This window comes from Colias philodice, chromosome 9, assembly GCF_061535455.1.
Source record: "Colias philodice isolate Cphi_HAF_F1 chromosome 9, ilColPhil1 Martin Lab GWU primary, whole genome shotgun sequence".
Classification (NCBI taxonomy): domain Eukaryota; kingdom Metazoa; phylum Arthropoda; class Insecta; order Lepidoptera; family Pieridae; genus Colias; species Colias philodice.
Genome location: NC_143094.1, coordinates 4,257,899 through 4,379,794, shown reverse-complemented (window position 1 = coordinate 4,379,794; position 121,896 = coordinate 4,257,899). Strand labels below are relative to the sequence as shown.

Sequence of the window (121,896 nt, the reverse complement as noted above, 5' to 3'; positions counted from 1 at the left end):
TTAGTGAATTTTTCTTTATCTGTGCTGTAAAACCTTGCTTTTAACCAAGTCCACTTAACTTTTGACCCGTAGGTTTTGATTCCCTTGCTAGTAGTTGCGGTTTACAGAATATGCCGCATATGAATATTATTTCTTCTGATTGCGTCTTAAATCTTATATCTCCATACCAATTTGCATGAAATTTGGTATGGAGATATTTTGATACCCGAGAAAGGACATAGGCTACCTTTTATTGCGAAATATGTACCACGGGCGAAGCCGGGGCGGACCTCTAGTCTTATATATAAAAATGAATCGCAAAATGTGTTGGTAAGCGCATAACTCGAGAACGGCTGAACTGATTTCGATAATTCTTTTTTTATTATATTCCTGGAAGTACGAGGATGGTTCTTATGTAGAGCAAACGTAAACATGTACCACGGGCGAAGCCGGGGCGGACCGCTAGTGTATTATAAATCTGAGTTTTTTAATGTGAATATCAAGTTAATACATGTAGCCGTTCATTAGTTGTAAGTTGAAATTATTATTATTTTTTTATATAAAGTGTAATTAAAAAAATCATGTTATTTGCGATTATTCTTATATCTGTTTTATAAAACATTGCTTTTTACCAAATTTAAAGATTTTATGTACTTGGGAAGTACCCTGTCGGTTTTGATTCCATTGCAAAAGTCAAAATTTGCTAAAAATTGCAGCATTAATGGCTGCATCCCAAAGGGTTTGGTTTTTAAGGGTCCAGAACCCTAATAGGATCACGTCTGTCCATCCCATCTGCCCATCTGTCTGTCAAGACCCATTTTCACAGGAACGCGTGATGTGACATAAAACTGAAATTTATATTGATTACTTGAGTCGATTGAAGCTGTGAAAAAATCAAACTTATAAACCAACGCAATCAAAAGATAAAGCCGTTTATTAACTCAGGCCCCGGAATCACAGACACAATAGAAAATCTATTGTATCGTGGACCGATCGGGCCGTTCGGGGCTCAATGGGTTATGCTGCAAATTTCGACATTCGCAAGGGAATCGACACCTACAGGGTACTTTCCGTGTACGTAGAGTTTTGAAATTGGGGTAAAATAAGGTCTTATAGCGCAGATTGAAGAATAATTTCGAAAAACATAAAATTTCGGAGTTACAACATAATAAAAATGTTGTGTGGTTTTATGAAACCACGGTAAAAGTGAAACTGTTCGAACGGTTCCGAACACTGCCTTATACCTACTCGGCAGCCGACCGTCACGCGACATGCGCTACACAGACCAAAAAGTTTGAGACGATGTAATAAAAGTTTCACTTTAAAAATTGGTTTGTTCGGAGCCCACGGTGTGCGAGTCCGACTCTCACTTGGCCGGTTTTTTATTCTTATGTACTATATGTAGTACATTCGTAGGCCGAATGTTAAAGCTGATGTAGATCGCTGTCTGAAGATTATTTTTATTTGCATTCATGACTTTAAATAGCCTTGGAACATTACTTATTTAATAAAACGAATTAAATGCATCATTTGCAGTACGCCTGCAAATATAAATCTACCCTCTCATTTTGTAAATGACTAGCGATAACAATTATTGTATTTTTGCCTTTTGGTGTCAAAACTGCTTCTATTACCCAGAAGAAGAATGCAATTTTTCTATTTGAAGATATCACATTGCTGTTTAAACTACATAATCAATAATAACTTATTTGTTAGGTAACCCTAAAATAAACTTCCGTCTTGATATTTTAATTTTCTTTCGAAAATAAAAATTTGTATTTGATAGAATAACCTTTTCTGATTCGTAAGCATTTGAGTATCAATAAAAGAGAATTCAAATGGATCCAAACAACGATTCTTATGGCAATGGAAGACAAGACACTCCAAGGCTTACTTTAACAATAGGACGTAACAGTATTTGAAATCAAGAAATATAACTCTGTATATTTTGTCAAATGAACAGATAATAATACTAACACGATTAGTGTTTGGGAATTTACAGCTTTTAATTCCTGATACCAGGATTCTTCATGAAATTCTACACATAATACGTCTTACTTTATTCCAATCAAAATATTTTTTAAGTTTCATGCTGTTTGTGTACTATCTATGGACTCCCTAAACTACTGAACCGATTTTAATACAATTTTACCGATTAGTTTATATCTTAATTACAATATGCTTGGAAATACTGCATGTATTGAAGTACAACTAGATTGGATAGCGTTCATCACTTTCCTGATCACATTCAAGTGGAACCTCGTGGTAATAAATCGTCGTCTCGAGGCGGTCGTTGTGTCCGATCCGATGTATAAGAAAAAATGAACAGAAGTTAACATTATTTATGCTAAGTTGCAAATATTCCTATTTATTGGCCAATGTTGGCGTCAACACCACACATTACAACCACATGAGTATATAAATAGTACAGACACAAAGCTTCATAAGAATTTTTTTTTCTGTCAGTTAAGTAAAATTAATTTAAGTAAATAAAACATTTAGATGTAGGTATAATAATTGTTTATTTATTTTGAATCTTTAAGTTTATTGATTTTTATCCTTAACATAAGCTGTATTTTATAAAAAATATTTAAAACTCGAATTTCCGAAATTTTTGATTTATAAGTTAAATGTAACGGTTTATAATTAAGTTATGGTATAATTAAATGTAGATTTCACTTTTGTACAGCTTAGACATTTTTCTGTATGGATACAGTGCCTTTCGATTTGTAGTTGGACAACATTTCATTTTATAGGTACTATATTATAATAATTAAGAGCATGAAAGAAAAAAAGCATTTCTTCATAATGCTATTGTTACCACAAAAAATATTTTCATAATCGCTAATTTTAAGAAAAAATAAATTAAAATTAAAATTGATGTGGAGACGTTATACATACAGACGTTAGAACAAAGTCCACCATAAGAATGAAGTCATTTAGGAATAAGACGATTTTTAAACATTAATAAAAACCTAAATATTTTAAAAAAGTAAAAATTACTGTTAGTTTTTATCTAGTTTTGATTAAAATAAAAATAAAAAAAAGTAGCAAAAATTTTTGAAATGTTCTAATTTTGGAGCAGACTGTAATGTCTGTATTTGTATGAACATATGTGGAGATCGCGTCCACTTATTTTCATGCGTAAACGATGATATTCATACTCAACTTTCTCGAATTTTTATAAAATAAACTTATGTTTTTGTTATATTCACTCAAAAGATTGTCTATTCTAGTGTGAAAATACAAAAATAAAAATCTAAAATACCTTGATATTATTTTTTTATGAGTATTTTTCTTTACAATGTCATATTTTTTCAAAATGTGTGGGAAAAAATGCTTCTAATAAGTAAAATAAACACGCCAGGGAGTAAGTAAGGTAACTAATATAAAGTTTGGTTATCTAGTTAGCATCAAAATTTACAAGAGTGTCACAGGTTAAAGTTTACATCACAAATTTTAATATCGAAAAAAATCGGCAAATCAGCGCCGACCGCTCGAATTTCTCCGACAGACAGCACCTTTTTGACGCGGCGCGCCGCGACAGCTGAGGGGTTAATGGTGAAATGTGTATATTTTAATTATTGATGTAGTTCTATCCATATATTAATTGTTAATTAAGGTTTAAATACAGTTTATACGAAAATATAGATGAATAAATAAATCTGAAAATTTTCCATTTATATTTAAAACCTAAACTTCGCCTTTGGTTGCCTTAAAATTAATTCATAATCAAGCGCGTATAGCAAATGGTCGTAGCTAACAGAATATAAGTAATAGTCAGGGATACATCGCCCATTTTTGCAAGTGATTACTATCAAGCTAATTTTTCGTGAGTAGCTTTATTTTGATGAGATGCCCAATAATTTCATGTACGAAACTCTCGATTGTGGTAGCTTACAGAGGTAACAAGGATAAAAATTTTTGATTTGACGGTTCTCAAATATTTATTACGCAATTTGTAGGACAATATGTCTGTTGAATTATATAAGTATTAAATAAGTGAAAATAAAAAAAATCTGCTGGTTAGTAATCATTTATGATGACTTCGTTATCGATACACATTGGAAAGGGGGACTCTTTGATCAAACCATAGATTTTGTAGGACAAATATTTTTTCGAATAATTTAGATAATTATCTTGAGATTGAACAAAAAAAAACATTCAGTTAGTAATTAATATTTGAGAACCATCAAATCAAAATATTTTATCCTTGTTTCCTCTGGTAGCTACCACAATCGAGAGTTTTGTACATGAAATTATTGGGCATCTCATCAAAATAAAGCTACTCACGAAAAATTAGCTTGATAGTAATCACTTGCAAAAATGGGCGATGTATCCCGGACTATAAGAAGTTACCAACTAAATTCCAAAGTATCTAATTAATATAAAATAGATATTATTATAACGCGTTACAAGAAAAAATTTGTCAAAATAACCGTCATTGTTCCTAACTGGGTTAACAACTACCACCAGCGCTTTCTAATTAGGAATCCGCTCCAGGCATCTCAAGCCTCTGAATACAATTACTTCATCTACATATGTTTTGGTAAAGGTTTTGAGAGGAGACGTAAAGGCGAGAATTTGGCCTAATTCAGCTTTGTACCTCTGAATGTTTGCCAAGTGCTTTTTTATTTGTGTCGGAACTTCAGGCCTTCTTGGAGATTCAATTATGTAGGTCAACATTGAGGTCATGTGTACGCTAGAGTTACCATTAAGATAACGTTGATTTGCTGTGTAACCAATAATAATTATTGGGCGTAAACATGTGACAATAGATTGTAATTAAGCAATTCGATAATTACAGCCTACACTTTAATAAGCTTAAATTACAACAAACACGCTAAATGCATGGGTATACGAGGGTATAGGACAGATATTATGTTATCGAGTAGGTATGTAGTGTAATATTTTTTGAATACCCGCATTCAATATAACAACTGATAGACTATAGAGAAGTAAATCCGTAAATCTGTCTGTGTAACGCCCTTTACAATATTTTTTCTACATACAATGCATGGGATTAATTTCACAATTAATTTTTGATGTAATGCACAAGTTTGATGCAGATTATCTTCAAATATGATATTATATCACAATATGGACTTATAACAAAAAACGCAATTAGGTATACTTTAATTATCTCAGCATTAAATTCAACATAACAATTAAAATAATTGCTTTCCAATAATCTGTAAAACCATTAACGATATTTGAAGTTCCATCTTTTAGAGCCCACTCATATAGCTTTATTGCCATTTTTATAGCCTTCCTGATAATAATTTTACAGACTCGCTTGAAACCTAGTTTCCGGCGACCGGTAACCGATCGTCAATATTCAACACGGATCCTTTCCTATCAGGAATACATCAGTTATTTCACTTATCTTTTACCCTTATTCTTTATGATTCATAAATATACGATGAGGTTGGTAAGCGCGTTTTAGACTATTGCGTTTGTATTAGCATAATGTTTTTCTATAGCTTTATAGCATTATACCAACATCAGCAAAGACACTTGCTTGCTTTCTCATTATGCATGCTTAGATTTTTGAAATTAAACATTTAACATCGGATATAAAATGCGGTCATCATTATAATAATTGTATATGCAATGCTTCAAACACTTGTACGTTGCTTCACTTACATTAATTTTTAGAGGACTAATTTTCGCTTTGGACTTCGCTGAAGGTTTTCCTAGATAAGAGATATATTCAAAATCAGATTTGGTAAATTCTTGATACATTTGATAGTTGTAGTGGTGGTTTTCTTTAAATATTAATGAAAATTTTAAGGATGGTTGTTGTTTCAGTCAACAAGTTTGAACCGATTTCTCTAAAAATTTTCTACATTAGTAACACGAGCTTGTACAACTTAAATACAATGCACAAAAGAATCTCCAAGCTACGTCCGTCTGCTACCGTTTGCAAATACAAGATAGTTAAACTATAAAAACTCGTTAATGCTCACGTTCCTCCTCCTAGTTAGATATTCTAAAGTTTCCTCCATTTAGTTCGTCCCAGTTCCTCATTACAAAGAGTCGTAAACAAATAAATCGCACTCGGAAACAGCTTTTACAAGTTTAGCGAACAGGGACATTACGTAATTAACTTTTCTTGTTTCGTGATTGACTTATTAAATTAAGAGTTTCTCTAAATAGGTGTTGTTGTTCTCATGACGCCTATAGGCTATAGTTACATAGACTTAGGTACCTACAGCCTTTAATTCTGAAAGTTAATTTTTATATATCGGTATAAATCTTAATTGCATGTTTAATATGTCTGAGCATGTAATTTCTGTATTCAAATTAACAATGTTGCTATGTATAAATGGAAACATACCTTTGACCTTTGCTACCATATTGTACATAACAATGTATGTCATTACAAAAATCGAGGACAGTCGTTAGTAGGTGTACCTAAAGGCTATTCCATATTAGCAAATTAAACAACCATTATATTAAGCTTTTGCGCCTATCTAAAAAATATTATCCCTATTTACACACTCCATCATTATATTAGACAGCGATACAACAGGCATAAAACGCATAAAGAATATTTTACACCGAGCATAACAAATTATGATAAACATCAACAAATTCGGAGGCAGTTTCTGAATTCCTAATTATAGGCACGTTTTGAATTTCCCTTTATAAAAGTTGAGGCTCGCATTTTTATAAGGCCGGTAAAATGGATACCCTTGTTGCGGACTCACGGAGATACCAAAGCGGTTTTTCTCAAACAAAAGATATTACTTTAGGGTCGATTAAACTTTCTTAAGGCGATAACTCCGTCGGGCTTCTTACAATGAGGCGTCGTCCTCTTTCCTGCTGCTTTTGAGATTTATTTACTTAAAATTTGCAAAGTTTTCGAATTATTAATTTAATCTTTGGACTTATAAAACTATAGACTTGAACAGAAATAATAGTAATGATTGGAAATGTATCAGTAATAATTCAACCAGCTACTATAGTCCTTGAAAAAATTCGTCTTTATACCACATTTATACCATGCTCCAAGTAATATATTTGAGTCAAATGTCAAATATATCAAGAGAAACACATAGAAATACAAATTCTTACCACGAATAGTAGATTCATATTAGCATAAAACGACCACAGATGACATAATAAACTAGAAGGAGCAAAAAGGAAACAAGAGAATGTACAAAGTAAAGCAATAAATCTTTTTTATTGGCGTTCCTCAGCTATTTTGAGTTGTACTATGTTGAGGAATCAAACATATTTTTGCATGTACCTATTATATAATTTTTCACCAGTTAAATATATTTTTTATTAACATGCAATCTGCTGATAAGTGCATTTGAATTCACATGTTTTATAACTTTAAGGATTTCCCTTACGGTGCATTTAGATCGAACGAACATAGAGCTAGAGTTAGAGCACTCTTTCGTGATCGTTTAGTGAAGACGATAACTCGTTTTCGTACTCAGTGTTGTTCAGTATTAGAACATTGCATAGAATCTTTTTGAACGCACGAAGAAAAACCGAAGAATGCTCTACGCCTGTTTACACTAAAATAATTTGACATAGGAGCATAGGAGCATCCTTTGATGTAAATTTACCGTTAAGAGTGGATATAGAGCAAAATTATCAATCTTCTATTAGATGATACGTGTAATATCCAAGACCAAAACTAAAAGATTGGTAATTTTGCTTTATACCCCCTCTTAAAGTCTCATCTAGATTTATATACCTATAAATAATTTCAATATAGGTAATAGATTTTCCCTCTACACTCTCCCCACAGAGTGAGATGTCAAGAAATTCAATAAAGTGATAATAAGCGGATTTCGTTTTAGGAATCATATTTTCGGTTCACACAGAAATCTTTTATTGGAGTGAAAATAACCTTTACCTAGAAATTATAAGTAATTCTTCATTTTAAATGACTGTTGGGCGTTGGCAAAGGGATTAGTGGCAGAGAGAGTTCTTTCAATCTAAAGAAGATGGTCGATCGTATGATGATTGATATTATTCTTCTACTGTTTTGGTGTTACTATATTACATATTATAAAAGTTTCGTAATACAAATTTTCCAAAAGAAAATTAGCTTGTTTGAGTTACTTAGTAGCAATGTAAAAGCTAAGTTCCAGGTTATTTAAGTTCATTTATTTACAGATTATATTTATCCCTATGAATATGAAGAGGTCAACTCAACTTTACATGTGAACTCGTAAATTAATGCTTTAAAATTTGCAATCATTAACATAATATTATGAATCCATAGGTTTTAGTAACTTTTATAGTATTATATGAGCTTAAAATATTGTTTTTGTTATGAATCAAGATAATATATACTTACTTATCATTAAAATGTAACATTATAATTCGATGAAAATCACTCAAAAATAATTTTAAAAATAATAAGGAGACATGTTACCACACCACAACACACACTACATTTAGAAGCACTCAAGGATACTTGAACATAATAATTATTATTACAATTAACGTTTAAAACAACAAAAGCATACTATAAAGATAAAATTGTCTCGCAATTATCAAGTCGTGAAAGTTTTATTTTTAATTTCCAGCTCATTTAAAATTCAGGAAGCAATTTTCATTATCTGAAACGTTTATAAGAACAAAGGTCGTCTTATCTTTAATCATTTGATAATAATAATGCCATTGGAATACAAAGTTGCTTTGTAGAATACTTGATGGTATAAAATGTTAATTTATCTTATACTGGTATCTAAAATAGAAGTGTAAAATAATTATATCGGCAAAATTTTTGGAAATGTGTGTAAACTGTACTGTGAAAATATTTACGCATGTTATTTTGAGTAAATTAATCAACTTTAATGAAATTTAGGATATGAAACTCATCTTATTTACCGGATTTTTGGGAACACCTTTACTTTCCCTGGTTAGAATTTTATGTACTTAATCAAAAAGAAAATAATTGTCATAATATGATTTATTATTTATGAAATAATAAACTCCGTGAAAATTTCAGTGGGTAACCTTCTATCAAATTATATCACGTAAAAGCAAGCGTAAAAGTAATAGTGTGATATTTAGGAAATGTTTTTTATTCGTGATTAGAATATAATAACTATATATAATATATAAACTCTCATAACATTGACTTGAAACAACGTAAATAAACCTTTATTTCTTCACGAAGAGGCCAGTGCAGTTTTTAACATACTTGGCGTCAAGCCAGACATTCACTCAGTGTAGGGAATTGTTCTGAAACATTATATCCAAAACTTATTTAACATACTGCTTCTAAGATTGTATAATGTATATGTATATTCGTATTGAATAGAATAAAACATATAATAAAATTACAATAATTCATCAAATTTTGGCCCTTACTTTTGCTAACGTTGCATGGACGACTTCCGAAGGATTCTTACCATAAAGCCCTTGTGTACTCTCCGTATCACAACCTTATTCAAACCATTGAGATAATATTAATAATGGAGTCGATACCGCCTACATCACTAAGAGCCCCCGCAGACCACAGACTTTTTATCGGCCGATAGTTTAGTCGGGTTGGCCTGCTAGTACGCACACCGAGCCAACTAAACAGTTCAGTCGGTTATGAGTGCGCAAACTATCCAACAGTCTGCCGACTATTTGCTAGTTTCTAACCAACTGTTGAAAAGAGTGGTCACACCGCACAATGAAAATTAATAAAACATTGTATAGAATTGTTATTATTGCTCTCATACACCGGAGGAGGAAAATTAAAAAGAGAGCCCGAGAGTATTGGGTGCATCCTATCTTTAGTGATAGATTAAAATGGAAAATTTTACACTATGCATTCCAAATTACTCCATTACCCGAAAAAATTTTCGCCTTTTATCGAATGAGCATAACTAGCTTCAACCAACTTGTCAAATACAGAGTACCTACTCTTTTAAGTCTTTCTTATAAAGTGGAGGGCGTTTTTCGACTTCCTCGATCAAAGTTACGATCGAAAATTCCGAAATAAGCGACTGAGAATTGAGCGACGCCATTTTACAAAACATGCGCGGCCGACCATTCGCTGTCAAAGCTCGGAGCGAACTGAACTATTGGCCTAGTCGGCCGACTAAAAAATCGTCGTGTTTGCGCGTGTGGTAGGGAGCCAATACTGATTATACAGTCGGCCGATAGTTTGCCGACAGTATAGTTTGAATTGAATCGGGAAGCCCATCAAACTTGTTTATCGGCCGATACCTAATCGTCATAGTGTGCGCATTTGCTTATATCTGCGTACTGATTAAGAGCCCGACCAAACTATCTGCCGATAAAAAGTCTGTGGTCTGCGGGGGCTCTTATGTTCCACTCAACATACGTCATCTGACGTAACTGCACTCAGTCGCTTGCTCGCTCATTGGCGCGAACGTCACGCTCATTTTTTATTTGTTTTAAAGTGAAACGCATCAAATATGCCTACGTGTGTGTTAAGATATTGCACAAATAATTCTAAGAATACGGAAAAGTGCAAAGGAATAACTTTTCATCAGTAAGTAACTAGATAATAATTTTTAAAACTTAGTTAGAGCAAAATTTTTGGCGGGCGACATTTTGTCATAGATTAAAAATTTAAGATATGACATTGGGCATGAAATAAGTGTTGTTAGAATGGTTGGTAGTAATATTTGCTGGCGTATATTTTTATAGTATAAAATAATAATTTTACATATTTAGAAAAGCATAGACTGGTTGTTAATTGAAAAAAGGTGAAATCATGAAATATGAAAATCAATTACTTAATCACCAATTTTTTTTTGTTAATTGATTTTAATCAAGTTTTTAATTGATATTATTGTATAAGCTACTGACTTGAACGTATAATTTAATTATTATTTATTTATCTGCACTATTATTATAAAGAGGAAAACTTTGTTTGTTTGTTTGATTGTAATGAATAGGCTCATAAACTACTGGACCGATTTTGATGAAATTTGGCACAGACAATCTTTAGACCCTGAGAAAGAACATAGGCTACTTTTTATTGCGAAATATGTACCACGGGCGAAGCCGGGGCGGACAAGTAATTAATATTTTTTCTATTCAAGGTTTCCATGTCTGGGCCGTGAAGAAAGGGAAAAGTGGATAAAATTTGTCCAAAACAACCGCAGTGAAGAAACCTGGTTACCATCCGATAGAACTTGCGTCTGTTCATTGCATTTTCGCGATGAGGATAAATATACCACAAAAACGGGAAGGCGTTTTCTAAAGAAGTCTGCTGTTCCTTGTATTGATGTTAGTAATCATAATAAAATTTTACGGATTTGAATAACAAATAAAATGTTATTTTAGCCATCACTAACATTATGTTATATTTATTTTAGCCGAAGGTGTGCTACAATAGTACTGGAACAATGCAAGCAATTTCTGAGTCTGTTAGCGAGTCTGAATCTATTTTCGATACACCAAGAAAAATTGTTCTGAAAAGAAAAATACATGATATAACTCTGGCAAAAAAAAAGTTGACAAATAAATTTAAGAAAGTTCAACGTCAAAACAGACATTTAAAGATGAAATGCGAATCTCTGACCCTTCTTGTTAAATCTCTTAAGGCTGCAGTCTAGCAAAATTGCGTTTTCAACAAGTTATTTGACAATTTTTTCCCGGCTAATGAAATGATAAACTGAATTTTTTTTTCTTGTTTATCAATTAGTGTTATATACGCAATGCGCGTGAATTTTTTCACATTTGTAAAGTTACTTTATGTTACCTTAATCAGGCCTTCAAGATAAGTCTCTTTCCCCCAAAGACATTTCGAGCTAAGTTTGTGCACTCACTACGTTGCAACCGATTACAATTTACACAATCTGATCAGCGCATTATTATCCTTATATAGTCGTTATTAAAAACTGCTGAATACAATTGCCGAAAAACTTATGATTTTCTTAATTAGAACGTTATAAATTCATTAAATTTCCCATTTTTTGCCTTACAAAATCTATTGATAAATACTGCTAAAAATTATTTTTTCCATTAATTTATTCGAGTTGGTTGAAGACCAATGAGTATTAATCCTTTAAAAAATTTTTTTTTTTAATTTTGATAATTCTTTAAATATTAAAAAAATATTTAAAATAATTAGGAAAAATCCTATTGAATTTCTTTAGTCGCGCTCCTTGGGCCGGAGCGTTCTGACGTGTGCTCTACGCTCGATTTTCCTTCATACCGAAGTGAAAGTTGCTCTACTTCATTAAATTTAATATTTTTGTTAATTGATTATTTTTATCTTAGTTTTGTGCAAATATTCGTATTTTTAAACATTTGATTTCGATATGGAAAATAAACGAAAAAAATACGCGTGTAACTACTAGAAAAAAAATTATCTTCGAACATAAAGTTAATGAAACCAAATAGATTGCAAAGGTGATTGCCAACAATTTCTTTATTTTACGGGGTGTCAGTAAAGGGATGTATATTTCTTTAAAACTAAAGTAAGCTCATAAATTTTCTTATAATATAATTTTTTGAAGCTCCAAAAATGTTTATTTTTCGTTTGAGAAATACGAAATATAATATAAACTTGTATTGAGAACTTGAACTTCCCAAGTTCATCCGGGGAAATCCCCATACGGGGAAAATGATTTGTTTACTCCAAAATTGATCCGAGGTGTTTTTATTTTTTTTTCTAGTCATTTTCAACGTAGCGGCATGTTGTTTGATTATTAATTTTGTAACTTAAATACAGGATGTTGGTTTTATATTCTGATCTTACAGACGCGCTGACAAATTTAGTCCGCCATTTCTAGTTTAGTCTACCAACTCTAAGTACCAATATTAAAACGAATGGATTATCATCACATCATCAAAACTCAGATGTAATGGAAGATCACAATAACATAGAAAATTCAGTGGGTGTTGAGAACTAAACAAACAGAAGTAACAGAGACGCGAAGAATAAAAAAAGAGGACGAAAACGATAATTCGTTGATGCTTTCCATTTTCGACGTATTGTTAGGGTACATCACCAATCTGCAAAAAACAAAACTGATGATTCCCAATTGCTGATTAAAAATGAAAAACAAATAATCGACAACAGTGGTGAAAATTTGCTGATCACAATGAAACATCCTTCAGTGGTAGCAGATTTACTCATTTAAAATGTATCGGTGAACAGCGTAAAGGAGAGGAGGATAGGAAAACATTATGAATGTGGATGGTGGATTGTATACAGGGTGTAATCTATAAGTATGTGCAGGCGATTATGACGTTATTATTGCAGGTATCAAAAAACTTAAAACTGATATCGAAATTACTTTACCTAATGAGCAAAATGACAATAATAACTTTTTAAAAGTATAACGAGAAATATCTAAAAAATTTACTTTATACACTCCCATATCAAAAAGGGAAAATGGGACTAGTAGAAGTTAAATGTCTAATTCCGGCAAAAGACATGAATGCGGAAGATGCGGTTAAAAAAAATTTAATATTTAAAATACAATGCAAAAAATAACACTTTTGTCATAGATAAGAATCATGACTATTTTTTCCAAATTCAGGGACAACTAAACGTTGCAGAAGCAGAAGTCTGCTTATTTGCTGTTTGGACTGGAGTGAATCATTCGTTAAAAATAGAATATATATAAAAGTATGTAACGTTTAGGCAAAATAAAATGATAGACCATTATCAAGATTTTACATAAATTGCCTACTGTCAGAATTGATTGATTCGAGACTTCAGCATTCGATGCCCATCAAGGACCCATCCTATTATTTCAAGCGATTGAAAAAAAAGAGATAAATCCAGTGCAACCGATAAAGCATCAGAATGCTAGCAAAAGATTTATTAGGTTTATCAATATAAATCTATATATTATTCATAATATAATAAATCTGTAGAAGACGCGAAGACTGACATCCGCGCGGACGGAGTCGCGGGCGGAAGCTAGTCAGAAATAAATATCTTTTGTTTTCATTTGCTTTTGAGCTTCCAATTTTCAGTCAGCGATACCAACATAAATATTAAGGCCTGCGATGCTACGTTATCGTCAACGTCACCTTCTTGAGGGCCTGCTCCAAAATTGACGGCACCGAGTGTCTGTTGGTTGTGAAACAATTTTTGTTTACGGATAGCCATTTCGTCGAAGACTAAATTACACACAAGAGATTTGTCACCTGATTTAAATTTCAGTTTAAGAGCTTCGAACGCTTCATTAGTAAATCCTGGCTCAGCATCAAACGTACCATACCATCGACAGAGAGTCCTTGGATGTGGAAGGACGTTATTGTAAACATTTCTCACATATTTGTAAGCCGCTGGCGAATAGTAATTTAGAGTCAATGCAAACTTACGTAGTGCAGGTGTATATTTTAAAGAATTTCTATTCTGTTTATTTGTTCCAATTAGTTTTTTTTGTATTTCCACCAATTCTGCTTTATCCATCAAATTGTTTTCGGCTATTCCATCGAGTGAAAATTTAGCTTTAAGGGCTTGGTCTAGTAGTGCAAACAAATGCATCCTGTCATCCTATATGTAAATAATACAAATGTACTAAGGGAAAGTTGCTCCACTTAATTTTTAAAAATTAAATCATTCGTATAATTTAATATTCGTAATAAGTACCAAAAATGACAATTTGAAACAATTTTCGTGAAAATTACACCGGGTGATTTTTTTTTATCAGTACACAAAATTTGCGAATACTTTCTATTGATATCTTCAACTTCATGTTTATATAACTGATCAACTTTTACAAAGAAATTTGGACGAAATATAAAAAAAAATAAGCTTTCCATACAAAATGCATAACTCTATACATTTTTTTCGACCTAAGTTTCTTAGTGAAAGTTGTTCAGTTTAACTAGGTAATAAAACGGATAAACAAATTTTGTATACATACAATAAAAAAATGTAATGTTTGTGTTTAAAAAATTATAAAATAGAAAAATACGCAAATGAAAACAAAAGATATTTATTTCTGACTAGCTTCCGCCCGCGACTCCGTCCGCGCGGATGTCAGTCTTCGCGTCTTCTACAGATTTATTATATTATGAATAATATATAGATTTATATTGATAAACCTAATAAATCTTTTGCTAGCATTCTGATGCTTTATCGGTTGCACTGGATTTATCTCTTTTTTTTCAATCGCTTGAAATAATAGGATGGGTCCTTGATGGGCATCGAATGCTGAAGTCTCGAATCAATCAATTCTGACAGTAGGCAATTTATGTAAAATCTTGATAATGGTCTATCATTTTATTTTGCCTAAACGTTACATACTTTTATATATATTCTATTTTTAACGAATGATTCACTCCAGTCCAAACAGCAAATAAGCAGACTTCTGCTTCTGCAACGTTTAGTTGTCCCTGAATTTGGAAAAAATAGTCATGATTCTTATCTATGACAAAAGTGTTATTTTTTGCATTGTATTTTAAATATTAAATTTTTTTTAACCGCATCTTCCGCATTCATGTCTTTTGCCGGAATTAGACATTTAACTTCTACTAGTCCCATTTTCCCTTTTTGATATGGGAGTGTATAAAGTAAATTTTTTAGATATTTCTCGTTATACTTTTAAAAAGTTATTATTGTCATTTTGCTCATTAGGTAAAGTAATTTCGATATCAGTTTTAAGTTTTTTGATACCTGCAATAATAACGTCATAATCGCCTGCACATACTTATAGATTACACCCTGTATACAATCCACCATCCACATTCATAATGTTTTCCTATCCTCCTCTCCTTTACGCTGTTCACCGATACATTTTAAATGAGTAAATCTGCTACCACTGAAGGATGTTTCATTGTGATCAGCAAATTTTCACCACTGTTGTCGATTATTTGTTTTTCATTTTTAATCAGCAATTGGGAATCATCAGTTTTGTTTTTTGCAGATTGGTGATGTACCCTAACAATACGTCGAAAATGGAAAGCATCAACGAATTATCGTTTTCGTCCTCTTTTTTTATTCTTCGCGTCTCTGTTACTTCTGTTTGTTTAGTTCTCAACACCCACTGAATTTTCTATGTTATTGTGATCTTCCATTACATCTGAGTTTTGATGATGTGATGATAATCCATTCGTTTTAATATTGGTACTTAGAGTTGGTAGACTAAACTAGAAATGGCGGACTAAATTTGTCAGCGCGTCTGTAAGATCAGAATATAAAACCAACATCCTGTATTTAAGTTACAAAATTAATAATCAAACAACATGCCGCTACGTTGAAAATGACTAGAAAAAAAAATAAAAACACCTCGGATCAATTTTGGAGTAAACAAATCATTTTCCCCGTATGGGGATTTCCCCGGATGAACTTGGGAAGTTCAAGTTCTCAATACAAGTTTATATTATATTTCGTATTTCTCAAACGAAAAATAAACATTTTTGGAGCTTCAAAAAATTATATTATAAGAAAATTTATGAGCTTACTTTAGTTTTAAAGAAATATACATCCCTTTACTGACACCCCGTAAAATAAAGAAATTGTTGGCAATCACCTTTGCAATCTATTTGGTTTCATTAACTTTATGTTCGAAGATAATTTTTTTTCTAGTAGTTACACGCGTATTTTTTTCGTTTATTTTCCATATCGAAATCAAATGTTTAAAAATACGAATATTTGCACAAAACTAAGATAAAAATAATCAATTAACAAAAATATTAAATTTAATGAAGTAGAGCAACTTTCACTTCGGTATGAAGGAAAATCGAGCGTAGAGCACACGTCAGAACGCTCCGGCCCAAGGAGCGCGACTAAAGAAATTCAATAGGATTTTTCCTAATTATTTTAAATATTTTTTTAATATTTAAAGAATTATCAAAATTAAAAAAAAAAATTTTTAAAGGATTAATACTCATTGGTCTTCTTCGTTTAATTATTATCATTGAATTTATCCCCGACGGCTCGAACAGATTGACCTGCATTCTGGCATAATGAGCCGATAGATTGTATGTGTTTGACATACAAAGCTCGTCATTGTATCAGTTGGCTTGATTGCAGCATTCATAGTTATGAGGTCAGAGGTGCTCATTAGGAACGTTTTCCATTTTCACTATAATTTCTTTGACTTTTAATTTTGCTTCGTTTGATATTAAAATCGCGAACTTATTACGATTCATGTGGTATGCTTGATTTATGATGTATGCACAATGCGCAGCGTTAATTTCTTTTATAGACTACAGGCCCATGTTGAAAAAATTATGGGTCATTTGACCCACCACCTGACCTATCTAGAATGATATAAGAGCATAAAATAATAAGATTCAGCACTATGACGTCACTCGTAAGCTGTCCACCTGAGTGCAGGTGAGAATTCGAAAGTTCAGGTAGAGATTTTCTCCCCTTGTCTCCATGATTTTTGTACGGCGTTGCGGAATAATGGCTTAAAAGCAGTATAGAAATAGTATGACACAGATGCCGTACAAAAATGGTGGTCCACAAAGTCGGAATTTATTTTTATTTTTCGACAGTTGCCGGGGTAAATTTGGTCATTTGATTTTGTACGGCATCTGTGTCATACTATTTCTATACTACTTTTAATCAATTATTCCGCAACGCCGTACAAAAATCATGGAGACAAGGGTAGAAAATCTCTACCTGAACCTTCGAATTCTCATCTGCACTCAGGTGGACAGCTTACAAGTGACGTCATAGTGCTGAATCTTATTATTTTATGCTCTTATATCATTCTAGATAGGTCAGGTGGTGGGTCAAATGACCCTTAATTTTTTCAACACGGGCCTGTAGTCTATTATATTTACTTTATGTTTTAATAAATAGTGATAATGTTATAATTTATTTTAATCCATCTTATTTATTGAGCTGATTTCATTGTATAAGAATATAAACTAAGAAATTTCGAGTTGTAACAGTTAATCTTATAGCAGTAACTGAAATGATTGCAAAATAAAAACTCCTCGTGATAGGTGATCTACAATCTACATACAAGAGACAAAGCCTTTATCCAATATCTCAAAGCATTAAAACATCAATATCCAACCAAAGTAGGTACACACCACAATATCCTGACTCCACACGTTTCGTAACAGGGCACAGTATCCCAGCCCGATGTAATAACCGTTGGAAATATTCCAAATGTATCCACGATACAGAGCGTATCGATTGGAACTGGCTATGGTTGCAAACTTTAATTGTGCAGGATTATATCTAACGGTGTTGCAAGCGTTCGGGAATTTTGGTGATTCCACGAACGTCAAATTCAATGTAAATCTTTAGAACGTGGGAACAATTTGTATGGAATACGTACGTTATTATAGTACATCCTGATCTAATTTAGGAGACTAGTCAATAATGGCAAATAGCTATGTCACGTTTATCATATTGATGAAGCTTTCTATTGTTACATTATATAATATATTATTATGTATTGATACCTACTTGCTGTTTTTTTATTACTAATTCCTTTTTTTTTCATTTTGAAAAAAACACCTTATCTGGAATTTTGAAAAGCAGAACAAATTGTTTAATCGATTTGTTTTGGCTTCTATTCGTTAATTACAACGCAATTAAATGTCACCTCTACTACTACTAGCTATACTGTTTGACTTGTAAGTATTTATAATGAACCCTGAAATAGTAATTTTTCATTATGTATTATGCTACATATAAAGGCTTTTACTTATCTACGGGGTGAAACCTCATTATGAAGTCAAATATCACTCCAGAACAATAAACTTTACGATGGCCAAATATTACTCATATTATAATATTATGTAGATTTTGGTAGTAACGTAGTACTCAAAATTTGAGGGTTTACTGGTGTTTCTACAATTATTGGCCAACATAAGAGCTAGTCATAATAATTTGAAACATCGTTAATTTAAGATCTAAATTGCTTAATTTGCCTCCTTTTATTTAATCATCATCTGAATCCAACCATCAATTTAATTAATCTTTATTACAATTTGTAGTTAAGAGAGCATTTATGCCGGATAGTGATCAAATCTTAACTTGTCTGGGTACTGGTAGAAATTTCATCACTCCTGCTTAAACTGGCAATAAAACACCATATGAGCAGTAAGAAGATAATAACTAACTTAAAATAAGTCTTGATATGAGATATTATCAAGGAAATCCGACTGCTACGACACAGCTACGAATTTACGTTAAGTCATACAACGCGTTCTACAAAACGAAACACGTAACGTATCGTAAAAAGGCCCTTATATATTGTTTTCATGCCTCTACAGTAAGATAGCATGACTCCTAATAACGTAAATTGAGCAACCATATAATCCGTAGTACACAACAATTTTAGGAAAGGCCAAATATTCCCATAAAATAAATACTAGACATAACCTAAATACAACGGAACCAGGTTACAGCATTCCATTAACAGCGAAGTGGAACCACGAGGCTGAATATGAGGCAATATGAATTAAGCGCACGAGTTGTTAGTTAAATAACATACTTGGCGGCAATCCAAACGTCCCTGAGTGCTTGGCTTTACTGAATTTGTCAACAGAACCACCCTTCTGTATTAAGTGGACTTCCACCTTTGCACTTTTCCTTGTTTTCTTTTTATCTACAGCAAAAACCGTACAAATTAAGCACTATTTTTTTTTATAGTGGGGAAATCTTCCAAAGATACCCACGGCCCCCGGGGATGGAGCCAAGGGTTATGTCGGATTCTTACCGACTAAAACCCCACTGTGTTCCGTCAAGCCGCGCAAATTAAGCACTATAACTCAAGTTCAGTAACTACCAGATTCTATAAATAGTTTTATTCGTTGGATGGATTCAAATAAGTTACTTTAAAGCTTTATACCATTATAGTCTGCTATTAATGATGATATAGCAAAGATCGAAAAGATGGATACTACCGCTCTCCTTAAATTTGTCATGGCTAGTTCCCGAGGTCATTTTTCATCTCGGCTACTGCCTAGTAGTAGTAATTCACACATAAGTGCGTTTACATTTTCACAATGTATTAAAAATTAAAATAGAATTTATGTAATTACTATTTTCGACTAGTTCATAAAGAAATTTATTAATAGACTTATTAGTTTTGAGACGTCTTACATCTATTAAACCAAACACACATACCAAAACCCAGTATTCATGCAAATAAAGGGAACATTAGAATGTTAATATGAAACCAGCTCGCCGAATTTCATTAATACTTTCGTCCTACGTTAGTTAGGCAAAGACGACATGAATACAGTAATAATGCGTGCCTTGAATTAAATGTACTTCATGTTACATTAATAAAATGGTAGCTAAGAGAATAGGCAGGGTACGTAACGTAAACAGACAACGGATCGTGTTTTTATCGTAATAAATTGACTGCGTTGCGAAACAATGTAATAAAAGCAGGTAATTTTTTCTTCAAGCACCGCCTAAAAGCTTTTTTATAACATGACTCACTGAGTAGTTTTATCACATACTATATGTTATTTTCCATGTACATGATCGTGTAGAACAAGATAAAAGCCCAACTAGTAGAGGCATAAAACATTTAGAAATTTAAAGCTTAACAATATTATATTTAAAAATGCAATTTTCACGATTACCTGACGAGAACAGAATGCTAATAAAAATATTTAAAAATAACAAACACCAGTATTCATCTCTCAAAAGCATTTTTCACGTTCTAAACTAAAATTAAAAAGAACAAAACGGGTATTTTGTAAACATAATCTCGTACGTGCATAATTGATTCGTTCATTTAAAATACATTAAGCAGACCGAGAACGATCAGAACTGTGTTCCAAAGGTAAGGAAACAAAGGTAATATCCGCGGCTTACCGTCTAACCCAAAACTGGAAACAGGACCAATAAAATAATAACTTTAATCCCAAAACTGCGTTCAAATACCAGCTTTAATAACTCTACATAAGGTACACTATCGTATATAGATTTTATTTATTCCGTTCATTTTTATGTACCTTGAGATACAGTTAATGACATGGACTGGTAACATTACATTCAATTTTATATGCCTGTTATGCTCTTTAATGATTATGTCTGATAGGAACAACGGCAAATTTTAATCTAACAACGCTTGTATTTTACAAAATTAAAACTTTTACCGGTAACATTGCATTTATGAAAAAAGAATATATATTGTAGCCTGCAAATTAAGTGTAAATGAGTTTCCATTATTCCATATGAATACAAAATTCAATTTCTTATGTTCTTATGTTCGATATTCATTTAAATATATTATATTATTTCATATTTGGTATCTATCTATTTTTGGATTTAAATGATCTCTATATATAAAAATGAATCCCTAGTTCCCTTGGTCACGGCATGACGCGTGAACGGCTCGACTGATTTCAATAGTTCTAAAAATACTGCCCAATGACACTAGAAAGACCTATTCGCTCATTTATAATATTAGTTGTTGTTTTATAACAACCAGCGGAAAAGCCGGAAATTATCTAAAAGGCTTTCAAGGTGAGTTACCGATTTGTTTATGTAATGAATGAGCTCAGATCAATAGTTATTATTAGTTAGAATATTTAAAGTTGTTAGACATTCAGAAATAACAATCCATTTCAAACAAGAGTAAGAGCTCATCTATCTTCGTGACAATAAAATATAATATCAATATCGTAAATAAGACCCTTGTCAATATTATGAAAGGGAGAAACTTATTGGACAAAAAAAATGTTACCTTCGAGGATTCAAGAAAGCCATCTGCAATATTATGCGGCATAAACACCATAATATATTCTATCCGTTTCATCGACCCTAGAACCCTTTGGGCCCAAACATTTGAGGCCTGTGTATCCGACACACTCGAAACTGGTTTGTTATACAAAAATTAAGTTAATTAGTCATATGTAAGGTTATGTGTGATTGTGGATTAGTCTGGGATCAACTAGAGAATACTACAATTATTATAGATTCTATATATTTTAAGTAATATAAATATATAAATAGTATTTAATCTTACAAATCTCTTTTGAAATGAATATTAATTTTAGTTTTATTTATAACATAGAAAATATACAAGCACGTCAGTTGACGATAAGCCGAGCACGCTATTTATAAATATAATCCAGTTGCAGTTGTGATTTGTAACAAACTGAACCTACTTAACGAGCAAATTTTCATATTCACTTTAGAAAATAGTCAACAAATGGACAATGAAGCAGATAAAAATATATCAGCCTAAAACTTGTTTGCTACTTATATCTGTGATTAAATGTACTTTTACAATTTGAATAGGTATGATTTATTAAAGATCTTTTTGAGTGCAATAAAATAGTAGAAATGAATCTTATTTGGCAATTCCACCAAAATTGTATTTTTATAAAACTAAAAGAAGACACGAACACATTATTACAAACATTTTAAAATGATTTCTGTATTAAATTTCTTAGAATAGTGCTTCCATACTACCATATAAAATATAAAGACAGGCGCGTAACTGCCGCGTAGCCGATACGTAGAAGTCATTCAATAAGCTACAAGCAATCACTTACATTAAATCAAGAAGGGTGCGAAATAAAATCCGTGCTAATAAAAGCTGGGTTGTATAAGCGACAATGGCGCAACTAGGCGAGCACATCCGGGAAGCCGGGTCAAGGTCACGGCCCGGATCGATGCAGCTACGGTGCTACGCCCGTTCTACGTCCCGCTACGACTGCCTCCCGCTTGTACAGTGATTCGCGAATTTCACTACGGCTACTATTTTTAGACGAGATTCAGTTTTATTTACAAATTAAATAGCCTTTATTTAGTTTATAAGCTATTCAACTAAATATTGTGAGGATGAATGGTTTTGTGTACCGTACTCGTGGAGAGAACGTATTTTATCTTTACAAATGTCGTAAATTATTGAACTTGCTCATTTAATTAATATCAAACAAACCACTATTCATAACGAATTTTAGGTTTGCAATTTATTACCTCAAAATGAAATATTCAAAAACTAATGCCAGCTTTGTATAAATTTTCCTCTTTATTTCCTCCTTCCATTTAAGTTTACTTCTGCGACAAAAACTAGCGATTATCTTACTCTCATTCTAGAGGGTTATATTTAAGGCTGAGATTATAATTTTAATAATTAATTAGATTAGTTTAAGTAATCATTTATTCTTGGTCATCTTTTACATAATTGGCTACAATGTTTTAAAATATTAGGAATGAAAATGCTACCAAATCTTCAATATTTGATACACCAAATTTCAAATTAAAATACCTATACGGCTATATAGGCTATATGGCTATATACCTTAATTTACAAGAAAATTTTAAAAGCAACTTCCAGGAAGGCATTGTCCATTCATCGTAGAATAATATGAAACCTCATTATTGTCTCGTGTACACAAAAGACGCTTTGTCCCTCGTAATACTTCCCGTTTCGTATTTTATTGAACAATAAAATTATCGCCAATCTTACAACGATAAAAATATTATTTATCCGAGCCGCATAAAACAAAATCGCGAGCGAATATAGCGTACGCCCTTATTTTTTAAAAGGAATTACGTTATTTATGGGCTGTATTTGTTTGATAAATTTCTTTCAGCCTCTATTACGGGAAAAATGAGCAAAAACATTATATGTATATCTTTTGTATGTATTCTAAGCTGAAAATTTCAACAAAGATATTTTTTGACGAGTAATATTCGGAAATACAACTTTTTTAAAGCCATGCACTAAAAATAACCATTCATAATTACGATTTACGATACAAACATAACTTTATTAATAGTTCTTTACGGATACTATCTATACCTACCTAGTTTTTTAGTTTACAACGGTTATCTACACTTGAAAAATGTACTCTATTATATGAACTTATTTTTTTTACTTTATTCTTACTTATTTTTAGTTTTAGTTGCTTAATTCAAATAAAACGGATCCAAACTATAAAATTATTACGACGAAATTTATCAAAGACATTCGAACCAAACGAAGTATTCAATGATTTTCCAAATTCCCTCAGAGTAATGGCTCATTGGAGTTGATAGGTACATGGAGATGTTCATTTATATTCTCTGTTTATCCACTGTTAAAACAGCTTTAGAAGTAAATTAAATTCCGCGAATTATCTCATAAGTAACGTTCGTATGAATTCTAATTCGCATTTGTATATCTTTGCATACCTACTAGTGGTTCTAATGAGTGCTATTTACGTACCTCACGTACATACCTAAATATGAATAATCATATCTTCCTCGTATTTGCTCGAACAAGATAATTAAAAAAGGAAGATAACTCTTTTAAAAGCTTTCCTTTTTTACTTCATAAAATGCAAAAGCGAAAGACAATCTTCAATCCGAGCAGATAAGAATTTATCTTAATACGCACAATAATATTTTCATTGTGTTAAAAATTCACATAAACAGAAGTAAACAATTTTTACAACATTTATCTAATTACTTTAAGCCAAATCCTTTATATTGTTTGTAAAAGCTTTTATCCATTTTATAAAAACAAGATTTCATAAATTCATATTATTATATTCGTTTTGTTAAAAACAAACCAGGAAACCCATTTAATAATCAATATTTCACGAGCGAAAATTTAATAAACAAGTTGTAGGTAACTAATGTCTGTTCCAAAACATACGTGTAACAAAAACCACATAAAATATACTGTTTCCCGACAACCGCTCATTTCGGTCGCGAATTATATAACAGAAACAATTTTAAGGTCCTTTTGAATTAAAAATGTACCACAAAAACGTGCATTTCTCCTTTTACAAAGCTGTCATGTGCTTTGTTAAGCTTTTATTTACTTATAAGAATCAGAGCAGGAATATTGCAGTATTTTTATTCCATTTTGCTAATCTGTACATTAAGAATAATATTTCTTACTTTGTAATGTTTTTTTTCTTCAAACATTTTGTCTGATGTCATAGTACATATTGTATAAAACGCTGCAGTCACATAAATAATTTAGGGGGGAAACATCTGGACATTTTATACTACGGTTGTATAAATAAACATGAAATGTTAAAAAGAACTAACGTATTGAAATAATTCTTATGCCTAGGTACTCGGCTCACGTAAAATACGATCTCAAATCAAACGGAATACGCTATGAATATCTAACCAGCCGTTTGCATATTTTAGTGTATACCTCATTTAGATTTCATTCGTGACGTGTGAAAATATTCATATCATATTTATTAGGGCGTCAGGGCGGAACGGTAAAGTTATATACTCTTTTATAGCATCGTAACCTTGAAAGCGTTTAGCTAGTGCGAGCATCTACCCCGCACTCGAGGCGGTCACGGTCGCAGCGTGCACGCTCGAGCACGGGACGTCCGCTCAGCTCGGCGGCCGGCGCTGGAAAGCGGCCGCAGCGCGCGCGGGGAATGTTTACCCGCACCCGCACCCGCCCACCCGGCCGTGCCAGCTGAGCAGCGGCACGCTATATTTAGGTTGCGCTGTAAATATTCGCTCCAAGTACGGAAAGCACCCCCTCCCACCGGGGGAGCGGGTGGGCTGGGAGTACGTAGTTCCGAGCGACATGAGCGGGTAAAAGTTGAAAGTTCACCAACGCCTCGCACACGAGTTCGCGCTGTTAGTGAAGGTTTTCTTTATTTAAATTCTGTTGCAACTCGCTCTACCTCGTATTGCCCCGCATTTGCGATGCCGACTTATTTCTCAGCGCCTACACCTCTTGAGCGCCTCAGTTTTTATTAACTTTTACATCTGAAAAGCAATTAAGTACACGATGTTCGATACCGTTACTTTCGTATTCGTTTTTCGATGCGATTCAATTAAACTGAACAAGCTTTTCAGATTATAAAAGCGGCGAGAACGATCTGTCGGATGACGTCAAGGCTATTGCGAATGTATACGAGCTCCTCTTTGGGCAAATTAATACAGATTACTTCGCCCGCGATGGGCTATTTGCGTGCCCGCTCAAATTGGGCATGTCGTTATTTTTTGCTACATCATGTCAACCACATGCAGCCAGCTTAAATCGATAAACTGTCATCACTGAAGGTAATTTATTAAATAAATGAAACATTATTCAATGTGCTGACTTATAGATGATACTGCAGGGCGACTAATGGCAGATGGATCGATGTTGGGCATACATTCAGTTGTATCAGAATCCGTATCTGGAAACCACCGTTCCGTTTTCGTATACTCGTACTCTTCATCAGCTTCAGTCTTATGTTTCTCGTGTTTCGGATCGTGGAATGTGACAATGTTCAAGACAGGAGCTGTCCCGCCGAATGCAATTCGTTCCTCGAAGCTAGTTACAGCTAATATCGAGCCGGCAGCTGGGTAGGAGCAAGTGATGTATCGATTGTGGAGGTTGATTACTTCGACGCAGTTGGTTCCACTGCCACCAATAATACCGTATTTACCCTTGCGATTGTACTGAAAATTGTGCATGCATTTAGTTTTTCGTAAACGAAACAAAATAATGGAGGTGCTAAAAGCTATAAATTGTGAATAACTAAACAACTTTTGACTCCGATTTATTTGAGCTAAACCTTGTTAACGTTAACAAATCGAATATTGAAATTGAAGAACATTGGGCGGCAAAGATTAAGTTTTAAATTTAAATTGTTAAAGAGAACTTTGGTTTAACAAAATTTTGAGATACTTTTAAAACCCGACCACTAAATACATTTTGAAGCGGCGAACTTTGGCGATACCTACTTATTTCGTACTTAACTGTTTTGCCTGGGAATTAAATGAAAACAACCAAACCGAAACCTCAGAAAGTTTGCCCTTACGAGAACATTATATAATGTTTGAATTACATCGTTGTTTATTTTGTGTAATTATATTTTCAGAACAAATAAGATAGGTACTGTTCCAGGCGTAATTTCACCTTTAACTACATAAGTAAGATTTGTGTAGGTACAACAGGCAATTATTTTGCATTTTCCTCATTTATTTCTTTGAAAAATTTTTTCAAACCAATTTTAAAATATTGTTATTATATATAAATATTCACCTCTTTTTCATTTAAAATCTTTTTTATCCATAGCAAATATTGTTTCACATCTTAATAGGTACGAAAATCGATTATAATTGTGCCATTTTAATTGCAATAAGGAAATCTTTATTTCCCATATTTTATCTATAACCATACTGAACTAGTTTCTAAAACAAATCAAAATACATACCTGCATCGACCTCCAATAACGACAGGCGTAAATATATTCACCATCGATATCTGGTCTTCGGTTCTGCACTCGGATTATGTTGAGCCGTTTCCTTGCTACAATGTCCCATACTGTGAGAGCTTCTGTCGGCTGCCAGCTGCCAACTATGCAGTGATCCCTCTGTGTTATGGATATTTGGACCTTATTGTTAGAATCGTTGAAAGCATTAAGTATGTTAAGTGATTTTTGTCTTTATGTTGTATATCAGAGAGAAAAAATGTATTTTATCATGACGTCTAATATCTGGACTTTATCAAAATTTAACCAGTAATTAAACCAATCAGTTCATTACTACCATGTGCCTGTATGTGTCAAGTATGTTTTTTCATATTATTGTTTAATGGCTCTCGGCCGAGATTCTAGTAGATATACTTACATGAAAAGTAGGTATATGTGAACTTATACCGATGATAATTAATTATCAGAACAATGGAGGGAAAGCATTTTAGGTGTTGACCCGAACCATTTCATTTTATCGAGCACCTTTTAAAAGGATTAAGGAATAGGATAAATCGGATTATTTTCGTATTATAGTAACTAAAAGTACTTCGAAAGTTAACAACGAAATTCCACATCCAGACAATAAGCAGTTCAACGCAATTAGAGGCAAAACCTGAATAAATAAAACAAAAAGTACCTACACAGAGCCAGCGGCAAAGTTAACCAAAATTAATTTTCAAAACAGAAAAACTTCACCGCGAGCTCCTCTGATGGAAAGTATTAAAAATATAACACTTCAAAGGTAAAGTATGAACTATGAGAGCGTCAAACTTAATAACGAGTCGAGAGGACAATACTCCAGAAGCTCTGCCATGCACCCTGAGGTAACCAAGACTGACTTTTAATTAAAATTTCTTGTTACACAAACATAATATGTGCGCTGGGTACGTGATAATAAACAGTGATAATTAAATAGACACCATCAATACAGTAAGTAACATGCATGATAAATATCATATACCTAGCAGTAACATCCTAAGATCACACCATAGGCCAGGAATATATTCATACTTGTAAATGCAATCAATTGAAACAAAAAGCCTATATGCCATCCATTTATCAAAATATCCTACTCGTAGGGAGATTAATGGCAAAATAATAATATGGTGCATAAGTTAGCATATTAATTAGGGCCGGCTGATAAATGGCTATGTATTCCTACATCCATCTGATTAGCGGCATTGAGAAGATTAATGACCTATGATAATTCATTTATTTTGCAATTAAATCCCAAACCTTCCATAGAGGTGGAGTTTTTTCGTGTTAATGAACGAGTCATTATGAAAACATACTCAGAGTTATATAATTAAAACGTAGGACAAATTAAGTCCCCGAGGACAATTCCAAACCCACTGTAATAAAGGGTTTAAATGACAGATCATGTTTAAATAAGATAGCTCTCTACACCTTGTATTAATTAAATGGATCCCGTGCCTTCAATAACACACCATTTTCCAGTAATTTATTACTTTCATCTATTTTATACGTCGTGCTATTCCGAACCTTATAATCTCTAAGGCAGAAGATAAATAATCCTTCACATTGTAAAGGGATTAAACTTATTCTGAACATTGAATAACGATTAAGTATTTTATACATTGAGGAGAACTTATTAGACGTATGCCGTAATCTTAAAAGGAAAGCTTCACTTGATTAATTGAAGAGGTTTTATCCTCTTAACTTCTTATATCTATAAAAGCCGACTCGTTTTGAAAGACATTTCACTACTTAGTCGTTTTACCTAAGTAATATAGTAGGTTAAATAAAATAATCTGAATTTTTCGCATAGGTATTCCTGTCTGATACCTTATTTTATTCTTTGAACTTGGGTTAAGACTTATCTATACTCGGTAGGTTGTATATAGGTTTTTATTGCGAAATTGTAAAAAGATAGACCATGGCACAAAAGACTGCTATTAATCTCGATATTTATCGTATAATCTCTTAAAAATGTACAATCACTAGTAACGTTTTATCCTAAAATATATGAAATATTTACTGACAATATAAAAATGTTCGAGCGACATGAATACGGCAGCGGCAAATTCATAACACGGTTCATTTATCATCCGTTTTGCGTAACACGCATAACTTATTTCTCGATTAATCTTAAAACTTCTATACAACTCGAATTTAACACACGATAATATATGGGCACGATGACAAGCCGAAATTCTAAACGATCGTGTTTACCTTATAATATCTCCATAAAACAAATTGTAAATAATGCTGGAAAATTCTTGTACGTAAAAGGTTTTGAACGTTCCATTTTCAGTAAGGATTGTTACATAACAGTAACGTCTTTACGTTTATTTACCGAATGCCGATGTATACAAAAGACAAGCATCATAACATGAAACGATTCTGCGTATCGGAGATCGATATAATAAAACAACTAACATAAAAATAATAGTCAATTCTATTCTTAAATAACAATTCTGCACGTAGAATGTAAATTGGTCTGTAACTCTTCATTTCAAATTCAAAGGTGACCTATAAACGTTCTAGACTTTTTAATTTAAGAAAACTGACGTAGAAAGTTAGAATTTTATAATAACAAGAAAAATAGTATCTGGGATTTGGGCCTACACGAACTTGAAATTTGATTTTATTAGCGAAAATATCAGAAATGGGAATCGTCTCGATTTATATGAGAACCTTTGTGAGTATTATATCTCAGAATGCGGCGCAATTAGGCTTAGCTCGATGTTATTAATTGAATGGGAATAAATGGCGTAAGCGAGTCTTTGTTGAATTAAATCTTTTGAGCGTACTTTAATAGCGATACTTTTGTTACTTCCATAGATAAAAAATATATTTTAATTTAGAACACTTACATTCAAATCAATGCTGTCGCTGCACACATCGACTCCTTCGAATGTTGTAACGCAGCCAACTTGGCACCTAGTATCCCAAATCTGTGGATTATGACCATGTAAACAAAATACAAATTAAACGTACATATTAAAAATTGTAATAGAAACTGTATAATAATTAGAATATTCAATATATTATACGAAAATTTTCAGTAAATAAATAATAAAAAAAAACGTATTTGTCTTTCAGCATATAGGATAGGGGTTATTTGGATATATCTTGATATTTCCAAATTATTACTTTAATTGTGAAGTTTTTGAACTTCACAATTTGTGTAGAGTCCGCTATGGTAGGTTTATCAATGTGTAGAAATACAAAAAAAAATGTTGTGTGGTTTTATGAAACCACGGTAAAAGTGAAACTGTTCGAACGGTTCCGAACACTGCTTTGTGTAGCGCATGTCGCTTGACGGTCGGCTGCCGAGTAGGTATACCTACTCGGCAGCCGCGATACACGCGACATGCGCTACACAGACCAAAAAGTTTGAGACGATGTAATAAAAGTTTCACTTTAATAAAATGATAATAGGCTGTATCCGTAATACACAAGTAGATATACTTTATACTCATATAGTTATGCTAAAAAGATTCTATTGTACTTATATGTATATATTTTTTTAATTGATTAGTAAACCACCAGATTACAGCAAAACAATTATTAAGCCCTTTGCCTGTATTACAAATAAGCTACAGAATCACTCGTGACGTGAGCTTAACTCTCAAAAGAAGAGCTTAGACGAGTACCTATGAGTTAACCACTTTGTGAAATATTTTAATCCCATCAAGCGTAGTTGAACGGAAGTCGGACATTTTGTTTTTAATATTCATTATTATTAAATCCGTAATTATAGTATAAATCTCTGCGGTAATCTGCATAATTTTAATTTATTACATTTTCGCGCCAAATTTGTTTTGATTAGTTTTAATTACGAGTTTATAGAGGATTATTGCAAAATTAAAACTTGAACATAGAATTGCGGCTGAAGGCGGCTTCGATCTGAATTAATTATTATCACACAGTAACGAGAAGTATTAAGAAAGCGGCAGACCAAAAGCTAACTTTATTTTATTTATTTTTATTTTATTTTATTTTTATTGTAAATATAAAAACAATTATTAATTTAAATTCCAGACGCCAAAACATGTCCTCAATCAATATATAATAGGTACCTAAATGCAGAAAATGTTCAGGTAAGTTGCTTGTTAACAAAACCTGATTATTTAATCCTTTTTGTAGTTCTTAAGAACAGGATCGTTAGAGAGCTGCTTACTTCAACTTTAAAAGAAACAAGAATTAAGAAAGAATGGAGCTTTTAAACTGTTATAACTGTAAGACTTTGCAAATTCTGAAGCATGTTAAACTTCTGTTTAGCAAAAAAGTAAAATATGTATAAACAAACAGCATGAAAGAGAGATTAAAGTCATTAAGGATATATGGCAGTAGGTAACTTATAATAATTTTTTAACTATTATAACTGTCCGCGTATATTTAGTCAGGCACAGAAATATGATTTTTGAATATCCTCTATATACTTTAGCTGCAAGTCACCGAGATATTAAATCAGATAGATATAATAAATTGTTTTTTTTTATTAGATCAAAGCCTCGTGGCCTTTGAACTGCCTTTTGCTTGAACTTTCGAGTTATCATAGACACGACCTAGATCACCTAGATTGGTTTATAAAATATATTAGAGCTAAAAGTATCCTATATATACATAACTGTGGAAATTATAATAAATATTAGAGACGGACAACATAGGAAAATTTCATCTCACTCTCAACGTCTTATCCCAAGCTGCACTAGCGAAAACACACGGTCTCTCGTCATGGCACCGCACCGCACACACTTGGCCAAAGTGCATGCGTTGCAGTTTCTTCGGTATGAACTGTAAGCGCAGTTTGTGCACTTTGTACGTCGTTTCAGCCTGTAATTGAGCTCATGTTATATGAATGAAGCTTTGTAAGGTATATATAGATCTTAATTGGTTCCATTGCATGGTTTGCAAAGATTCTGGAACTTTATAGAATTAAAAATGTATCGAATATGAACTAGAACAAAATGTCCATCTCAAGCTCTTAATGTTAATATTAAAGGTTATATTAAATTATTCAATTTAAATTGCAGTATAAATGAAGATTTAATATAGTATTGACGTAGCAACGAACGTCACTTAACACAAAATAAAAAGGGTTCCGCTTTACAAAACTCATCCATCAAAAAGTGGCTAATCTATATTGACCATTTAAGCCTTGCCTGTCAAAACTGACGTAACTCGATAAGGGAATCCTTGACCGGCGAGTTGCCAGTTGCGACCTACTTTCCGGGTTGAGGACTTTCGAAAATCTCGTAAACCAATCTCATATTGCCAATAAAACGGGATTAGGTTGACGGTTTACGACAGGCAACACTTTATCGTAAGCACGGGATGTAATGGCCACGGTTGCTGGTTGCCATCGTAAAAAAAATCTGCTGTATGAAGTAATAATATGAAATACTGGTCTTCTTTATTTGTGTTTGTATTAAAGGAGGCTTCTGTTTCGGATGTTTATATGATTTCAAATATATTACATGCTGCCTGACGCCGAATTACGACGAAAAATTTGTCAGGATTTATGACGGAGGCCAATTTTTTAAATGGTTGGCTTCACAGATCCCATTTTAATTATAATTGTTTTATCATAGAAACCACGTCATGTACTCACATAATATTATTCATTTAATTAAAATATGTTCTTTTCATTACAAATATTTAGATCGTCCACAAATGCACTGGTGCCAAAGAGAAAAGCACAAACGAACTCTATATAAATATGCTAATTGTAAGGGAAAAACGAGAGCGTTAAAAGCACTCAGCCACAATGAAACACTCGCATTTCTAGTTCTATTGTTAAAACAACTGCCAGGATTAAAGGAGAGTTACGGTTTATGCAAACAATTTGCAAGCGTCACGAGCCACTTAATAAATGTTAAGCTGTTTTGCCACGATAGAAAAGATTGTCAAGGGACGGGTCTTTTATATCAAAATATAAGTGTTTCGACCAAATTCCCACGTATGTGGATGTGGGCCGACTTCAAACATATGTTCAACAAGGGCCCCTCGACCTTAGCATACAGGCTACATTGTAGAGGCCGGTGCTACGGTGCTACGAATTTCTTACGTTTCTAGTATGTTTGTGGTTGTCGGACCGTTTGAAAATAGGCTAATAGATCGCCTCATGATAGATAAGAGTGAATAAGATACCACAGTATTGAAACTATCATTATTAGTTGTTACCAAGGTTGTTACCAATAAAATAATGCTTCGTGAAAAGCCTGCTTTAAACAAACAGGGAGTTGACAGTTTAAAAAGTAAAATCCAAATCAAAAGTGATATATTACAGGGAGCTCCTATATTACCATAGTTCTTTTATTTTATCGAGGGCTTATGAATAAATCACAATGAAAATTTTCACTGTTATTGTCCCTTTTTATCTAGTATTTTACTCTTCACTAAACAAATTTTTATGTGACGAAATGAAATGATGTGAATATTTTTTTTGCAAGCTTATTGCGTAGAAATGAACTTATTTGAATAATTTTATCTACTATCTATATTGTATAGGTACTTTAGAAAAGTACTAGGTACACGATTCAATTTTTATTCACAAACACAAATTTGTGTGAAAATTATCACAGGCTCCGGATAGATATATTTTTAGTAATTATAGACACCACAAATTTACAAACGTTATTTTTCAAACACAAGCTACGGTCTCTTTAACATGATCACGTTAAAGCTTTTAATGTCAGTTCTTAAGTAACTATTTCATGCATATTCAAAAGCGATAAACAGAAAACCGTATTGTTAAAGAGCTAATAACAATAAATTCGCCACCTGACTAGTTTTATTCGCATTCGAAGTATTTTATCCATAGGTAATGCTAGTGAAACTAATAAAACAACCAATGAAAATAAATTTCACTTGTAGGTACGTAATTTATTCATGACCGTCCTTAATAAACATTAAAGCAATTTAATATTAGTTTATTTAAACGAATGAAATAGATAGAAACTGTTCACTGTATAAATTGAATTTTACTCATGAAACTTGTTGAATCATCAACACAGTGTAGGTATTTTAGGTGTACGATATAATAATTTATTCTAATGTATTTTGGTATACCAAAAGCTGATACTATTTTGTTATACTTAGTACTAAAGTAGGTATAAATTTAGTCATCTACATTAAGATATCTATTATTAGATAGTATTGCCAACTATAACTTAGGTAACTACCTACTTATAAATTACTTTCTGTGTCTTTGTTAGATCAAAATAGCTCTTAATTTTGCGAACTTGCGAAGGAATCGAAAATGTCTAAGCTTTTTGTATAATTTCTGAACAAAGAAAAGTTTAACAACAATGTACCTATAGTAAATAACTTATTTTTAATTACATGTCACATTATAGGTATTTTTCAATTGAAATTTAATCACGTAAACGTGCTAACGACAAAACTAGGGATGTTCTAGGATTTTCGTTCTTTGCGGGTAGACGAAGATAAAAACTAACGTACCTCTTGAGTCTCCATGTCGTATACTTTTATTGATCCGTCAGCATATCCGACAATAAGCTTCGCTTCGTCAGCACATAACCCCAACGATAGAGCTGGCGATCTCTCTGTTACATTATACAAATGTTTGTTGAAGTTGGTGAAATGGAAAGGTTGGAATTATACCTACAATTTGCCTGCGACATATTTATTATAATTTAAAGGACAACTTCGAAATTTGTATACCTTACCTTTACCTGTATATATTAAAAAAAACGCCATCAATTTTTGTTGCGTAATTTTATAATTATTTTAAGCATAGACAAAGAGACGGCGGAAAGCGACTTTGTTTTATACTATGTAGTGATGATCATTAGCAAAAAGAATATCTAATGAGATCTTGCAACCTTTCATGTAGAGATAATTTAAAAATTTATAAATATGAGACCTGCAGTTTTCATACCCATAGGTATAGACAATTTATTTAAAAATGCACTACAAGTTACAACTTACAACTAGGAAAATTTACCCTTTATATGTAGGTTCTTATAATAATACCTAGAACAATATAAGAAATAGATAACATACGTGTAATAAAAGGCACGGCGGAGGAAGAAATACCCGGTGCACCATAATATTGTGTATTTAAATACTCGAGAGCAGGGTCCGCTCGGATACAATATTGCGGCGGATCTTCTGTGGATGCCACCAGCTATTGAATGCAAACATTGTGTAAGCACTTCTTGTTAGGTAGGTACTTATTATATGTTTCTGACGCAGTCATCTGGTTGAATCTGATATTTCATTGAATGTAGTCACTCAATGAACGTACTTGTCATCCAGAGCAGATATACTTACGCTCTGTTCAAAGGCCTGCTCTTAGTACCTACAATCTGCTAACTAGTAGTATGTTGAGCGACGCTTGTATCAACGGCCTAGTCATTTAATCAAATAGCAGTTCAACCAGATGACGACGACATACGTACCTACATAGTTAGGATCTTATGGTTACATATTCGGTTGATTATTGCAAATTATTGCAAATTATTGCAAAGTTATCTTCCGGTTTATTTTCATACACGTGGTCTTTCCTATGTTGAAGGATAAAATTACTTTGGATTCCGAGAAATTTTGTCCCTTGTCGATTTCAACTCGTAATTACGATTTGCTCTATACAATATTCTTTGATCAACGAATATAAATCACTTCAAAGCTAAACTTGGATATTTGGGATATTATCTATAAGTAAATAAGAAATTACAGATACTCATAATATTTTCTTCCTTCATATATTTGTATTATCTGAAAAAGTTCAATTATAACTTGCAATTTCAGTATCTTACATTCGGAATCTCAATTCTGTAAACAGCGCCATCTGTACACGCAGCGTAGCAAACACGTTCCTCCACACGGCTGTACTCAATCGCGTACACAGGCTTTGGCGGAAACTGGATGTTACGAAGCGTACATAGAACCGCGCCAGTGCTGCCATGTCGCATCTAGAAATATTTATTTTCATACGAGTTGTTTAGTTATATTTCCAAGCTAGCTTTTCACCCGCAGCTTCACCCGCGTATTCAAAGGAAAACCCGCATAGTTCCCGTTCCCGTGGGATTTTATTCTATGTGTTAATTCTTGTTACCCTGTTTGAGCCTGTCAATTCTAATTAAGGTCTAAAATTCAAAACAATCGGTTCAGTAATTTTGCGTGAAGAAACAAACAAACATAGAAACTTTCGCAAGTATAATATTATTATGATCATAAGTAAGTCTTTAATGAAAGTTTGGTAAGCTTTGATTGGATTGAGTGCTAGATATTATCATGACAAATCCTTAATTAAATTGTTTTCTTCTCTGCAAAAATACGTTGTACCGTAACTCATATAAGTCTATGTACGTTATCTTCAAAATCAGTAGATATTATTTAATAAAAAGGCCTTTCCTGAAAAATTTATTTCACCGAATAATTGCCAGCCTATCAAGTTTATATACGCAATTATATACCTGAATAGCTCCCGACGCGTGACCTACAATAAAATGACAGCCATTTGGAGAGTATTTCATCGCCGTTATTGCCCCCATTTCGGTCCCATACCATCGATTAAACATAATTTTATTGGGTGTCCCTTTTAAAAATTTATCGTTATTTTCTTTTATCCAACCAAAATTTGGCTGTTGGATAATTCGCTGATAGAACATGGGATACCATATTGTAGGATTCTTTTCCGTTTCATAATATCTTTTAATGCTTTTTGCATATTCATCAATGATTTCCTTATGGATATCCATTTATATTTAATATTTTATTGAATGTTCTACATTAGGTCCATTACACGACCAGCGGGATTTTTATGTCATGATCAATGACTTGTGTTTAATCATTAATGTTTCTTTACATAGTGTATAATACATATTTCACATAGGAAATAAAGGATTAACGCCAGTCGTTAATATTTAGGTAGTTACTTAAATGGTAAAATAAAAAATTTAAAAACGAGTTTTCATGTTTGTGCGGATTTCGTTACGTACCTACCTACGCGGGATTTCGTTGCGTACACGGGACGCAAAACATCATAAAAGATCAAGAAAAATGGCCTTGTTTTAGCTCCAGCTCTTCTTTCGTTTGGTTTTTATTTAAACCCTACATCAAGGATAGGTATATACATACCTATAGTTAGCTACCTAATATTTAAAAGTTTCAATATTAGCATTAGACACGGATATAGTAACCTGAATAAGCCCCGAAGAATGTCCGACAACAATTCCCTCACCATCCGGCGTATACTCCATCGATGTAATAAATCCATACTCAGATAAATAACTCAAACTCGCCAGGCATTCGTTTGGTGTATCTTTTATAAATTTATCATAATTCTCATCAATCCATGTTAGGTTAGGTGGCTTAATATTTTTTTCAACGAAAGAAGTGAACGATGATCTTCCTCCCATTTGCTCATGGTCGAGTTGCTTTTTAATTCGATATCCATATTCTTTGACAAACACCGCTATATCTGATTCACTATCTGATAAATTAAATCGGCTGTACGTAGAGATATTAAATAAACTTGATGCCATGTTGTAAAACGTCTCGAATAATAAATTCAATAGATCATTATGTATATTGACATCTTCTATTCTGCAACTTCATTACAACCACATTACAACTTGCTGTGGCAACTTGCATGGCATGGCCATGGACAGCAGCTGTGTGTCATGATTTGCTATAAATACTTTTTATAAAGCTAATAGGCGAGAGTGCGAGATCCACAGCGAGATCACAGGTAGGTAACTGCACAGAACCTGTGTGAGTAACATACTAGTTAAAGGGCTGATAGACGTAGGAACTTTAAAACCGCGGTTTTAAAGTTCGCGTACTTACTCGGCTCGACGTCGGTGACACACGCAAGAGCTTGGTCAGTAGCTTCTCGCGTGTCACCGATATCGAATGTCTCTATGTCATCAACAGAGGGAATTTTATGTTATTCAGGAATTAAATATAGACATTTTTAATTTAATAACCAGCACTTATTTTTAAGTAAATAGCATTCTAACAAAATAAATGTTCAAAAATTGAAGGATATATTTTCGTTTTTACTATTATATTTTGAGGGTACTTTACAAAAAAAGAGCGTGTGCGCCGAGCCCACGCGTCAGGAGTGAAACTTCCTTGGCGTGATTCAAAGATACCTTCGCCAATATTCAATTATATTATATTCATTCATATTAATTATATTAAATTATTTTCATAAAACTAAAAGAAGAAGACGAAATTAATTGAACTTTTGCACTTAGTAACACCTATTATAGCTAGACAGGCTAGGCTCGCGGCTCGCGGCGGTGACAGACGTGCGAGCGAAGGCGGGCTACGAGTAAAATTTCAAACATGTTGGATCGTCAACGAACTTACTCGACGGTTTTTAAGTACGCGTACTTGGGGTGACACACGAGCGAAAAAGGTCGTCGAGCCACAAGTTCGCGTACTTACTCGTACGTCTGTCACCCCTTTAAAAATGCACATAAAAATGTGAGTAAAACTGTGGAGTAAAAACTAAAAACAAGTATTAGGCCGTATTCAGAAAGAAAGCTGAAAACTTTTAAGCGCTTACCGGCGCTTGACAAAATATGACAGCGCTGGACAAAATATGGCTACACAAAGGAAGCAGGCAGACCAAGACAAATTTTAAGGATTCTTATCGATCAAAACCCCACTGTGTTCCGTCCAGCCGATTCAATGACGGGCCACGGGGCCACGAGTGTTTGTAATGTCCGCGATCCCATCATGAATTCTTATTAGTTAAATCTACTCCCTATCTTTTTTAACTAATTGTGATCAAAAAAATAATAAATTCTATTCACCTGATAATCAAAATGTTTGAACCCACTTACCAGTATTATGTTTAGTGTATACCTAAGTACAGTATATTATATCTATGTTTGAGTTAGTTAATTTGTTTAAACATAGATTAAAATTTAAATGTAAGAATTTCAAACTTTGCAACTTTGTTATTCGACACTAATTAGGTAGGTACGTAATTTATGATACAATAATTATTATTTACCTACTCACTTGTTTTGTATTTCAGGTATTTCACTATGAGCACTTGCACGCGCTTAAAATGAATTCGTTTTTCAGTTTTTAAAGTGAAACTTTTATTACTTACATCTGCATCGTCTCAAACTTTTTGGTCTGTGTAGCGCATGTCGCGTGACGGTCGGCTGCCGAGTAGGTTTAGGTTGCTAAGGTTTTAGGTAAGTTTCACTTTTACCGTGGTTTCATAAAACCACACAACATTTTTTTTTTAAATTAAGTATAGGTAACTTTTTTTTGAAGATTTAATGGCCTGGTTACAAGAAATTATAAAACTACATACAAAATCAGAAGTCATTAAAATACTTGCATAAAATACTATAAAATATGCACAAAATATGCAAATAAAAATGGAATTAGCCATAATTATATTTTCTAATTATTCTAAAAGAAAAAATTAAATTCTAACAATTTATTTATTTAAAAAGAATTAAGAAATATGATTAGAAATTTTTAGTTATTTCGTTTATTATTATTCATAAAAATTCAAAAGATTTTATTTTCTTCGTAAATAATTCACAAGATTTCATTCAAGATAAATGCGTTGAAAGAAACGTTGATGTTTCAATACTTGGGAAATTGACTATGTAAGAAAAGGACAAGATTATGAATTGGCGTAAGAAAGAGCGAGATAGGTATATAGCTTTATAAACGAGTCGAAAATAGACGACAGATTCCGAAAGTACCGAAACCTTGACCGAAACAACGTCGCCATATTGTCATGTCAGGTTATTGAATGTGGTGAAAAGTGAATGCAGTTTCTTGATTGTATTGTTAAAACAAGGAAGATAGTGTTAAAATTAAACTCCTGTGTCTTTAATACTAAGGTACTTATCGATTTATAAATTGCAGTGATTACATTGTGGTTAAACTACATAGATTTCATTCATTAAAATTTGATAATTACTTCGGGTGTGGTATTTAGTTAGTACAGAATTGGTACATACCTTGTTTATTTTGTTTTAATTACACGTTGTTTATGTTATTATTCATAACATGTTGCACCTGCTCGTGTTAATGTTAATTTTAAATTGATATTGAAAATCGTATCTATAAATCAATAGTTATGGCTGCGTAGTGAAGCTCTTTCATCGTTTACTTTTTATAGGCGCAGGGTGCAACGCTGCATCCGTTGAAACATGAGCTATCAGATACCATCATCACAGAGCCGCACAAGTAAGTGATCGTTTTAAATTTCAATTATATAGTTTAGATATTGAGCTATGTGTATATCATTTACTATGACTCATATGTTAGCTATTGCCCTGATTTATTAACACAAACAATAAGGCCAATACAAATCAACATTGAAATGACTTTTCAGCAATCCTATCTATACATTCAAAAAAATAAAAATATATAGTATAAAATCTAAATTTATGTAAGTACATTTATACATTTATTTTTTTTGTTTAAGTCTCAGGAATCTGGACTTCTATATTTGTTGTGTCATGATAATAAAAAATAAAGCTGTTAAGTTATAATAAATATGTGTATATTCAACAACATACAGTATTGTTCTCGAAGTAAAAAATATTTTTAATTTATTAATTTCATAAATTAACCAAGAAGAAAGTATATTTTGTAATATTTAATTCATTATCTGGTTCAAGTGCATAGTGATATCAACAACAACAACTTCAATACTATTTTAAAAACTATAAATAAGTTTTTGTATTGTATTGTTTACTTGAAGCCTTCTAAAAAATATGTATATAACAGATTTTCTACAAAGAGAATGATCAAATTAAAAAAGGGTACAAGTTACTACTTTAAAATAGAACTTGTTTGTTTATTTGAAATCTATGACTGTGTTTCACTCCTGCCTATATGATTTAGTACTAAAATTTTTGTTTCTAATGTTATCAAAATGATATTCCAGTGTCGCATAGCAACTATGGTGGATCTGATGTGCCAATGGCTCCCAGCAAGGAGCAGCAGACCCTCATGTGGCAGCAGAACTCCTACTTGGTGGATTCTGGCATCAACTCTGGTGCCGCCACTCAGGTTGTTACAAACTTTTTATGCTTTTTGTATTATGTATCTTTCTATGTCTTAAAAGGATAACACAATAAGGCTTTTACATACATTGAAAGTTTAAGTAAATAGTTAGTTAAATACCAATACTAGAAGTTAAATTAAATACTAAGTGTGAAATCCTATGTCCTTTTAAGGAGTATGAGACAGATTTTTTTAAATTATGATATCAAGTAGTTGGTCAAATATGTATTTTGATTGAGGAATTTCAATTTTGATGGAGTAAATGGTTAAACGTAACCCAAGACCACTCAGTCCTGTGCAATATGCATCACATGTTCGACATGTGTCATTTGTGCCTATTGTCCTACTTGCAAATTGTTTTGTCTTGTAAAATATAATAAGGATTTTACAGTCTTTTAATATTTGTCTATACATATACTAACAATGTTTTATTGTTCAGGTGCCATCTCTTACTGGCAAGGAAGATGACGAGATGGAAGGCGATCAACTCATGTTTGATCTTGACCAGGGCTTTGCCCAAGGTTTTACCCAGGAACAAGTTGATGGTGGGTATTAACTTCATTTGAAGTACATAATGTGCAATTGTTAGCTACTTGTATAAAATTTCAAAGTTGTTTTTTGATAAATTTTTCCATTATTTATCTATTTTATGATAGTTCTTAATGTTCTCCTTTATAAATAGTCAATTTCTGAAAATAATTCAACTCCAATGTTGTCTTCTTGATATTGAGTTCCTAATATTTTTTTCAAGCCTTATATTATAGCAGTCAATAAATAACTTTATTTCTATAGACATGAACCAGCAGCTCTCGCAAACGCGCTCGCAGCGTGTGCGCGCGGCGATGTTCCCGGAGACACTGGAGGAGGGCATCGAGATCCCCTCCACACAGCTGGACCCGGCACAACCAACTGCTGTCCAGCGCTTGGCTGAGCCCTCGCAGATGCTCAAACATGCTGTTGTGAACTTGATTAATTATCAAGACGATGCTGATCTTGCTACCAGGTAAGTTGATGATAAATCTTCGTTATAAATTAATATGAAGTGCTGTTTAATTATGTTGTTCGTAATTTGATAGGTTTTATATTTTAATTTATTATTTACTCACTTCTTATATTAAAATATCCATATAATGCATATTCACTCAGTACAATCACTATTAAATGTGGAGGAAAACTTAAAAAATAAAGATGACCTGAATAATGGCTGAATATGTACAGTTTTCATTTTATAATCTTGTAAAAACTGTATAATTATAAAAGTTGATTTTTTTGTCTTTAGGGCTATTCCTGAGTTGATCAAGCTCTTGAACGATGAAGACCAAGTAGTAGTCTCTCAAGCAGCTATGATGGTGCATCAGCTGTCCAAGAAGGAAGCTTCCCGTCATGCGATCATGAATTCGCCACAAATGGTTGCCGCTTTAGTGAGAGCGATCTCTAATAGCAATGATCTCGAAACCACTAAAGGAGCTGTGGGAACTTTGCATAACTTGTCTCACCACAGACAAGGTTTACTCGCTATTTTCAAGAGTGGAGGCATTCCCGCTCTGGTGAAACTACTGAGCTCTCCTGTTGAGTCTGTGCTTTTCTATGCGATCACAACTCTCCATAATTTATTGCTGCATCAAGACGGATCGAAAATGGCCGTTCGTCTAGCTGGAGGCCTACAGAAAATGGTCGCACTATTGCAGAGAAACAATGTGAAGTTCCTCGCGATTGTCACTGATTGTCTTCAGATCCTCGCGTATGGAAATCAAGAGTCGAAACTGATCATCCTCGCGTCTCAAGGTCCGATCGAATTGGTGCGAATCATGCGCTCGTATGATTACGAAAAGTTGTTGTGGACTACATCTCGTGTACTTAAGGTAATATTTTTCAAATTATTTATTATGAACTAGCGGTCCGCCCCGGCTTCGCCCGTGGTACATATTTATGTTTTCTCTACATAAGAACCATCCTGGTACTTCAAGGAATATAATAAAAAAAGAATTATCGAAATCGGTCCACCCATTCTCGAGTTATGCGCTTACCAACACATTTTGCCATTCATTTTTATATTATAGATGCCTCACATAAAAGACTGTACTACTATATAAATTAAATTTAATGAAGTAAAAAAAAAAATAAACAGCATTATTTCTAATTTAAAAATCTTGTAACGCGCTTTTGTATGCTTCACATTTGTATGTAAACAACACATCTAGATTCAATTTTGACCCACTTTAAACGAAAAGCCTTTCAAACTTTGTATACTTATCAATTATCATGGATCAGTGGGAATACAATAATTTCACCATTTTTTAACGTGATAACGTTCGATTAACGTTTTAGTCGGGTGACATGTTCAGAAACTTGTGTCACACCAAAACCTCACGAGCGCGATCGCAGGTATAACGAGAGAGAGACGGACCGATCTCCCGTCTCATCTCAAGCGCTGCCACCAATAAGACGTTATCACGTAAACATCTCGATCGTAAACCTACTTTACAAACAACCAAATCTATATCAATTATTTATAGGTGTTGTCAGTGTGCTCAAGCAACAAGCCAGCTATTGTGGAAGCCGGCGGTATGCAGGCTCTTGCTATGCACCTTGGTAACCCAAGTGGCCGTCTCGTCCAGAACTGCCTCTGGACTCTGAGGAATCTTTCTGATGCTGCTACCAAGGTAAATATTAATAGTTTTTATTATGAATCATGTGTATTATAACTATTTTAAAATAACAGATAAAAAAATAAATTGTTATATCTAGAAATTACAAGGATATACATTCTTTTCTTCTCATCTGCTTTTTATGAATTTTAAAGATTTCGAATTGTATTAGATTTGGCATTTTCCAATATTGAAACAAATATACTGACAAAAAAAATAAAAATGTTGCAGGTGGATGGTCTTGAAAATCTGCTCCAAAGCCTTGTGCAAGTGTTGGCTTCAACTGATGTTAACATTGTTACTTGTGCTGCTGGCATACTTTCGAACTTGACTTGCAACAACCAACGTAATAAGGTATGGTATTGGTTTGATTTGTATATTTTTTTACTCTTTACAAATGCATTGATTTTTCGTAATTTCAAAACGAAATGTTGCATTTGTAATTTTGAGTATGAAAGGTACTAATAGAATTTCACTCACTATAGCAGTCATATAATTTTCTATCTCAACTGATTGGTTGTAGTTCCACAATTATTGTTATGAATGTAAATAAACTTATGAACATTTTTTTACATTCTCCAAATGATGTTTTATTGACGTGACAACGTCTTGTAATTCGATAAAGCCGGCTGCACGCACGAAAAAACATGACTCATGCGGCGTTACATCGCTCTGACTCATCTGAGGCGTTCCATGTAAGGCTTGAAGTGCGAGCGAGAGCGCGGAACGAGCGACAAAGAAGCACAATCGGACGTTGTCACGTTCTATTATCGTCAGTAAACCGACTTTACAGACAACCAATTTTTTTTTTAATGTGAACTCATTTCATGTCAAATCCAGGTGACAGTATGCCAAGCGGGCGGTGTGGACGCTCTAGTGCGTACCGTGGTATCTGCCGGCGACCGCGAGGAGATCACTGAGCCGGCGGTGTGCGCGCTGCGGCACCTCACCTCGCGCCACGTGGAGAGCGAGATGGCGCAGAACGCGGTGCGCCTGCACTACGGGCTGCCGGTGAGTGAGAGTTAATGTTAAATTTGGCGGTGACGTCATACATTTTCAATACACTAGGGATGGCCGCGTGCGTTGCGTCACATCGATAAACGCTTATCGATAACTAGTAGGAATATAATAATACTACGAAATATAAATATGTGCCCTATTTTAGTTAAAAAATGCAGGTTAAATAATTATGTATTAATTTTCTGGGCAATGTATTATTCAATATTTAACTTTTTATTTTGCATACTTTTACATGAAGTTGTGAAACTGGCTGTTACATAGAAAGACTAAACTTTTTGTTTTGCGTAACTGAAAATTGTTTTGTTGTATGTGCAGGTGATAGTGAAGCTGCTGCAGCCGCCGTCGCGCTGGCCGCTGGTGAAGGCGGTGGTGGGGTTGGTGCGCAATCTGGCGCTGTGCCCGGCCAACCACGCGCCGCTGCGCGAGCACGGCGCCGTGCACCACCTCGTGCGCCTGCTGCTGCGCGCCTTCAACGACACGCAGCGGGTACGTGTGCTGTATACCTTATACAGGGTGATATTTTTGAAATTCGAACGTGTCAAAAATTCAAAATCGAAAAAAGCTGTATGAATCGGTAGGAACGTCGTGTTGGAAGGACATTGTAGGTGAAATGCGGTGAATGAGGAATATCAAAATACGCTTAATGAAGACATTAGGTCGATTTTGATGAACGATGAAAATTAAAAATGCATTATGAGATCTGTGGGAAAAATCAATTTTGCTATCCAAGGAACGAACCTGTTGACAAAAATCACATCCTGTATTATTACACTGATTGATTTTGTCTATTACTTAAAGAAATCAATTTTTCAAACAAAAGCATATATTATTCAAATAAAAATTAGAATACCATTAACATTCACTATACTACTAACTAATAAAATAAATTTCCAGCAACGCTCATCAGTATCGGGCGGTGGAGGTACAGGCGGCGCGTACGCAGACGGCGTGCGTATGGAAGAAATTGTGGAGGGGGCTGTGGGAGCACTGCATATACTGGCCCGGGAGAGCCTCAACCGTGCGCTGATACGTCAGCAGAACGTTATACCGATATTCGTGCAGCTGCTGTTCAACGAGATTGAGAATATACAGGTGATATATGTGCAAAAATAATGTTTTGAAAGATGTAGGTGCTAGTAAAAAAAAAGTCAATATGAATATGAATTTGAAAATGTTGATCATTAGGGAATTCATGTTGCAATATTATTTTGTTGAGCTTGCCTTTATAACTACTGATGTATATTTTATAAGAATGATTTAAAGTCCGAAATATGAATCATTTCGCACATTACAGTGAAATAATATAATATGTTATCAAACTATGATTGACCAGTGCTAATAATTTATGTTTTGATGTATGTATATTGAAATAATTTAGTTTTTTTTTATTAGCGTCTGATGATGATATTATTTTATTTACGTTCAAAATTCAAATCAATGTTTATCTTTTTCAACTTGGATTGTAAAATACATTATTGCATTAGGAATAAACAAATAAAACGGAAGCATAATATTAAAAATATATTTTAATTATTTCAGCGTGTGGCGGCAGGAGTGCTTTGTGAGCTGGCTGCAGATAAAGAAGGTGCTGAGATGATAGAGGCTGAAGGTGCCACCGCTCCGCTCACAGAACTGCTGCATTCTCGGAATGAAGGTATGCACTATAATATCCCAAGAACTTTTTGTTATTCTGACTAAATAAATGTAACTATGAGTAAAGTAGGTAGAAAATTATGATTATAATAAATTGTATTTTCTTTGTAATTCATTATCTTTTTGAACATTGATGTTAGTAAAATTATGTCATGAAAGATTGTCTACAAGCTTTGCCCACTTGCAATAAGCTTGCACTAAACAAATCGGGCAATAACTTCCAGGATCACTACTTACAAATACAAAGTAAAAAAAACATACTGTTACTTATCGCCGTCCCAGTTATAGTAAACGCACGGGTAGCCGAGAGGCTAGACGTTGCCTCGGTATGGCAAAAGACCTGGGTTTCCATCCCGTCATCCTGCCTCGTGATATTTTAAGCTATTGCATAGCTTCTATCGCGGGCCTTGAGCGCGGGGACCGAATCCAGAAATTTAGTAACGAAAAGCCTCACGCTCCCCACTCCGACGGGCGCGGAGGTGTGGCTTGAAGGCATAGCATGCAATAGCTTTACCGCGGCAGTCCCCGAGTGCCACACTTTTTTTTTAATTCTTTTAAAATTTCTCATCAAGCATTTGACTATAAAACTTAATATTTATTTATTTATATACAACCATTCCTACCATTACAGTTACCCAATGCGATAGGGAGGTCAAATTTACAATACAATTTATTCATTAATACAAAAAAATATAAAATTAATTAAGATTATAATATACAACCGCTACAATTATGTTTGATACTCTAGTGACTAGTCAAATATTATAATGATTAATACATATAAAGCTGAATAATACATATTTTTTAACAATGTCAAATTTAAAACATTTTCAATTAAAAGTTAAAAACTAAATTTAATACAAAAACGCAATATTAGTATAATTTAACAGTATCACTACATTGATTTAAATACACTTTATATACAGTTTTAGCACGTTTTAGATAATGTCCAATAATTGAAAACATAACATTCCAAAATAAAATTAATTTTCACATCCAATATTAAAATAATAATAATAAAACAATAAAAATACATCAATTTAAATAAAGCCACTTCTCGACAATTTAAATAAGTTGTAATATCTAACACTGATATGTTAGATTTTAGGACTAGGAGTAAGCAATAAAATTTAAAATAATCTTTGTCAATTCACTCAAATTATTTGAAAAAATGTCCGACCATGGACGTATAAAAAAAGACGGACGGTATATCGCTTATACATGGAGTGAAGCTTAATAATGGCGGCGACACATCCATGTGTGTGTGCCATGTTGCCATGGCAACAGCTGTGTTGATGACAATGGCGGCTGTATTTTTTTCTATAAATTTTGCCGTAATAATTTTGTCATTAAAACATAAAAGAAATAACTTGCTTCCCTGTGGAATGAATCCCTTGTGTTTTGTTATTTAAAATTGTACTGTTGCGACACCATTTAACCACGCAAGACGGCATTTTAAATATTTTTTGTGAAACAGTGACGCAGTTAATCAGTCGGTAGTTCACGACGTAATGGCGGCCGACTAGCTTACTATGGTGAGAGTGTGTGCGTGTTCATTGTCTTTACACGATCGCTAGCTTACTACGGTGGCTTCACGTTGTTTGTTCGTAAAACGGCGTCCGTCTTTTTTTATACGTCCATGTGTCCGACTTATTGTGCACCTCATTGACAACATGGATATGCCTTTGTCAAAGGGGCTCTTGACAGTAAATTAGTTCTGGCCTGGGGAACAAGTAAAAGTTCGAAAAGGGCTTCGACGTTTCCATACATATGCGTCCGGTACACAGAAACTAATGCTTCGTAAAACTTGTGGGTTCTGGTCTTTGCCCCGTAGTATACGTATCAGTATCAGTGCAAGTTGGCACTCCCTTCGCACTTTTAAATCATAATATCCTACCATTCCGAGAACAAAAAGAGTAGGATACTGCAAAGGATAATATGGGTACACTGCGTAAAGTTTCATGTATAAATATCTTAAAAATTTATTTTGAATTCGCTCCAACATATACGAATATTTTTGTTTATTTTTGTTTAAACTCACAAATACACACTGATACTGACTACGCAGGCGTAGCGACGTACGCGGCGGCGGTGCTGTTCCGCATGTCGGAGGACAAGCCGCACGACTACAAGAAGCGGCTCTCCATGGAGCTCACCAACTCGCTGTTCCGCGACGACCACCAGATGTGGCCCAACGATCTCGCCATGCAGCCCGATTTGCAGGTCATTATCATTGTCTCTTATGTATCCTCATTTATTTTTATCACAGCAACGTAAAGAATAACGACAACAATGATTAAACTTGACATGAACTTGTAAATGAATAGGCATGACGAAAGATTTTGAAATCCTCTTCCATAATGTGTGTTTACGTTTACTGAACAAGAAAAACCCTATATTTCGGTAATATACTTAAATTTAACGAAGATAAAAGCCATTTTTCAAAAAATATTTATTATCTGTGCAAAAACAGCTCGCAGGTGTCATGGCGTCGGCGTGACGTCAAACTTAGGTAAATACGTCAATATCTGTACGCTTGTCCAAGAAACTAAACAAAATATGTTAATTCATGCGTTAAAATGAATTTCAAATCTTATAAGTGCTGTGCGGTACCTCAGTGTACTTCCACATCAATAAAAACGCCAAACAAATTATTTGTACACGTTCCAAACAAGAAATTAATAAGGGGAAAGTGGTTAAAGCTCGCGCGGCGAAACCCCAACGATGTAGTTACGAATTCGCCACTTTATTTCTGTGAAGATCACTTTGATGTGAGTATGTTATCATATACTTATAGATTTTAAACTAAAAATGTTTCTATAATGTTAAATAATTGAAATTTGGCAGCTATAGATTCATTAATTTATTTAGGTTAAGTTTGTTTTGATAATGGCTATGATTCTTATTATCAATAATTCTAAACATTTCCTTTTCTTTCAGATGCCAAATGATATGGAAAATTATATGCAGTATCATGTGATGAAATCAGTATCACAAGTACGTATGAAACCAGGATGTATGCCCCATAAGTTTACATGCCAATCTGATAGGAAATCACGAACATCTGACACAACAGAGCGACCATATATAGCAAAGAAACGAAGAATGATGATTCTTGAAGAGTGTAAAAAGGAATTCGAAGAAAAATGTATAGTTACAAAACAATCAAGTGTTGAAGAAATTACATCCATTAGTTCCATTAGTTCAGGTATTACCCGTATTTTATTCTTATTGTTGCATATGTACTTAATAAGTATTTGTAGTCATAATTATAATATTAAAATAACAAAATATTTGTTTTACAGTTCAGCAGAATGTCGATGAACTTCCCCAATTGGCACCAAGAGTGTTGGATAAATCAGTTCAAGTAAACATATACAAAAAATACAGAAGTAAAGCTAACCAAACAAAAGTCAATTTGGTAAATCAGATGACATCACCATCAAAGCCATTTCAACATTCTGTCTCTACATCTCCATTTCAAATCAAGCATCACGGTCTTAATACTAACCCATCAAGGTCTAGTGGTAATTATTTGAGTAAAAAAGTTAAAAAAATAGAACACTCAGATAGTGATGCTTCTTATACCCCCTCTGTGACTCTAACAGAAACCTCAATACCTGTATCAATATCTGCTTCGGATTGTAGCGAGATGGTAGAGGATGACAAAAGAAGAGAAAATTTTAATGCTTTAGAGTGCACCTTGAAGAAAATTAGAAAAAACCCCCGTTCCTATATTGGTGTTCCTTTAAGTTGTTTTTATTTAGTTAACTTAATTGAAGAACAGACAAATATACCATTTAATCATATTTTACTATGTCTAAAAAAAATTAAATTAAATAATTCATTCCGTGAACTTGCTGATGATTTTGGAATTGATAAAACTTATCCAAGCAAAATTTTTTTGAAAAATATACCTATTTTAGCAAGTGTAATGCGTCCTTTTATTGTTCCATTAGTTAAGAAATTGATTAAAAAAAATCTACCAATGGCTTTTAGACATAAATACAATAATGTGACTTGCATAATCGACTGTTTAGAGATTGAAATACAGAAACCTTCAAATGCTTTAAATCAAGCCCTTTCCTGGTCTGATTACAAGAAAGCTAATACCATTAAGTACCTTATATCCTGTACACCTAATGGTTTGATAAATTATATTTCTAATGGTTATGGAGGCCGAATAACAGACACATGCATTGTTGAAACTTCTGACTTTTCAAAATGTTTGCAACCCAATATGTGGGTCATGGCAGATAGAGGATTTAAGCATGTGGAAGTATATTTAAGAAGAATGGGTGTGAAATTAGTACGGCCACCGAGTGTTGTATCTGGATGTAAGTTATCTAAAGCAGAAGCTAAAGAAACCAAACAAATAGCTAGTTTGAGAATTCACGTAGAGCGGGTGATAAGACGGATTCGTGAATTCAACATGTTAAAACCGCATGCTTGTCTTAACTTAAGTTTGGTTAAAGTTCTTGATGATGTTATAACTATAGCTTGTGGTTTGATTAATTTACAGGATTCACTTATTAAATAAAATATTAATTAAATTTCTGCATTTTTATTTACTATTCAATACATTTATATAACAATGGATATATATTGCATTTCCAGAATTTAATAATTCTTTCCAGAAAGCTTTTCATAAAATTTTCATCATAAGCGATGCAAATAATTTCTATGTTATTGTTAATTATAAATTCTGGGTCAGCGATGCAAAAGTAACAATTGTTTTTACCACTTAAGTACATTTGCAATTGCATCTGGGCAAAGCACTTCTTGTTTGGTTTACCATTTTTAATATAATTTTCGTAAGTTTTTCTACTGATGGGACATTTTATCTCCACTATGCCACCTGAACATATTCCATCGGGAGAACCAGCTAACATGGGATGTTTTTGGGATATAAACAACCCTGCATCGTATATCTCTTTCCCTAGTTTTTTGCTCACCATTTGTCTAACTTCTATTTCTAAATCTCTACCCCTTTTCATTGCTGGTGTGTCTGGTATCTTCCCACCCATTATAGAAGCAATCAGTGTTCCATCATTGGTCTGACACCGACTCACTTCATATGCTCTTGAAGCAGTCACCCTTCCATATCTCAGTTCGAACCAAAGATTACTTTTAGATTGGGCTCTCGTTTCAGCTTCTATCTTGTTGATAAGATCAATACTTAAATTAACTTTACTTAAAAATAAGTCACAACACTCTTCCTTATATGTAAACACAAGTTGGTGCATTGAGACACTAAGTATTTCATTACAAGTAAAATTTTCTTGATACTTTAGTATCTCACAGTTGTCTTGTTTTCTCTTTTTTCCTTCTTCTAGAAATTTTTCAAGGACTGTAGCGTTTAATGACATCATTGGGCTTCCTTTTGAAAGATCCTTTGCTGACAAATATTTTAAGGTAGTACCAACCCTTGATAGCCTTGATTTCTTCCAATAACATTGGACTTCTGTGCATGAAGGTTCTTCACTTCGCCTGTGGATCCACATAAGTAGCGCTATTGCATGCTTACATCCACCCTGGGCAGCAACACAATCATGGCATTCAATAGACACTATTTTCTCTTCTTCTTCATCAATAATTAATGTAACAGCATATAGTTTTGAGTGCACTTTATGCTCTGGGCAAATTTTGCACTTTACTGTACAAAGGTTTCTTTCCCGATTCAGTTGTACATAACTGATTGCATCATCCCCATATGATGGTCTTGAAGACCTGTAAAATAACCAAATTATATTGATTTGCTAAAAACATGATATTGATATACCTACCTACTTTATATTAATTTAGAAAAAATACATAAACATTGACTATTGCGATTTATAAGATTTTACGTGTTTACTTTGAGAAAAAGTGTTACTTAAGTCTCTAAAGAAACCCCTTAGTCGGTGCTTTTCTGTTACAGAAAATGTTTTCGGGTATTAACTGTACAACATTGTAGAAACCTACAAGCTGTGAAGGAGCTAACCTCAAAAGTAAACAGTTGCAATATTTATCGTAAAAATAACCTATGAAAGTGAAATAATATGAAACTAGAAATATGTATAATTACTTCTTGATTATATCAAAGTTGGTTTTATGTATGGTAAAGATAGATAAATACAAAATTAACTTACAAGGAAGTTTTCACATTTCTAAACTCAGACGAGCAAAATTCCTTATTTGTTGACAGGAATTCTCCCAACATTAACACGTCAATCCTAGGCAAATTTGAGCTATTTGCCTTAATAAAGCTCGGATCCATTATCAAAATAGATTGAAAGCGATAAATCACACGTAAAACAATATAAAATCAATCAAAATGCGTATGCACACAAACAAAACACACCTGACATGAAATTATTTGGATAAACTTTACGTCACGCGTTGTGATTGGTGTTTGAGTCAAAATGGCGGACTGTGGTATTTTAATGTTTTATTTTATTAAAAATATCAATAATCTTATTGTTTTAAATAAAAATAAGGCAGTATTTTAAAATTATTTAACATAAAGTTTCACCTAAATACACCAAATCGATCATTTATTGATACTGTCGTCATGCCTATTATAATAGACTTCTAATTGGATGATGGATTTGAAAATTAAAATTGTAAGTTAGGTTTATTTGATAGTCTAATTCCTAATGGTTCGACAAAAAATGTGTAACACATGCTGCCAATAATTATAATTCATGTTATGAAATGACTAACGTAATTTTATTCCACTTGTATATTATGTTGATCTTTTTTTTGATGAAATAAGTTGTTTAGAAACTTAAATTTGTACTTCATTTATTTAAATCGGTATAAATAATTAATAATTATTATAATATAATTATATCCCGTGTTTCCTATATGTACAAAATTCATTGGTGGCTTGAATTTCCAGGACATGCTCGGGCCTGAGCAAGGCTATGAAGGATTGTATGGTACGAGGCCATCATTCCATCAACAAGGTAAGATTCCACCATTTATATATTATGCATAGATACTAACTTGTAGATATAGTGAGTAGATTAACATATATTAGAAACAATATTTTATGCATAATATTGTTAAAGAATACATTATAGTTTCAAGTAGTTTTATATAAATCATTTAATTTAGTGTATTGCTAAAAAATGGAATAGGTTATTTATTTCTAAAGTGCAATTTTTTATGTATTTAAACAAAATTTCTCATATTTGTTAATCTAACACAATTGTAACATGTATGGAATATTGTTCATTGTATTATATATTGCGCTCTTATTGTAGAGTTATGAGAATGTGTATATTATCTTTATAAATATGTGTCTCTTCTTTACACGCAGCCTAATCCGGGACCTATTTATCACTAAACTCAGGTGATGGGAATATTGTTACTTTATAAGTGATTTCTGAACTAAATAATTAATTACTAATTTTATATTTTGTGTGTTTTTGCTTTAGTGTAGAATTTTTAACCCGTTGTGTGATTTGGTTTTGATTTCTGTTTTGTTTACTAAAATACTGGTAGATATATTTAGAGGAATAACAAATTTGTAAATTGATTATTTAAATTTAACTATAGCAAGACTACATAAATTTTTAAAGGCATTTGTATGCCATAAAACACAAAATATCAAATTCAAGACTACAATATTCAGTGTGTTCATGATTATTGATATTGTTAAGTCATTGGTTTGTGACAATACATACCGCTTTAAAAATAAAAACCCAAAAAATAAATAATTAAAATCTCCCAATTAAGTATGATTTCTCTAAATATATGTATGAGTAAAAAAATGATGCATAATTGAGATTTGATGTAATTGGTATTTCTTATTAACATAGCCTTCTAATTTAAACCACACCCTATCATGTATTATTTGCTTATTTCTGAAGTTTAAGATATATTATTCTTTATTGTATCACGGTTTTCTCCATTGATTTTAATATTTTTTTCGTGTCGTTTCTTTTTTTTTTTTATAGCGAATTATTTAAACACAAACTTCGTTTTGCAACCAAGAAAATTATGGCTGGTATAACTTCTTCTAGATATGTTCTGTTTGCTTTTTCTGCCAGTTATTTCAAACAAATGTATGAAATAAACGGAGTAAAATGGTAATACTACGGCCACACTACCGTGATATGCCAATAATTATTGCCACAACTTTAACAACACCTAGGTGTAACCACGACTTATGGCCATAATTCTACAATGCCAATCAATATGACAAATGGCGGTAGGCAATAGCTCCGGCGGCGGTATTCTTTCGCACATCAAAGAAGATTACCGCCGTAATTATTGCGTATGCGGCCACACTACCGTTTGTCCAGTGTGCAATATGAGCTCACCGGCGACGCACGTATCGACCGACATGGAGTGGTCAAATGAAAAAGCGCTCGATGGCGCAAATTTTTGGAATTCTTGGAATTCTTCTCTTTGGGATCTTGGGGATACCCTATAAACATCGCAGTGTACACAATGATGCGTGGCGTCGGATCAAACAAAATTTATCATTTCCAAGTACAATAGATGATATTTTTTGGAAAAAGAAAAAATCTAAGAAAAAATATGTATTAATTATTAACTAATTTTTTTTTTGCTGCGGTAAATGCCAATAATTACCGACATATCTAGGTAAACTGTAGTGTAACCACACCAGTTCATGCAGTAATTTAGACGGTAATTTAATGCCATAATTATTGCGGTAACAGCCCGGTAGACGGTAAGGTAGTGTGGCCGTAGCATAACAGGTTCTTACAGTTTTTATGTTCATATGACACTTGTGTTTACCCATTAACTATACTCGGCACGGCGAACCTTGATCCCTATGACAGTTCGTCTTAGTGATTGCTCGTATAATGGGTCGTGTCGATACTTTACTATGTTAAAGGCGTGGCTTGCATTATTATACAATACAATACTCATGTGTATACATTATATGGCACTTATGTTCACAAATTAACAATACAATACTCAAATAATGTGTACAAACTTGCAGGCTACGACCAAATACCGATAGACTCGATGCAGGGGCTGGAGATCGGCAGCGGGTTCGGCATGGACATGGACATCGGGGACGGTGAAGGGGCCGCCGCTGCTGAGTTGGCGTTCCCGGAGCCGCCGCATGATAATAATAATGTGGCTGCGTGGTATGATACTGATTTGTAGGGTGTAGTAGGGAGTGTGCATACTGGCTGGTTAGTGTGCAGTAGGTATGGGGTAGTGTGCACACTGAGTTAAGTGCGCTGTAGGTATGGGGTAGAGTGCACACTGACTGGTTAGTGCGAGCTGTAGGTTACGGGATTGTGTGCATACTGACTGGTTAGTGTGCTGTAGGTATGGGGTTGAGTGCACACTGACTGGTTAGTGTGGTGTGGGTAAGGGGTAGTGTGCACACTGCCTTGTAGTGTGCATACTGACATGTACTGTGCGCTATGAGTATGAGTTAGTTCGCATACTGACTGGTAGTGTGCTCTGTGGTTATGGGGTAGTGTGCATACTGACCAGTTAGAACCATTGAACAAGTCAGTTGTACTGTTCGTTGACTTGTAGTGTGAATATATACTTGTAAATGTACACTGACAAGTAGTGTACGTGCAGACTTGTAATGTGTACATTGACTTGTGATTTGCGATGACTTGAAGTGTGCACACTGACTTATAGTATGTACATGTATTGTGTACACGCGGTACACTTCGATTGTTCGTTACACTTGTTTGTACTAGTGAGTACACTATTGTAGGATAGTGGCAAGTAAGTGTACTGGCCGGTGGATGCATTTGCTAGCAAGTGCACTAGCTAGCGAGTGCATTGACTTCTTCTTCTTCACTTCGAATACACTGGCTGGTATAACTTGCCATTATTACCTGTAACTACAGCGCACTAACTTACCAGTATATAAGGAGAGCTTTTGAAACTTGATTGTGAGGTTATAATAACATAGATATTATACTATGTGTCCTAAATCAAAATGAGATTAATAAGATCACTTTCCTTTCCCTACTATGGTAAAGAAGCCTTACAATCTAGTTTCAAAAATTCATCTTATAGCCAGTCACACCAAACTAAAGACCCACACTCATATTGTCAAGAAAACCTATAACATTTACTATGAGATGTTTTATAAGTAGAGCGCAGAAAATACAATGTAATCCTGGAGTTTGGTAGCATTTTTTTCGCCACAATTCAACTTTTAATGCTATTTGCAATTATTTTATTGCTTAGAACTTTATCTTCCTAATTCTTTGGAGACATCGCAGATTTATAAATGTATTTGTGTGGGTCAACAATTACTTAAATTTAATTATGTTTTAAGTTTACGCCTATTTTTTAATTTTGTTTTCCTTTATTACCCTTTTATATCGTTGACATTATAATATTGTATTAATTATTTTTATCAGTGTCATATATTATGCAATTACAATAAATAGTACAACATCCAAGCGACATACCTGTGATATATTTACAAAGGCAGCTTGAATTAACTGACAAAATCACAATTTTATATAATTTTCTTAAAATTCATTTGGTGCTATGTTTCAAATTTCATTATTCAATGCGTCAGAAGATGTGTTTATTATGTGTGAAATTATTAAGCTATTGCATAGCTTCTATCGCGGGCCTTGAGCGTGGGGACCGAATCGAGAAATTCCGTAACGAAAAAACCTCACGCTCCCCACTCCGACGGGCTCGGAGGTGTGGCTTGAAGGCATAGCATGCAATAGCTTTACCGCGGCAGTCCCCGAGTGCCACACGTCTTTTTATTTCAATTATAAATCGAAATTATATAATGTAATTTTCCTATAGACATGTCTTTAGCGCTCGCTCGGCCCTGCGTTGATTATATCGGTTTTGTACATCGACGTATGAAATGCGTGTAATCGGAGAATAGGGTAATTAGTACTAAGATTTTTCTAGGCTTTAATATATTTTATAGTTTTAGCTGCCGCGCCGTATTCCCTCTTATAAAAATATATGAAAACTAAACTATGTATGAAACTGACACTGGGCGCGGCGATGATTCGATTAATTATTTTACGTGCATTTACGTCTGTAGTGTGATTTTTGTTATATCCATCGGCTGAATGACTTTTTTTTATTTAAATAACGCATAAGACTGTTTGATTGTGTAAGGAGTATTTAATGTTTGACTGCCATTATTATTTTATTAATAGGATGAATACTTCGCGTTGAATATAGGATGATGTGCCGAGACCGATACGGATGTTTTTGAATATTTTTTAATCGTATGCTTAATAGCATAATATCATTGCGCTAATACTACGGTCTAACACCGATCGTGAAATATAAAATCAAAAATAGATTGATTTTAAAATGCCAAATACAGAATAAAACCTGTTTTAAATCGCTTTGAGATATTTTTTTTGCACGATCAGTGTTAGACCCGTGACTCTAGGAATGTTCTAGTAATTAGAATATATTTTGGAGTGTGCTTATGTAGATGAATATTAGCCAGACTTAGATGAACCGTAACGTAATATGGTAACAGTAAATAGACAAACGATAAAATAATACTGCGTCGTTGCTAAAATCGTTACAATTAATGAGTTAGGAATGTACTAGAAATACCACCATTTCGCGACACAATTTTCATTCTTTTTATTATGATTTTTTGGAATGATCTATGCAATTTCGTTTATTTGTAAATGGAATTTAAACCCCAGTACTTTGAGTAATGATGTGACGGTTATTTTATTCCAAATGAGATAATTATATAGATAACAATTTTGTCAAGCAAAAATCAACAATGTAATGGCAATATGAGATATATTAAGAATGAAAAATGTGTTTCGACTCAGTTATACCCTTAATAAGTAACTGCCGTATATTGTCTTATGGTTTTAGTAATGATAGGAATAGATGTGCGTGTGAATAATAATTTATATTTTCATGATCAAAATACAGTATTGCACCGCATTTTTTTGTCTTCCTTTCATTTAATTGCTATTTTCTATAGATTATTATTTACACGTACAAAAATACATTAATACATTGAATATATTCAATTTAGGAAATGCACTAACTATAAACAAGTGCACAACGTAGGTATTAGACTAATGTAATCGCCTAAGTTAAGGTTTAGTAGTAATTACGTAATTCCTCTAGGATCTTCGTATATAATTTTTCTATTCGATATTGTAAGCCTTTACCAATGTTTTTATACTTCGTTATTATGAAGACATTGCTGAAGTATGAGATTTTGTGTCCATTTATGTATGGATAATAAATTAAATATGGAAAAATTTGTGGTGTTTTATTTGAATTGTTTCCTTTCAATGTCCTTTACCTACATAATTTAATAGTGCCTGTTGACATCATGTAATTACTCGTTATATTAAAAATAAGGAAATTTTGGTGTGTGCCTAAAACGTTCAAAAGAAAGATTTTTTGCGAATTATTTCAGAAACATGTTATAGTTTAGGTATTAGTTAAAATATAAACACTAGAGCAGTTCTATTCTGCTGTTCAGTTATGGCAGTAGTAATATGAAACGAAAACATCGTAACAGTGTTACAACTAATAAATAATAACATATTAAATAAATGCTGGATATTATTGAATGTAGAAACAGTCGCTATGCAAATGCCTTATAATTTACACTTGAGTTTTTCACATTAATATGTATTTTATTATAGAAAATATAATTCTAGCTGTGGCTTGCAATAAGTACAAGCAAATTAATTCATTCTTTGTTTCAACCAGAGTAGGATTTTCGAAATAAATAAAAATAAACTATATTAATTTGACTCAGTTATCAAACAATAGGAACATTGTTCTATCATGGAAAACTTCTACTTTCTGAAGTCTTCCGAGTTCAGCTACCTACATTCATTCTAAGTTTCATCCAAATCGATGCTGTGCCTTAGGGTCAGCTCACACCGAGACGCGACGCGGCGCGACGCTGCGCGCACATTTTTCATAGAGCGACTCAGAATATACTTTATTCACTACACGAAAAGATACACATTGCTACGCCGCGAGGCACCTCGAGGCGCAGCGCTGCGTGGTGCAACGTAATCTGAATTCTCACAATGTAATGTGTGTCTTTTCGTGTAGTGAATAAAGTATATTCTGAGTCGCTCTATGAAAAAAGTGCGCGCAGCGTCGCGCCGCGTCGCGTCTCGGTGTGAGCTGACCCTTAGTCGTAAACCATAACACACAAAATACAGACAGGTATTTATTAAAATGGATACTCAAAATATCGCCTCATAAAATATGTATTCCACCGATCCAAAATAACTAATACAAGTCGACGACATAACTCGACTGGGCCGCAAATTGTTCGCAAAGCTAGGTACGCCGTACGACCGCAGACCGCAGCGAACTTACCCCACCTTTGTCCCGACAGTTATTATGTACAATTAGGACTTAGACCGCGGCACGCGGTACTAATCTTGCACTAACTTCGGCGTGGTTGAGGCGATGTGTGCGAAATAGTTAGCTCGACTAATTGCATCCTTGGCTAGATTTGATACATTTCGATATAAATGTTTAGTGATCTAACTATACTGTAAAGACAGGAAAGAATATGATATTTTTCTTAAACTTGGGATCCATGTCTGATATAAACGAATTTTATTTTCTACTAGCTGCTCCGCGCGGTTTCAACCCCGTGGCTCCGCTCCTGTTGCTCTTAGCGTGATGATATATAGCCTATAACCTTCCACGATAAATAGGCTATCTAACACCGAAAGAATTTTTCAAATCGGGCCAGTACCTAGTTCCCGAGATTAGCGCGTTCAAACAAACAAACTCTTCAGCTTTATAATATTAGTATAGATGTTCCGAAAGGATGAAAAAGTAAATTCAGTGTCAACTCATTTTCATAATTATTAAAGTAGAAATAAAAGAAGAAAGACGTAGGAACTGTGTTAATTGATTTTATTTTACAACCATCGCTGTTCGCCACCGTAAACTTTAACTCAATACCTACCTACTTATTATAGTTACCATATTTAAAATTTTCATGCATGATCTCAATTATCAATATCAATTACTTATAATTATTATCTTGAACAGCTATAAATACTCACCTATCTAGGTAATACAAATTCAGTGTTGAATTACCTACATTGCCGAATTTTATTTCAATTCATATTCACACATCGAATCGTCAGCTGGTGTATTTACATTATAACATGTTGAATTATTCAATATACGCCGGGGAGTTTCCAAATCACAATCCGAACCCACTAATCATCGAGAAATTTACTCATGTATGTTTGATTCAGGTTAAATGCTTTTCGGTCCTTCCCGCGAGACACTTGTAATAATTAAAAGTGTCTCGACTTTATAACCAGTAAATAAAGCCTATATTTGAACGTTTTAATTATAATTAGTGAGGGGTGACCTGTTGTCGATAATTATGACCTGTAAAGTATACACTACTGTAAAATAATGTAAAACCACGACTGTATAATTAACGTTATAAATTCGGATAGGATTATTCAGAAAATTTGATTTGAGTAAGTTAATATAAAATAGAACAGATTTCACATAGTATCTGGGGGCACGGCAATGCCCCCGCCAAGTCGAGCAAAAAAGTGGCACGGCCGATTATCCTTTTCCCGATTATAAAATAATCTGTGGTACCATGAACATTATAATTATTATGATGTGTATAGTTTCACGCTTATATAGGTGCTCTTACAATTATTGTAATTCAAATTAATAATTATCTGCAATTATCAATCAAACAAGATAGATTTAAAATATAGAGTCCATAATAGATTTTCTTTCCTAGTTTCATATGTAGCAGATATCATTATTTTTCAAAATCCTTAAACTAAAAAACAGACTTATTTATTGACTATGCCTACTAAATAGGTATATTGTTGTAAAATCGGTTCATCAAAACTTTCTGCAAAGTCGCTCACAAGTTTATTAAGAGTTTAGATGGAGTAACATTTAGAGAACTGTCAGACGTTGGATTTTCAAATACTTGGAATTTGTGCTCCAATGTTTTAATTATGAAAAGTTAATATACCCAATATTAAAATGTAGAGTGTCTTATAAAACGGATTGTATATTTAATTACGGTTTAAGTAATACAATTGATTACGATGTAGAGCTGTCGAAAAGTATCTCACAACCATTTCCCGAAATGCCGGATCTTTTTAAATGGCAAACTTAAACATTATAAATAAATGCTTGTATGTAATTTTTTAATATATAATATAGTTATACGAAACATTTTATTGGCATTTCAAATTATTTTCACATAAACCTATGACCTAGAGCCAAAATTTTTATTACTTTAACAAGATACCCCTTGCAATCCAAATAATATTTTATAGAATACAGAAATAAACATTATATATAATAAACTGAATTGACTGGCAACTCTACTTTGAATGATGGAACTGGCTGAACTCTACTTTGAATGAGGGAACTGAAGATATAACGGTCTCTGTAGGTTAAACGGACTGGGCTATAAAATTTAAAAATGTAGCAAGATATAACAATTGGTATATGTATATTATGTAAAATTAAATGTAGGTTGTGAGGTGCTATCTGTAAATTAATTAGAATGTTAGTACTTAGAATGTCAGAAAAGCGATATATACCTACTAACTAATATGTTCAAAATCATTGAGTTTATAATTGAACCTGCCATTAACGATATTATTTTACTTTTTATTATCGTTGTTCATGATCTCATTGCATTGTAGATACCTAAATATTTTAATCAAACGCTCTACATATTAAAAGATGAAAGTTTTTGTATTCAGCTTTTACAACTTAACTGTTACGAGCCCCATTATTTGATGCATCCCCTGCAGTTGCTCTTTACGACTGCTTAATAAACCCCGCCGAGGGTAGATAACATTATAATTTTTACGGTCAACACAGGAAACGCATCTGTCCAGTTTATTAGTGAATCTGTAAGAATAAATTAAAAAATCTTTTATGATAGTAATCTACATTAAACCGAGTACTTTATGCGTTATAACTGAATAAATATATTATAGAACAAGCGGTCCGCCCCGGCTTCGCCCGTGGTACTTATTTACGTTTTCCGGGATAAAATATAGCCTATAGGTAGGTACGGATTCGGAAGAATCCCTCTAAGTAATGGTAAAAGAAATTTTGTAATTGCAATAGGTCCAGTAGTTTTTGAGCCTATTCAATACAAACATACAAAAATACAAAGTTTTCCTCTTTATAATATATAGATTGAAACAAACTTTACTATAGCTAGTAAACCTAAACGTGTAAGTTGCCTAGAAGGTTATAGAAATTCTAGACTGTAGGTAGCATTTCCCGATTCTTGTTATTTCCCTTATACCTACATACACTGGAAAGTGGAAATGGAAGCAAATTCTGTAAAATAAATACGATACCTTTCATAACATTATTCGGAAAGAAAACTTACATCGCTTTGAAAGATTTATTTTAAACGCAACAAGAGCGCTCTTGGCTTGTTATAAAGTTTCATTATAACGAAGTTGTTGGAAAACACGATCATATCGATCAGGCTGTACCTGAGAACACTTACAGGGTTTATGTGAAATTTTTACTACTTTTCAAGAGCCACCGAGTGCGGGAAGATTTTATGGTCATCTTTAACAAGACCGCGTACAATATTTGAACTAGCTATTATCTCCAGCCTGTGTTCGTGTTGTCTTAATGAAAATTTACATGTAAATAAATAAATTACTTTGTATTTTATATTATTAAAATTAAATTTATCTTTAAAAATGTAAGCGTAAACTAGCCTAGTTCCTACGTAGAGATGATTTTGCACACAATTTTTATTAATTATTATCTAGCCTAATACAATGAGGAATTCAGTTTTACAAGGCTAACTAGGCCACAATTAAATGCACATGTAAAACATAATTGTGTATAATAAATAATAATGTAACGAAGAGACGTTAACTCTGCGTAGCAACAACGACTTAAAAAATTACAGTTAAATTTCTACATCACCTACGGTTGTTTTGCGTGAGTAAGTAGCAAGTATCAACATCGTTTCATACACAAATACCAACTTTCTGATTAATAATATTGCTAGGTTTCCTTCCAAATAAATAACGTATTAAAAAGTTAAATGAACATGCCTTCTTTAAAATCTGTATTAAACACGCTCAACATGTTAAAGACTAGTTGCTACTTACTTCTTTTCTTATGAATAGCCACATAACTGATCAGTCCCAGTCTCGCCTTAACATTGGAACGTTAATTAAATTCCTCCTCTTAAAGGACTCCGGAAACTATTGCCATTCACTTTTGTTCTTTATATTTTTAACTTCTAAAAGCAGGGAGAAATACGGCTTTTTGTAACGTACAGCGAGATAAACTAGCACATCTGTATTCATGGAGCTGACACATAAACATTTGAAGTAATTTGCGTATGTAGTTCCTGGTTGAAATTAAGAATAATAGTAGTAAAGGAATGTTACCTAATCAATATGTAAACGTAGTAACATTGTATGTAGTAGGTAACAACGTTTAACAACATAGTTGATAAAGAGATTTTTTTAAAAAATCAATTGATGCTCTACATGAGAGCAGCTCTCTTTTATTTTATGATACTATACTATTCATTGAACAATTACAAAGCATGGTTAAAGCCAATGAATTTATAAATTGTGACAAACGAGTACTTTTAGAACTTTTAGACTTGTTATGCTTGAATTTATATGAACAGAAACGTTCTTAGCTGCCTATTATAGTAAGTCTATAAAATATAATATTCTACTGGTCTGGTATGTAGCTCATAGTCGCCAGAAATTTTATGGACAATGAAACGTGCGTACTTATAATATGTATTTTGATAGGCACGAAGTACCCACGCGAAGTCGGTCTCAACTCTCAATTATAACAAGTAGGTACGTTTTCCTCTCCCAGCCCGATACTTAAAATTATCCACTCTCTTGAACCATAACTGCATAGCACTCAATTCAAATTAGGCTCACTGCAATAAAGGAAAATGAGATTTTTTTACGAACAGAAAAGTGTTGTTTTTATTGTGCTCGAAAAAATACCGTGCCCTCAGCTCTGATTAGGTAGTTCATTTATCCGGGGGCGGATTTATTATGGTTTCATTTATTTTCTTCATAACTTCCCCGTACAAATCGTGATTATATTTGACTTACCTACTGACGGATTCACAAGGATTAGGGTCGATATTATATAGGCTTTAGTTTGTAAGTTATTTCTTTAGTTATGTCTTAAGTTTGTCAAGCATATAATAAAATTGACTGTGGAAAATGTTTTAATTAAACATTTTATATGTCAGTTTGAGTTACTGAGATTTTGTTTTCATCACTTATAATTAATTTTCAATCATGAATACGCCTAACCAAAAACCACACAGAGTGGTAGATAATGATAAAAGTATTATTTTTAAAACCTACCACCTACCTTATACCTACTTATTTCATGAGGAACATTTCGAATTAAGGAGTCTATCACGTCATTAGCCGTCGTTTGTAAACTTATAAAATAAAACTACAAATATCACGCTATAAACACTTTATAAATCACAACATACAACTAATGAACTTACTTACCTCTGTAACTCAATTAGCACCGTCTTGTTTCGTTAATAAACACGAACGTTAATTCACTCCACAAAACTAATCAAATAAACAAATAATAACAACAAAGCAAAGTACTCAATCAAGGAATAATGAGGTGGAAGATTAGATAAAAGCAGGCGAGGGTAAACGCGGGACAGGCCAATAAATCTCTCAAGAACAATTACAAGTATATGATTGTCGAACCGGCCAAGAATCGAAGTGACCTTAGACAATAGCTCTTTTGGGAAATTCACGACGATTGCCATTTATCCCGTGTTGGGTTCAAAACGATGCATAGTTTACATAAAAGGAGAACAATATATACTAGACTGGAAATACGGATACTGTAGTCATAATAAATTGACCACAACAAAACTGTATATATCCGTTTGTGTATGCTTCACAAACTTTCAGGAATTCATTAAAGTAACAATCAGCTTCTTTCTCTGCCTAATCAACAGTACAATCTATTATCTATGTAGCTCAATTTAAGGTATTTTTGTGTCATAAATTGCAAAATAACGATGAACATAGGCATAAGATAAATCAAAGATAGAAAATACATTTATTTGAACCATTAACATAAAAATACAGTCACTTAACTTTACAGCAGAATCAAATTTGTAATAAGCAAAAGTCAAAGGAAAGCCACACAAAAATATATATCTAACTAGTGGTCCGCCTCGGCTTCGCCCGTGGTACATATTTAGTATCCTATGTCCTTCTCCTGGCTCTAAACTACCTCCCTGCCATTTTTCAGCTAAATCGGTTCAGCCGTTCTTGAGTTATAAGTGGAGTAACTAACACGACTTTCTTTTATATAGGTAAATAGATATGCTAATAATAATAGACAAATTACATTACATATCAACTATAAGAAAACGTAATCATATACAAGCAGATTAAATAAAAAAAAGACACTTAAATCAGTTAACCCTCACATTCAAGTCTAAAAAGCGTCCATAAACTGAAACAATTTAACAATTAAAACAGCAAAGAAATAAGCAAAAAGATTTCCTTCACCTATTTCATCTAAAAGCGGCGCTTTGTAACGAGGTCAATAAACAATGTCGTTGTTTTCACGTGAAGCAAAACAAAGCCACGTTCAGAGAACTTAAGGCGGTGCGGTAAAGTTTTAAGTTATTCGTTAGAGAAAAACCCCCGAGGCCCTCGACGAAAGAAAGTTAAGGCTGCGGTCGCGCGGCCACATCAAGAATACTTTGTATAGAACACCGATCCTTTGAAACGAACGTCTTAATCTGTTGCGGTTAGTGATTAAATCGTTTGAGGTATTTGTTAAAAGCTTGTTTCCTGCCGCGGTTGCTAAATGGAAAGGTTTAGTTTCTAATCATATTGTTTTTGTTATAGAGCTTTTTTAAGAATAGGATGGGAAATGCTTATAGCTAGAAATGATACAAAAATGTATATTTCACGACAAGAAAGATAATATTAACAAAATCTGGCATATTCATCTCAAGGAAAATTGAGAGAACGTTTAAGTTTCTAGTCATAGACTCTACATAATATGATATGCTGTTACATTTATGATAAACTAACCTAACACGAAAACAATCTATGTATGTACTTGTGTAGTAAAGACAAATGGAGCAGATTTATAAAAATTGATGAATAATTATTAATTAGTGAATAATTTACCTACTTCAAAATTTTTTACGTCATTTGTTTAGTTAAAAATTAGTTTTATTCGACCACAAGTCAAAACTATTATTTCAAGTCCAATTATATCTCGCATAATTTACCATAACTTTGTGTAATTCTGGTCTCTTTGTAAATTGTTAATAATTTTGTTACAATAAATAATTTTGCCATTAATTAAAAACATAGAGATCCTTGAACCACTTTGATTCTTAACGAGTTTACGACATAACTGTCTATTTACACTAATCGAATAGATAACATAATCTAAAATTATATACCTCACCCTCACGCACTACAAAATATATTAACTAAGGAAAATTCAACTCTAGCATCAATTAGGTAATAATTTAATATTCCCTTTCTTTCAATGATTACAATAAAACACTTCACAGCTATTCGACGCTGTAACAACGCGTCGCGTCACGATTGCTAACAATTGTCGGGATTTTCACGGCGTCAATCAATGACAACAGAACGGGGATAGCACGGTGGGACAATTTGTATGGTTAGCATTCTGAAAGGTGTTCAAACTTTATAATTGGTGTCGACTCGTTCGCAGCTAACGAGAAAGGACAATGCTCTGTGGAAAACGGCTTTGAATAAAGACTCCAAGCGGTATATGTTACGGTTATCATGTAATTTGGTTTACCGGAAAATATGAGATGAAATAACATATCAACAATGTGTAAAGGTCGAAGGTAGACATTTTATTATAAAGCCCACGTACGCTATGAGCTTGTTATTATGTATACTGACGTAATAACGAAATTACCTACAAGGAAAATAAATTTGAATATATTAAAAACACGTAGACAGTTTTCTTGAAGAGGCGTTTGGTGATCAGTTCATAAATCATAATGTTTTATTAGTAAGAGGAAGGCTTAGGTATTTATGTTATTATGTATATTAAGTCAGTATACAACTACACAGTGAAAGATGGCAATATCTTCACCTAATGCTTTATTAATAAAAAGCCCTGTGAAAACAAAATTTTCAACAAAACATTAAGTATATTTTCATAAAGGTACGATATTTAAAGTTTAAATATTATAAATTATTAATGAAGCTTTAAAACATTATGATCGTACATAGTAGGTAAATGAAGGCTTAACCACAACATTATTTTATTAATCTTGATAGAAAATAAAGCGTAGGGGTGATGTATTTTGCATCGAGTTAAAAATAGGTTATAAATTGAATTACTCTTTGTGCCTTTGACATTTATGTCCGTACTGATTTATGGATGATGATATAGTGGATGATGGAAATAAAACAATATAAACGATTTCCTTTATGCTATTATAATTGTTATTAATGCAACATAATATGATTATATTGTATCGAACAATATACAGGTAAACCCAATAACATTGTCCGAAAGTTTTAATGCAAATTTGCAATTCAGCAGGCATCTGTACTTGGGTATAATGTATGCCAAACTCTTGAATAAACATTAATTACAGCGAGCCTAATTAACTTTTCAACGGAAAGCCGACAAGTCGTGACCGCGCGGCTACACCTCATATTAAGAGAAAATCCTTTTAAATGCATAAATAATTTAGTTGACGCGGATTAAGAGGTTCATTATTTAGACCGACCCGTAAGCGCTTTATGTTTCAAAGGAAATAGGTCATAGTGTGGAATCGCGCGCTATTTTTTGTCGAGTAATATTTTTAGCAGCTTATGTTTCATGTGTTGGTTATTAACAGGCACTTTTTAGTGAAAGCTTGTTTTGAATACTATACTTCGTTTTGTTTGTGTATATTAAATTGCTTCTTTATCAGTAAGTACCTACTTACGTACATTATTATTTCACTGTGACTATTTAATTAATCACAAAAAATATTTTTAAAAAGTAGGTACCTAAATGAATAATTCTAATGTTATTATGAATAGAGTTCTTTAATGTCAATTCCCTGAATACATAATTTAATGTCGAAATAAATAAATTAATAAATAAATAATTCGGTAGAAATGGCCTGACTTTATGTTGGCTTAGTGAAAACAAGAAGTAAAAAGTTCGTAGTCACACTGTTTTCAGCTCTATGTAGCGACAGACACACTTTGCAAAACTTTATACACATTGTCGCTTCTTGTGAAACTTTTTCTAGATAATAAGACTTTCTAACTTTACGATGAATATTACAATTTTATTTTTATCGCCAGGAACATAAATGTTAGCGATTGCTGATCGCACGTTAAAACAGTTTTTATTTTACATACTTACTTCGTTTTTTATTGGACAGTAATTGGTTTGTATATTATTGAAACCATCATTCTTTTACAATAAAATTCCTTTATTCAGAACCTGATAAAATTAAGCTTTGGAATCAATCTATAATGGAACGGCCGCGGCGCCAAAAAATGCATGCACGTATTCGATGACAATATCGCATAACTGTAAGTTGATAACCAGAACTTGTAACTGAGTTCAGTTATTACATTTGGTTCCTTAAATGAATGAACCGATGTACTTTCTCTACTTTTTGCATAATATAATTATTACTTGTTTTTCTGTAACTACTTATTTTATTTTTATTATAATATTAGGTATAAAATATGTCAATAAAAATGAATCATTCTTTTAGTTTGCGACGTAAAACAATAATATGTAAATCAATTAGTAGTTATCTGACTGTTACACATCGGTGTAAATGAGGTCACGTGAGACGACCCTCGTCTTGTGCTGCATCGTAATCCGCTTAATAGATTCCGACGGACGAGCTAACGTACGATAAATGAAGCTCTTTAATGAAGAACACATCATATCTGCACATGCAATGAAATTTCCATATGAAACTTAAAGTCGAGTGGCTGCGGTGTCAAGGTTTTTAATGGCGTATGTATAACATGCTTTAGGTTTTTCTTGTCGTTAATATGGAGAATGTGCATATAGCCTTGGGTTTTAGTTTTTTTGAAGAATTTCTTCATACTTAAAATAATTTACACTTATTAGTGTCACAGCGAAGGATGTGTTCGGGTTTATGCTGAATGTAGATGGGATAAAGTTCAAATTTTTTTTAAATTCTTTATCTAAACATTTTCCTACCAGTTTTTACCACCACCCAGCACCTGGTCAACAAATTTAGAGATTAGGTAATGTGAGATCATTCTCACATTACCTATAATCTATGTATAAGTAACAACACGATTAAAAAGGCGCTATTTCAGTATAATAATTTATTTATAAACATAATTAAAGCAGTATTGTTTATAAAGTGTTCTAATATGCCCATGAAAGTGTACCTACATGAAGAAAGCACTACTGTGTCTCTGAAAGAATTAGCTCTAGCAGATGACCGATGCCAAAAGGAGTAATTAAGTATACTTTTATCTTGAAAAATAATTAAGAGAATTGTTGAGAAAAAAATGTAATTTAACACGGCCAAAGACGTGGGCGTCGTCTGAAAATGTATACTTAAACAAATACCTACAGGAAAAATGCCATTCTTCTTAATATTTTCTTCATTACTGAAAATCTAACATCTTAAGAATCTTAAGTGTCTTTATCTTAAACCTTAAGTGTCTTTAACTTGAACCTTTATCTATAAGGGTCTCAACAAACCATTACCTTTTTAAGAATCCAAAAATATGTGATTTTTAAAATCCGTATAATCCAAGTTATTGTTACTACAAACACAATTTTTGCTCCCCTCTGCTTCCGTGTGTGACTAATATTAATGACCTTTAACTGGACACTACCTAATGCAAATGGAATAGAATAACCTAAAGTAAGCAGACAATTCAAATGTACACCAAAACTTGTAGATACATAATTAATATTGCAAACCCTATTCAGTAATTGTATCTATAATTAACATTTTTACGAATATATTATAAAGAGGGAAATAAACGGATAGAAAAGGGACTAAGGGTTAAAGACTGACAGTTGTCACGAAATAAAACCAAGTCGAAAGCAAAAACGTGTTTTAATTTAAATAAATTATTAATGTCGTAGTCATTATTTATTCACAACAGTAAAAGAATACAGAATTAAATTATTGTGTATTTTTTACGCGAATTGAAAATATATAATGTCTCTATCTCTTTTTAAGAGACTTGTCAGAGTCCACAGCTTGATTGGCATAGTTAAATACATAAAGTTCTTTTGATATTCAATAATTCTACTATAAATCTAAATCAGACTATACCTAATCTATCTATCAAACTTAAGCCAAATTTCATGCAGATCCGATCAGCAGCTTTTGCCTGAACGATCAATAAAGGACTAATAAGTTATTAGATTTACTGATTTAGCGAGTAAAAGTTATTTATAATCGCAATAATTGGTGCCTGAAAGTAGTAACTAAATGTCCTTATGAAAAAGCTTTGAGCATTTATTGGAGATTAAATCCGAGCCTCGTTCGAGCAATTCCATATCTCCCACATTTAATAAACATGTAGTATAGATGAATAGCTCGCTTCAAAGAAATCGAGTTCAAGAAAATAAACGATATCGAAGGTTATTATGTTTCTGGAAACTTCCAATGAATACTAGAACCTCAATGCAACTTTTTACAAAGAATAATAGCAATATAATCCGACTTTTCAGAGAAAATTGTCCAACCGAAACGATAAAAGATAATGTAACGATAAATCAAAATTAAATTATGAATATCACGTAAAATTAACTTACAGATTTAATAAGATACTACCTAGAAAAAAGTTTTGCACTAATATATGCCAAAATTTAACGACGGAACAATAACACTTGAGTCACAAGAGTCCGTATCGATTTTAGAGTGATTTTTACTTGTTTCTGTAATTCTTTAGAAGCTAAAATACAAATTTTACACGGAATTTAATAGAAGAAGTTTTCTTATAAAATATACTACAGTAAAGACACTGAGACATCCTAAAATATGTTACAGGCAATTTATGTACTTTTATTGAAAAATTCAAAGAACATCTAAGTTAAAATAGCCTTACTTTGATGAAATTTTATGCGTATATGGCGTCGAATTTCTAGTTCTTACAACAGAGTTAAAAAAAAATAAAAAATACACAATAAATGATAGGTTAATGCTTAAAAATTTGCAATAAAAAAAATACATATTATATGTTTTATGAAAGAAATGGAATAATTTAAAGTTCTCTAGAAGTTTCGATTATATACGGGAGCGCAAACGTTGTTACGGCAGATCTATATAATCGAATATTCTAGAGAATTTTAAATTATACCATTACTTTCATATAACATAGTAGTTAGTTTTTTTAAACGAGCTCCTAAAGAATTAAAGAAACAAGTCAAAATAACTCTTAAAATCGATACGGCCTCTTAAACACAAAGGATTCTAATCTTAATACCCACTGAAGCTTGTAAAAAATAAACTACCAACTAATTGCAAGTTATAATTTTCGTTATAAATTGACTTGCCTAGTTCATAAAATAAAACCCAAGAGTTTCTGTCCGTAATTTGTCGGTGAGGCATCTCAATTCAAATTTGTAATGAGATTACCTCAGCCGAGTTACAAAATAAACGTCGAAGCCCAGCCACGATATGATTTCACTTCGATGATATTAAATTTATTACTGCGAAATAAGCAGGATTTTCCTCGAGAATATTCTTTACAGTTTTATTAAAATACTTAGAAATGTGTTCTTATAAATTTTATACTCAATGTTGTTTTCATTTCTATTTGCTATATTCTAAGCTATGATTCTAAGCTTCGTGTAGGTTGAGATATTGTAATACGAGATTCCTTATTCCTTGAAATAGAAAATTATATAATAACATAACTTATAGATGGAATGTGCCCTAGAAAATGAACGGATTGTCAGTGAGGTCTACATTTCATATTACATAAATAGCACGAAAGGCCAACAAGAGAGAAAATGAAATTGGACCAAATAAAGCACACCATACACACGAGTTTTCACTGCTACATGAATTTTCAGGCTAATATTTCCACTATAACTCTCAATAGAGTTCGAAATTGAATAAAATAATCATGCTCTACGGATGTAATTGAAATATATTTTGTTTGAGTATAACGTTTTATTGCAAGCAGTAATTTAACGTTAATGTTAGAAAAATAAGACGTGTCTCCATAGAACCTTGAGGCTGGAACAACTAATTAATACGCCGGCACAGTTTATGTAATATCATTGTAATTATAATCTACCTTTTACATAATATTTTATGCATAACATATAAAATCATTAGGAAACATCTTCTACCAAAATATTATTCTTCCAACGAAGCATTTATTGCAATCATTTTTGATTAGCTTTATGAACCTTGTTAAACCTATGCATTGATTTTAGTGTGGGAGTTTGCTACCTTGAATCATATTCGCAGCACTCAAAGGCATTCATCGAACCATAAAAATAAATTCTTAACTAGATTGAGAAATAAATGCATTGAACGGAATAAAAAACAAAAATGAACAGACTGATTGTGACGTGAGCACAAATCGATATATTGAAAATATATTTCCAATATACTAGCACGTGTTGCCATTTATATAAATAGAGCCTGGCATTGTTTGAGTTGGGAATTATATAACGGTAGCTGTTGAGGCCAACTTGTATATTATATATTATGCATGACTGGATAAAATGAACACAATGCATTAAAGGGACATGTTTTGCTGTTGATGGCGTAGATTGTAGGGTTATGTTGATATAATACATTTATTATTTATAATCTGTTGTGAATCTGTGTTGTGACTGTTCGTTTTAATGAATTAAAAGTATAGTGATGTCATTTTTAAATTTTTATAAATCTTGTAGGAGAATGTAGATGTCTTAATGAATATGTTTTTGTGCAAAAGTTTTGCCTTGAAAATTAAAAATTTGTACGTTGCAACAAACTTTTCATGTAAGAAGCGAAAGCATTAAAAAGTTCAAAGAGTATCTATAAAAATTGTGATATCAGTTTTGATCTTAGTTGTTACTTGTTGCTAAAATTAAGTAGTTTTACGTAGTAAGTATGGCCAAGAAGGGATTCATTAAGTTAATTTATTAATAAAACGTTTCAGTTTTATTACCTACATAGAAAAGGCCTTAAAGGCTCTACATTCAAGTAAACTTACATTTATTTGGTACTTTATCTGTATTAACATTATATAATATTAACAATGCCTTGTGATACGAGAAAAAAATAAAAGGTTTGCATTTTAACAAAATAGTCGTACAATTTTGTAAATGCGATGTCGTTAAAGTTGCCAAGTCGGGCTTGTTGTGGCATCTAGCTCCACGATATAATGAAGACAAAATACCTTACATATTTTACTTTTATTTAAAAACTGATAGCTCGAGCGAGCTATTATTCAACTGCTCTTAAATAAATTAATATTGTGTTTTATTAAATTATAGTGATGGTAAACAATTGAGCATTACAACAGTAATAACGAAATTTATTAGGTCAAATAACATTAACATAATTACAGAAAATAATTATTCTAAAATCATACGAATTACAAAAGTAATATACATAGAAATGGATACGTCTCACAAAAATACCAATCATACGACAACTTGTATCGTCCCCCAATTAGCTTGTAATAATAGAAACGAATAAAGTGACTGAAACTTTCACAAAAATCTCAACAAACGTCAACAGCTATAAGCTAACTTTATTTATCTCGTAAAGTACTTGTTAATGCTCAGTCCCGGGAGGTGGGGCACATCAGCTCGACTAGTTGAGCGATTTGTTGCCCGATTTTATCAAAATCCTAGCCCAGAAACTTTTTATTTAACCAAACCCGGATTAGTTTACAGATTTATTCACGAATTATTCGCTGGTCAAACGGGTGATGGGTGGTGAAACATTTATAGACAAAACTTGTTTACACTATCTACTTAAAGAATTAAATCGCTACTGTCGATATTTTTGTGTGAACGGTTGTTTAAATAAAACAATTCTTTTATTTATTTAACAAAATATTTTAATTTGTTTAATTAAAATACAGCTTAAACATCATTAGAATAATAGGTAGGTAGGTATTCAAATAATTGTTACATTTTGACAAAAAAAAATAATATTGTAAATTTGTTCTTATTTTTTTTACGTATTTGTATGTTTACAAAATTGTATTTTATCGAATTACATAGAACAAATGAGGACATTACATACATTATAAAATACACGATAAGCAATAATAAATCAAATATTATCCATGTAAAGTTACTTTACCTAAAAAATAAATATGAAGTAATGTAATGGATGCGAACAATAAACAAAACAAAGAACTCCAGTATTGTTTTCCAACGCAAAAGCAATCTAAAAGTGGAACTCGGACCTAATAAACAGCCTTACAAGTTATTAAACAAACTTTTAATTTGAGCTTGCGGCCGTCGATAACAATGCAGCAAAGTTAGAAGGCAGTCAGGAAGGGGCGCGGCCGTCGCCAATCTTTCTCACATTGCAGTACAAAATCGTACTTCTCTGTAAGAGCACCTCGCAAAACTTTGTCTAAGTAAACTCGCGGAGTCTGCCCGCGCCGGCGAGCCCGCCTGAGCGCCCGCCCGAGTGCCCGCTCGCTCCGCGCCGCTTTCCGCCACCGCTCATGAGTCGCCGCCGCTCCGCGATCGACATCCGTCTCCCTCCGCCAAACAAACGGACAAGTTTTAATGTTTTGCTCACAAAGTGTATGATTAAACGCGGAGAGCGGCGAAGAGAGTCGGCCGTAAGTTATTGATTTTCCCCGACCGAACCCCCGTCGACTACGCGACTCGCGGCCCGCTTAGAGAGCTCTACGAGACTATCTTACTTTGTAACTTGTAAATAAACCTATAAAAATACTTTTTTCAGTGGGTGATCGCCAAGAGTCGGTTCCTAGATGTGTTAAAAAAGTTTTCATGTCACAAAGTAACTGTCAGTAAGTTTTTTTCGTGTGAATTGTTATGAGAAAAGTTAGCGGTGGCTGCGCAGAAGTAACGCGGGCGGCGCGATCCGCGCACCCTACAACTTCACATCGCTCTACGTTCCGAAGTTAACGCAAAGTTCCGCCATTTTGGAACATGCTCACAACCCACTTGTTTTATAAAGAAACTTTTTATTAATTCCTGTGGGCCGCGGAGTGTCAGTAAGATGTTTTGAGGTTATGCTAAGAGAGGAAATACGCTGCTGTGACTGAGAACTAGTGTTTTATTAGTGTTGTGACTGTGCGTACCGTACTAACAAGTGTTTTCAATTATTTAATGTATTGTTTTGAAGTGTATCACTTGTGACATTTCCCGGAGGATGCTCTTATGATTTGTGTTTACTTCTCCGAGCGTCAGGATCGCTGAACACTTGTCGAATTTGCTTATGGCAAAATTACAAACATGAGTGACAGGTATAAACTCATTTAAGTTACTTTTTATAGCAGTTACTCTTCCTAAAAGTTGAGTTCGAAAAAGTTTTGGAAAAGTATCTTGCAAGTAGTTAGTGGATGCAATCATAGCATGTTTTGTCCTTTCTTTATAAACATTATATAATTTTTATTGAGAAACAACAATATTAACAAAACAATAACTTTTACGCATGTTTGTGTAGAGATAAAATGTATGTTATTACTAATTCTATAATGCATGAACCCAAAACTGACTAAGAGTTGATAAAATCAAGATGAAAGAGAAGGAATATTAAACATTATATAATACACAAAGAAAGATCCTGGTATAAAGTATTAAGAGATGGAATATTCCGATATTAATGAAACATAATTCATTACATCGAGAAAAGCCACTCAGCTCGAGGAAATTGTTATTCTGTTTAGTTTCAGAGAATTGATCAAAGAAAACGTAAGCTATGAACCTCCGCTGAGACTGTTTTAAAATAATATTTAAGAGGATGTGACCTTGTCTCTGCGTTGTGAAGTCTTATGTAATTTAATAGCATAACTCGCATTGTAACAATGTAATCTAAGTAAATTTGATAAGTAATCTTATTACTAACGTAGTAACGTATTTTTATATCTATGTCATTACACACTTAACGTAAACCGTTTATAATAAAAACTGTGTTTTCACGATCATCAAAACAAACAAAGAATCTTTGATAGAAATAATCTGAATTTTATCTTAACTTTCTATCAATAAAGACTATTTTCCTTTAAAACTATATTGCAGATATGCCTTCTAAATTGAAATGACCTAGAACTCAAAATAAAGAATGTTAGATTATTTTATATCGGTTTATTGAAGACGCCATTACAAAGTCATTTCTGTAACCGGTCCCAGTCTCAGTCTATTGTAGAGATGGAAAATCTTTCTACAGTCACGGTTCTCGATGGGATAACACAAAACATGCTCAGATACCGAATGACCTAAGTAAACTTCGCCCTTCAAACAATAATTAACCCAATCCGAACCGCTAAAAGTGCAAACTCGCATAACACTCAAGAAAGCTATGAAACTTTGTTAAATAACTTTTCAGATAACTTCAACTCGGCGTATTTGAACAAAGTTGTAAGCGGAATGCCGCCACGGGCTAATTCAATCTGTGCGCGCTTGTAATAAATGTTGTTTTCGCGTAATACCAATTGGGGAGTTACTGTACTTTGTTAAGTTGGAAGTTGTGGACTTCGCGAAGCAAAACGGGAACTTTTGTAGAACATTTCAGTGTAGTTAGTACAATGTTATAATGGAAATAAGCACTTCAAAATGGCGAAGCCTGCAGCTGTGTTAATAGGTGTGTGTATCGATTGAGCAATGTTTGCAAATAGTCAATTTACATTCAAACTTAATTTCAATACGATGGTTTTTCAGCGTTTCCTGTTCTTTATTCACTTTAGTTATATTATTTGTGTGCTTTTGGGATGAAAGCATATTTAATCCGATTACTTATTTAAACAAGAACGAAAATAGTTTAATTGAAATGGTTTCTCTTGAAATTAAAATAACAGCACTTTATATATATTCGTTCTAAGAAAACTTCTTAATTGAAGAGTATTTTAATAAAGCTCGATTGCAAAGCTCAAGTTTCCTTGGGATGGGATTAATAATTCCGACCTCTTCGCGAAAGTAAATTCTTCTTTAATGGATAATTTTACAACTTTTACATTACATCAAAGTTCTGTATAATATCAATTTTTGATACCAAGTTAAGCCTTTTATAAAAGTGACTTGGGTTATTGAACGCTATTAAAACTTCGATGAAATATTATTTAACCTGACGGCTGACCACTGGCTAACTGAAAATCAGTGCTGTATGCTGATGTTTTTTGTTCCAGCAAATACTGAGAGACTTAATATTCATTGATAATATATACATATATTATACATATATTGATAATATTTACTGATATATATTTGAATAAGTATATAATATCAATGAATAAGTCTCTATAATATGCAATTGAATCTAAGGTGTCTTTTGTTGTAATATATTATAACTTTACTGATTGATAATATTTTAAGTAGATATTGCCTCGCCGTTGATGCTCTATGTAGAGAAAATATAGAATTTATAAAAATCTGTATTTATCACATGAAGTAGGTACATTTTCATTTATTTATTATTGAAAAGTAGTATATAGTATTGCTTTATTAACATGTAAAAGTACATATACATAAAGTTATTAAATCCGTACGTTCAGATAGAGCATTTCTCGCTAAATTAATAAAATATGTTACGTATAGATTGTAATAGTGATTTCATTACGTACTTCTTCTTTATACGACACGGTCGCCCTGAATTCACAACATTCTGCATAACATGTAATAACTTTGCAACTTTGAATTGCCTTACGTACGTTTAGATCCTCGAACGAGTTTCAACTCTATTACCCAACAATAAAGTATAAAACAGCTTAAACATATTGCTATGAAACGTTTTACGGCTGTATCTTTGTATTAGCCCGTTTTCTTTTTACATGCTTAAACAATAAATGATCTTCAGTATCGTAATAAATTTAACGAGAGAATTTTGTGAAGCAGGATTGGATTTTTTTGATATTATCTTTAATAAAGAACACGACTACAAAATTCACAAATAAACACGATATTTAAATGGCAGGCTTTTGGTTGTAAGCTTTTGAAACAGACTAATTAAAGTGACCGTAAAATCCAGCGAACGTTATTAATACGTAGAAACATTGATCTGTTATTCCAGCGCAATCGAGGTATGCAAATTTCGATTCAATATAATTCATACAGTTGTAAGTGGTGTACAGTTACTAGAAATAATAATATGAAATGGTGAATAGTATTAATTATTAAATAAGGATTAGTTCAGGACTCTCTATTTTAATTTAAAGCTATTAACAATTTGATTAATAAGTTACATATTATAATGCCTTCGTAGTGGTTTAGCATATAAATATGTAGGTTAAAACAAAATAGAAAATGAATGAATTAATGAATAAATAATATTAAAAGTGTTTTGAATATCTATAACTTATAACTAGTGTCTTTAAAGTCCATGTACCCACTTAATAACAATTGCACAAACGTATGCGCTTTCGACTTGTAAATGCTATTTAAATTTAAATAATTCACAGTTAAAGAAGTTCGCAGTCAATAACAAAGACTAAAATGTACAAGTAGCTTTGAATTCTGTGCCCCAGACATATGGTAGAGAATTCCACTCTTCTGAAGTACAAAGTGACTACGAAACATGGCGGCTGCCAACTGAGCCCGTGTTTTGTTTAGTTTGTAATAACTTTCTAGTTTCTATTATTTTTACCTTTACTGATTATATTCTAACAAAGTTTAATAAAAATGATTTGGAATTAAGTTTAGCATCGCAAACGATTAATCTTTATACTGTGACCTTGTCTTTTAGATGCTCGTCATTAAAGTTAGATAACCGATTTATGTAGATCTTTAAATTCGAGTCAGAGACCATACTATACACATATTTTGTCGTATATATTTTCAGTTTCTATTTGCAAACAAAAGCACAAACAAAAGAAAAGTTTTTTCGTGACATTTACTATCTACAACTGAAAATAATTCAAGAAGATTTATATAATATGCTGATATAACAATTGTAGCTTATTTCTATATAATAGCAACACAACCTGCGTTAATACCAGCATGATTCTCAATACAAAGCTCTATAAACAGACTTCAATTTTATTGGACACGAATCATGAATAGGAAATAAGTTTCGTTCAGTTGAAATAGGGTCGAGAAGCACTATGTTGGGTCAAAGAGAACTTAATGGATGTTTCCAAGAACATCTTGCACTTTAGATCTGATTTTATTCCGTCTGTTTATATTTATTTTATAAATAATTAACAGTTTTTAGGTCTTTAATTTTTGCGTATTCTTAATGGATGGAAATCGCTGAATAATGTTTAAGACGATACACAAAAAAAAATCCACTGCTTGGCGGGCGGAGTCTAATAGCTCGCTATCGCGAACGCGGGTGTGCGCCAAGTCATTCTTGCAAACTCGCCGCGCTGCCGCTGGCCGACTCGGGACAAACATGTATGGAGTCGTCATACAGTTATAATATTGTTATACATTTATTCAATTATTGATTTATTGGTTTTATTTTCTTGCTTATAAACAAATAATCTTCTTTCCAACAACTACTTAGACATTATTAATAATTATTATTATTTCGTAATGTTTACTTTATTACAAAATAATACAGGTTATAAATAATCTTTAAAATAACAAAAAATATTGTTACTCTGAAAAAATGAAATGGTAATCAATAACGCGGACTACTGAATTGATTTAGATAGAATTTGATGCTGACGTAGATATTACATCATGCCCAGAAATGAAAGGTACTATTTCTGAAAGAAGTTATAAACCCTAATTCTTCTCAGTCAAAGTCAAGAGTGGAAGATATCACTAATACAGTAAAACTGATGCGAAACTTTGGATGTTAATTTGTATATTTTTTGTTAGTTGTTACTTAATCACGTCAAGACTACATTACCAATTTTGATAAAATATAGCTAATTGCCTGGATTTACACATAGGATACTTTTTATCCGAACTGAACACTTCTGTGGGATAAAACAGGATTCACGATATAACCTAATTCCAAGCGGGCAAAGCCGCGGTCGGAATGATATTTTTTTAAATAGAAAAATTGTTTTAAAAAAAACACAAAATATATTGACGCATGTATTTATTTTTTGCACTCTATTATAATTGTAATTATTCATTACAAATATACAAAATAAAATAGCCAGAACAAAGTTAGGCCCTGGTAGGGTAGGTAGGCAGGTACAGCAATGTGAGACGAACACTGGCTTATTTATACCAATAATAATGTATTATAAACATTAAATTAAGTTTACAACAAAAATACATAATATTAGCTAATGTGAAAACGAATCAACCAATCATCCCACAACAATGAAATGTGCACACAAATATTCATCCAAATCGGTTCATGTGATTAGGAGGAGTGACTGCAGCGCCATCTTCCGGGCCCAATTGTGTTTCCAGATCACCCAGGAACTCAATTTAATATACTTACACAAAATTTTTCGAAATTAAAACTCACATTACTATGTAAATATGAATATAAACCTGTTTTAGTACTAAGCAATTTCCCGCACAGGTGTAGTAAGTATAAATGAAATAAATATCAACATCAAATTCTTTATACAACATACTTATCTACCACCTACTAAGAAATGTAATTCTTGAAATTTTTTCGTATTTTTTTTAAATATAATACTACTCCAATGAGCTCCTGTTCCATATCACGTCCGCCATACTTCCACTAAGTTCACCATGATTTTTTATTTCTTTGCACTTTGTTGCTTTTTGCTAAAAACGGAATCATGCGATAAAACCAGTAGAACGTTGATAACATACATTTTTGACTGAATAAAGGTACTTACGAAGGAGTGGGTTCACATTGTGAACAATCAGTAAGTTTATTTTCCTTCTGGATTCCGGATTTCTGAAAAGATTATCTATGCTATAAATGAAAAAAATCTTACACATTCGTTATGTACTTAAAACAGGGGTACATATCAAACATCGTCTATAATACAATTATCATCAAATTTATAATAAAACCAACTTCTTCATTAATTTGTTCCAATTGTAAGCATTCTTTTTTCTCCAACCTTTATGTTTCTTCTTCTTATTTTCTTTATTGTCCCCATTTGTCTCATTTTGTCTTATCGTGTTGTCACCCTTTTTTACGATTGCGCGAGCGACACAAGTTCCCCGTGTGACGGCCGTAGCGGGAATGACTCGTGCAGCGATCGGGGTAGGAAGGTACAGGGCGGCTCTCGCTATATTGGCTGGTCGCGCGCTAATTTCAAGTATTTCATGTTTATTTCAAAACCATCGCATATTTCAAAATTCTAAATCGGTAGACGTATAGGTTGTATATTTTATAGTTAATATCCAAAAAGTCGTAACTTTACGTTTGTTATTTTGAAGATGCCAGAGATTATAAAAAAATAACAATGAGAACTTTGTATTTTTTTTCTATCGAGAAAATATCATGGAATCATGTTTCTAAAACGGTAGACGTATTGTGTTACTATTGAACTTTCTTGTCAAGAATTTTCATCACGACAACTTTAATAATATAAAAATTACGAAGGTTTGAAAAGGGCCGTAAATGTTAGAAAAATTAATTCATCACCTTAAGTTTCAGTATCTATACTGCAACATAGTCATTTAGACCGTTACTTTAAGTAGAAAAAAAAATAAGTATGTAGTATGTCTCGCACGTATGTTGAAAAGATAAATTAGGTATAGGTAATTGTTATTTGTTACACGACTTATTTCTAAAATCGACTACATTTGAATTAATTCAGTATATTTTATCGCACAGAAGTAGCTAGAAAACTATATTACTTGGAAAACACAAGTGTATTCGTTAGAAAATAAAAATATAGAGATGAGCTCTTTGTACTTCACTCATAGGTAAGTATATCTAATGGTTGACATTTCAATCATCGATTGAGCGGGAGCAGCCACGAGGAATGACATCTAATTTCAGCCGTTTAAGCCTTAATATCCGCTATGATGTCATTATATCTATGTTTTTGGGTGAAAATTATAAGTATACTAGCGGTCCGCCCCGGCTTCGCCCGTGGTACATGTTTACGTTTTCTCTGCATAAGAACCATCCTCGTACTTCAAGGAATATAATAAAAAAAGAATTATCGAAATCGGTTCAGCCGTTCTCGAGTTATGTGCTTACCAACACATTTTGCGATTCATTTTTATATATAAGATAGAGTGGAATTTTCTAATAATTTATTTTATACCTCCTACAAATAATCGACGACTACGATCTACGATTATGAGATTTTTTAACTAAGCTTCTATTCATTATCGCGTGAATAATCCAGAGTTTCATATCTGTGATGGAGATATAGAATATAATATACAACTAATCTACTTGCCCATCAAAAAAGTTATAAGTGCTAATGCTTTTATCAACTGTTACATTAACGTGGTAAAATGGGAGTGTGTGTAGGTTACAATATTTTTTATAACAATATGTTAATTTAAAAACCGGATTGCATAAATTAGAAGAGAAATTCTCGATATTCTTTTAAATTTATCAATAGAGAGAACATAGGTAAAATATCCGTTAACATAAAATTATAGCCCAAAAACGTTAATCCCTTTGAGCACAACTGACTATTTGTCACGTTCACGCCTCCAACAGGTAACCTTGTTGATTATATTATACTCAGGTATCAAGCAAATATCAATGTCAATAGACAAGGCTACATAACAATATTAGTAATATTATTTCAACAAATACATTTATAAAGCTAAGCTAAAATACAAGAATGTTGCAAAGAAAAATATTTTTCCAGGGCGTTTGACACAAATAATAGAATCTTGTTTATAAAACGATTTTACAGTACTTTAATAGAGAAACACTTTATAATTTATTGTTTATGAGTACATATTGTAATAAGCTTTCTATGAAAAGCAGAGGCTGTATGAGGGAAATCTTTCGTAGAAATCTCTTTCCTCGGCCAGCTATTGTAATAAAATGCAATAGTGTCACAAAAGACACTTATTAAAACAGTAAACTCACGTCAAATCTTATATATAAAATTCTCGTGTCACAATGTTAGTCTGCATACTCCTCCGAAACGGGTGGACCGATTCTCATGAAATTTTCTGTGCATATCGGGTAAGTCTGAGAATCGGCCAACATCTATTTTTCATATGTACCACGGGCGAAGCCGGGGCGGACCGCTAGTAAATAAATAAAAAAGTAGAAGCGGCAACCGAAATAAGTTTTCTTTATTAGTCAGTAGATAGAAAATGAAATATCGTCTAATAAATGGATGAAAAACTTTACTCAGTCATAAATTTCAATGAAAGACCAAAACCAATCCACCTAGTTGATAAAATATGTTGAGTAACCTGTTTACTCGAAAAGACGTACGTCGGACACCTTCAAAAGATAAGGTGATACGTGATCTCAATATCAAATATATAATATTATGTATTATACATTATACAATTTTTGACTATAAATAGATTTAACGTGGAATTTTCCTTGAAATCTGAAGCTTTTTATTACCTTTTATAAAAAGTGATTCAACTGTTAGTACTGTTGTTCTTTGTTGTAGTTTTTGTACAAAGGGAGAAGTAGAGCTACCTACGATATAACACGACTGTTAATGCTGTCACGCACAAAAGTTTAAAAAACCTAGCGCATTCTTCCATGGAAGTGCTTTTTTATCACTAGATAGCCCAAATACAAGATTACAATTGAACTTTAAGCAAATAAAGCGATGATTCAAACATCCGTGCATATCATTTAATTTTCCGTATAACATCTCAGTTCATAACGTTCATTAAATTGAAAGCGCAAACAGAATTCATACGCGACATGATCATAAATTGAATACGGACCAAGTCGCAGGATATATTTTCCCCGGAGGAAGAATGCTCGGATATTTTAAAGACGTAATGCCCGGAAAGATTTATTTACTTTGTTATCCTTACGAGTTAGCTGGCGGCGCCCTCTTCGATCATGTTAACATTTTTCACATACCCCCTGGGAACTCTGCGGCTTAACGGTGTGGATTTCACCTACCATTATTTTTATTAAAATTTGAAGAAATATGTAAGAGAAGTAAATCTTACATACTTCTAGAAGTTTTATGGAAACTTCTATAGTGAGAATAATTTGAATGCAATTCACAAACATGCTTATGTAAATATTTGCAGCCATTATAACACGTGTAGGTAATTCTGAAGTTTCAAATTCTCACACCTACCGAAGTAGGCTTCTTTATTATATAACTGCAGTAGTTTTAGTTTTAAGTTCTTGTTTTATATTATTTTAGTAAGTTATAAAGTATGCTGTGATAAGACAAAGTACATGCATGTTGTTTCTTAGTATTTCTTTGGTCTAATTCCTATCGCGTATATTATATCAACTCTTTCGTCTTTATATTTTCTTATAAAATTTGATGAGTTAATAGTTAATACTGAATCAACAACAAATGACATATAAACATGTTATGTTTTCATATTATTAAATAAAAATGTTGACCCGACATTTTGTACAGCTGGTTGATGGCACAGTGATGGCTCGTTATACGATATTCGTTGGCAGCTGAATGCATGATTGTTTTGTTTATATTTTAACTTGATTTCACTAACAATGTTTCTAATGTCTATACAAAAATATATGTTTATTGCTAAGGTTTATTATATATGTGTACCTAATTATTATTCTATGTAAGGAAAAATCGTAGCATAAAGATTAGACCTAGTTAGATAAAGTAAATATAAATTATTTAGTAACTTTTCTAAAGTATCATGTACTGATGGTACCTACACTATCTTCGTCTAAAAAATCGATCTACGGATCTTAATTCCTAGTTAGTAGTTAGTACGATAAATAGTTATTCTGAAATATACCCACGTTTTTTGCTACAGTTCATAGTATTTATACCTGTTAAGTTACACGAATACATATTGCCTACGAGAAAATAATAAATCCGTTTTGATAGGCTACCAGTTAATAAATAAAAATACCACGACTATACCTGGAAAGTATGAAAGGCATGAATAATAAATATCCGTAAGGGCGTTTGTCCACTACAAGGAATTTTCCGGTCCGGCATTCCGATTTTTTACGGTCCGGTATGGCACGCCATTAATCTATATACTAGCTTGTGCACTATACGTAATTTTACTGTCCGACATTTTACTTTTCGCTATTCCGGATGGTTTGTTGTGTCTACGAGACGCTGTAGGTATAATTGTTTTCGAATGCCCACTTGCTTGGATTTTACTGCTTTCACTGCATATGCCAATTAAAAGCAAGCTCTTGTTTTACTTTCTTTTAGTTGGCAATGAGATTTGAGAAGTCGGTATTGTTATTTTATATACATTGACCAAGCATTGACCTATAATTATTATCTAAGTAAGTGTTGGTAAGTTAAAGTTCAAGTGGGAATAGCTTTAGCTCCTCGTCACCGATTAAAATAAATAAGTGAAACACGCATTTTAAATCTCTTACGGAACTTTACTTTTTATTATAACGAAGTAATATAATATTTCACCTTCTATATTTTTTACTCGTTTCTTGTAAAATGCAAAAACAATCATTTATGATAGCATTATACCGCCATACTTCCTTGAACTGTACCGCACTGATCCGAGTAAAGACGGACAGGTGCACAAGCAATTCATCGGTTTTTTCATGCCACACCGGACCGTAAAAAATCGGAATGCCGGACAGTAAAATTCCTTGTAGTGCACAAGCGCCCTAATTGATCGATGTAAGCTGATAGCTGAAGCTGCAAGCTATTTTAAACTTTATTGTCAGTGTGATAAACTCAACTTATCTGTGTATTCAGAATAATAGAGTATTATTTGTGATGATATCTTCATTTCATAAACAATATCTCGCAGATTATTTTAAAACATTTGCTATAAAGGATAGAATAGTATATTATGATGTATACTTGATTTCTTAAAAATGTTATAAAGCTACACAAGTAAGTAAGTTTTAAATAATGACGATTCGAAAGTGCTTCTAAAAGAGGTCTAATTGAATAAATAAATGTTTGAGTTTGAGCTTGAATAAACCTTATATAATACAAGTACCATTTATTTTGAAATTCCCAATATTAATCAAAGGCTATACTTACATAATTTGTAAATAATTTACCTACGTAGGTACTAAGTTACTTTTTAAAAATTACCATAATTAATATATTTCATATTTTTGAGGACAAGTTTTAATGAAACAGCCTTTAAGAATAGCGGAAGGTATGAGGCCAAAAAATATGCGATAAAGCTTAGGAAATCCTAAAATAAGCTGTTATGGACGTGTTCACTTTAAAAGAGTTTTACTTAATAGAAATTGTAACATTACTAAAGAATTACTAATGTCATTCTTTAGTAATGTTACAATTTCGAAACTTATAGGTAGAGCATAATATCATAAATAAAAAAATCTATTCATCTTCTTGTTAAAATCCAAATAACTCATACTAATACTCTCGAGAATCTGTATTTCATGTTTCAAACTAAATTACAAAAATAATAATTATTTTATCATATATGTTTACTTTACACTTTATATGTAGTCATAGATTTCTTGTGTCCTGCATCTATTTACATATAAAAATACTAATTAACCAATATATACAGTATGTCACGCGGCCGGCAAGGATACAGCATACGGCACCTCCTGCAGCTGCCGAACGCCGCCCGCAGCTCTCCTGGCCCCAACCCACCCGCCCCGAGCATTAAGGTAAGTAAACCATAATAATTTTATGAATTTCAAAGTTTGCCTATTACTAACTTAAGTATTAAACAGGTTTAAAGCTCTTTTATGTTCAGATTATAAATAGACGTCTGTAACTAAGAGCGAGAATGAGAGTTATACATGATTGGATGCAAAACAAGGGACAAATCAATAGATAGTAATATCTATACCTGTTGTTTTGTTTTTAGATGGAATGCGATATTCGCACCTATTGCATTCTGTTCCCGATATTGGTTTTTATCAGCGCGTTGCTATCCAAACAAGGCCATCGGGTCTTATTGTATATTGCATAAGTAGAATATATTATGCTGTCTTCTTTTTAACTGACGTATGCTAAAACGAAAAATTCTCATCTCGGAATGATTTCCTTTGTTATGTCTCTACCCTTTCTCTGCCAATGAATATGCTTACGAACTAAATTGATTCTAAATAATGCGTTTATTTAAATAGGTAACCTTACAGTATTTAGTATTGTGCGTTTCACGAGATAGTTCCCCTGCCGTTATGTTGGCATACCTGACTGTCAAAAACGTCAAAGAGCTAAGAAGCGTTACAGAGTTGTCGAGGTTTTCCGAAATTTATAAATGTTTTAGAGATTGGCATCATGCCGCATACGCTTAGAAGTGGTGAAAGAGAAATGGCTCTGTAACGCTTCTAAGCTCTTTGACGTTTTTGACAGTCAGGTATGCCAACAAAACGGCAGGGGAACTCTCTCGTGAAACGCACTATAGTTTAGAGGCATATTTACAACGTTGCTATGAGACAATAAATATAAACATGAGTGTGTTTGTGGGTTAGTAATTAGTAAATGCACAATCCAGATGTGTTATGAAGTTGCTACAAAACTAATTTGCGCAACGTCTTTATAGTATAAATTTAACATATTATGTTATTTGTGCTATTACTATAAACAATAGCTACCAAGATTTATTTCTATCTAAAATAGTTGTGACCGCATTGACCTAATAAAGATCAAGAAAATAATACCATGACACCATTTACTGTAAGCCCACATCACAACACATCATTGTTAAAATGTCAACACACCTGTCTGAACATTATATGAAACTTGAAAGCATGTAAAAGTGATAATAATGCGTTGTTTACTGAAGAAATTACAAGATGCATCGTATCCATTAGCATGTGACATGCAAGGTTAAGTCTGACGAAGCGAAGGTAATGTGAAGGAAGAAAATACTCACTGTGAAGGCATGTTTATATGAAACTCGGTCATTCGAGATAATATTTTTTTCGAGAAGTTATAAATTTTAAAGTAATTAACAACTGAAATTGTTTCTTTTTTTAGTTATCGTAAGTATTAAGACTTAAGTTATTAGAAACTGAATAACTGAAAGTTGCGCAAAATTGGTCAATTCTGTAAAAACTGAAAGTAAATAGAAGTACGTACCGCTTAAAGATAGAGTTTTAGTTATGACTCGTATGACTCTACTAGTTTAGTTTCTTTATAAAACCTATTAGCTGTTTTACAAAATTATTATTTGAAAAATGTATTTATAAGTACGATAGAAAGAAGGTTACAGTAGTTTATTGCATGCTAATAAATGCTTGTATGGATTTACAACACCCACATTGCTTTGTTCTCATAAAATAATCTAGTGTGAGTTTATAAAACCAATTGAAGTCGAGGCATATCTAAAATAGATAACGTAAGTATGTTATATAATAAAAACCTCGTGGTTTGCTATTTGCAACAGCAACAGCCCTTAGCAACATCATAGGTTTAGGAAAAGGATACCTACCTCTATGTAGATAAGTTTAATTAATGTGTATAATTTCTCATTAACAAATATTTAACCACCAGCACATACGTTGGTTTTCTGAGAATCTCTTTATTCCGTTTCGTAGAATCTAAACTCATTCAGCTTATTCGTAAATGCACTATATAAAATAATAAAATTGTAAAAAAGGTTATAAAGAGGATAAGAGTTAGAAACAAAATAATTATCTAATAAGAATGTGAATAACCTTTGTACTCTCAGATGTTTATATAAATGTTATTTTTAATTGAAGAGAGGATGTTTTTGTTTACAATATAATGTATCTCCTCATTAAGACGTTTACAAAAGGATGTTTACAACAATATAGATTGTTTGTTTTAAACAGAAAATATAACCTCGGGTTTTAAGATGAAAACAATATCAGTGTTAGGATGCGAAAAGAAAAGCTGAAAGGTCAGAACAATATTATTTTTAGCTTCATTATCAGATTAAAAAAGGATTACAGCTATTACTAAAGCATAAAATAAATGTAAACTATTTTACTCCTACTAAACTATGCAGCGAACGAAGTATAATATAATATGATTAGAATTTAAAGCCAACTGAGCGAGCTACGCAGTAACAAGTGATTTAATTAAAATAGTGTTGAGAATAAAGCGCTAGCAATAACAGAGATCCTTTATGTGTTTATTTTTGTTCGAATTCATCCAACGTTCATAGAAAAGACTTTAAAATAGAAACTAGTTACAATGGAGTAAAAGGAATTTTCCGTTTCATTTTCAAAAAGAAACACATATAAATGTCAACTTAAATGATGTTTGAAAACGTGCCCAGTTTGCGAAGTGATAAGAAATACGGTTTACTTTATATTCTTTCCCTTTTGTTTTATGATTATACATAATGGAAATTCATATGTAGTGAAAAATGATTCTTTGCATGCGATTGGACAATAAACATTGAATATGTATCTGTAAGCGAAATAAACTTTAATCTCTCTTAAATTACTTTCTAGTAATTGATATTGAAATGTTATTATGATTACAATCTGGAGGGCCTATAATATGTATAAGTAAACTACTTATTGAAATTATATCTATATTATGAAACATCTAAATACATGGATGTAAACGTGTGACGTCTATAAAATTTTCTATTTCCGAAATGCTAAAACATTTTGCACCTCGCAAATAAATTTACAATAATATAGAATTCTGTTTAATACGTCAATCCGAGTTCATAACGCTGAATCAATATTCAATTAACTTTACAGGAAATTATTTAAAGTTAACTTTATAAAATTTCAACAAACAGATTCAAATTTCGAAAGACATTGCTTTGTGTGTAAGGCAGCGCGATTAAACTTATTTTAGCATTCCAAAGTTACGTAATCTGTTCATAATCCATAAGAAATCGGTAGCATTCGTATGAAATAGACAAAACGTCCTCTCTCCATAAGGTTTAGCTCCCTACTGTTGCACCAGGCACGCGATCCGGGCTATAAAAGGGTTGTTCGACTACAGCGCCTCTAGTGAATAAAACAGGTTTTTCCAACTCTGGTAGGTATATTTTAATATAGAGTTGTGATAAAGTATAATGTTTACAATAATAATGAATCCTATTGATTTTGACCTTATTTAAGTACCTATCTATATTTTTTAATATAACAGTTATTAATTTAAATTTATTTTCTAGTATCACGTTCTTTGTCCGTGGGTAGTCGCCTAGAAACTCACCCTCCGCTCACCCTGTGCGTCGCTAGTGTGCTCGGTAGGGGTTAATTTAGTTCTTAGTTCGTTGTACCTGTAATAGATGGCGCTTTTCTAAATAAAATATATTGGCTCATAAAGTTACGGTAGCTACGTATTTGTTGTGATAATATTGAGATGGCGATAAAACAAATATTTGTGTTTGTAAGTAATATTACTTGTAAGCTGTTTAAAAGTATGTAATAAAGTCATATTTATGTTTCATTATATTTATTATTTAATTTTTAGTCCGAAGCAGAAGCGAAGACTATTAAATTGTTCTCGTAGCAAGGCTCGTAGCAATTCCCGTAGAACATTGTAGCTTTCGTCGTGTTTCATAATTTGAACTTGTTAAGTGACTATCGTTGGGGTTTATAGCGAGTAAAACAGAATTTTTATGAATATTTTATTTTAACACGAGATTTACCTATACAAATTATTCATTACTGAATAACATACTTCATAGGTATATCTTATAGTCTCGATCAGTCTGGGTATATAAGTACAGAGTATTATACAAAACTTTATTTTTCAAAATATGCATATGTGCTCCCTTTATGCATTACGAATGAATTATGATGATTTTACATAGAAGCCCACAAGCGTGCGATCACGGAGATAATTTACGATAATATTATTAAGAAATAATAACCATCTAAAATCTGACTTAAAATATAAGGGATCTTACACACAACTCTTGAAATTCATTTAAGATCTTTGAGAGACACAAATTTATCCAGAATTCGGACAAAAATACATTCCCATTTGTAAACAAAATCAGTTTTGTTAACGTTAGTTAGCCATAGCAAAGCTCCCCTTTCTCGCATTCTTGCAGAAACTATTCGAATTGCCCTTTTAGTATTTATTTACAAAGCGAAATCAACTATTTATTTGTCGGACGATTGCTTTGATCCTGCAATGACCTTCTACTTACGTATTATTGACCTTCCATTAAAGTATCGGGACAGAATTGAGAGGATACAACTACATTAATGACGTCATATTTGTTTTAAGCCGATGTAGCCGGAGGCTCGTATGTGTAGGTGTATCATCCATAAAGAGATTTCGATTTGTTGCGTATTTTTTCCACCAAAATGATGCTTTTGTTTCATTCCAATTTGATAGAATTTTTACCTGAAAGAAACACATGAAAATTAAGTTTCTTTTTTTAATACACACTTCATCATATTACATAATATATATTTTAAGAACCCAATAAAATACGAACCAAAATAACCATGGTCTGTCCACACAATTCTTTCGTGTACAGTCAGAAAAAGGGTTTCTTTTCACGGATTGCCGATGCCCTGTTGATCGGACCCTTGTCCAAGCTTGCGCCGTTTTGTCTCCATTCAAACATTATACGATTGATAGGTTTGGGGTAAACCGTACAAACCTATGTTTTTCACGTGTAAGTACGATTTGTAGTTCAATATGTACCTATTCAAACAGTGTTTTTGTAAGCAGTTACCTACTAGATATTTTTATGCACTTTGCAATTTTTATTTTATTTTAATATTAGAATAACATTTTAAGCACGTACATCACTCATTTAACGTTCTCAGTCGATCTCAAAAATATTTAAAATACAAACTGAGGGTTTATAAACCGGAAAGAGTCTAGTTAATTTCAGTTTTATGCAGATCATCTCAAAACCAACATCTCTCTTGAAAAATAGTAGAACGAAGAGAGAAACCTTTTTAAATAATCGGTTAGTTTAATACCTAGAGGTATTAATTTTTCCCATTATTTCCGTGTCGAGTGCGCGTTGAAAGGAAAAATTGGCAAAAGGAATTTTGTGGCAATAAATTTATCGTTAATCCTGTAAGTGTTAAGTGATTAAGCACTCAACGGGTGGTCCGGTCTCTTACACGCCGATTTGTTAAACAGTTACACTTGCTAGTGTTGGGATACTATCGACATTCTATACAGGGCGTTTTTGTTGTCAGGGAAATAAGGCTTTTTATGCGAATATTATTATATTGTTTAGCTTATATATAGGTTGTGTTGACATACGCATTTTTCTTAAAAAACCTTACATTATATTTGAAATATTTTTTTTATTACTTATGTAATTTCTTGTTTAATCATATTAACCCATTGACCACCGTAAGGCCCGATCGGGGCGCGACACAATAGATTTTCTATTGTGTCTGTGATTCCGAGGACTGATGGATTAATTGTATCGCATCTATACCGACTTTATACTTAAATGACTTTAAACTTATTATAGATAATAATAGATACTTAGTTCTTTGATAATATCTAATGTTTTATTTCAACTGAAATTTATTCAACTTTTAGAAAAATAATATACTATTATCGATATTCATTTGAAATACATCCCTAGCAGAACAAATATATCGAGTCGGTAATATTTCTTTTCGACAAGCCCGGACCTTTCTATAATTTACTGGCCAAACGGGAAAAGTGCTGCCCCCAGATTGAAATATAAAGACTAATTGTTATTTATTATGTCTATGAGTTACACGTTCAAATAATTTAGGATTGGTTTCATAATAGGTACTGGTAACTGGTTTAAATTAATAACTTAGACATTAATTTAGTTTTTACGTTGATGTTTTAATAATTTTTGTATTCAATATGTTGCATTATTTACTATCGCTCTAGATCTTGGAGTATAAGGTTAGTCGTACGTCGTTTATTCTATGGTATTACGTAATTATTTAAATTTTAAACCAATGAACTTCAAACTTTCAAAGTATAATTTAGCTACCTTAACCGTCACATAGGTACATAAAGTTATGTACCTAGTTTTGTATATGTACTTACATTCAACACTATGTAGTCGATAAATAGATAATAAATAAATAAATATCGATTAAGGTAGCTATCCTCTCAGATAAAACAGCCATAAACATTCGAGTAACGGAAAAGCTTGTGAAAATCAAGTAAAAGAGGCAATTACACCGATATAAACGTGCAATGTGTCTTGCAATAAGTTAGGATCCGCCATTTTAGCAGTTTATTGTTCCCCGATGCGTACTTGCCGATAATCGCAGCTTGCTGTGCGACTCACGGTTAAGGTGATTGCCAATAATTTTTAGGTGTATGAAAAATACTTTTTGTTAAGATGAAATTGGTTTCCTGGGCTACTTTGACACATGTTGGAGATTGAAGAAATGTTTGAAGATTTTAAGAGATTTTGAGTGCATTTAAAAAAATAAATAAAAATCTTGTAAAAATTGTTGTATTTTTATCTTTAGAAACAGAACAGAATGCAGCATTTTAATTTGCTAAGCTGCTAGAGAAATAAGGGAAGATTTATTTTTAATGGTTTACTTAGGTACCTAATCAATGACTTTGGGATAATTTTGAAATGTACAAAATTTTAATAACAGCATTCAACTACACATTATATACCGATCTGTACGAAATAAATAAGGATGTAATTTAGAAGTTTGTGAGTTACAAATTCAATATCTAAGAAACTTTGGTGCTACATGTTGTCTTGAGGTTTCGGCTCAGAGCATCGCGGAACGTGACCCTCCACCGCAAAATGCCAACCTCCTAACGAGTTTTTGAAAGCGACACAAGGAAGCCATCTTACTCGCATTTGAACTGCACTAAATTGTACTGCTTTGTGATATAGTCGCTTCGGCTTCGGAGTTCATCTGGAAGTAAAGGTGAGATACAGCTAATACACAACTTAAATCTAACAAAATAGAATGCACATTCTACGCATTTCGTTCCTACTTGTCACACTCTTTATAGTGCGTGTATACCCCTCAAATGCACAGAGTGAAGTTGCCTCAAATAAATTTGAAAGATAAGTAAATGTAACTTACAACAACAACTACCAGGTATCCCATATTACTCAAGTCAACCGTCTTCACTCATAATCCCGCAAATCCAACGACGATCCGTCCATTAAGTATTCATCTCGCGACATTAGTGTCTGCCGTTATTAAAACCACCTGTAAAGCCTCTCGTGTATATTGCAAGTTGTCGACGCGGCACACGTAGCGGGGTGTCGGGCGGCCCTTCCGCCTCGTGACTTTTGTCTCGAATCTCAGCGCACGTCTCGGACATCGGGGACACATCTTACGGAATTAATAATAAGCCAAGAAGCCGGGTGCGGTTTGGGCCGCAATGTGCCGAAATTTCTAACCCTCATTACGAGTCTTCTGCACTCTCCGCGCGCGCCAAACTTTGGGCGTTTGCGCTCGTATTCGGCCGTTGTTTATCGTCGCTAACGTCTTGCCGCGGCTTTAATTGTCAAATTAAAGATGTTCTAATCGTTTGTTATTCGAAACTCCATGCTGTTGCCGTTTCTTTGATATTTTATCGCCGGTGTTGTAGATGTAAAGCGTTTAAAGTAATTGTAAAAATTACTCAAATTGTGCAAAATGTACCCTACAATATTTGTATCAATTATACTTCAGTTACTTAGAGATGATGTGCAAATGGCATTTTGCTTGGAAAGTTCATCTTTCCTCACTTGGACTACCATTAATATTTTTTACCATTAAGTAATTATTTGTTGAATTCCGACTATTATCATTTCCATAGAACTTGTCTCCAACTAAGTTACGATCTAAAGACACAAACTATCAGTTGAAATTGTATAACTACAATGTTGACAAGTATCAAATCGTGTTCGCGACGGGTTAGCGTTGACATTGTCTTGTCCGCCCCGGGCCATCCTTGAGGAGCAGATGTAATCACAATGCAGATGACATTTTGTTTCTTGTTCCACATGTATCCAATATTAGTTTACACGTGTGCTCTTCTTGTACTTTGTAAACCTAAACAATGTATCTCTTAAAGTCGTTAGTGTGCGCGATAAAAAATTGTTTCCGAGTTTGCGAACTTTTAAACTGATATAAGTCCGGGAAAATTTTTCGCGATAAAATGGAAGAAATAGTGCAGACTATTGCAGCGTTTAAGAAGTATTTCCTTAATTTAGAAACTGTGTGAATTGTCGTTTACTTACATATCTTTTTAAAATAATAAAACATTCACTCATTTGTGTTATTTAAATTTTGTATAAAGCAGTAAATTATAATTCTGAAAACGTTTCGTGAAAATTTACGCACACCTTCACGCACTCTAATTATTCCAGGCCATTATAATCATAAGAAAATTTACCGACAGATGAAGGGTATGTGTAATAATTTAAGATCCCGAAAAGGAAAGGATCCATAATAATTCCCAAGGAATGGGGTGAAAACATTTTCCTAAAATCAAAAGTTCGTTTCAAATTTCAATTACTTATTCGTTCGATGCGTGTGCTGCATGCGAGGGTTCCGTAGGAAATGAAATAACACTTAAATGTGATTTATGGTTGAAAATATTGTTGTATTATGAATAAGTCATTGTTTTCTTAACTAACTCGTGGCTGAACGGAAACGTGCTGCGTTTAAATTAAAATCTTAAATCAACTGTTGGTGTGCTTTCGACAAACGTTTGTTCTGTACATAGCGCGTACAAGTGCGCGTGTGATTAATGCAAATACGAAATGAATTAGCATTAAAAATGTTTTTCTTTCTGATTTCTTCATTTCTAAAGAGAATTATATCGACAATTCTACATACCAAAGGAATAGATTGTGAAATCATGACATGCGAGCTTTAAGGATTTTATGTCTCTACATAATAAGGCAAAAAAATATAAATAAGTACCTATTAAGTAGTAACAAATGCCTACCAATCGCGAACGTACAAATTAAATCCTTCTGAAGCAGCGTCCGACAAAAACAGAACAAGAAAGTTGGGCGTTCCAGCGACGTCCTTCCTTGAATTTATAACAGCCGAAAACAAGAAAACAAAAGTGGAGTCGCGCCAAAGGTACATTATCTTAACAAAGTACAGCAATTAGGTACACGTTCCACATCTGACTACAATAATTTAAATATGATAAAACAAACGACGCCGAGACGAAGAATAAGGCGGGCTCCCTTAACTTATTTATAAATTCTTCCTGTATTCGTAAGACGTTAAGGGCCGGGATCAACCCTTCCCCGTATAATGCAATAAAAGGGGCACTCATATAAGTATCACCGCTTTACGTGCACCATGATAAGGGCTAATCCTTTTCTCTTTTCGTGAACGACCTTTAAATATACTTTAGCAGCTTTGTCAGATGTTTGTTAAGCATGGTCTGACGAATTTAAAGGACTACGTTTTATTTTCTGCTATATATATTCAGGCATTTTATTTACTAGTTTTATTTCTGGTGTCGAAAATAGCCGTCGTGATTTGCTAAATTTTTTTATTAAAATTTCTTATGTCTGGAAAAAAATTATCTGTTATAAAACAGATCGGTGTTTTAGTAAGCATTTTTAGATGTTCTACATTCTTGACATAACACAGATACAGACGTAACAATTTGATTGCATTGCAGCAATTAAAACGAAATAGCTGATAAGATCCAAGACGGACCCGTAGTACCGTTCCCATTAATTACTTAAATTTAATTCATACGAGACCCACGCACCAGTATTTACATTCAAAAACCCTACCCGCATAACCCTTGCCGAACTTGCAATCCTTAAGACGGTAACTCCTAAGAAGAGTTTCTTTGATAGCGCGCCTCGGTGGCTCTGAATAAAGGCCATCGGGTCGATGGAGTTTTGATCTGTAATTTTATTGCTTTGAGATGGTTCCCAGATCCGCGCTGCGAAGATTGTGGCGTATTGATCGCGGCTTAACTTTAATTTTGTCATTTAATGTTAATATCGCGAGATCGTGGGTTTCGTTCTGCCTCTTCCCATTTAATATAATATTGAGTTCCTAAAAATCTGGCTCATATTACTGAATGATACAATATAAACTTTATTGATGATTAGGTAGAAACAGGAAAAAAGGAAACGATGTACATTATGATGTCATCATTTAATCATTGCAAGTACGAAAATTTGTTGTTCCTTATAAAAGACCTTCACGAAGAATTTACAAATATAATATTTTTTAACGTAATCACACAACATTTATGATGCAAGATTTTACAGAATGTTACGTAAAACGTGGGTTTAGGGACGAGCTAAGTCATTTATTAATTATAATGAACTTTATATGGGAGGGGAAGAAGTCAGCTGAAGAAAGGGGTGGCCATATTTTAAGACGTCACCGTCATCTGGCCAGGAATGTGTGGTTTGGGTCAGGCCTTAATTATTTATTACTAGTGGCAGCACCCGGTCACGCTTGTTTACATGTAAAGTCAACTCACTATATGTATAATGTACCTATATAGTATATACATGGGATGTGAATCCCATTGCCAAAGATGTGTACCTAAAACCTGGATTAATACATTAAAAAGTTATCACTGAAGCTCGAGGTCAGCAGTTATTAGAAAAATTATGCATTAAATTGACAAATAAAGAATTAATTCATCCTTGTGAGATTTACTTTGACAAATTATTAGATAAAAATATCAAAGAAAATATATATAGTATGACAATATTCAATCATTATTTTTTTAATTTCATAGGTAAATGTGATACAGTGAGTAGGACAAACATAATTTTTTTAAGGGTTTGCCGAAACTTTGCACTTACATTATATTATAATATGATTAAATAAATAATCTCAAATCTAGCATATAACTAAAATATCCACTTTATCTCCACTCACAGACCACTATAAGCTAAATTTAAAGAGCATCAAATTACAAAGATGTACAACGAAGGACGAACGCAACGGTAACATGATCAAAGAATTTCTACGCCTGTAATCAAATGACGAAGACCTTGTTTGAGAACTGATATTATTGAGTCGTTTTCTGCTAAAAGTTGTATGGAAGACGATTTTAATATCGCTTAATTTGGAGCGTAAATGTACTGTGAATGGTTCTGCCTACTGGGTTTAAGTTATTCTGGTCTTAGGACGAATCTAGTTTAATGTGCATGTGCCTGACATGATTAATTTTGTCATGCATATTAAAAAAAGCCTTATTTAATAAGCAGAAATGATCGTTATAAATATTTTAAAACTGAAATATAGGTTCCAACATTAAAACTTTTCCACCCCCAAGGAATTTCTTAGACACCATGAAATCGCCCTGTTCGCCTTGTACCCTTAAAACCCTTGTACCTCCGAAAAAGAATTCAATTACAGTGACATTTACACATCACATTTCACTGTCTTCACGAGTAGCCATGTGAACCGTCACTTGTACCCGTAACCCGTTAAATATTCAGAGTTCGGGACAGGGTTATTTCAAGTTGGTGGGGTCGGAAAGGCCCCGGCAGGCGAGGCTAACCCGCGAGCTCTCATGCGTCCCTAATTTCCGATTTGTCGACCTAAAGGGTTGACTGATTAGCATCTGTCTTGTCAAAACGCATTGAATCATCTTTGTTGTTGACGTAATGACATCTATTCGATGCTACGTAATTTTCTGTTTCGGTAATGGTGATGAATGATTGGTATATTTTGGATATAGGATAAATTGTTGTCTTTGTTTAGTTAAGGAAGGATGATTCTTATATTAATTATTATTATCACAAAACGTTGTTGTACTATAATGAAAACAGTAGTAACTAATTCTTATAATAAACATTTAGGAGTCTATTGTAAGATTAAGATAACAGGAAAGGAACTCTATTATAATAAGAATACTATTGTCAATGTTACATGGAACGACTGTACGAGTATTATCATAATATCGATAATTATTAGATATAATAGCAGGTATAAACAATAAAGTTGACATTCATAGGTAGTTACTTAATGAAAGTTCTCCAAATTTTACCGCAATTTCATTTAAGAATATTATCAGTAAAAATCACATTTTACAGTTTACTCTATACTTATGGAATTTTAACTACATATACTTATCTACTAATTACCGTATACTACATGCGTAAATACATTAATAAAATAATTACAAGAAATGTAATCCAGAAACATTTAAACCAGGCAATAATTCTCACCAATATACCTTATTGTGATATTTTCTTCTAGATAAATAATTCAGTATTGTCATGTTGACGGGCCTAAAAGACCCCCTGCTTTTGTCGTATTACGGCGGTAATGACACGTGTAATCCCCACACGGCTGGCCTGTGACACCTCATGAATGTCTCATTTATCATCAGCCTTCAGTTTTTATGATATCCTAGTACTTGATCTGCAATGTTCAATATAGAGTTGTAATATACCATGACATAATATAAAACCTACCTAAGCTGGTACGTTGTAGAAGCTTATTCTTAACAAAATATAATCTTAAGTCGCGAGACTTACTGGATATTAAAAATAAAAATAATTTGGAAAATCCAAAAGTGCACGCCTCATATTTTTTTTTTAATAATTATTTATTGATTATTGTTTTTGTTTATTTAATAACAATTAAACCACATCGAATCAGACCCTGAAAAATGAAAGGGTTCTATTCCTGAGCATACTCAAGCGTAAGAGAAAAAAAAAGACTCGATTAGTAAAGTATTTCGGTCGCTATCGTGTTAACAAGAAAATCCTCCGCACATACAGACACACGGACGTCCAAGACAGAACTTTTTTAAACTGTTTTTTAACTAGTTTAAATAACAAAAATGACATCAAAAATATCATGAATGTTAAAAATAGTGTTTTTTCTTAATATGTGTGTGTATGTATTATCTTACAAGTGCAATGTATGATACATAAAGACATTTTAAGTTTGAAAAATCAGATGTTTTGCGCGAAGTGACAGTAGTACCCACCTCAACGCTTCGCTTATGAGGCGTGCAATAAGTACTAATTTGTTTTTTGTAAATATGAACAAATTCTCAAAACTACACCTTTTCAACTGTGAAAATGTAGTATCATATATGTTAAATTAATTAAAATAAAATATATATGATACATACTCAAAGTGTGCTTTCTCAATTTTATTTCTTTCTTTTCAATTAATATTTTCTATTTCATAATAAGTAACAAACAGTATAACATACCTATCACAATTAACTTAAAACAAAATATACTCAAAATATAGTTGCGTTAAATATGACTATTTTAATACAAAATAAATTATCACACAATAATTATTGAAACAATGAAAATTTTTAAATGACATTCGGCAATTCGTTTTTTTTTTTAATAATGTATATTATTACAGCCACTAGCCAGCACATTATAATTTGAAAATAGAAAAAGAAAACTTGGACGCCATTGTACTGGCTGGACAAATGAAGGTTCGAAATTTAAATTGTCCGGTGCAAGGCTGCTGGCGACGTATCGGCTGTCACATTATCGCTCCCCGACGCTGGTGGTGTTATTATCAAACTTTTTGAAGGGTCTCCGGTCGCCGGCGCGACGCCAACCGCACTGAGACGATAGTTGTAGAGAGTAGAGACGGCTTTTTTTTTTGCATCTATGCATTCGGATTACGAATATGTAATAATATAAATAAGTTTACATTGAACATATTGTATTATACTCGATTTATTTTAAAATGCTACAAAAATAAATCAATTTGTTTCATATAATTTCATTGCATGCTTTTAGTTTATATCTTTAGTAAAAGAAGCTCAATAAATTGAATATAGCTAAATACAAAAACCATTTTAATTCTGCTGTAACGTTAAATATTTTTTTCTGAACATATTATAAAACTAATAGGTACTAAAAAACTTTACATCCACGTTTTTAAATAAATTTACTCGTTACATACCAAGAAATACATACCACGTTTTAAAAATACCTCCTCCACATTTGGTCACTCCTTGTACACCGAGGTCCGAGTCCAAGAGGCGCATATGGTAATTTCTTATTCCAATAGGAAATAACGGCGGTCACTCGCAATAATCCATCACGGCTGGTTATTTGTTTGTCCCGGCCGCAGCTCGGACATGTTTTATATCATTTTACGTATTCCTTACAGGTTTTGATAAATATTTGTTTCGCGTCACTTCAGACATGTTTGGGAATTGAATATCCGGACATGTCAGCTTTGATTGGCGTGCTTCGTGTGTAGTTTTGCTCTAACCTTTTTCGAGTATGAATAATTGGTTTGTGGTGCTGGTTCGGATTGGATAACAAATGTAATTTAACAATCTCTATACGATAATCAGTATTCTTTTTTTAAAAAAGATGGCCACTTGATTACTGTGATTGGAAGATACAGTTAAATTTATAGTGGATCATAATTTTGAATTGAGAATTTCAACTATTGATAGCATTTTATTTATTTTACCCTTTTTTAGACTTTAATAAATTGTTATTCTGAAGTGAACACGTAAATTTTATCATTTCCACGACTAATAAAGTAGATTAACCAAAAGTATACATATTTTAAATAGCACGCTCGTTAAGATGGCAGAACGGGGTAAAAACGGCAATTCTCAAGGGCGTCCATGTCATTATGGCGGAGACTAAGGATCGCATGCATACAGAATCGACCCTTATCTGTTATGCATAATGTTGGTTCCCGAAGGTGGGCAAAATATTGCAGTGGCCCGTGCCGTGTAGGTACATAGCGTGTTTTATTTTATTGTTATACATTGTATGTAAAAAAATAAAACAGAACAAATTTTATTAAATTACTAATGTGGAGAAATGCATTATTCAATTTAGTTTAGAATTCAATTTTTTTTGTTCAGGGCATAATTGAACAGATTATTAAAAATAACATCACATCATTTTGTAGTAGACTGTCGACTGATTATTCTGAATTTAAAGGCATGAAAATTTTGATAATCGTTTTTCAAAAGTCCAACCTTTTCTTAGAATTGTATTTCGTTTGAACTTTCAATCTAAAATGTTAATTTTTCTAGTTCTTGTAAAATAACTAGATTTATTTTGTAAAAATAACCAGAACACCATGTATACAGGCGAATAACCGCCATATGCGTGAAACGTCATGCGATGTCAGTCTGATGGATTTTGTTCTAGAATCTATTACGGTTTTTTATTTGTCCCGTCCTCTAACAATGTGACCAGCCATGAATATAAATGACTCGCATTGCTCAAATAGAAGTGTATTTACATAGATATTGGGATAGGCGTATCTATCACAAAGAAATGTATCACATGTGATATAATATCTATATACTTACTCTCTCTAAAAGTAGTGTATGTTTTTATAAAAAGTGAGAATGTTATTTATTAAGAATCTAGCAATGCCGGAGACTAGAGTTTACTTTTTTAAATTTAAAAGAGCATATACTCCACCATTCCATGACTTTCAACTTGTCATGAAAGTTTAAGACCTAGCGTCAAATAGATAACCTAAAGGGTTCAAATAAAGAATAACAGTTTTTGTCCACGGGTGAAACTATTACCTAGACTGAGCTAGTACAGTACAAAAACTCAAATACCCAATTAAATGATATATCTAAGTACCTCAAACAAATACAAATATTAATTGAACAAGACGTAATTCATTAGACTGAACTATTAATTATCATTTAAAAAGCACTTTTGAACTGACAAAGTTATATATCTACAAGAAATTGTAATTTAACAAATTATAATTAATCAAACTCCAAACCTTTATTGTCCGTTAAATGTTCTTTAAGTAGTTATTCTCAAGCTGCTAGTAATCAGCTTTTCTACAAACAACGAACTGAAAGATCTTCAATATCGAAGTTCTAACTTCTAAGTCAGACGGTTACTTATTATTATCTACAGTATTGTATTCCGTTTTTCAACGTTTTTCGTGTTAAATAGAATGATATATAATGTAACAGTGACAATAAAATAAACATAATATAACATAATATAGATATATTATATCTTAATGCAAGCTTCCTACCACGGCTCAAGTTGCATTTCACGTAAACGTGTTGTATTTGAAAGTTTTAGTTCTCCACGATTTTTTAAGATAGATAGGTGGAATTAGGTTCTCTTAAATTTAAAATATAATATATGTAATAATAGAACAAAAAATCTCACCCACCCTAATACCATAATCAAACAGTGCTAGGTGCGAACAAAAAAACAAAAACATTAAAGAATTTTAATCCAGTGTCCCTGATATCGTATCGGTTTCCAATTAACAGTGGCACAGTTGAGTCTCATTATATTTTTAATTTGGGGGAGGAATCTCAAATTAAAGCGGGCGACGTCAAAGGACAACCTCGGCTGCCATTAGAGCTAAATAATTAAAGAATTCGACCGTCTTCAGTCGTTAGACGGTATTAAGAAACCGCTCGCTAACTGCGTCATTTTGATTTAGCTAGTAAAGACGAGCTTGTAAGTTTAGGAGTAATTAAAAAAGTTTAAAATCGATAAATAGCGCGAGCCTCGTGCTTGTTTTGGTGTTGTTACGTAGATGGTTATGCCATGTAACTGTTCTAAATATGCAAATAGATCAGTAATAAATATTATAACTGGAATTTTGACGAATAAGATCAAATAATGCGGTGTGATTACCTATTACTGGAATTTTAGAATCAATAGATCAAATTGAGAGAGCATAGAGGTGAAAATAAAAAGCGTTGTATTCTAAAAAAATGTGCATTAGTTTTGTAAAAATGAATTATAAGATTAATTCCAGAAGCTTTTCTTCTTATAAGCTATCCAGCGTAAATATTATTATAATTTTAATAGATGATCAGCCACATATCGTAAAATACGAACTGAAAAATTCAAACAATACAATGAAATACATATTCGTCTATTAGATATACATCAGTCTATTACATATCTCTAAGAACACGACCCCAGTTCCCCAAATTGTCAATAATAGTTTCCTTCTAAGACGATAAACTATTAGCAACTTCTACGTATTATTAAGATTTGGCTAGACGTGTTATAAGGGCCTGTTTATATGCAAATTCTTTAATAACGCTACCGTTACGTTGGGTGCATGAATAGTGTTATAACTGTATATTTTGTAAGTCTTTATTTGAAGGTAAATAATGGTTAAATGCTTTGTAGCACTACTTCATTTTACCCTTAGATCATTACTTAATGATCTAAGATTTTACCTAGTCAGACGCAATAATAAGAAAAATATATATCAGCATTCATTATTTTTCTAATTCTAAGCAGCGACAAAGAAAATATTAGCTGCACCCAAGATGACCCCATATATTAAATACTGGGTAGTATTTAATATATGCGATTTTTTTCAAATCCACAGCAGATCAAAAACAATGATGCTACATGATGATTTTCAATGTGTTGATAACGCCCAATGAACGTAGGATTACGATATGGAACCATTATGGAGCATTCGTTTTTGTTACATACATGTGCTTGCTAAATACGTTCTGTTCTAAAACTTAATTTAAGATATAGTTTCCATATATAAGTGTTAATAAAGCCATTTCATGAATTATTTTATAGCTGTACCTTTATAAAACTTTGCATCACAAAGGTGTCATTGACGCGACATTATTCAAACGGAATAAATCCAAATTTCTAAGGTCCAAGACCCAAGGGACTAATTTCGACAGAGATGACCGCACTTGAGGTAGTAACGTTGGGATGAAAATGCAAATCCTGAGCAGACAAGCGGTTGGAACGCCGCGATTTTTAGAGTTACTAAATAAATGAAATAATATGAATGTCGCAAACAATTTAAGATTCATGCACTGCAAAATAAATCTGCCAACTAATTATAAATGCATACCGATTGGAACAATTATTACAGGATAGATATGCGTAATTTCATTTGCATTTAAACGATCTACGTATTTTTAAGTTTACACTAATTGTTTTAAATAGCAAAAGAGCTAAAATAATGATATGTATATGAAAATATTAAATAATGATTGATATAAGCCCAATCTACCATAAAATAATCATTAATTCAGTAAATATCTACCTACATGTAAAATAATCCACAAGGTTAAATTTTTCATTTTAAAATACTTGAAAAAAAACGTCCGTCTGTACACATAAAACGTGACAGACAAATTACGATTCGGTTGTTCAAGTACTCCGCGAGAAGGGGTATGTTTACATTTTAATGTAAGATACGTACTACGGGTTACCCTTCTTGAGGGAATAATTTCTGAAACCTGATTAAATGACTCTTTTTACATTTAATATTTATTAAGTACCTGGTACATTACTTGGAGAAAATATTTGACACGAAATTTAGTATTGTAATAAATTTGTGTGATACATATTCAGGTAGAGATTTTATAATTATCAAAATAAATTGTGTTCCACAATTTGTTAAAAACTTCAGTCCGCCGTGGAAACACAAAATAATTTTGGAAATATTTAGAAAAAGTCATTCCAATTACAATAAATAACTCAACAGTGTTGCCATAATCTTCCACGTTGTGGAATAAATAAGTCAAAAAATCCATATTACTCATTCCCTGAAATTCTTCATCTACAAATTTATGCACATACATGAAATCACTTAGACTCTATACAGGGTGTAATCGTTAAGTGTGCACAGGCGATTATTCCGTAACTATTACAGATATCAAAAAACTTTAAACTGATATCGAAAGTACTTAACCTAATGAGTAAAATGGCCATAATAAATTTTTAAAAATAATACGAGAAATATCTAAAAAATTAACTTTAAACCCTCCCATACATTTAGTATGAGATATGAATATCCCATGTACATGGGTTGATCCAAAAGTAATGATAATCAATATTAAACAAGGTCATTACAGTTAAAATAATTATGTATTTCTCTAGATAGTCTTCTAACTAGATAATATACTTCGATATTTTTTTTCCTTAACTTAGAAAAAAAAACTTTGACTTCATCTACAAAAACCCCTCAAAATCGGCCATCACTTCGCTGTCGTCTTAAAATTTCTTGTATCGACGGTGTTTCTTGTGCCGAGGTAAGAGATAGAATTAACTAGGAGCTAGATCTTACAAACAGGGTGGGTGTTCAAGCATTTTCAATGCCGATTTTTGATTGGCAGCCATCGCAACTGACGCTTTGTGATCTGGTGCGTTGTCTTGGTGAACCAACATTCAAGACCGAAGTTTGCCATGTCTCTTTTTCTTACTAACCTACCCGCAATCTTTTAATTTGGTCTGTGTAGTAAGAGCCCTGTGTAGTAGTGGCTACCTTCTTAAAATATTCCACATTTCTTCAGCGTCCCAAAAAACTACGGCTTTAATCTATCCCACTAATTTTCACTTTGAAAATCTTCACCGTCACTTTGGAAGCTCGCATCCAGGCCATTGATTGTTTCTTGGTTTCAGCATAAACATGGTGAACCCAGGTAACGCCCATGGTCACAAATCGTGACAAAAAATTATCCTGATCTCATTAAAAATTTAGAAATTCACCCTCTAAATGTCGAATCGTTGTTTCTTCTTTTCGTCGGGAAACATTCTGGCTCGCACTGTTCACATTAAAATTAATGTTAATACTTGGAAACGTGGCCTGTTGATATAATTTTTTTGTGATAACTTAGTGATTACATGGGCAAGCATAAAACATTTATTTTATATTTTTATGTGCACAGGAAATACCCAATTATCATTACTTTTGGATCAACCTATACATTTAATATGAAAGATTTTAGCTTTTTTTTTGTTTTTTTGGTTTTCTGCTTTAATTACTTCGCAAATTTGGAGGGAAGTTCATTTAGAAACTGTAAATAGACCTCCTCATTGTATTGCACAATAAGGATGTCACTTCGAAAATCTACTATGAATACAAAATGTATGGGAAATAAATTGTATGGGAGCGTTTAATGTAACATTTTTGGTTATTTCTCGTTTTATTTTAAAAAATTTATTATGGCCATTTTACTCATTAGGTTAAGTACTTTCGATATCAGTTTAAAGTTTTTTGATATCTGCAATAGTTACGGAATAATCGCTTGTGCACACTTAACGATTACACCCTGTATAAATATTATGATCGTGTTGTCCTACGACGATAACAGCCTACTACCAATATCACTTCAATAACTATCACGAGAACTGAATCCAAAATCTAACTCTTTCGTAGAGGCAGTAAAAATATGAAATTGACGCAATAAAGGGGCTATAACAATTTCAGTTAATATTAATCGTTTTTCTTTCACGACCCCGCCGTGGGTCCGATTTGCTTTATTTCCCTTGTATTCGCCCCTTGAGGATAACTATGATATATTTATTATTACTGTAAGACAATTCGGAGATACCCACGAGATGTATTATTGCATTAATGTTTATTTGATATTATTACTATTACGTGTTTAATGTGTACCTAGTTATAACTTTTTTAGATATTTGTCTCTGTAGTGTACAGTATAAAAACACTTGGTATGATAAAGTATTACCACTGTACCACACCGAAGGATTTAGTATAAAATAAATAGTATGTATAAAAATAAATAATATAACTACGATGTATAAAAATTTCCAATTTTAAAATAAAGTCAAAATTTTAAAGTCTTGATGTCTTTAGTTACCAATGGTTAGGTACTTATATTTGCCTATTGTTTAATAAATTACTGAGTATTGAAATCATTTGAAGCAGAATTAGAAGCAAGAAAATGCTACCCAACACGAGGAAACATATTGTATATGTGTTGACAAATCATATCAAATAATATTCCATAATTCACTATCAAAGTGAAGCCAATGAAAGCGCGTAAATCCACATCGACATAAATCCACTAGCAACACGTACCTAAGCGAATTTGCACTCGAAGCAATAACGATCGCAAATCAAGTGACGTCCACACGATACGTCCCCGTCCTCGCTAACGACAAAGCTGCGTTCTAATCACGAAACGTCAAAAATGGATATCGGGAATTGAATTGAAGCTGGGCTTCTTTTTTTCGCACTGCAAAGGGCGAGGGGCCGCTCAAATGGCCAGATCAACTCAATAAGGCCACGGTGACGTGTTTACCCGGAACCCGCAAACTGTGCTTTTTTACATTTTGCCAAACGCTATTTGCCCGGTGTCGCAAAGGCATTGTGACTGTCGAACAATAGACGGGTAAATTTGTTTATTTTTTTCTTTGTTTCGATTTTTGCTCTTTTCCGTGAGTCGTGTTCGTATTCATTTCGTTTTGTGTAACTGATACGTGGCTTGTCAAGCGCCGGTTTTGCTGGATTTGTTGGGTGTGAGATAAAATCAGTTGCATTTCCAATTCACGTTTTCAAAGTTTAACTTTGTTATTCTTTATACCTGTAGGTAATATGATGTTTTCTTACATGAGGGCTGCGGCTCTACTAACTTTACTTCCTACCTCAGAAGTTACCCATGGATAAAAGAATAACATCAATGTTTAAACGGTGTCGTAAGTACATAATTTATTGAACTTCTATTCTCAAATTAAATTTCATAAATAAGTATCCTTTATCAGTCTAATATCTAAGCATATCTAAGCCTAATATTTATCAACTCCAGCAAATACTTTAATGTCTGTAAGCGTAAGTTAATATGACCGGTCACGGGTTAGTTCCACATAGACCATAGTACGTTTGAAAACACAAGGACTAAATATAGCGTAATCAATAAATTTGGGTTGAATTAATAATAAAGAAGCAATAAACAGCCTCGTCCTTACCCATTTTCAATAAACACCTTTATCGATTATTCAGTCCGTCGTCCATACTTACAGCTCCGAAGCCTCCGCCATAGACAGAAAGTTGGCAAACTAATTCACGACACAGGCATAGCTTGGCGTCGGGTGGCTGGTAGGTGGTCGCCAGGCGATAGCCGGTGGCCGCGGGGAGGGGGTGGGGGCGCGGGGCGTGCTCGCGGCTGGGCGGCGTCGACCAATCCCCGCGAGCCACCCACTCGCCCCGCCCACCTCACCTGCGCCCGCTTAAACCCGCTTTCCTCATACTTTTTTCGCGGACCTTGCATCCGTTCGCTGGCGCCGTCTTTATTTTATTTTCTCCTTATGCCTCCTTCTCGACTCGCCTCCTATTTTACGCCCGCCGTAGGTAGAAGAACCTTTGTGAATACGAATGCTGAGCAGGTATCCTCTCTCGTTAGTTACCGACGTTGATATGTAAAGTAAATAAAGGTTCTTTACGGGGTGTCCGGATAATGAAGCCTTTCGTAGGTAAATATATCTGGTATCTTGTCAACGACTCATGCACAAGTCTTTTAGGGCTATGTTAATTAAAAATTTCTGTGGCTGTGCAGTCGCTAGCTAAAGGCTTCGCGCTAACGAAGTGGAAACTTCTGTATCGATCCACAAAAAGTTGCGAGGGTATTCTCTCCCAACCTTGCTCCACATTTTGTTTCGATGGCTGCATGAACAGGTTTAATCGTATGCAAGTGTCCTTACCGGGATGAATGGTCTAGCATCGATGAAGTTTAACTGAACTTGAAAAAAACTTAAGGAAGTTTGTTCGCGCCGCGTGATTAGGAAGACTTAGTTCTGAAGTGAGTCGGGAACTGTTTTTTCAGTTTTGAAAGTGGGTGGCTCAGTTTATGATCCGGGTGAAAGTCGCCGCGGATCGATGAACTCCGGCCGGGGTCAACTCCGACGATCAAAGTTTGCGGGGTTAATAACCAAATTTATACGAGAAGGGACGCTACTGCGTCTGACGAATATTTTGGTGAGCAGTAAACATAGAACATGCAATCATAATGTTGAGAATAATCTGGAATCCAAACAAATTCTTGTGAGTATCTATAATAACTGATGAAAAATATTATAAATCTTATGATTCTACATTAAACCTAAATTCATCAATACAAGACATTGGAAATTGCGTAAAGATTTTCGTATAACACGAACTAATGGAAAAGTGTTTCCTATTTCAAGGAATAAGTTATTTACTGAAACAGATCTCATATTCGTTTCATCGTTTTTAATATAGGTATCTTATCTTATCTTATCTTGTTATCTTCATACGTAATGTGACTGCTCACTGCTCTATGCGCTATCAATCACTTAAAGTCAGACACTGCATTTTCCTTCAAAAATAGATGAAGTTGTTATTATTGCGATTGAACACGTGAAACTCTGGACAGATAAAAACAAATAAGTATGTGATTGTTTTCTGTTCACTTATTTGAAGTAGCTAGACTTATCAATAATGTCATCACTGAGGGCATAGGGTGCAATATCACAGAAGAAGTTTGATAAAAATCTTACAACAGTAATAATAGTTAACGTTGGAAACGACGTCATTAAACTATTATAGATTTAAGATAGAGATGTGCAAATTAAGCACTTAAATGACGTTTTCAAGTAAAGAAATGAAATAGTCTGTACCATAAAAATGTGATTTAACTAAGTTTAAAGACGATTTTATTAGAGGGAGTAAACGGCTTGTTTTTACATGGTTGTCTTGTTAATTCCTAGTCAAAAAGAGATCTCATTATTTAAAGTAGGTAGGTACTTTTTTACTGTAGAAACTACTTTTCGAACCGATGATATCTTATTACGATGAATCATTATCTAATATAGATGATGATTGAAAAGTTCACTTACGTATGAAGACTTAATTTTTTAATATTTGAGTTTAAGTTTGTACTTTGTATACCATGCATTCTTTATCTTATTTGGAGATAAAATCATTATTACCTCAAATAGAAAACTTTTTATCAAAAAAAATAAGTTTCAAAAACAAGCCACAGATAAGCCAACTAAGCGTTTTCCTCTGAAAGGCCATAACCAATAATGGCCAAGTGCATCCCTACAAGATAAGGCAAGTCTGCGTCAGCTGTCCACATAACGCTGTCACATGTTGTGATGTGATATTATGTGCCATTAGAGCCTTGATTGGGGAACTTTTTCTGGAAACATCTATCAGAGTTTGTGGAGTTGATTAATTTTATAAATAAATAGCAGAGACGTGTGTTTTGTATGGTAGAATTGTTGTGGTATTTTTCAAACGGATTTTCCTAAAGAAAATTATACTTTAATTATTTCCCCACTCGTTTTTTTTACAAACTTTTTGTGAGTTAATAAAATAAAATAACAAAAGAACTTCTTTTCTTTTTGTAAGAAATACAGCCTACCTACTCAAAAACTTCAATACTAATTTTTTCAACATTAGAAAGGTGTAAGTACTTATTTTTTTTGTTTGTATCCCATGTCAACCCAGGAAACAATTTTTTGATCGAATTATAAGATGCGTTTACGTGTAATAATTTATGCCATCCTTTCAATTAACTTATGAGAGGAAAAGTTACCACAAATATTTCATACAATCCAAGGAAAATTAGTTGTCCTAACAACGTGGTCAGTACTGTACAATTTACGTCTTAAATTATTAGTATGAATAAATTTCAATCAATTACAAGGGCTTTGCGGCTTCAACATAATACCGTCCGATCTCTTTGAATATTCAATAGACATCTTTGATGTGTTTCATGAATTCTTGGCGTCTTGTTGACAAAGTTTATACAGATTTATAACTATTCATTTATGCAATGGGTGGTTATTATTTAGTACATTGTAAATGTAAGGCCCTTCGCTCATGGAGCTACTCAAAAATGACTGAACTAATCAGTAATTACGATTACAAACCAGTTACAAATTGTATCTCGCATACAACGCTACTCAAGTTATAAGGTTTCAGTCACTTGTCAATGTTTGCTCGTTCATTTTTATCATAAAAAACAAAGAAACTCGGGAAACCAGTAGCGTGGAGACCGACACGACGCGTCGCGCGTGATTTGTTGCTAACGCGTTACTCACCAGTTAGTAACTAGTCGCGTCGTGTGCGAATCTCCATAGAACATGTATGGGCTGTGACACTCAGGCAACTCGTTAGTAATTTGAGTTTGTGACTACTTAGTTCTTTTTGAGTAGCTCCATGAGAGAAGGGCCTTAGTGTAATATGATTTTTGTCAGTAAATTATAGTTATTTTACGTTACTAATTAGTTGGTAACTAGTTACCTACTGTTATGTACAGTGTCCTGCACTCTACGCCTATAACATTCTTAGGCCCTTCTCTCATGGAGCTACTCAAAAAGAACTAGTCACAAACTCAAATTACTAACGAGTTGCCTGAGTGTCACAGCCCATACATGTTCTATGGAGATTCGCACACGACGCGACTAGTTACTAACTGGTGAGTAACGCGTTAGCAACAAATCACGCGCGACGCGTCGTGTCGGTCTCCACGCTACTGGTTTCCCGAGTTTCTTTGTTTTTTATGATAAAAATGAACGAGCAAACATTGACAAGTGACTGAAACCTTATAACTTGAGTAGCGTTGTATGCGAGATACAATTTGTAACTGGTTTGTAATCGTAATTACTGATTAGTTCAGTCATTTTTGAGTAGCTCCATGAGCGAAGGGCCTTAATGTTATTTTAATTTCAGACATCCTAATTTGAAAATAAATTTATAGATTGATTAAAAATACTTTAGTATTTTACTACCAAATTATTTGCTCTTGAAATGGAATAAAATATTGGTCATAACCGTGATTGAACAATTACATATAATCGCGTGTAAAATTAAACATAAAGAATCAGAAATAATATAAAATACAATCTTATACCTACTACTTAATTGAAAACTATTAACCACTAGGTACATTCATCATGAGTTATAAATGCATAATTATTTGTGATCATAAAAGTATTGATAATCGTTTAATTTCCTACGCTAAATACTGTTTGGTAGTAATTCATCTAATCTCTAGAAACTTGCGAATATGCGACGATAAATCACCGTTTACTGCTGAGGCATCGGTTCTTATTAACCATTGTCTTGAATCGAGAGCGTAATTAAACCGATAACCATTATAGCCGGTAGACCTTAAGCAATATTGATCCAATAAATTATCCATACCTATAGGAATTATCGTCTTGAGGTGGGTAGTTTGTAAACGATGCTGTGTTGTTATTAATTTAATCATCTTATTTGGAACTATTATATTATAGCTAGCACGTGGCGTTGTCCAAGTGAAAAATGTACTTTATTTTACGGAATAAAAATAAATTAAATTACTCTTCGTGGAAAAAATATACGCCATTAAATCCCGTTATGATGACGGAACAGAGTGAGAAGAAATAGTATTCTTCCTGTTTGGTGTAATGTAAATTAAATCTTACCTTGTTAATATGAATTTTTAATATCACAATAATAACAATTGTTATCATTTGATTATACATACGAAGTTGAGTAAAATATGCTTGGTATTTACATACATATTCCGCCTTATGGCAAAGCAGTGCTGCCCAGTGTCGGTCATATATCTAAAGATATAAAGTATTTATTCAAACCTTTACTTCAAGAAGAATTTGCTTTGCTATTAAGTTGAATATTTCACAGGATTTCACAAAATGCGGGGTTGCTTCCAGTGGTCTGTCAAGGAATGTAGCTTACAACGCCTTACAACGTCTTACAAACTCTTAGGTGAATGTTTTCTGAATATATTTCTCTTTCTCCCTCACACTACATGAGAGTAAAGGAGATAGATGGTAGTTCAATGTGTGTAATGTTCCTGGATACATTTTAAAGCGACCACAGTAAAGCATTAATTGCTTTATAAAGCCGCGGTCCAGAGTCCCTCTTCATACCTATTATACCCTTAGATATTTACATGATAAATGTAAATTATCAGCATTTATACTCCCACTGATAGATGAAAGTGAATTAAATATAATATAGAACACAAGTCACCAATCTCTATCTCTATCTATATATATATAAAAATGAAACCCGTTTCGCGTTGTCACGGCATCACGCGTGAACGGGTGGACCGATTTCGATAATTCTTTTTTTATTATATTCCTTGAAGTACGAGGATAGTTCTTATGGCGAGAAAACGGAAATATGTACCGGGGCGGATCGCTAGTATGTTATAAAAATAACACTTCATGTTCAAATTTTTGTTTTCAATTTTATCATTTAACTGTAAATATATCTCTACCATCTAATAATCTTCTGAAAATGTAGCAATAAATACAATTAAATAGCCATCTAGTGTACCATATATTAATACAACACACTCACAACACGGGTTCGGATGTCCCTCTAAAAGCGAATTGTAGTCGAATGCAATGGTTTATAATACCGTTATCGTGATGTCCGACTGAGATTAAGAGATACTTTAGTTCCAGTGAAGATGCAGGGTGGCAGGGGATGGATTTTAATGGAACCAGGCGCTATCGCCGGGAGAACAATAAATCGCATTATAGAATTTAAAGGTTAGAACTTTGTTTTTGCTAGATGCATGTTGGATTTTACGGAAGACGGTATTAAATTTTCAATGAGTTACTTAAAAAGAAGGTGTTTGTGTTAAATAGCTTCTTAGTTTCACCTTCATAACGATACATAATATATCTATGAACTAAAGAAGAAATGGATACATATTACATGAAATAATATTAGTCAAACATAACATGTATTTTTCATAATCGCATAATAAAAGTAAAGTCCCGTGTCCCCTAGTGGGAATGAGTTACTTAAAAAGAAGGTGTTTGTGTTAAATAGCTTCTTAGTTTCACCTTCATAACGATACATAATATATCTATGAACTAAAGAAGAAATGGATACATATTACATGAAATAATATTAGTCAAACATAACATGTATTTTTCATAATCGCATAATAAAAGTAAAGTCCCGTGTCCCCTAGTGGGGTAAGGGGCAGATGCATTATTCATACATCTGTTTCACTGATCGATTTTCTTTAGGGACAAGTAGGTGATCAGCCTTCTGTGTCCTGCCAGACCGAGACATTTTTTTTTTCTTCGTCTCCACCGGGAATCGAACCCAGGACCCCTCGGTTCTACGCTCACGCGTCAACCACTGTACCAAGGAGGCGGACAGAGACCTTACTTCATAGGATCATTTCTATAATCGCATAATAACCAGTACCTAATGTTCTATAAGAATTTAAAATCTTGATAATTTGTTATATGATTCTGCTCTACATAAATAATTGTGTTAAAATAAACAACAAAAATACACTAACTACAACTGCATACACCAAAACTCTACTTTATTTTCACATTATTTTCCAAACAAATTACAATTAGCTACAGTATAGTATGTTTGAAGGATAGCAATATAATATTAAAACTATAACATTGCAGGGACGACAGCAAGCACTATGTACATTGCGAAATGAATAGAAAATGTGCAGTTGGAACTCATTACATGCTTGTGGAAACCAGATGTAACCTAGATTTCAGAACGAGAGAATTTATATTCACATGTGTAATTGCAAATCTCATTACTTTATTTTATAATCGATTTGATTTTAATTAAGTTTTTGCGTATTATATGAAATAAGCAATTATTTTCGTAATGAAAAGTTTCTCAAAGGGCGCTCTTTGTAGTCTGAATAGACATATTTATTAAATACTAATATAATTCAGTTATCAGGCGAAGTAAAGTTTAAGATAAGAATATAATATATAATTTTATTAGTACACAGCAGAAAGCTAACCACGCGAATTATGAATTTAATAGGGAAAAAAATCACATACCTACTTCTTAAAAATCTAGCGACACACTTACAAACATTTTTTTTTTATGTTGAACTCAAATCATATATTCTTATAAAATACACATCCGCTTCCATTTCAATTCGTGCAAAATAACAAAAACCCCGTTAACAAATTTACTTTGGCATAACAAGTTTTTAGAAACGATGAAGTTGAGAACGCAATTTGTTAGCGGTCCGCAGCGAGGCCAAATCAAACACATAGCTCCTTTGAGGAGTATCGGGAATGCCGCTGAATATGTTCCGTTTCTGTTATTTGCTTTGCAGATATGTGGCAGGATATGCGATAGATTAAATGTATTGCGACCGTTCTACGAGTGTGCTTGGTCATGGATTTTGTGGTATAAAGTGGTTATTAAATAATAAAAGTAGGTAGAGTTTTTCATAAAAAACAGGGGATTCACAAACCGCATTATCTGTATTAAATATGCAGTAGGTAGAGGTGTTAATTAAACATTTAAATGCTATAAAAACTAAATATCAAATTTAAGTGTTAGCAAGAGAATTAGTATAAAGTGTTTATGCCAATTTTATCAAGTTATAGTGACCGATAACTTATTAATAATATCTAATATACTTACTAAACTATTTCACTACGTCACCCAGTAATCTACAATTCCATACAATAATCTTAAACTTGTACTAGGACTACATGACGCTTCGAGTTCAAAGTTCAGTGCGGGCGTGGAAAAGTGCTTTAGGCGAAAGGCGCCTATCTCGAAATTATTAGTGGCTATTCAGACACGACTATTTACTTATCAAACGCCCCTACAGGCCTCTGGGGCTTTGGCTATTTTTGAACGTTTAGATGAAAATTTTAAACGTAAGGATTTAGATACAGTTCAGGTAAAAAGTTGAAGTTGAAGTAAGATAGGCATTAGAATTGATCAGACCTGTTAAAATTGTTTAATCAACAGAAAAATTATAGAATTAATATATTATGTAGTTGTGAATTAGAATGTGTACATAATGCAATTTTGTATAAAAATCGAGTTCAGTGGTTCTTTTTATGGAAGGTCATTGACAAGCCAAGAAATTTTCGTCACGTCACAGCCCCCTACAATTTTCAATGGCAAACATTTGTCCAGTAAGTTTTCAATCAAATTTAAAAATATGGATATTTCATGTAGATTCCCCTCGGGCTATGCGTGTGACAAGAGAGGCGATGTGGGCTCCATTGTGATCAAATAGTGTGCCCATTCATTCCTTTTCTTTTCATAAAACCAATAAGTAGGTACGCAAATGTGAACTCACCTTTTGAAAAGACCTTTTTGAGGAATGAAGAAGGTACACAGATTTAGTAGTTGTATGCAAATTATGCGGTACTAGATTTCCGCCCGCGGCTTCGCCCGCGTTTGCAAAGGAAAACCCGCATAGTTCCCGTTCCCGTGGGATTTCCGGGATAAAAACTATCCTATGTGTTAATCCAAGTTACCCTCTATATGTGTGCTAAATTTCATTGTAATCGGTTCAGTAGTTTTTACGTGAAAGAGTAACAAACATCCATACATCCATACATCCATACATCCATACATCCATACATCCATACAAACTTTCGCCTTTATAATAGTATTAAGATTAAGATAAGATATTAAGATTTAGGCAACTTTATTTCGTACCATACTAGACAATCATACACATACATATATCAATTGCCAGTTTAAATTATAATTATCTACAGGGATTTTTGCTTATAAAAAACCCAAACTTGTTTATTCCCAGGAAATACAATCACATCTCAAGAATGTTGTCTCCACAACTCAAGGAAGGACCAATGATTCGAATTTATGCTTTATGCAGTGGAAAATGATAAATTTATAGGCGTCCAGTTCCTGTTTCAATACATTTCAACGTCTCCCGAGGAGAAAGTCTTGATTTTTTATGGTTACTGCGGCACGTTTGCATAATTTATCGTTCTCAGTTTTTTTTAGTAACAAAGGAGGTATTGTCATGACTTTTTACCGCTTTGCTAAGAAATGAGGTTAAGGATTATTTGTTACGTCTTTTATATCGCGAGTATTAATTAAAGAAGTCCAATAAAAAAGGGCATTGTGAAGGTGTAAAAAGGAATGAGATGAATGAATACCAAATTTTATGTGTTGTTGCGTTGCGACCCGTGATGAATTTTGTCAGTTCCTAACTATATAATGTATTATATACATACTTAGGTTTTTCTTTTATATTTTAATGTGATGATACGATTCAATATAGTGTACCAACGCATCTATTTTCTTCTCTTTTTCTTACTGTTTAAATTGTAGATTGTAGAGTCAAAATAAATTCCTATTTCTTCCAGTATCTAATCTATTCTACACGTTTTATTGATTGTAGTCACCACACTAGACATTTTTCCTCAAATACAACAAACCAGATTGATTTATACAGACACTGGAGAGATAAACAAATTTCAGTCCGCCGAAGACAGATGGCGAGCGAGATCACGTAGAACGCACGGCTTCAACCCTTCGCGGATAATATCTTTAAAAGTTTGCCACCCGTACCCCTCGTCCCGGGGGTGTACCGATCTCTTTAAATTTGTTTCCAATCAAATGTATTATGTTTGTCTTTTTGGATATAGATTGGTTGAGTTTATGTGATTATCATTTTAAGGATTAAAATGGTATTATATAATATTAAGTATGGTAATAAAGTTAAATATCTTTAACTATGCTTTCATAATAATATAGTAAGCCCAAAAGTATGAAAAAATTAACAGCTGAATGAGGAAATTTTTTTGAGTTTCATTTCTGAGTCCTTAGTATCTTTAATCATAATATTATTATATGTGCTTCAATAAATTAATAGAACTTATATGTTATACATTTAAATACACATTTCTTTATTAATATCAGTCAATACAATAAATGATTCGTGAAACACGATTAATTATTTATAGTCATTAGCCATCGCCTACCCCGGAGCGTAAGTAAAATCGTCCAAATTCTGAGTACTCAATTTAAAGTTAATTTCACTGAAAAGATTATACACCACGGGGAAAGGGATGATTGATTTAATTATTCTTCTCTAAGACGTGTCCTCTCTTATAATTATGCCCCATTACTTAAGCATCGCTTTATACTGACTAATTACTTAATAGAAGTAACGAGTTATTTCCAAAGTTGAACGGCGAAATATAATGGAATAAACATTGAACCGATCGAAAAGGATAGATAAGTAATCCAACTGAAAATTTGTATTGTGTTTACATTGGTACGTTTGTCTTGTGCAAAACACAAAAAATATTAATGTAATGAGTTTGTTTTAATAAGGAATACATACATAGATAAACAAAATTCACCTGTTGCTAATAATTTTTTGTTTAATCAATTTGAATTAGATCATAATCATATACTTATCACAACACAGCCAAACACCAATTAAGTAAACGAAATTATAGATTTAATATAAACATTTATTCTCTAATTAAGTATACTAATAATATTCATACATCGCCTCATATTTTCATTGAAGACGGTGAGTCAAATCGATAGTTGCTAAGTTCGAATGTACTGATAACTCAATAACGTTCTAGTCTAGCTGTCTAGCTGTGGATTGTGTATTTACGAACTTGCTTCGCTATTTATTAGACGTATGTTCATTTATAATTATCCATAATAATTAATGTTTTAGTTTATATTTAAAAGGATGTTTTAAGTGATTGTACCTTTTTAGAATATTTACTTGAAAATCGCTCATATCTATTGTGTTAAAATAAAGTTACCAATATATGTATTTACATACATATACAACGTCTACTGTTGTTATTTTACAAATATCTAACTCTGTTCCCTATACAACGTCATATCTAATGGAATATATCTGTATATATCTATATATGTCTATCTTGTCTATCATAATCCAAAAAATAATCTAAGGAATAATCTTTCCTCAGCTCCTTGGATCATCCTGGAATAAATAGGTCAAGGGACCCCCTCGCCCAGGGGGATGCCCTGATAAAACTTTGTCCAAAACTTTTGTTTTGAGCACCTTCCCAGCCTGAAAATTGCAACAAAAGCGGAATATTACGGCCCGAATGGAATAAATATGAGATTAGAATGAAAGTTATTTACTGTTATTTGAGTAATTCTAATGTTTTATGCCAATAGAAATCGTGTCGGCCTTTGTGATAATTTTAAATTTATTAATATATTTGTATTTTAAGTAAAATATAATAAGATTTTATGCTATAAAATCAGGTATGATTTTCAATAGAAGGCAATCAACAGTATACTATTTTATAATAACTTGTGAACATTAAGATACAATTCCATAACCAATTCTTTTAATCCAGCCTTACGTAAACTCGCTACCACAGAGCACAAAACTTGTACCAGTAGATAAAAAGGCAGTTTGTAAGTATAACAATCAGTTACTCTGCATCGAGCAGTGGTCTGTGTCCGCAAATAGGGGACATATAAATGTATACGGATGTTAACATGTTTTTTACGACACGGATCCGACATATCGTTTTGTTTGCGTCCGATATCTTTACTCCCCTACCGCGAAACTAGAATTAATTTTTTGTCCTTCGGTATTGCGATAGGTTTATTATACGCTATGTTCTTGATGTTTGTATCTAGATTATTCCTATATTTAGCAAAAATCTTTCACTTCAGCTATGGAAGTCTTCAGTTCTCATTCACACATTTTATTCAAAGATGTACAAGGCAGGTTAGAAAATCTTTAAAAGATAAGAAAAAATAGACGCAAAACAAAGAATCGTAATAGCATCAACCAAAAGATCATAAGAGATTGACAAGGGTAATTTATTTATACGAATTATTGTCGCTTCACCGGGGGGAGGTCGCGCAAACATTGACTCGTCGAAGTGTTTGCACAGTATCGGCTCCATGGTATGTTCTTTACAAACGCTATAAAAATGTTTACCTACTGAGACTATTTCCTACTGTAATTTGCGGTTCATTGCTGAGCATCAGTTGTACAAAACAAATTGAATTCGTTTGTTCGCTCGGTCAAAAGCTTGATATATTAATATTAAATTTTATTGGCTCATAGATAGATTGAAGTAAATTAAAAATATGGTGGGATTTACCTGACAAATAACACGGGTAAACCGGAGGGCGACTAGTATCTTATCTTATTCCTTGTTCTCTTTTGTTATTTTCTTAATAAAATTAAAGAAGAAATTTATACGAGTATATTATGGTTCTAGTTCTATGAGACATGATTAGTACATTGCATCGTATTTGTTTCTTTGTCGTTCCCAATAAATATACTGTATAGTAATGTCAATATTGGATTTTATACCATTAAACCATTTCTAGCCATGTAAAATTAATCAAATTCAATCGGAAAAATCTACAACTCGTTTTTATTTTGCAGTATTTAAACGGAGGGCGGGCTCACGCTAAATCATGGATGTGATCCGAACATCAAACGTAATATCGTAACGATCAAAGCATTCCGGGACAATTATTCGGTTTGCTGATGATAAATCGACTCCATAACATGAAGCAGATCAGTTTTTGTCTGTGCGCTTTGAGCGATGCGCGGTACACGGTTGGTTAGTATGGAGAGTGTGTTTTATAGGCTGATAGGTTTTCAGTAATTTATTACATTTAAGTATGTGAAAATGATCACGTACCTAAATGGATTTAATAAGTTACATTTTCTTTTCAAATTGATATTTTATATAGTAAGTACTTTAAGTAAATTTTATGTAGATTTATGGAATTTATAACATAGGTAGGTACCTTTACTGCGTTTTTATCGGAATGTTGATAAAAATAATCTACATGAGAACGGATCTTTCCTTAAATGTTTTAATTTCCACTAATACTTCCGATAATCTACAGAGCACACAAACAAAAAATATATGATACAAAAATCTGTCTCCACAGTTAGTTGCACACGTTCCGCCCGCGGCCCATTGTCATGTCGCATTAATGAGTCGCATCATAACTCCCGATAATCTACGTTTATTGGCTTCGTTCGCTGCTTTATTACTCTGCAAATATATCGTTACTCGT

The 121,896-nt window shown here is 33.0% G+C and overlaps 4 protein-coding genes and 1 long non-coding RNA gene across 11 annotated transcripts; 3 read left to right on the top strand and 2 right to left on the bottom strand.

Moving 5' to 3' along the window:
- The first annotated feature begins 10,279 nt into the window (after positions 1 to 10,279).
- LOC149485762 (uncharacterized) lies at positions 10,280 to 11,512 on the top strand. Its single transcript, XR_016316061.1, has 3 exons — positions 10,280 to 10,462; positions 11,019 to 11,205; positions 11,295 to 11,512. It is a non-coding gene; the product is annotated as an uncharacterized LOC149485762 (long non-coding RNA).
- Positions 11,513 to 25,833: 14,321 nt separating this feature from the next.
- LOC149485761 (uncharacterized) lies at positions 25,834 to 37,646 on the bottom strand. The gene is made up of 8 exons (XM_089699003.1): positions 37,179 to 37,646; positions 35,793 to 35,948; positions 35,038 to 35,161; positions 34,474 to 34,577; positions 31,693 to 31,842; positions 29,877 to 29,957; positions 27,001 to 27,159; positions 25,834 to 26,242 (listed from the first exon to the last, which is right to left on the bottom strand). Exons 1-8 carry the CDS (start codon positions 37,521 to 37,523, stop codon positions 25,883 to 25,885), a joined length of 1,479 nt encoding a protein of 492 aa, XP_089555129.1. The 5' UTR covers positions 37,524 to 37,646; the 3' UTR covers positions 25,834 to 25,882.
- Positions 37,647 to 39,714: 2,068 nt separating this feature from the next.
- arm (armadillo) lies at positions 39,715 to 58,585 on the top strand. 7 transcript variants are annotated; one of them, XR_016316065.1, is made up of 16 exons: positions 39,715 to 39,863; positions 40,145 to 40,212; positions 40,919 to 41,043; positions 41,477 to 41,582; positions 41,830 to 42,040; positions 42,317 to 42,899; positions 43,554 to 43,700; positions 43,914 to 44,039; positions 44,526 to 44,696; positions 45,021 to 45,191; positions 45,600 to 45,797; positions 46,245 to 46,359; positions 48,427 to 48,581; positions 53,242 to 53,308; positions 55,321 to 55,665; positions 55,705 to 58,585. XR_016316065.1 is itself a non-coding variant. In XM_089699023.1 (16 exons), exons 2-15 carry the CDS (start codon positions 40,176 to 40,178, stop codon positions 55,488 to 55,490), a joined length of 2,382 nt encoding a protein of 793 aa, XP_089555149.1. In that variant the 5' UTR covers positions 39,715 to 39,863; positions 40,145 to 40,175; the 3' UTR covers positions 55,491 to 55,496; positions 55,617 to 58,585. The 7 variants fall into 7 exon arrangements, 6 of the variants coding, with proteins under 6 accessions (XP_089555149.1, XP_089555147.1, XP_089555148.1 ...); XM_089699023.1 differs by having other exon boundaries at positions 55,321 to 55,496; positions 55,617 to 58,585; XM_089699021.1 differs by having other exon boundaries at positions 55,321 to 55,523; positions 55,559 to 58,585.
- Positions 48,685 to 50,911, top strand: LOC149485760 (uncharacterized). Its single transcript, XM_089699030.1, has 3 exons — positions 48,685 to 49,129; positions 49,299 to 49,566; positions 49,664 to 50,911. The coding sequence occupies exons 1-3, from the start codon at positions 48,938 to 48,940 to the stop codon at positions 50,896 to 50,898; spliced, it is 1,695 nt and encodes a 564-aa protein (XP_089555156.1). The 5' UTR covers positions 48,685 to 48,937; the 3' UTR covers positions 50,899 to 50,911.
- On the bottom strand, positions 50,930 to 52,916 carry LOC149485759 (uncharacterized). The gene is made up of 2 exons (XM_089699034.1): positions 52,490 to 52,916; positions 50,930 to 52,088 (listed from the first exon to the last, which is right to left on the bottom strand). Exons 1-2 carry the CDS (start codon positions 52,615 to 52,617, stop codon positions 50,930 to 50,932), a joined length of 1,287 nt encoding a protein of 428 aa, XP_089555160.1. The 5' UTR covers positions 52,618 to 52,916.
- Positions 58,586 to 121,896: the final 63,311 nt, after the last annotated feature.

What these genes read in the sequence shown, in the direction of transcription:
- LOC149485761 (XM_089699003.1), bottom strand. Translation starts at nt 37,523, where the DNA reads ATGGCATCAAGTTTATTTAATATCTCTACGTACAGCCGATTTAATTTA. An exon ending in ACAGAATTGAGATTCCGAAT is followed by an intron (nt 35,162 to 35,792) that starts GTAAGATACTGA and finishes TGCATTCAATAG; the next exon opens with CTGGTGGCATCCACAGAAGA. An exon ending in GTTATTGGAGGTCGATGCAG is followed by an intron (nt 26,243 to 27,000) that starts GTATGTATTTTG and finishes CACAATTTTCAG; the next exon opens with TACAATCGCAAGGGTAAATA.
- arm (XM_089699023.1), top strand. Translation starts at nt 40,176, where the DNA reads ATGAGCTATCAGATACCATCATCACAGAGCCGCACAA. An exon ending in GCAACAACCAACGTAATAAG is followed by an intron (nt 44,040 to 44,525) that starts GTATGGTATTGG and finishes TGTCAAATCCAG; the next exon opens with GTGACAGTATGCCAAGCGGG. An exon ending in GCCATCATTCCATCAACAAG is followed by an intron (nt 53,309 to 55,320) that starts GTAAGATTCCAC and finishes ACAAACTTGCAG; the next exon opens with GCTACGACCAAATACCGATA.
- LOC149485760 (XM_089699030.1), top strand. Translation starts at nt 48,938, where the DNA reads ATGAATTTCAAATCTTATAAGTGCTGTGCGGTACCTCAGTGTACTTCC. An exon ending in TCTGTGAAGATCACTTTGAT is followed by an intron (nt 49,130 to 49,298) that starts GTGAGTATGTTA and finishes CTTTTCTTTCAG; the next exon opens with ATGCCAAATGATATGGAAAA. An exon ending in CATTAGTTCCATTAGTTCAG is followed by an intron (nt 49,567 to 49,663) that starts GTATTACCCGTA and finishes TTTGTTTTACAG; the next exon opens with TTCAGCAGAATGTCGATGAA.
- LOC149485759 (XM_089699034.1), bottom strand. Translation starts at nt 52,617, where the DNA reads ATGGATCCGAGCTTTATTAAGGCAAATAGCTCAAATTTGCCTAGGATT. An exon ending in AGAAATGTGAAAACTTCCTT is followed by an intron (nt 52,089 to 52,489) that starts GTAAGTTAATTT and finishes GTTATTTTACAG; the next exon opens with GTCTTCAAGACCATCATATG.